This window comes from Anguilla rostrata, chromosome 1 (genome assembly GCF_018555375.3).
Source record: "Anguilla rostrata isolate EN2019 chromosome 1, ASM1855537v3, whole genome shotgun sequence".
NCBI lineage: Eukaryota > Metazoa > Chordata > Actinopteri > Anguilliformes > Anguillidae > Anguilla > Anguilla rostrata.
Window position 1 is genome coordinate 29,834,543 of NC_057933.1, and position 144,179 is coordinate 29,978,721.

Here is a 144,179-nt window from a genome sequence, read left to right on the forward strand (position 1 = left end):
CTAAAATGGAGGGACAAAGTGTAAGAAGGCTATCATTGCTACATGGATCACTCAATATGGATGTAAACACCCTTATTTTAAATCTGACAGTCTACACTTTAGCCCAATATTCATTATTTAATTTCAAATTCAATGTGTCTCAATAATTTTTTTGTCAACTGCATATTCCCTGTCTTGGTGACAAAAGCCATAGTTGTAGCTGAAGTGCATGAATATGCAGTGTGCATAACTGTCACATGTACATACTGTATGTTCGCACTACGGACTCACCAGATATAGCAACTGTCTATCCTGTGCCTCGCCCCCCCCCCCCCTTTTCTCTCAATTAGGCCAATCATTGATCCAATAAATGATGGGCAATCATTTTTCAGCACTCACAACTGGGCCCTCAACTATCATGAAGGTGAAACACGTGCTTTCCTCTGAAGCATGTTATGTCAAACATCACTTCTTATTACACCACAACTCACAAGTCAAACATGAGTCTGAGGACTCCACCTGCAACTTAACAGGTGGAATTGCAGGCGCCCAACTGACCAGCGGAGGTCCCTGGAGAAACTACCAAATTCAGTATTTGAATACTGAAATGTACTGAAATGAGTTCTTTTTGTCCAGGGTCAAAGGTACTATATAGAAGAACTAGGTGAGTGAGAGAAACCAATGGTTGGAGAGAGAAATGATGCAGGTAACAAACCTGACCCCCCACCGCCTGACTGTGACCCAGTCAGTCTCCTCCACACTAGCCCAACAGAGCACATCTGCCACTTGATAAATATTAACCTGTGGAGGTGACACAGGACTGCACCACTCCAACCAACATGGGCGGGGGGGGGACTAAAAAGGTAAAAACCCAAACACTTATATGACCAAAAGGACACTTGTTGCACATTTGACTGTTCATCATATGTGATCTTTTGGGACTAAAGTGTTCGGGCAATGGCACCTTGCATTCCTCTCTGCCGATCGAGCTTGGAAGAGATTCACAGTCCTCTCCTCTCCAGGACGTCATACCCTGCTCTGTCTTTCTCCAGCTGAAAGAGACACCATCGCTTTGCCGTCCTGCATTTTAAATAGCATAACTAAAACCATTTAATCCCACGTATGCCTTGCGTGTCATTGGGGCCTGTAATCGTTTCCCTTTTTAAAAGCGTCGTTCGGTCGCGCTAATTGGCGCGCTCGCGGGTTGCCACCGTCTCATTAACGCGCCGGGCCCCCTTGCTCACAGAGACGCGGTTCCGCTCCGTGGCGCACATCTGCGCCGGGCCTAACTCGGGGAATTGCGCCGGTGTCAGATTTGAGCGCAGCGCCACCAGGTATTAGCATATCGTCACTTTCACCGTTGAAAGCGGAGCCAGGGATGATTGCGCTCCCATTCAGGAAGACAGAATGGCATGCAGATGTGAATGATGGCACATTATAAGGCTCCTCACAAAGGCCTGGCTGGTCCAGTGGCGAGGGGGAATTTTTAATGCGCCAGGATGTGCAGGGACTGCCTAATCGGCAGCAACGTGGATGAATGGTAACACGTCGGAATGGGGGGTTCTGTCCAGATGCTGCCACTACTACAATCCTGTCACACACAGGAGAACAGCAGCTTTAAATTAAACGGATAAATAAATGATTTCTGCTATTTAACAGTTTGCGTGGATCCATATTTCAGAGCATCAGACCAATTTGCCGGGCAAAGTTCCACATAAAAACTTTGATAGAAAGAAGAAATGAAATCAAATGGATCAAATAGTAATAGCAAAGTAATTCTGCAACTATTATTGGAAGACTACCATCACCCTCATTGTGATGTAGAAAATAAACACTTTTCTCAGTCAGTAATATTTGCTTTCCTGACCAGGGAGTAGAAAAAATAGATTACACTCAATACTTTTAGGGCTGTTTATGTAATTAGCCAAATTATTCCTATAATAGCGCAGACTAACATTCTGGGTTTTGGTTCTATAACCTTGAGTAAGATATCAAACTGTACCAAAGAAAAATATCAAGCTCAACCAGCAAATATGATTAAAGCTCATTTAGGGCAGGATTTAATCAAAATGTCCTTACCTTTGACTGATTCATTTAAATGCTAGTGCAATTTTTTCCTCACCATCGCTTTGGTGAGTTCAGCAAATACCAAAATGATCACACCGAACTGTGATTTTTAAACCCGGCTTTCAGACCTCTGGGCTGCAACAAGCAATAAAGACAGCCAATAAAGCACTCTAACATGATATCACGGCGCTCAAACGACATGCTACAAACTTTCTGTGATGTCAGCAAACTCTATGAGTGGCTGTCTCCAGGAGAACTTAATGTAAGTGGTTTTATTGTGTGTGTCCACATAGTGGAGACCCAAGGTGCATTTATGAGATTAACACCAGGAAACGTCTGTTTGATTGTGCGACGCGGAGATGGCTCGAAGAGCAGGACCCGGTTGCTCCTCCTCGCTCTTGTTGTTACAGTGGAGCAGGTGAGGGGACAGCGCAGCACAGGTGAGGGGAGTGTCACGTGTATTCACCCCAAAAAATGTTGAGGGTGCCCCATCCCTCCCCCGTCAGTGACCCAGAGGTGCAATTATCAGGTTACACTTTAACGCAGGATGGGTGGGGGCGGGAATTGGGAGAAAGTATTAATCCCTGCTATCAAAACAGTCTCAGAGTGCACGTATCTCACCCCAGGCCTGCTTTGTCATGGTTTCCTGAGCTTTAATGGCCTTGTGATCCACATGCTTTGTGGTAACTTAATACAGGGAGCCTGACATAAACAAGCTAACCCCCCCTTTTCTGCCCACTCCTGTTTCGCCAGCCACATGCAAGCTCTAGCTCCTTGGATTTTCTCCGCTCTGCACTTCACTTACAGTTAAAAGGCCTCTGAAGATTAAGGATGCTCGCTCTGTTAAATTTGTAGTTGCGCGCTCTGTCACTACTGTCTCAAATGTCATGACAGCAGTTTTGTTTTGCTTTTGGGTTTCATTTTGTGGGGGGGTGGGGGGGGGAGGGATAAGTGACAGTATTGTTTGAGTTATCAGTAGCTTTGCAGGGGGAAAACAAATCTAATTTTTTTTTTTTAGACTGTCAAAGGAAAAACTGTATCATCTGTCTCTGAATATCAAACCTGGCCTCAACCTTTGGCATCACTGTGGTGCCAACTGCTGTCAACCTAGCGACAACTGTCAACCTAGCGAGGAGAAGGTCATGAGTCTATGTCTATAATACGGTTGACAATTAAACTTAAGAAGAGACAGTTTTTGTAAAGGCTGACCTTTACAGCCCTAATTTCCTCAAACTGGCCTTGAAATATTCTTTTGGAGAGGAATATTCTTGAATACTCTCAGAAAATCTTTTTAAGATTCCTGGAATTTGTTTGCTTAGATTGACGTCTGACCATGATAATAGCAAGGCTGACATTCCCTGTTGTGAGAAAGGTGGGAGCATGGCTGCAACTTTTATCCAGGAATGGGACAGAGAGCTGGGTGGATCCAGCAGACGTGTCCCTCAGAAGGGCAAGCCCAACCTTTTTTTGCCCCGGTCGTGATGAGCATGAGCGAGGGGGAGAGGCGGAGAGTTCACGTACCGTGGGCGGTCGGGAGTCTGGGTGTAGCTGTGCACATCGACAACTGGACACTGATTCATTGGGTGGAGGACAGTGATTTATTCATCTGTCCTGGACCTGTGACCCAACAAGGCTCTAGGTGAAAAACATACAGGCAAAACCATGCATTTTACGTTGTAGTGACACAAATTCCTCTCCCAATGACTTTTTCCCCCAGCAGATACATCCGTAGAGAGTCAACTATTCAATATATGTATTAACATGATTTATTTTATCTGATTACAGTGTCTGCTCCATGTTCCTCTGTGATTCCAAGAATGTGCAAGTACTTTTCATTATTTGTTACATCCTTTTAATTATCCTGGTATCCTGTATTCCATAAATATTGAAGAGGAAAAGAAAAATGCAAGTTTGTCTAACATGTTTTGGTAGCCATAAATGTGTCACAGATGCATGGGCCTATACTGGACATATTTGGTATACAGAAAACTGCCCCTGTTGTCCCTGATGTCTGGAAGGGGGTATGAAAAGACACAAAAGCCTCTTGTAGCATGTCTAGGTAATAACCATTGAGCGCCCCCAAATGATTGTAAATTCTAGGGCACTATTTCCCAGCCAGAACACGGTGCGTGGAGAGCAGTCGCCTACTCAGACCAGGTCTACAGCACAAGTCACAGTACACTGTGTGGTGCATTGGTAATTTTGGTGCATTGAGGGCTCTGTGCAGGCCAGTCAAGTTCTTCTGCACCAAATTAAGCAAACCTTGTCTTTACGGACCTTGCTTTGTGCACGCCATTGTCATGCTGAAACAGGAAAGGGCCTTCCCTGAACTGCTACCACAAAGTTGGAAATGCACATTTCATTAAAATGTATGCAATGTATGTCATTGTACGCTGTAGCATTAAGGTTTCCCTTCACTGGAACCAAGGGGCCTAGCCCAAATCATGAAAAACACCCTCAGACCATTATTCCTCCTCAATCAAACTTTACAGTTGGCACTATTCGGGCCAGTGCACTTGGCACTATGCATTCTGTGGCTTCACAGCTTAGCTGTTGTTGTTCCTAGATGTTTCCACTTCACAATAACAGCACTTACAGTTGACTGGGGCAGCTGACAAGCTTATGGTTGGAAAGGTGACCTCCTATGACAGCGCCATTTTCAAAGTCACTGAGCTCTTCAGTATGACCCATTCTACTCCCAATGTTTATTAGTGGAGATTGCATGGCTGTCTGCTTAACTTTCTGCTTCTGTTAGCAATGAGTGTGGCTGAAATAACCAAAACCACTAAATACAAGGGGTGTCCACATACTTTTGGAAATGTTGTGTAACTATTCAGACAGATACATGTTATAATACTGTATCTAGTCTCATATGCTTTGCACAGTTCTCTTGTCCAAACGTACAATTGAATGTTTGATTAGTCAAAATGTTTAAGTATCACCAATGCATAATGTCTCAAGGTGAAATCATAGTTGTTTATTTAGACATGTAAATACTGTATATCAATAAGCTATTTTCTGTATGGGCTGTTTAGTATATGGTAAACTTTATTTCATTATATTATCCTACTACAGGATCCATTTTTCTATATAGTGTAACTTCTTAGCATCAACTTGTATACTTTTTTGACAACTATCATTGCACTTATACATCCTATATGGCCTAAAGGATAGATTAAGCAGATGCAGTTTGTGATTTCAGACATTACCTTGTGAAACAAATGCATTATTAGTGATTGAATACATTTTTTTATTATATCAATACAAAATAGATGTGCGGACAGCAGTAGTAGACCATCCCCTCTCTTAACCCTCATCCTACCAACATATTTAACATACATGGACTGCCGACTGGGGTCCCTGGGGACCCCAAGAATAAACTACTGTAATAAACAACCATCATTGCAAAATGTTAACTTATTTCTTCTCAAAACATTATTAGCTTTGTAATTAATGTCATCTGAAAAAAAAACAGATTATTACAGTTAATTTGCATAATGTGTAAAACAACATTTGTGCTTTCCCACACTCACACCATGTCCTGATCATGCTCTGACTGCATGTCAATCATATGCATGACACACTATTTTACAGTCTTATCTTGTATAATAGAACATAAACTTTTAATTTGATAGTCATAAAACATTTTATTATGAAATTATGTATTGTATTTCTGACTTTGAACATCATCTTACCTTAGGAAGAGCAGTATCACCCCCCCCGATGGTGTGTGATACTTTAAATTAGGACCCATGGCAAACATGAACTCAATAAATAATTCCATCTATTAAAACTGCATAGGCGGAATTGGGTGCTTTTGACTGGGGTCCCCCAGGACCCCAATACATTGGTATTTTTAAAAAGCACTAATTAAAATAATTAAAACAGAAACAGAAAACAATGATATGAAGTCATTAGGAACAAACTGATTGACAAAGTCATGAAAAATTGGAATGATAGAATACAGCACCTGTGAGATATGACAAAAAGTATACCTCTGGGGTCTGTGGGTACCCCAGTCGATAGGATGAGGGTCAAAGGGACTGAAAAGAGGTAATCTGATTGGATTTGAGTGAAAGCAGCTTCAACACACCCACTGATAATATATTAAGCATAATTCAGCCCATTTCCCACCTGTCCCAAGTACTTTCAGCTGCACACTCCTCGCCTCTGGTCACGAAACAACCAGCCACGCCCTGTGAGCCCATGCGATTCACCACTGATTGCACCCATGTGCCCTGCAACATTGACTCCAGAAAATAGAGCCTCTAATGCTTGGCGAAACCTCCAAACCCATACGAAATTGCCTCAAAGGACACATAGTGCTGTTCTCTAAAGAATATCATTATTTTATGTTACAACAATCATTCAGACATCTGACTGAAACTACAAACTGAATACTCATCGACTACTTCTGTAAATCAATCAGTGATCCAGTAGGAATTCTGGGGGAAAAAGTGTGTTGAGCTGCAATTCCAAACACACAATTAATCGTCCACTTGAAACTGCAACACGAAAGTGCATTTTCAGACAAAACTTCTGAGGATGCTAGCATGGTATAATGCTTGCAACTTTGCAATTTCAGGTTTTGCAAATCCCAGGTGGGTACTGCCACTGTGCCCTTAAACAATGTATTTAACCTTACTTTTCTTATTATGTATGCTTGTATAAATGGATAGTACAGAAAATAAAAACAGTGCAAGTCATTCTGAATAATTGTGTGTACAAAGCAAATGCATTATATTTAAAATGTTGAGTTACAAACAGAAATTCACTGTCTGAGAATTAACCCTGTAATATTGAGTAAGAGTGACTCTGACTGTATTATTGTAGTGTAGTGAGACTGCCTAATTTTACCAAATGTGAACATGCTGCATAATCCCATGAATCGTGCTGGGATTGTCAGCTCCCCTTTTTGGAAAATCCTGTCATTTCAGGTGGGCGCAATCAATTATGCAATTTTAGCAATGTATTATATGTATGAAGGACATTGCAGTCTGCCTTGGTACTGTCCCAAGAGTTGCATGTGGCTCTCAGACGATGCATCCAGTGGCCAATTGGCTGAGAGAGAGAGATTTGTTGGCTCAGCTTGGACAGCCTGCCAAGGGCATGAACTGCTGACACAACGCCTTCCTCTCCACCCACACTTGCGCAGTTGATAATCTTCTCAATCCCAGGAGCTATCAATAGCCATGGTAATTAATTAGTGGATATTCCAATGTGGCTTAGTCTCCTGGGAATGCAAGTGTGACAGGTGTGAATGAGGTCTTGGAGGGCTCGGGAGAGAAGTTGCCGCATGACCCAGACCAAGGCTGCAGCTCAGATTGAGGCAAACAAACTTCCAATGGAAGCTCTGTTAGCAAACGTTGTGGGCTGGACACAGCTAAAAGGATACGTCAATAGCACTTTGATATATGGTCCAGTTTTAAAAGCTTAATAAAGCATTAATAATTGCATTGCACTTCATTAAAAAAAGTTGGGCCGAGACTAAGATCATATCCAGGACAGATCAATAACACTTTATAATGGGGTACAGTTATAAATGGTTAATAAGGCATTACTAACTGCATTATACATCATTAAAAATACATGTTGATGTTGAGTCAAGTATTAATATTGGCAAATGTGTTTTGAAGGAGAAAGGCCAAGGGTGCCAAACTGCAAAAATTTAATTTAATGTTACTGTGTAGAATGCTGAATGGGCATTCATCTATCATGGTAACAAGTATTTGCATGGGATTGTCTCTCCCTGGCAACCCTGTCTCCTTCCTTAAAAAACATGTTTAGCATTTATTAATGATGGGCTGACAATGAGCCCTCTATTTTTTAATGATGTACAATGCACTTAGTAATGCCTTACTAACCATTTATACCTGGACCACATTATAAAGTGTTATTGATCTGTCCTAGTCCTAGTTCAGTCCATTTAAGTTTATTTAAGGTTGACTATCAATGTCTTTAAAGCTCTCTTAACAGACTTGTGATGTGCCTAATTACTGTGATGCCCTTCAGCGAGATATACATAATAATGGGAAAGTAAGACTTCCTGTACCCCATAAGATACCATGCACTGTCAATTACTGAAGGTATGAACCAATGAAAATACATTTTGCTTCACATGACAACACAACATTACAGTTGATTAATTCTCCTGTGGCCAGGGGACATAGATGCAATTTGGAACAGATTCCCTATCCATCAGTCATAGTGGAATTATGGGAACTTGGTCAAGGTCTTCTCTGCCTAAAACCTATGGTCAGGGTCCACCCTGCTGTTGCATTGGGTGAAAAAGGTAAATGTTTTTGTTATTTTCCTAGAGGAGAGGAAAACAACATGTTGATTAGGGTGCCATGTAAATGCGGCTACTAAAAGGACAGGTTCGTGTGGTAATACCTGTGATGAAGCTCTCGATCAGACCTCACTCTTCCGGGCTTTACCTCCAATCGTTTTCACTGACCAAAAAATAAAAAAATTAAAATTTGGTCAAATTAGTGCTTTACTTACAGGCCACAATCACTGCTACAGTCCAATTGCTTTGTGAATTTAAAGGAGCACCGACCATTAAAACACTTTAATTTAAAACAAGACTCAAAAAGCTGAATTTTCAGGAATATCATCTAAAGGAATTTAATGCACTGAGAATTTCATAATGGACAAAGCACATAATATCTACAGGGAGCTGAGCACATCTTTTTTCCCCTTCACAAAACATAAATAATTAAAAACAAGCAATCACTCTGAATAATTTATCTGCAAATATTCTCTGTTGCGTTCTCTTAATGACCTTGAGGCAAGACAAGTTTTTTGTGACAGCGGCGTTCTAGCCATAATTATGAAACATGTCTGCCGCCTTTAATTATGTTGCAAAAAATAAATAATTTAAATAAAAATAATAAATTAATGAGAATGAAAACATTTTAAAAGCTTATTTGCCAGCAGGCTTTTTCATCAATACTGAAATAAACACGTTTGTTATATCTTTTTGTTTGGAAACACTATCCCGTTTTTAGCCAGTGATTCACTCTATATCTTTCCAAACAATTATAAGCACCTAGCTCTGCTCTGAAAAGAATGTCGATGCTAGGGATTAATTACTTGTTTTACATAGATCCGAATGGATCCCCTGGAGATTAGTCATGGACGGAGACTGCAGTAATGTTTCACAGAGGCGGTAACCAGAAACTGGGTTTAAGAGATAAGTTGAACATCATCAGTGGACAAGAGGCCTACAAGACACAGGATCAGTGGAAGTTAAAATACCAATTACCATGGAAGTCACTGGGCAGTTGGGTTCATATTTAGCCTATGGGCTTACTCAGGTGCATATTGCAAATAATCCAGCAGGTATTTGAAAATCAAACAAAGAAAAGCATAGGCTAAAGTGATCTGTCATCAGAGAGAGGGGTCTGGTTCCCAAGATTATCCCTATGTGGTTGGAAGGTACATACCAAAGCATAGACAGAGCATGTAGATTTATTCTGAAAATCATTCTGAAAATATTAAATAAAAACTTGGATGGCTTTTTACTTGATCTGTATTCCATAAGGTCTGAATAACACTGGCATCAGCATGGCATAGCAGCATATTGCAAAATATGAAACACAATTATTTCATAACATATCACAATGCGAGGGTCTGTGCACGTAAAAATTGTTAATGACTCTTTAATGTGTATATATTACAGCCCATCTTGTGCTTTTTTAGCCATAACCATCTAAGTTGATAAGTTAAGCATTGAAGTTAAAGGCTGCAATCAGCCAAGCAGTAAGATCTCTGTCCATATTTCAGTCCTGCAATTCTGTGTTCAGTGATAAATGCAAGAACTGCCGAAGATCCAGAGCAGTGGTTTTAAATAACTGGAAGGAGATTATTTGTATCACGTATTTATTTTCATTTGCAGAGCTTTGTGCTTCGCTGCTACAATATTGACATTAAACCGTGCATCACATTCTCTGCTTCAGATTTTGAAATAATGAGACAAAACGTTTCCTGGAGCCAATGTTTAGCTGATGGGTTCCAATACCCATTGTAAGGGCTTTTTTTTCCTTTGGTATCATACTAGCGAGAATTTAATCTATACCTCCATTTAATTGATTTACGTTTCACGTCTTATCTCCCAGTTCAATATCATTATGAGCCATGCCTGCCGGCCGGTAGCAGCCTACGCAAACTTGTTTGGCCGATGCTGCCCCTCGGCTACACTTTCATTCAAATCGTTCCACTCGCTCAATCCAGTCTGCTTCTGTCCGGAACTGTGGAGTGAATGGGTGCATTGAGGGAGAGAAAAAGGGAAGCCAGAGAGGCCCAGTTGACTAACGGCATTGCATGGGTCAGAGATAGATTCTACACTAATCTATCTCCTGTTTGCTCGCCTGGATGTTATTTTGGATCCTTGAAGGGGGTTGGAGGAAGTTGGTCCCATGCAAGCATTCTGCAGCCCTCCCACCCCCAACTACCCCAGAGATGTTGGAGGTTTTTTGGTTTACAGCAAGGTCAACTTCCCTTTCCAGTTAATTACCTTTTAAGAACAGCACTGTCTTGTCAAGGCGACCTCAAACCCTCTGAAGCGTGCAGGGCTCTCGCTTCTCCATCTCACGCCAGGCTCCTGCGAGGGCCCAATGGGGGCCCCGCTCGGCTCAGTCATGGCACATCGATCGGCAGTGCTATAATAATGGAATATTGGCTGGTCCAGGGAGCCAATCTGGGGGGGTTGGGGGGGAGGTGTTCACATCCGGATTAAGGAAGGCATGGATCATTATCGATTTCCACCTGATATGATCATTCCATTTGGGCACAAGCCCGCTCTCCTGCCGTGGCCAGACAATCCCAGTGCAGATCATTCAAATCCCACCCCCTATCACAGGGCACCGCCTCTCATCCTCACAACACACTGGTCTACTAATGGGGTTAAAACCTAATGTTGTTCTGGCTTTTACTGTAAAAGTCATTAATTAGGCCACTGCAGGGGAATGAGACCTCAGAGTTCTGCACAATCCCCCCCACCTCTTCCCCTGAGACCTTGACTGAGTTAGGTTTATGCTTGTTGTGGGGGGAGAACTGGGCTCTAGGCACTAAAGATTTTTATTTATTCATTTATTTATTTATTTATTTTTCCTTTGGGGGGTGGGGGGGGGAAGCATCCCGCACACAGATAGGTCTCTGTATGCTGGACAGTACAGTATGAGAATTAAAAAAACAGTTCACATACTGTAAAAGAATGGTTGCATGTTGCATTGCAAGAAAACCTGAAATCATATTTCCAATAGCTGCACTCTGCTCTGATGTATAGGCTATGGAGCCATGTGTGGAAAAGTAATGTGCATTGCATTTAAGTTGACCCAGACCAACTATTAATAAAATATCAAAAAATCATCCAAAAACGGTGGCATTGAAGGGTACACTAATAGATCAATTGAACACTTTCCCATTTCATGTTAGCTTGAAAAAATAGTGATGTATTTGACAGGAAGTTTAACTGTTTGCTGTAATTACAGAGCTACCTTGCATTGCCTTGCTAGCTAGCTACAGTAAGATTTTTTGATTTCATGTGAGTTGCACCCACATGATCCATCAATCATGTGGCTGCAACACACAATATAAAGCATGCAGGTGAAGATGTTTAGTTGTTGTTCGATCAAACATTAGAATGGGCAAGAGATCATGGTGTGATTCCTGCTTCTTCCCCAATCTCACACATTCAAGCAAACAGAAAGACAAAAAATTCTCAAATCACAGCCATTTACAACATTGATGTGCAGAAGGGCATCTCTAAGGGCGTCAACTAAAAAAAGGAAGATGATGCTACAATGGACATGTGACCACCAAACTGGGCGCTTGGAAAAAGGTTACCTGATCTGATGAATCTTGATTTCTGCTGTGACATGCTGAAGGTAGGCCCAGAACTGGCACACATTAACACCAAATGAGCATCATTTGAATGGCACAAACTTAAAGGGGAATTACACTTTATAACACTTCTGCTTCTCATGACTGATATTATTCTTCTAATGAATGTGTCACCCTTCATTTTTCGATTAGTTATTTCATTATGTTAATATTTTACGCTGTTTTGTTGTTTTCCTTTACAAATGCAGGAAGTAGACCCAGGCAGTTTAGTGTCGAACTTGAGGATGCATATCATTGCGTGACTTCTGATGTGGGTATACCTGCAGACAATAACATTAGGTTGGTCATAGAAATCATAGACATATATACATATACTGTATATGTCTATGGTAGAAATAGTGTTGTATGACTACTAGCTAGCGAAACCGAAAATGTCTGAGGAGGAGATTTTGTTTTTGACCGTGGGATTGTTGTGCCCTATCGATTCAAGCTGGAATACACAAAAGAAGAGCTGGCTACTTTGCAGGCTGATCGTGCGAGAGCAAGAGCGAGAGCGAGTCAGGAGCGGGCCGAGATTGAGGAACCACAGGCTATTCCCAGGACAAACGGCAACTGGTGTTAGACATCCTATGTATTACAGACAGACGGGATAGTGTTAGCCAGCACGCATAGTACCTACCTCGAGTGGTTCGACTAACGATGGGAAAACAGTGGGTACAGCTCCAGGCTTCAGACGGTCGCCTTGGTAGTCGGTGCCTTCAAAGTAGTCGCTGCATACCCTTAGTCCTCATTTGCGAACTTCTTCGGCTGTTATGTTGGGGTGTCTGATTAGATCCAGCCATGTCTGACACAAAGTTGCATCGCGTGGAAAACTATGAAAATGTGCTTTCAAGGCAAGTTCAACAGGGGCATTATAACAACCGGGTACAATACACCTCATTATTACACCGATATCGCATCAAACAAAAGCTAGCAGACGTTAGTTTGTTCGATTTCAATGCTAAGTTAGCGTAATATTTTGCTTCGCTTATTCTCGATTTTGCAGCGAAACGAAATCAAAGTAGAAGAAAAAATCGGAAACCGTACTACTATGTGGACTTGCGCAAAAAAAAAAATAGGTCTTTGTTTCTAACGTTAGACATTTAAAATGAAATAACTAATCGAAAAAAGAAGGGCGACACATTCGTTAGAAGGACAATATCAGTCATGAGAAGCAGAAGTGTTATAAAGTGTAATTCCCCTTTAAGCATTGATGCTGACTATGTGTATTCCTTCATGGCCACAGTCTGCTCTTTTTCAAATGGAAGTTCCAGCAAGATAATGTGCCATGTCATGAAGCATGCATAATCTCAGGCTGGTTCCACGAACATGGAAATGCATCATCTGGATGTATTTGTTCATTTATTGGTGCAAAAGTTCAAGTGGATGGACCACTGTGACTTGCGTCAACTTCTGTTGACCATAGGCCATAAGCCATAGAATTAAATACCACGGCTGAATTTTTGTCCAAGTATGGCCTTGCCTGCAGATACCATTTGGACCAAAACAGGAAGCAAACTCCTGCGTATCATAGGCACAAAGTCAGAATCACACAAGTAATACCATAGGCATATGTAGAGAGTTGAGAAATTGTAGTTGAACGAAAAATAGGGAACCCCTCATTTTTTAAATTTATTTATTTATAAACTAAAGCTATTCTTCCTAATGCTATCACTAATAGTAATGCTTTTAGTTATTTTCTGCCAGACCAAAAGATGGTGTTCTTGCTCTTGATTGTTAAAGAAGCGTCAGCCCCTGGGCCAGTTTGTGGCTAAAGCAGAATAAAATATGTGCAAGAGCTGACTACACACATTAACTCTGTCTGCTTGCCTGTTGTAATTGAGCCTGCCAATATGACCAGAAGGCGGGGTTTACAGTTTTTGAGAGTATTTCATTGGTTCCAATACACCAGACAAGATCAGTAAAGCGTAGAAAAGTATCTGAATCCAAAGAATATACATATTTGACTCTGGTCTGCTGGTTTGTACCTGGCCCATGTTCCCCTAAGTCTGAGGCTGGTAATGATATAGGTATGATGTCAAAAAATCAATTCAAAGACAAACTGTAAAGCCCTTCTCTAGCCAAATGTGCACCTCACTTTATTTCTGCGGTATTTTTACGGTCTTTCTTTTTCATGCTTCTCGCTTAAGAGCACAAAGTTAAATTAATACAACATGTGAACCGTGGCAGTAATTTGTCTTCTAAGAGTGGGAGCAAAGCAAGCTTGGTGGTTATTGATCACGCATGACTTTTCTCTGGACACCAATTCTAATTTTCATTGTCACCCACAGTGAAAGGCGTACGTTGGGCTTGAACTACCGATACAGTAGGTGCTTCCCTCCATATAGCTGGCTTTACACCAAGAGGAGACATCACTCACGGCTCCAGTTCCCGATTGCCAATCACCGCCTGCTTCCTGGTGTTAGTTCTCACCTGTGTTCTGTGCATTTCCTGTGTTTCGTGTCTTGCGCTTCTTAATTGTTGTTGTAATTGGATAATTGTCTTCTCAAATTCCACACGTCTGCTCATCTTCAGTTATTGTCTGCACGTGTTTTACTGTGTATTAAGTTTCTGGTTTTCTTCAGTTCAGGGCTTGGTCTCTGCATGTCAGTCCTATCTGCTAGTCACATGTGTCTAAATTTGCGTGTTATCCTTTTGTGTTGCCGCATACACTACAAGCCCCATACATGGTCATTGATAAATGTGATCAATCAGAAGTAAATGGCAACCATTAGCCATTTAAATTGTTCATACTGTTTGGAATTGAGATAAAGGTCATTTTATTAAAGTGTTTATTAAAGGGCATTTTTATGCATTTTGCATTCATGTTGAAATTACTGCCGTTTTTATATATACAGTTACAAGAAAAAGCTTATGAACCCTTTGGAATTACCTGGATTTCTGCATTAATTTCTCATTAAATGCGATCTGATTTAAGTCACAACAATAGACAAACACATTCTGCTTAAACTAATAACACACCATAAATTGCACTTTTATGTGTTTTTTGTACACATTGTCTGAACATTCACAGTTCAGGCTGGACGAGGTACATATCTAGTAACTGGTAGGACCTCTTTAGCTGCAATAACCATCGCCAAATGTTTCCTATTGCTGCCAGTCACACTTGCACAATGGTTAGGAATTTTAGACCATTCCTCCTTACAAAATTTCTTCAGTTCTTTGATATTTCTCAGACTTATTGCATGAACCCACTTCTGGTCATGCCACAACATCTCAATTGGGTTAAGGTCAGGACTCTGACTTGGCTATTCCAAAGCACACATTTTACTCGGTATAAATCATTATGTTGTTGTTTAATTATGTGTTTTGGGTTTTTGTCTTGTGGCATCACAATTAAGCATGGGTTTCCTCCAGGTACTCTGGTTTCCTCCCACAGTCCAAAGACATGCAGGTAGGCTAATTGGAGACTCTAAATTGCCCATAGATGTGAGTGTGTGAGTGAATGGTGAGTGAAGACAGGTGGCCTGTCTGCAGTGCTTGCTCAAAAATCTACCAGTTTGTCTGAAAAATTTAAAGCAGTTCTGTGTGATGTGAAAGACTGATATCAAATTATTGGCATATGGTAGCAGTTATTGCGGCTAAAGCTGGTGTAACCAACCAGTTTAAGGAGGCAATTACTTTCTCTCATGGGTGATATAAATTAAATAATTTAAAAAATGTATTTTGTGTTTACTGGGGTTCCCTTTGTCAAATATTACACGTTGTCTAAAGATCTGAAACCACTCGGTGACAAATATACAATAATAGGGGAAATCAGGAAGGGGCAAAAAAGTTATTCACAGCACTGTATATAATCTACTTATTTATATAGTTACAAATACTCAAGCATGGATTCAGTTGGACATTCTAAAATGGAGGACAACAGTAAGATATAAAAATAGAAAATAAAGGGGGAAAAAGATCCGAACATCTGTTTTTTTGTCACGATAGACTTTTATGGACATCCACTGAGACCAAATTTTTTCCAAAGTATATTTGTCTGAAAGCACACAAAGAAGTAAAAAATAAAACTCTCCATGTGTAAAAATTACAATTCAACTGTGATTTATGAACAAGCTCCCTTTTTGCAGTAATGATTACATCAATTTAGAACATCATGTGCAATGTTGGTTCAGTATACTGCTTAAATTCTTTCTCTTAATTGGTCCAGATTCCCACTGTGCAAAGCGCTGGTTTTATGGAGTCAAAATAAATATATGCACGGTCTCTTCTGTAATTCAATATATTAGTCTAAAATGGTCTTGGTAGATGATTTGGTGGGAATGCAGTTAACGACACATTTACTCACTGACTCTGATATCAACTGCTTTCATTTCTCATATGGTAGTTCATAAAGCAAAAGGCAGTTATGAGGAGCAGACTGCACAGTTAAATGTGACATCATTCATAACACACCAAAACAAGCAGAATCTGAACATAAAGAGCAGCAGTAACCTGTGCAGTTTAGAGATTTATGTATCTTGGCTTTTCTGTTGCTTTGTACATCCTGGCTGCTGACAGGCAGTAAATTAAACGAATGCCTTTTGCACCCCCCTGCCCTCATCCTGCTCGCACACATACTTACCCTTGCACACACAGAGACACACACGCATATACGGGCACCCGCGCGCACACACACACCCCATAACAGGTATTCTTAGAAGTCACGAAGCAGAGTATCATGGGATTTTGACGCTGATCTTGTTGTCTTTGAGGTATTTCGCTGCTGTCAGACCTGAAGCGGATGAAGACTCTAAATACGTACCATTCCATAAATGTTAGTAAGTTGACAAAAATGTCGGAATACATCAATGCTTTCACAATAAAGAAACAGAAGTGGGATATTATCTACAAAGAATGGGGAATATATACAGTGCCCTCCATAATGTCTGGGACAAAGACTTTTTTTTTGATTTGTCTCTGTACTTCACAATTTCAGATGTGTGATGAAACAATTCACATGTGGTTAAAGTGCAGATTTCACCATGTGAAAATTACAGCACTTTTTACACAAAGCCTACACATTGCAGGGATCCATAATGCGTGGGAAAAATGTCTTCACACGTGTTTCTAATTAATCGGATACGTTCAAATGCTTACATAGTGAAGATATGAGAGCTGCCAGTATCTAGTCTTGATTCTAGGCTTTTGATTGCCTTTTGTGTCTGTTATTGGCATTTGTGAACATGAGGACTAGAATTGTGCTAATTAAAGTCAAGGAAACCTTTATGTGGCTGAGAAATAAGAAAAGTATTTAAAAAAAAAAAAAAAACAATCAGAGACATAGGCCAAATCTTAGGCTTATAAAAAATGAACTGTTTGGAACATCATTAAGAAAGAGAGCACTGGTGAGTTTAGTAACCACAATGGGCCAGGTAGGCCAAGAAAGACCTCTACAGTTGATGACCAAAGAATTCTCATTGTAATGGTGAAAAACCCCCAAACAGCTGTCTGACAGATCAGAAACACCCTTCAGGCAGCAATGGATGTGACAGTGACTACTGCAGAAGACTTCACAAACAGAACTACAGAGACTACACTGCAAGATGCAAACCACGAGTTAGCTGCAAAAATAGGATGGCCAACATGTACCCCAACATACTGCTAAAGCAACAAAGGCATTTTGCAATGCCAAAAACTAGAAGATTATTGACTGGGCAAGTCAGACACCCAATCTGAATCTAACTGAAAATACATTTCACATGTTGAAGAGAAAACATAAGGCAACCAGCCCACCAAAACAAGCAAAAGTTGGCAGAGCATCACTAGAGAAGACACACAGCACCTGCTGATATCTATGAGTCACACACTTCAAGCACTCATTGCATGCAGAGGATGATTGCATGCATGCATGACTGCTTTCATTTACATTACATTAATATGTCCCAAACATTATGGTACCCTGAAATGGAGGGCCTGCAGTTGTTAGAAAAAGTTTGTGAAACCTTTGGAATTACTTGAATGTCTGCATTAATTACTCATTAAACGTGGTCTGAACCTCATCTAAGTCACAGTCACAAATACAATCTTCTTAAATACATAACAAAAAATAATTCTACTTCTTATGTCAATACATTAAGATTTGCCTTCACTAGAACTAAGAGCCTAGACCAAACCATGAAAAAGAGCCCCAGACCAAGGGGTGTCCAGATCCTTTTGGTCATATAGTGTATTTTTAAAGGTCTGGGTGTTCATCAATCCACAATAAGATAATTTGTCTCCAAATGGAGGGAATTCTGTCCTGTTGCTACTCTAGCAGTGTGCATCCTGCAAGGATCACGACAATAGCGCAAAATGCTGAAGGAGGTCAAACACAATCCTAGGGTAATAGCAAAGGACCTGCAGAAATCTTGTGAACTTGCTTAAGATTTTGTTCATGTGTCCACTATAAGAATAACGCCAAACAAGAATGGTATTCATTGGAAGAAACCAATGCTCTCCAAAAAAACACTGCAGCACATCTCAAGTTAGCGAAAGACCACCTGAATGTTCCACAATGCTTCTGGGACAATGGTCTATGGGTGGATGAGACAAAGGTTTAACTTTTATTGTAGAAGTGCACAAAACTATGTATGGAGGGAAAGGGCACTTCTCACCAACACCAAAACCTCATCCCAACTGTGAAGCATGGTGGAGGGAGCATCATGGTTTGAGGCTGCTTTGCTGCCAGCTTGCAATCTTTGAGTAAACAAAAAATTCAAAATTCTATCAAGAAATTTTACAGGAGAATGTCAGGATAGCGGTCTGTCACCATCCATCTATTATCTATACCCGCTTATCCTGGGCAGAGTCACAGGGGGTGCTGGAACCTATCCCAGTGTGCATTGGGCGAGAGGCAGGAACACACCCTGGACAGGCCACCTGTCTGCACTGCTCATTTTAGATGCTGCCACAGCATCTCTATTTGGTTTAAGTCAGGACTTTGACTAGGCCACTCAAACTGAAGCTTTGTTTTCAGCCATTCGGATGTGGATTGCTTGGATCATTGTCTTGCGGCATAATTCAATTATGCTTTAGCTTCAGCTCACAGACAGATGACCAGCAATTGTTCTTAATAATTTTCTGGTGCAGAGCAGAATCCATGGTTCCCTCAATAATGGCAAGTTGTCCAGGTTACAAGGCATGCCCACACATCACACAACCACCACAATATTTGACTGTTGGTATTATGTTCTTACTGTGAAATTCTGTATTTGCTTTATACCAGACATAATGGGACCCATGTTGTCCAAAAAGTTCCACTTTTGACTCATCTTTCCATAGAACATTATCTTGAAAGGTTTGGGAATCATCCGGGATACTTTTTTTGTAATTGTGAGACAAGCATTGATGTTTCTGTTGGTTAGCAGAGGTTTCCAACTTACTACTCTCCCATGAATCTCATTTTGGCCCAGATTCTTTCTTATTGTGGAGTCATGAACATTGACATTAGCTGAGCCTAGAGAGGTCTGCAGTTCTTTTGATGTCCTTTGGGATGTTATGTGACTTTTTGGATGAGTTGTTGTTGTGTCCTTGGAGAAATATAGGCAGGCTGGGAAGATTCACCACTATTCCAAATGTTCTCCATTTGGAGATAATGGCTCTCACTTCTTTTTCTCATCTCTTCTGGAATTTTCCTTGATCATGGAATTGTGTGCTCGTAGAAATTTGGTAGTGACTATTTCACTCTGAGGGTAATAGGGCTTTCTGCAATAAAGCCTGGCTGTGTTCAGTCAGCTGAATCTATAAAATAAATTTGGTTGAATGGTTGATTGAGTAACTAAGGAGGCAATTACCTTTTCACATGGTTGATATAAATTAAGTAATTTTTAAAATGTATTTTGTGTTTACTCAGGTTCAAATATTACATTTTGTCTAAAGATCTGAAACCATTAATTGACAAATATACAATAAGCAATAGGGGGAATCAGGAAAGGGGGCAAATACTTTTTTCACGGCACTGTATATAACCAATATATTTACTTTAACATTTTCATTCATGATAGCCTTTTTGAATTGTTGAATTGTTTGAAATAGTGCTCGAAAAGGCAAAGGTGTTGCATTGATGCAACCTCCATTTATGCTCAGTAGTTTTTTTTTTTTTGGTATACATCCCAGCATTCAATTTGTTTCTTTTACTGCTTCTATCAAATGTCGACATCCAGAACAATAAAAATAAATGAACTGATCAAATAGATAAATCCATTGTGTTTGTGTGATAAGGAAGAGAATACTCCACTGTTTTAGTACCCACCACCCTCTTAAACCACAACCCACCCCCCCACACACACACACCTGATGCTGGACTCCCAGACTGTTGTGATGGCATCAGTGTATAAAACAGGGGGATGGAAGAAGTGCTTCAAATGAAATTCTTCATTGCTTTGTTTATACAAATATATAAAAATAAAACTTTAAAATTGACAGAACTATATTTTTTGTAATGGCTCAGAATTATAATTAATACTCATATTTAATATTTCATTAAAATATGAAATCAATGTGTACATTCCCCCTCCCCTCTAGTATCACTTCATAATGTGAGAGGATGGGATGCTTTCAGAATCAGGAGAATGCAGCTAAAATCAGTGTTTATGTCCAATGTGTTCTCCTCTGCATAGCCCCCATCAGTAAATGTCCGTACCACATAAATCCAGATCATTATGGAGGACCACCAGCGCAGTGAGACGTCACACAGCAGGCTTGTCATATTCAATCAGTTCTTACGTGTGTGTGTGTTTGTGTATATATGTATGCGTATGTGTATGTGCGTGTGTGAGTAGGTGTGTGTATGTGTGTGAGTGTGTGTGTGTGCATGCGTGTGTAGTTGTGAGTGTGCGTGTGTGTGCCTGTGCATATGCATGTGTGTGCATGTGTGTGTGTGTGTGCATGTGTGTGTGTGTGTGCGTGTGTGTGTGTGAGTGTGAGTGTGAGTGTGTGAGTGCGTGCACACACATGAGCGTGTGACACACAGTGCCAAAGCTATCCCAGAACAGGTCGGGGGTAGTATTGCATTGCTCCTGGGCGTGGAGCGCACGTGGGGGTTTTGGGGTTGGCGCGTAACGGGGTCAGGCTCTGAGGTGGAGGTGCCCATCCATCAGTGGTCGTGCTCCCACGGAGGACTTGAGGAAAACCAGAGAGCCCTTTCAACCACGGAGAGACCCAAAAAATCCTCCTCGGCGCTTGGCAACCAGGGCGTTGTGTACATTACACTCCGCCTCGCCGGCCGTATTTCATGCCGGAAGCACATCACTGGCAGCTCTGGGGTTCGGTTTCTCTGGTCCTTGGACTTTTAGGGTGGCTTTCCTGTGGAGATAACAGGTGTGATAGGCCCCATCTGCTTCTTGTTTGATAACCACCCCCCCTTCCCCTGACACACACACACACACACACACACACTCAGCGTTTCTCTTCAAGTGTGTGTGCGTTTGTGCATGCATGCACACACACTCACACACACACACACACACACACACACAGAAACACTGCAGCAGTTTCTATCAGCAAGATGCACACTCTCTCTCTCTGTCTCTCTCACACACACAGTGTTTTTCTTCAAGCTTGTGTGCATTTGTGTGTATGTGAAAGAGAGAGATAGTGTGTGCATCTCGCTGACAGAAACTGCTGCAGTGTTTCTGTGTGTGTGTGTGTGTGTGTGTGTGTGTGTGCATGCATGCATGCGTCTGTAGGAATGTATGTGTGTGCACATTAAGTGTCTCCTATAGGTCAGCAAAAACAGCTGGCACACATTGTCAGCTGCTTTTTGTAGCAAGCAGCATCCTGGATACTGTCTCAAATGTATTATAGTATGCCTTTTTAATGTTCAAGCCTCAAACTGATTAACCCTGCTAGACAGATTGATAGACAGACAGACAGATGATTGATTGATGGATGAGTAGATGGATGGATGATGAACAGAATTTGTGTCTGTGTGGATATTTGTGTGTTTGTGTGTTCATGTGTGTGTTTGTGCGAGCCTGCTCTTCTGTGTCTGTAGCAGAGTGTAAAACTCAATAGCTTATCGCTCTGAGATATTATGTTGCAGTAATTCATTTTCCTGGTCCACCTAGCGCGAGGAGTTGCCATTGTGAATTGGCTCCGGGCGACTTTCTCCAGCGAAAATGAAAACACTAAACCACAGGAGCGCTTTCTGGCTGGAGGAAGCCTGACTCCCCCTGCATTTTTAATGAGAGCATCTGCTCTCTGGGTCCTCTCTTAGAGCCCCGTTTGCTTAATCAGTCCACCTTATCCCACAAGTCCTCCTGACAGGTCGAGAGAAATGAGAGGGATCAGGTAGCACTGTGAGACACAGGCAGACAGAGGGAGAGAGGGGGAGGTGGGGGTGGGGGGTAGGACAGCACAGAAAAAAGACATCTGATATCAGAACTTAAAGGCATTTGATGTGAGTTAAAAGGAGTGAAAAGGAGATTGCAGGGAGAGAGAGAGAGATAAAGAGGACAATTTTCTTTGAGAGAAATCGCAAAGCCCCAATCTCCAGCAGGTATTTTTTGGTCCCCCAGGTGAGTATTTTTATTGGAGCTGGGGTGGAAGTGAGGAAGGGGGGGGGGGAGGGGTGGTAGTGTAATGATGCAGAAAGAGGTGGAGCCACAGGACTATTGATGGCTCCTCCACCTTAGATATATGACAGGTTCTGGTGTACCTCACTCACAATCTTGGTTTCTCCACCTGCTAGCATGCCAGGGGGGATGAAGAGGGGGGACCTACATCATTTTGGCATGTGAGGGTCATTGGATTTATCATTGGAACACCCTATCGACAATAAAGAGTATGACTTTACTTGTACTGTACTGTAGAAGTACTGTGCATAAAATTATGATTTATTCAGTCATCTGAGGCAAATTGTATATGTAATTTGCACATTATTCATGACATATGTTTAAATAAATAAGCTTGGCAAAACATAGATGGGGTTCAAGTATTGACAAAAGAAATTCAGGTCAACTTACAGCCAAGACAGCGATATTTAATCCTGGATCCTTAGGTCCCAAGTTCAGACAAGCAATGATAGCCCACAAGCTCTAAAATTGGGATGGGAGGTATGCCAATCCACCAAGCTTGGTGGGGCATGCCCCATGTCCATACAGCACCGAGAGTTCAGCACGTTTTAGGGTTTCCCACAGAAATAGCCAGAATTACCACGTACTCTCAGTCCTTAAGAACATTAACTTCTGTACCTTCTGACTTCATGTAAACGGACAATTCACAAACAACTTCTCATGTCCACAAAATAAAGCCCCAAACTTGGGTTATTTTGCATTTTTCTCCTTCTTTTTCCTGCTGAAATGAATTATCAATGAATTCTCGGATTTGCATGCAAACCCCACATAATTTCATTTCATGACTGAGGATGGGTATCGTTTAGATGATGCTTGTGCTAAAACAATAACATTAGAAATGGTATAGTGCCTGAACCGGTAGTCTACTTTATTTAAAATAATGAGGAAATGACAACATTAAAGAACATTGTATAGTAAAGGCACGTCCCGTTGTTTGAAACCAAGTATAAACATGCACTTTGTGAATAGTATGTTTTTATGAACTGTTTAAAGCATTAATTTAAATAAAGTCTTCTGCCATTGTTTCTATTTGATACTTTGATGTGACACAAAGTTTGAATGACCACAATCTCTTCAGATGGTAAGATGAAAACACACAGGACCAAGTCACATTAAATAATTTGGGAAACATTGTGTACCATTGCTTTGGAGTAGAGTTTGTTTAATTTGTGTGAGCAAAGATAGCCAATATTGTTTGTTGTAACTTGGCTTCATTTTGGTATCAATACTTAACATTAGGCCTAGATTTTGCAAGTTTAATTCAATGACTATTAGACAGTGCTTTGTATGAATGTGTAACCTGCCATTTCTGTATGTTGAAAATGTGTTTTTATTGAGATACATACCATGCAGTAGATTGTTTTACAGGTTCGCATTTCATGATATTTAATATGAGCTATGACTCCACTGCACATACCTTACCTGTTCTTGTCTGTTGTGTCTGTGTACTGATTACGTTTATATTTAGTATTTTCTCCATATGGCTTGCATACAGAAGTGACATGCTACACTTGGATTGCTGGCTAATGACACAGAAACTTTAATATGGTTTGTTATGTAACATGATGAAGCGATTTAGTAATGGAACTTGATGACTGTAGATGATCTGTCTAGAAGAGGGCAGATCCACAGCAGAGATAATAAGATGTAACCATGTTTAATGAGAGGGGCCAGTGTGATTGCAATAGGCTCCTTGGTAGTATGTAGGCAGATTCATGTACAGTATTCTCTCTCTCTCTCTCCCTCTCTCTCTCTTTCTCTCTCTCTCTCTCTCTCTCTCTCTCTCTCAGTGCAGCACTAAAAGTGAAAATGGGTTGATTTTAATGCTTTTTTGATCTAAAAGTCTGTCTCTCTTTCTCTCTCTTCCTCGCTCTCTCTTTCTCTCTGTGACACACACATACAAAGATGTTTGGACATTAAAGAGTTAAAGTACATGTCTGAGGGATGCAAGCCTGATAATTTTGTTATTTTTGTCTGCATCTGTGGAGTGGCTTTATTCTGCGTCCTTTGGGATACACTAAAGCATGCAGTTCCTTAAAGGTTTGACAAAATGAAATCCCTTCAAAACTCCCTTGACCCCTCTCTCTATCTCCCTCTCCTCTCCCTGTCTTTTGCTGAGTGGTCTGCAATGAAATGTGAGCTGTTAAAGTCCACTGGCCTCTTGGTGAACCCACGGCCATCCCAGCTCACAGCCAATTAAACAGCTCCGATCATTCGCCCCGCCGGTGGTTGACAGGTTTATAAACATCTTCCCTCTTCGTTGGCAAAAATCACTCCCGCACATGCACATTATAACTTTTAAATGTGTTTCTGAATCGTGTGTGCGAGTTTGGGTTGTCTTCCGGGAGCACTGGCTGTCGGAGTGCCTGGGTCCACCCCAGCGAAAGAGTGATTTACCCCGAACACTGCTTCTACTTTTTCTTATCTGCTTGCCACGTGCAGGACGCATAGACGTCCTGGAGACCCTCGAGCGTGAAATGATGATACGGCCGGAAAAAGAGATTGGCTCTGGTTGTAGCTCTGTGCTGCACTGTGCACCATTAGCCTTGCTGGACACAGGCTACATATCTGTGCTGTGCACCACCAGCCTTGCTGGACACAGGCTACATATCTGTGCTGTGCACAACCAGCCTTGCAGGACACAGGCTATATATCTGTGTTGTGCGCCACCATCATTGCTGGACACAGGCTTTATATCTGCACTGTGCACAACCAGCCTTTCTGGACACAGGCAATTCTTTCATGTTGCTCTGCATACATTGCTATTTCCACAGTCACTGTAATGCTGCAGGGTGAATACATTTAAAAAGCTTGGCAATGGAGAAATATGAACTTTAATTAGAATTTTTAAAAACAACATATTGTCCCAAATTCAAATATTCTTTTAATTCATAGCTACAGTTTAGAGTTCACATCTGTATCACTAAATAGGTTGCCACTCCCATTGGCAAGATCAATAAAATGAGAGCTTCCTTATTCCCCAATGACAAAGTCTCATAAGAAAGAGCTCCCAGGGACATTGATCATTCATGTATTCATTTGAACAGTGAGCAGTTATCGCACTCTCGCTGATATCCTAGCGGCACAGAGGCACATCCACCCCAAGGTGCATCATCTGTTTGTTCATAAGCTGCACGGTGCTGTTTGCTCACTGGGTATCAATGTGCAATGATAATTGGACTACAGGGATCTGCACAAACTGTACATGGATTCACTGTGGGGTGTGTGCATTCAGTTTTTGCATTTATTAAATGTGTTCCGTTAGTCAAGGTAGGTGAATAAGGGGAACGCGGTTGAGCCGTCAGATATTCTATTTCCAAAGTAGAAACATGACCTCTCTGTGCATGAAAAAGATAAGCATCTGTGCCAGACCCTGATTATCGCCTGTCATCGAGGGAATATACTTTAATAATCCTGCTAAGAGCTGTATTTGGGGTAATAGCCTTCAATTCACAAGCCCGCCGCTGTCTGCTGCCAGACAATGACATCATCGTTGGCATGGCGATGGGATGTGAAAAGCAGAAGGAGTAAAAGTTGCAACAAAGTCCTGCCCTCCAGTCTGGCGGAGAAGGACAGTGGGGTCAGGCGTTATAGCTACAGCCACCATGCTCTGTCGCTCACTTCTCAGGGGACAGTGTCTGACTGACACTGTTACAGTATATGCCTCTGTATACATACATTATGTGAATATGATCTTTCTGTTAACATTTTCAAATGGATTGTTGTTGTTGTTGTTGCTGCTGCGGCTGTTGTTGTTATTGTGGTTGTTGTTGTTGTTGTAAAGATTCTGAATACTCAGTCCATCTTCAGTTCATGTTATACATTGGTCTATCAGTAGCCTAGCTGTATGCCGCTTAAGTTATAAATATTGCAGCTAATAATCATATCTGATATTCATCTTGAAGATTTTCTTGAAGATACCCATTCTCTTTAGCCTATATTCAGGACTCTGACAAAAAAATAATATCAAATAGCTTGTATGTACCTATATTAAAATTACAAAACAACATGTTTGATTTGTCTACACGAGGGCGGCCCAACCCCGTTCATGGAGGTGTACCGTCCGGTAGGTTTTTGCTCCACACTTCATTCAACAGCTAGAGATTGTTGAGCCGCTAATTAGTAGAATCAGGTGTGCCAATTTAGGGTTGAAAATAAACCATACAAGGCAGAAGATCTCCAGGAACACGGTTGGGTAGCCCTGGTCCACATATATCTGCACTAATATGCTCTATTAAATATCACCACCAGACTTTTTGGGAATGGTTAGATTTCTCTGGAAAAAAAAAAATTAAACCCTAGTTCAGACCTATGGTTCAGTCGAGGTCAGATTTTGATATGATTTCCAACTTGATCTCATCTTTTCAGGTCATTATGATCAGACAGACTTACTCTATTGATGCAAAGGGCATGAGACCAGGGTAATAATATGGCTGACCAGAAGTGACAGTTTTGTGTCAAATCTGACTTTTATAATATTCTTCTAAATGAATTTCATGTATTATTCCTTGTGCTGTATGAGAATATTATTAGTCAGAAAATATTAGAAGCTGAATAAATCAGCCAAGTCTGGTTTTCCAGAACCATCACAGTGGAAGATTTAGAGAACCTCTCAGGGCTCTACAGTGCGAGTATTTCACTCGCATTTGCCCCTAAAAATATATATGTGCAAACCAGAAAAATAATTTACGAGCATAGTGTGCGAGTAAAGATTACAACCTAGCGTAATTTTTTTTTACCCCCGCTGCGAATCGTTCAAAAACTATAAGTCCCACATTCCACAAGCTGCAATGCGCCAATCACAGTAGAGTTGTGATGATGCAGCCGGTGTCAAGTTAGAGAAAAGTGAACAACACTGAAAAAATGTATCGGTACACAATAGGCTGTAAGTTAACGTTATACGTGCAGACATCGCTAAAAATGAAGCCCATTCATTTTTATTTTGAGCGAAAAAGAGACGAGGAGAAAGAGGAATCTGGCAAGGGGGATTCACAAGGTTCAACTAACGATGCTTTGCGAGGTTTAACTGAGGCGGATAACGTTAACGTTAACATGGCGGCTAGTAACGACAGGGCGGCTGAGAACAACGTTAGCGAAGCTACCGTGGCCCCCACTGTCACTTCAACGTCCACTGGAGCCGGCAGAGGGAGCACATATAGATTTAATTTGAATTGGCTCAAAATGTTCCCATGGCTAGAGTTTGAAAACAACATCATGTTCTGCACACACATATTCATTATCACACACATGCACACAGCGAGAGAAAAAAACATGTATTGCAGAACCAATACGTCTGCTAAAATGCAGTGTCAATATTTTAAAAACTGTTTTAGTGTTTCAAAAAGTTGTTTCAGTACTTCAATGTTTTTTCAAATGTTTTAAGAAGCTCTTGCAATATTTTATTTAAAAAGCTGTATTTCAACATTTCAGTGTTTTAAAAAGCTGTGTCAATGTTTTAAAAGCTGTTTTCATTGTGTCAAATTTTTAATGTTTTAAAAAGCTTTGTCAATATTTTAAGGCCAATGCCTAATGTCTAGATACTAGGGTCTTCCACTTCCAAAGTCCTCCGCTGGTTTTCACATCATAATTGCACACAAGGAGACGGAGAGCAAACACACACACACGCATGCACAGTATAAATATGTATGTAATAATTGTTTGTTAATAAACTCTGTGTTACTTGAACATTTTTCACTGTGCTCCTAAAAGGTCACTAACATTTTGCATTTAGGAGCAACTAACGTACTGCCTAGTGGCAGAAAACGTTAGGTGTACGGCCCCCTGCCTCACGTCTACGGAGCACAGTTTAATTTGATGGCAATGTTCCCTAGTTGAAACTCGTTTTGACAATATAATCACTGCCACTGAAACATGTTGCAGAACAAGTGTAAATGCCAGGCAATATTTAAGAGTGGCAAAGTGTAGTACTAATTTACAATGTTCTAGAGTCCTTGCTTTATTAAGGGTGTTTCATATTAGTGTTTGAAACCCGTGCAATGTTTTAAGGCATTTGAAATTATTTTTAAAAACTTTGTCTATTTTAACAGTAATAGATATAATTAAGTTTTATTAAAATAATTAACAAAAGAGAGCAAAAATAATTATATATTATTATTATTATTATTATTATTTGTAGTAGTAGTAGTAGTAGTAGTAGTAGTAGGGTGGCACAGTATGGGTAGCACTGCCACCTCACAGCAAGAAGATCCTGAGTTTGAATCCAACTTGGCCCTGTGTGGAGCTTGCATGTTCTCTCTGTGTCCACATGGGTTTCCTCTGGGTACTCTGTTCTCTAAATTGCCCATAGGTATGAGTGTGTGAGTGAATGGTGTGTGTGCCCTGCGATAGATTGACAGCCTGTCCATGGTGTATTCCAGCCTCTTGCCCAATGCACGCTGGAATGGAACCCCAAGGAAAAGTGGGTGTAGATAATGGATGGATGGATAGTAGTAGTAGTAGTACTAATTGGTGTTGCTGTTGTTGATGTTGAACAGCTATGACTACAGGACTCCCCTGTTTAAAACACAGGATTTACTGTGTTGTTTCCTAAATATTGTACATGCCCTGACAGTACAAGTGATTTTGTCTTGACATTTTGGAATTCAATTTAAATTTGATAGACAGAGGGCTACTACTGCTGGACACAGGTTATATACATGCGCACTGACAGCCCAGTGTCCCAATAGCTCTACTGGACACTGGCAAAATCCCTCACATTTTTATATGTTTCCCACATGCCAGAGAGGGAATATAAAGTTTTTCTTCAATTTCCAGAATTTGCTATTTTCTGGAACATTCCTAAAATATTGGCTCACAGATGCTGTATAAATGGGCTACCCTGTTATTAAACTACTGTTACTGTTGTTGTTGCGTTTGTCCTCATGGGACTGTAAAGGTCCCACTGGCTGAGACTCGGTGGCGTGTTTCAAGCATATCCGTGGTGTAACTTTACCTCCTGGGTAACAAAGAGCTTTTTCACCATTTACAATTTTACTAATTATCCTCTAGAAAAAAAAATAAAAATCACTTTGTAAGTTAAAACAAACATAAAAACAATTAGAAAAAATATCACTTTCATAATTTATATGATTGGTGGTGGCGGGGGTAATTCCTTCATATCATATTATCATGTGGTGGGAGTTGCAGGATGTTGCTGAAATGTGAGATCTAATGCGCTAAAATCTCTAATGTGTTACAAAACAGGTGGTGCAGAATCATAAGGACTTCATTGTGACGCTGAATGGCGAAGATTAGCAACACAACAAATTAATGAAAATTGTCTGTGCCCAATTAGCTCTTAGGCATTAAGGCATGCCAACTTTGTTGAGACTGAATCAGTGCGATTCAGTTGTTTGGTCGGGTGTTGTGTGCAGTGTGTAACGCAAGCAAATTTAGAGACTGCAAAAATATGTGCACTGACTCTTAAAGCACGCCTGGCTCTCCTGATGAATGTATAGCCTAGAGAGAGGCGAGGGGAGGCATCAGCGATGCACCTCGCGGACCGGCTCTGCCTGGAGACATCGCGCAATCTCTGCTTCTTATAACGCTGGAGACCAGGGGCAGAGTGAGCCCTGAGACTTCAGTCTGGAACAAGAGCTTATTGATCTAATGTGATACCTGGCAGAATCAGACTGCAGAGGAGTGGGTCAGTGGGGTGGAGTGGGGTGGAGGGGATGGGGGGGGGGTTGCTTCTGGCACCACGAGGCCTGAGGTGATCATAGCAGGGCTTGCTGCATTATTAGAAACCTGGGGTAAAGCTGGAACATAGCGGAGCACACGGGCACCCATTTTCAGCAAAACGCCAGGGTTACATTCAGGCATGCATTTGCCTGCCATCACAGTGAAGTATAATAGTAATGAGCAGTGATTAAAAGCTGAACCATTGTAAACTGCATACAAAATTAATTTAAGCTCAAATTCTAATAGTGGAGGTGCTCAAATTATATTGAGGCTGTTTTGAAATTTGGACAGTTTGTGAAGAAAATATTCCAATAAAACAAGCCATCATGATTTAAAAAGTCGAGTTTTGAGGACAGGACTCTCCTCCGTGCGGGACATTCATTAGGTGTCAGTTGACCACGGTGTGAAATTCCCAAAAATTTCAGTCGTAAAGCCAAGTGCCTTGTTAGGTTCCGGTTGCTTCCAGACATGACCGGTGATACGTTTTATGATTTTTAGGATCAGTGGCCACAAACGTGATATTTTCAGAGTGGGCAGTGAGATGACCATAAAGTAGGCATTCGCCATGAAAGAGGAGACGAGCACATTCGCTAAAAGGTTGCAGCGGGATTCACGCGGCTTAGCCCGGATAAGGATCCGCCATCCTGCAGTTTTTACAGCCCTGGGGCTGGTGCTTATTTTCACCCCCAATTCACACAGTTGTCCACTTGTGACAAGAGCATAGCTAGACACAAGTGGACATCCAGCTGAATCTGTCCAGCCAAACCTGATAATGCACACTAATGAAAATGATATCTGGCCCCACACATACAGTGAAGGATCTTTGTTGCTATTTATGAGCTTTTTTTTTGCTAGACCCCGAGGGCCGACCAAGAACCGTGAATGTCTCTTACTGAGGGGCTAGCTGACTTGCTGACTCCCCATTGTTGAAATGTGCATGAGTGGTGGTGTGAAGTCGGTGGCGGTTTTGATCTTAAACGCCTAGCAACAGCAGACGAGTACGATGATTTTGAAGCACAGAAAAATAACGCAAATGGATGTGAAACACAGTTTGCATTGTAGTTAGCTAGCTAGTATTATATTAATAGCCTTCATTTAAAGTTATTTGGTTCTTGTAGTGCCACCTATTGGCAGAGAGACACCAAAACTTGCCTCCGTCCTCAGAATAATGTGCTGTATTTCTACGCCAAATTTTGTGAGCCATAGTGTTCATGAGTTATAGCTATTTTAGTAAAAATGGCCACACCCACAATAACTTATTGACATGTGGCGGCCATGTTGTTTTGAAAAGTCAACATTTTAAAAATAATTATTGAGGCTCAGACTTAGATGGTATTCAGGGCCAAGCAGCCCCAGACTAGTTTTGTTTTGCTGCTTGGACCCCTGAAAAACAGAACAAAAACAGCTTCTCTGCTGGAACATCTAACAATAATTATTATCAATGCCTTTATGATTTTAAAACATAAAATGAATGTGCAATTTAAATATGCATCACACCATAATGATTGGTATACAGAAACATTATAATGTTGAGAGCTATACTGACAGCAAGCAACAGACGGCTTGTATTGATGGTTGTCATTGACAACACCAAATATAAAATAATTCTAAGAAATATTAATATGTGCAAGAGTGAAATATTTTGAGCATTCAGTGGGTGGAGTTGTTAAGCTTGTTCATGTGTGCACAATTTTATAATGATTTGAGATTTATAACAAGATCATGTACAGGAAGGATTTTTTGTATATGAACATTTTATAAATCATATTTTAAGAAACAAATGTACACTTACATTTAAGATTAACTCCAAGATTAATTCATAAATTCAATCAACAATAATTGAATAATCAGTTTAAAAAAATCAGTTTAGGGAGTTTCATCTATTTATTTATTTGCTAAGGAAATAATCACAATGAAAACACAAACACCTGCATTTATTTATGTGTCAAAGTTAAATCTATTTACTGTTGCTGACGCCTCTTGGCCAGGTCATCATTGTAAATGAGAATTGGTTCTCAACTGATTTTACCTGGTTAAATAAAGATCAAATAAAATAAAAAGTTAAGGACAATCATTGATTGCATCCAAGTCAAATGTGTTGCGGTTTTGCTGTTATTTGAATTTGAGCCTGACGAAGAGGCAACGTATTAGTACATTATATGATTGACTGTATTTTATGAGGTCCAAGGCATCACCACATTTCAGCAATCAATTCCAATCAAGCAAGACTCAGGGACCTGGGGCCTCATGTATAAAAATCTACTTGGACTTAAGCTTAAATGCAGTCTTAAAATCATTTCCCCAGTGGTGCTTAAACTTGATTTAGAAAAATAACTGAGATTGAAAAAGTTGCTTATGTTTATTTGAAGTGGTTTATGTACAAGAGTGGTTGTCTGGCAGTCGGAGGGTTGCCGGTTCGATCCCCTGCCCTGGGAGTGTCGAAGTGTCCCTGAGCAAGACACCTAACCCCTAATTGCTCCCAACAAGCTGATTGGTACCTTGCATGACAGCCTTTCACCGTTGGTGTGTGAGTGTGTGTGTGAATGGGTGAATGAGGGGCATCAATTGTAAAGCGCTTTGGATAAAAGCGCCATATAAATGCAGTCCATTTACCATTTTATGCACCTGTGATGTACTGTATAAATCTCAAATTAACTTCAATTTGAACGATAATGGAAGTACAACCGTGGCTGAGTAATAGTTTTATCCTGCAGCACACTATTTCTAAGACACCTTATCATCTTAAATAAAACACATCAATTTAATGTTATTTTTAAAGCACGCACACAGCCCACTTCAGGGATTTGCATGCAGCCCTCAAACGTGCAGTACCTCTATATAACCAGCAGGTAATTAACTTATCCATCCATTATCTATACCCGCTCATCCCTGGTCAGGGCTGCGGGAGGTGCTGGAGCCTATCCCAGCTGGCAAACTCCCCATGCACAGAAAGGCAGATTTTATGAATAACTGCTTAGTCATGGCTTTCAGTATGAGCCGCTATTTAAGATACAATTTGATTTTAAGACCATTTTATATGAGACCCCTTGTCACTTAGAGTTTATTTATGCCTTTAAGTGAGTGTTCAAATATTTTATATCTCAAGCATTGTTTAGACCTTCCCTGCCAGGCTAGGTGACTGCCACAACAACAACAACAAAAAAACCTAAACTGTGTTCCTCATCCCAAGTTCTGGCAGCTCCTCCAATGGTTCTGTTTGTTCCTGCGCTCCAAGTGAGTGGCTTGGGAGAAACAGCAACAAGCCCAAAGCATGCCACAGATTAATGGCGTCAGGAGGAAAATAAACAGTTTTTCGAGAGCGTACGCACAGCTGTGGTGCACTTGGCTTTGATTTGTTCTCGCTGGGCGGGAGCGATCCGTATTTGGTGGGCGGGAACACAGAACAGCGGACGGGGCCACTCCGAGCTCGCCACAGAAATACAATCCGGGGGTGTGCCCAATAGCAACAGCCGTACGTAACGCAGCATAATTCGGGTCCTGTAAATTAATTGCCCAAATTATTTGGAAAGAAGATTGAAAGATGCATAGAATAAACTTCTTTTTTTTACCTTCTGGGCTCATGGTTTAGCCGTATTTGTGTGAGGGCGAGCTAAACGCTACATTGAGTAAACATTAGGCTGGTAGGGCATGACGTTTTCTCTTCTTTTTTTTTTCTTTTTTTTAGTCTTGAGCTGTCAGATCTCAGCCGAAGCGCAATTAGTTCCAGATATGCCGATTTTAGGTGGGACCTGTCAAAATCTGACAGAAAATCATGATTTATTGCACCCTGCGCCTTGCTTTAAGAAGCAATAGACAATAAGTGTTGTGTCACTCTCCGCTGAGTAATGACTGATATCCAGCCAGTGGAGTGACTGAGCGTGCTCCCAGCCTTCAGGGGAGTGCAGCCCGGTTCAGGTTTTAATGAGATTGGGGCCTTGTTTAAATATTTAGCGAATCTCAATGTAGTCTCTCTGTCAGCCGCCAGGGAGAGACGGGGCAGAGTTCACAAACCTTATCATCCCAAATCAGAGGAGAAGGGTGCAACTGCAGGTGAAAGAGCCAGACTCCAAGGCCTCAAGTGAAAGGCTATTGTGCATGCAGCTTATGTAAAAGTGGGGAACATATTCAGTGCACATAACAACCCCCCCCCCCCACCACCCCCCAACCCTCCCCAGGACCACCACCACATAATCTTGAGCTGGGGTTGCATTTTTTTGTAAAAAGAATGTACTTGGTTCAACATACCCATCATTCATATTACAGCCTTGTAAAGGGCCATTCATTTATTTGGTGTATCTCATGCTGCATATACAACTAAACGCTTCCCCTGATGTTCATTCACTACGACTTCAAAGGATATTTCACTTTGGTATAACGCAAGCGATTTTGTGGAGCTTACTCCATTGTATTTGTATAGCGTGAATACTAGCAACATTAGCTGTCCCTGCTGACTGGCATCGCTGTTCCTCCCAGTTGTCTGCCTCCCAGTTCATTTTCGGGACCTCATCTAAACCAGTTATAAAGTTATAAAACACAAACTAACTATGGAAGATGGCCCACGGTGGGTCCTATTGGCTGCACTGATGGACTGCTTGGCCAGTACTCGTTCAAGAAGCTTGTAGGTGGCCTCATCTTGAGTCTATCCAAACTGTAGATAATAACATTCATATGTACACAATACATTTGGCGTATAATGGCAAAACAGACAACAATGATAATTCCTCAGGAGAGTAAACAAAGTAAACAATGGATGTTCTATTCATGCTTCTCCAAGACAGCATGTTTTTTGGACTAAAAATTACTGTGAATTTTGTTCAGTGGTTCCTTACCGTCATGAAAACACTGACTCCACCGTGATTCATGTTGAGGATTTCCAAAATGCATAGGTGAGGTGATCCCCAAGCTTGTTTTGCCACCCCACATACAAAATAAGGAACCATTGTCACTAAAACATTGGTACCATAAAATAGTTTATAGAGATAGAACTGTGAGCTTTAAAACTTTCAAATATATCATGTGATCAGGCTAATTGAAAATTTCACCATGTTGCAACTTAAGGGGATAATTTCGCAAAAGTCTAATTTATTTAAAGCTTCAATTCAACCCTCAATTTTCTGATTACTGGGAATCTGCTGTCCTGTACCTAGTTTGGTTACTTGTCTGCCCCTGGCTTCCTAACTTTTCATCTGGTGGAAGACGAACCAAGAGGCTAAGCTAATGCTTTTTATGGAGCAGACTGCGCATCTGCCATGTTCCCCTGCTGTATGTGGGCTTAGGAGAGGGTTCCTCTCTGAAGGTTCGGGCCCTGAGAGTCTCCCCCTGATTTTCCATCACTCTTTCCCCCCAACACCCTCTACCACACCTCACAACCACAGACCAGCCAATCATATTACTGTGTGAACCCCCAGCCTTCAACCCATGGGACACCTTCCTGATCCCCACCCCTGTGCAAGTAACTATGGACCGTGTTCATTAGAAATGTGTCTGAGGGGATGGCTACTCTTGATCTATTACTTACAAGAAACCTGACGTGTTGCTACATTCCTGCCGGTTCTTTAATTATTTGGTGGAGGTCTTTAATTATTTGTTGGATTATTCGGTCTTGTTTTGAGTATGTGCGTGTGTGTGTGTGTGTGTGTGTGTGCGTGTGTGTTTTGATTTTAATGAAATATTTAACTGGCGCTTGTATAGTCATGAAGTGGCATGGGGAAAGCATCGAGATCCATGCTTCTCCTGTCCAGCCTACCTCCTCCTTTGTCCACCTCCTGAATTATGCATGCAAAGAATGCATCACCGTTTTTAAAAAAAGACCCCGCTCTCCCTCCCACCCACCCCCTGAACACAAACCTGAAGCGGGTCATTCGTTTGAGCCAATGAATGTACGGGACCTGAATGCCAAACACATGCGCCGCGCGTTCCGAGTTTCTGTGTCCGCGTCCCGTCCGCTGCCAAACTCCGCAGAAGTTTCCTCCCGGTGTATCAACGCCAACCCGGTCCCCAGATTTATTCACCTGCCTGGGACTTCCGCCCCGCCGGTGCTGTGCTGTAGACAGTGCTGGCAGGTACTGAATGGACGGCTTATTCTGCACGACGATGACAGTCTCGTTCGCTCTGGACCAGCGGTCAGCGTCTTGAACCTTCAGGTTGCGGCTGCGAGCGCGTTTTCGACAGGGCTGCCCCCGCCACAGTTAATAAAGGAGATTTAAGACCGGCTGTGATGTATGCTTTAGCGCTTTGATGCTAAACCCAGAAGTGAGCTAGCCGTTCAAACAAATGCAGCTGTTTTGTTCCACTTTGGTACTACTGTGTGAATATGTCACAGCCCGTCTTAACTCTGGCTTATGATCCTCGTCACTACACAGCACCAGTTTGTAACTACTGGTTTGATCCTGATTAGCACTGCTATAGTATAGGCCAATTCTAATTTGAATACAGTCTGACTATTAACTGTTATGATGCATTATGGCATGATGACTTCATTGATCACTAACAATAAGGAAAAATTCTGTTTGCAAGCACTGAAATTATACTACAGTGGCTTTGAGGGCATTTACTCATGTTGTATGCTAGGGACAATGTACATAACAGATTCTTTCAGATGTGTGTCAGCCAATGGAGTTACGTACAAACGTGTACAGCATGAATGCAGAGTACATTTCAGTTATATTGAATATGGAAGATAGAACTACTCATACCTTTTATGAGCTGTGGCTAAATGAGGTATGGTGGATTTTATTTGCTGTATTACACCACCAATTGTCTATACATGCCAATCAGACGGTCAGCTGCATTTTATCAACACTAAAAGTTCTGTCTTTACACTTCCTGAAAGCTCTAAGCGTTCCGATTCTAATCCTATTATGAATATCCACAGGGTGTTGGTTAAGACAGAAATTGCACAGGTAGCACAATAACGCATACATCAACTGGAACCTCCAAAACAAGATCAATTGAGGATGGAAAAAATGCAGGTTTCCAACAGATATGTGCAAAAGATTTGTGGTTCCACTATCTTGTGTGTGATAACTCAGTTATATTGATACACTGAATGAGGGGGTTGTGGAGACTGTGACCACAGTCTTGCCTGACTTAATTACTAAATCAACAAATTAATCTTCTGGCCACAAGCTACTGTACCTGCAGTCCATGTGGATTCCAGATAAAATTTTTGCTGCGTGTATGTATGCATATGTGTATGAAAGTGTGTGCACGCACGTGTATGTTTGTGTGTGTGTTAGTGCAAGTGTGTGTGTGTGTGTGTGTTTGCACGTGTGCACTCGCACATCTCACTGATGACAGTTCATTATCTTTTGGAGTCTGGTGAGCAGCTTGGGCATGCTTATGCAACAATAACTCAAAGAATACTGGCCAACTTAAACCCACCAGCACAAAGCCAATTGAACGCTGCCTCTGCAGACTCCCGGTCATAGTCATTTACTGATGTAGCCCAGCCTATTATCTTGCAATGTCTAAGCCGTATTGGCCACTAAGGAGGCCTGAATGATTCTGTTTTGAACATAGCTTCTGATATGAACATCCATGCTGTGTGGCACTTAAAGAATGCCAAAATGGATGCCATAATGTTCCTGAATGGCTCAGACATTTAGTGTTCCTCAAACACACCCCAAAATGAGAAGGAGAACAAACTCTTCTTTTATTAGCATAAGCTTGAAATGCTACACGTGTGAAGCAAGTTGTCAATAGCCACTAGGAAGGATTTTATTCTCATGTATTAAACCTTTTATTTTATGTACAATATTAGGCTTGATGGCCGCTGTGCTATCACACTGTGTGACAAAGCCTGAACAGGCCACACTTTGTGTACTGCCAAATTGCAACAACTTCAAGAAGAGAGAGGTTCAAAGCTGGCCTTTGAAGCCATGTGTGTGCAAATAGAATTGTTTTGATTTATGAATACAGATCCCCTTCCACTTTCATTTCCTCTAGCAGAGAATAGTAGATGTCATTGTTAAACAGTCACCGTAAAATTATGTGTGCTTGTCAAATTTAATGTGTCCAAACCATATGATTCCTGCTATATAACGGAACCAAATGTGTAATATGGCAGACACATTCAGGCATTCATACCAGTCTGTGTGTTCTCTGGCTGCTCATTGGCTATGCACTGTGCCTTCTGTTCTCCAAACAAAATTGCTGGGACTGTGAATATCCGTGGCTGTTAAATGAAGTCAGTCCTGTATGGGGTATCGAGGAGGGAGCTCTTTCATAGGACTGCAGTGCCACCCAGTGGTCAGAACAGGTTGCAGCCTCTGTAGAGGCTCTCTCTAAGAAACGGGACTATAAGTGGCATTTGTCTCTAATTAAAAGCAGCACTTGTTGAAGCACTTGGTCTGGAGGAGGACTGGCATCCACCACGACACAGGCTGGATCTTCGACCCTCTTGTAGGCTTGCTCCACTCTGCAAAGCATGGAGAGGAGCCAGTGAAATGCACTACTCACCCAGTCATTTTCATGAATGAAGAGAATGGGAAGATGCATACTTTAACTGGAGTGCTCTTTGCTGCTCACAAAACACATAATGCTAAATGTATTCATTTTGTGGACACACTGTTCTCTCTGTCTTGTGGAAAAAACGTAAATGGCCGTTTTGTAAAATGACAGTGAAAGTCCAGGCGTCTGCAGGTTTCTGTCTGATGAGGTCAGCAGAACTCTGAATCTGTCTGCCTCTCCAGGCCACATACTTTTTAATTTTGCTTTACCTCATATTTTATAGCAAAAAAGGGACAAAAGAAAAAAAAATTGCAGTCAAAGCTGTTAGACCAAGAAAAGCATCAAATGCAAACTGTTCTGTCGTACAGACAAGCAGTGGAAACACAGAAAATAAAAGCGCACAGAAATTCCAGAATAACTTTTGACAGGTGGGCTACAATATGAGCATGTCTGTAGCTGTGTACTACCAGAGTAATAATGGTACTACTTATAATTATGGAAATAGATTATGGCTCCCCTCTAGAGTTCTCAACAGGCCTGAAAATTCAAGCCAGACCCAACCCGGCCTGAGATCACATGCATTTAGGCTAAACCCCACCCAACCTGGAAAAAAAAGAAAAAAAAAGAATGCGAGTCAGAAATTTCCAGAAAACGGCTGCATAACTCACATAGGCAGCTCAGACCACTCGCACACACGTTGTGCAAAAGGGAGAGAGCGAGAGGACAGCAGCGTATGCAAGTTGTGCAGCTGTTTTCCGGCAATCGTCGACTCACTTTTTTTTTTTGGTATCGCATCCATCTTGTCGCATCTTTTTCTGACTTTGTTTTTGTTGTTGTAAACTTATCATTGATAGGATATCCCCCAACCTCCATTTCGTTCCTATAGTAGTTAGTTACAACAAACAGGAGCTGTTGGGTGATTAAAATTGATGTATTTTAACAAATAGAGAAAGTCCGAGTATTTGTTTTCGTCATACTCGTTCCTGGTTATGGTTATACACTTTGTTGTACGTCGCTCTGGATAAGAGCGTCTGCCAAATGCCTGTAATGTAATGTAATGTAATTTGGTTGACTCAAAAAAGTAAATCTACACATTGGACTTTGCTCACATGTAAAAATGTGAGTTTAATACAAACAGACAGACATTTTGTATACTATGCAGCCCGAATCAATGACAATAAATTCTTGACCTGAACCCGGCCTGAGGGCTCAGGCTAACTGAGAGCTCCCGTCTGACCTGTACACACCTGTCTTGGCTTTTCACTACCTGAAGAATGATGATTCACTAACGAAAGGAAGGAGTGCTCGTGGTAGACCACGAGCAATTAATTGCCAGTCTTACAACACTTCTGTTAATCAGGGCTGAATGAACAGCTGTATTGATTACACGGTGTCCATGCACTGTGCCTTCACAAGGTGGCGCTGCTGCACTTACTTGGTGCGGAACAGGTGGTTAGCCTCCAGCTCCGCTTCCTCCCTGGTCTTCTCCACGCCCCTCCCGCTGAGCCTCCTCAGCCGCTCCTCCGGGCTGACGGTCAGCAGCAGGACCAGGTCCGGGCGCAGCAGGTCACTCGGCCAGCGGTACACCTCGGACCCGGGGCCAGGCAGGTTACTCACCTTCCCCGCTACCGCCGTGGCGATGGCATAGGCCGCAGTGCTGTGCCAGTACCTGCAGGCGGAAGAGGCCGTTGTGGTCCTCAGGACTTCAGACAACCGCAAGATGGCTGTAACTCTGATACTATCTTGTACATTCATTCGTTCGTAACATGTAAATCACCTAAAATAACATATAGGCCCATTCTCTGAAAAAGGGTCAAAAGTTTACTATCCTCTATTCTACTGCAGATCTATTACAGATGGGGACTATTTCCATTCATTGCATCCTTTGATCTTTAGCATTGTGTCTAATGTCTGTACATCTCATTTAATTCATGTGTACAGTGCATGAATTTTGATAAGCTTTGCAATGGAGTATGAAAAGAAGGTGTGTGTGTGTGTGTGTGTGTGTGTGCATGTGCACTGGTTATTGTTCCAGGTAGGTTTAATTGAGCTACAGATATTTTCATTCTTTTCCCTCTGTTGCTCCCCGGTGTGTAACATTCAGTCACATGTATCAGTGCTTAGTGGCGCAAACCACACTATCAGTTCCGAAGAATGCAAACAGGAATGCGCTCTCCTTTGAAGTGTCGAAGTGTGTGACGTCAGTTGCTGCTGTGTGTAACACCGCAGTTCAGAGGTCGCACCCACACAGACATGAGTAAAAGGAAGATTTCACGCGTGGCTTAACAGGTGGTGTAGCGGGTGCCCGACAGACCACAAGGGTTTCTGTTGTACTGTCAACCAGGCTGACTGAAACCCTCCCTGCCCTGTGTGATACTAGGGCTGACTGTGCAATGCCCTGCGGGGCTGCTGGCCTCAATCAGCATCCGCTTTATCCAGGCTCAATACCAGACTGTGGGGTTCGCCCACGCACTAGAATAGTGCCTTCAAAGGATGCACCGCCCAGCAGCCCACAAACCTACTGATTTTAGATTTGGGTTTCAAATCTGGATCTGGCTACACACATCCATGAATGATGCTTCTTAAATAAATGTGTAGCAGGTGCAATTGTGAAAGATACAATTAATGTATTTTTGTTTGTCCCTCATACATATATACGGAACCAATTAGTCCATCCATCCATCCATTATCTATACCCGCTTATCCTGAGCAGGGTCGCGGGGGGTGCTGGAGCCTATCCCAGCATGCATTGGGTGAGAGGCAGGAATACACCCTGGACAGGCCGTCAATCTATCGCAGGGCGCACACACACCATTCCCTCACACACTCATACCTATGGGCAATTTTAGGGTCTCCAATCGGCCTACCTGCAAGTCTTTGGACTTTCGGAGGAAACCGGAGTACGTGGACACAGGGAGAACATGCAAACTCCACACAGAAAGGCCCGAGATTCGAACCCACGACCTTCTTGCTGTGAAGCGACAGTGCTACCCACTGTACCACCGTGGTGCCCGGAACCAATTAGTATCCATCGTAATTGATTACAATTAACTCAATGTTCCAATAGGTTGTTTTAGGGACTGGAACAATTGATTGAAAAACCAATTAAGCCTGAGACAGCAGCCATGACATTGTTTAAGGGCCTAATGTCCAATATCCACAAACAAAAAATGCTGAATAGACAGTTTTAGCAGTATTTTACTGCTATGCGTGAATATTTCACTGGCAATGTTTCTCCCTTCAAGCACTTAAATAGGTACAGCTACTAGGTAATTGATCAAACCTAAATTACCGGAAGCATCTGGAACAAAAAAAAGCTTACTTACAGTATATTGCCCTGGACCGAGCCCAGTGCTAAACAAATGAATAATGCCCTTTAGAGAAAAGATGGCAGTGGGCTCTGATTTTAAATCCAGCTCTGAACAGAGATCAGTATAGGGTGCCAATTCCTATGGGCAAATGAGAGGCTGATTTGGTATTCCTACCTGTCCACCACGACGGGACTGTGCTGGCTTGCCACAGCAATCTGGCTAGCGGTGACGTAATTCCCCATGGCATAGAACGCCCGTCTGAGGAGGGCGGGCTCTGAGTCGAAGCGCTGTCTCCATGGAGACAGACACTGCGGCGGAGATCCCAGCAAAGCGGCACTGAGCTCCGCTGTCAGAGAGCGTGTCAGTGTAGTTTTCCCTGGTGAATGACAGCAAGAGGAAATAAGGATGGAAAGGATGAAAAAGAAAAGATGTGGAAAAAGTGAATGAAGTAAAGAAAGGCATTACAGCACATACAATTGCGTAAACACTGACTGATTCAGTGACACATGTATTGACGATACAGTAGTATAGGCTACAAGTAATTCAGAACGAATAGGCTACATCAGTCTCGGTTTCCAGGACAATCACTAAAGCAAAGGCCCAAAACCACAGGGACCCAAACTGTGTTAGTATTCGTTTCAGAGCTTGTGTGAATATTAAAGGTACAAGTATGCAATGTAAAGAACAAAATATTCACATAATTTGCTCTAAAGGGGGAATTTTCTACAAACTGCCCCTCTTGCACCGTAGGTCCGTAGCTCAACACCCCCCAATGGTATTCAATTACTGCGTACAATATTCAGTGAGTGACAATGTAGGCTACTGTGTACTAAACTAACCTGTTGCATCCAATCCTTCAATGACTATGACTGGGAACTGCCCATTCCTCTTTAGTGTCAGATTCTGGTCCACCAGTTCCAGCAATTCCTTTGTCTCTGGAATTATTTCCACGCTCTGTTGAAGAGAAAGGTACACAGTAAAATTTTCAATGTTAAACAGACTATAATAGAGTGCATTTGATCCCTCTTGGATTTGTATAAACACTGTTCAAGTTAAATTAACACAGAAAATCAGAGGTGTGAAAGTCCCAGGGTCAGAAAGTAAACCCATTTCACTAATTAGTTCTACCTCCTGGCTGAAAAATTGTGTTAATTAGCAAGTGATTGGCACAAAATACTGGGGAGTTTTTCTTCCTGAACCTGAATTTTCCACCTCAAAATGTTTTTTGGTGTATGAGTTTAATAGATGTCACAGTACTCAGCTTTTTTTTTTAGTTTACTTGTATTTTCTTGGTCTATAGCTAGTCCCCAAATACTCGGTCGTCAGAAATTTACGTAGCCTAAGTATCTAAGCTATTGTTCATTCCACATTAAACAGACTGGGTCAGTCAAAAATACACAGAATTCGGAATGATACACAATTAAAAAAACTGAAAGTGAACCCTTCAACACAGGGATTTCAAGCTCAAACCCTGGAGGGCCACTGTCAGGTGGTTTTTGATGTACTTAAGCGCTTCATTTAAGTCACTGATTAGCAAAGGTCTTCACACATTGTTTCCAATGGCTATCGGCTGCTGATTGACAGTAAATCACAACACCCTGTAGAGTCAGCAGCCCTTCAGGATATGAGTTCGAGATCCCTGCTGGCATTCCTCGCTTGTATTCCATGTAATACCTGTTTCAGTCGCTAGATGGGAATATTATACTCTTGAGCGCCTGACCGATTGTTCGGGAGAGGCGTGTGACGTAGGCAGTTAATGTCAACATAGCCTACTAGTTGTAGAAAGGCAGAAAAACGTGCGCAGACAGAACTTTCAATTTGCGAACAACCAAATGTATCACTGTAGACTCCTTACCTTTTCCATAACTTTGTGGGCATCTCCAAAGCTGTAGAACACATCGTTACCCATTATATTTAGCGTTGATGGGTGATACTGTGGCATCCGAGCTGGTACAAGGCAATATTTATCCACGAGCACCTCCGTGGCATCTTCTGACTTGGACCACAAGTGCTGCCACCACTGGCCGTCTTCTTCCTGGACGTAAGTGCACACATTCACCCAAGAACCCATAACTAGTTCATGGAACATCGGTATTGCCTCTGCATCTTTGATGAGAAACCCCCTGAACAACGAGTTTTTCACATCTGGGAGAAAAGAGAACACGTCCAATAAGCTGCCTCTTGGTAACGCCGAAATTAAGTTATTTTTAAGATCTTCATACCGCATCGCTCTTTGAAATCGGTCATCGGTGCAAATGTGGAGCGAATAACTTTTCGCCCCACCAAATATTTTTTCAAAAGTCTGTTGCTCGCCAGATAGGCTTGCCTGCGGATTTTTGCTCAAGCCAAAATAAACCGGATCCGAGTTAGGTTCGCACTCCACTGCGAAAACACGTGAACACCACTGACCCAAACGACAGAGCACCCGTTTAGCCATGTTTAGACGAAGGAACATACGCACCGTCACCTAAACTTATTTGCGCTGATCAGCTGAGAGGAAGGGTGTGACAATTCAAGATAAATCGAAACTTACAGTGAAAGAGAAAGTAAAGTTCTGAGTCAATTACTCCATCGTAAACACTGAAACGAAAGTAGCCTAGGCATGCTGACATGAATATATTTTGATTAGATTCACAGGACGGTGCTGCAAAAGCCAATGCGTGCTCAGTCAACTTACCCTGTTGTTTAAATAAGGGTTATTAAACTTTAAAAAATGTTATTTCTAAACACATTTTACGTTCTAAATATATATATATGACTATATATATATATATATGTATGGCTATATGTATATATATATATATATATATATATATATATATATATATATAAATAGTCTCATCTGACCACAACACAAAATTGTTGAACTTGAAACCGGGTGTATGGTCAGACGAGGTCAAAATTGAGCTTTTTGGCCACAAATCCCAGAAAGGGGGTTCGTGCCTGAAGAAGTATGTTTACATTGAAATGGATGTCATACTTATGGTGAAAAAGGGTAGTGGATCTTTGATGTTATGCGGTTTATTGTGCTTTTTTGTGTATTTTCACTGGTGTCTCGTGGCTCTACCTGAGTGGCCCAGTACACTTTAAAAATATGTAAATGTTAATATTTTTTTGCGCGCTATGTGAAATGTCATGTTGTTTTACTATGCTTTTTGTGTATGTAACAAGTTATTTATGTATGCATTAATACAATTTACCCGGTATTTGTGTGTTGAGGAGTGACTCTTCAATGAACGCTATTCATTTATTATTTCATTTATTCATACAGTAGGCTTCGCACAAATCCCCAAGTTTAAATTACTTCACGCTACTTTCACTTTCCTTTCTAGAATAGAGAAACTTTGCGTTTATCTTTTAACCACGCCCAAAGAAAACAAGTATGAATACACTGTGACCGGAGAAATTAATTCAGCTGTGCTTTTTAAACAACGAAAGAACAGTCCTGAGACCACACCGTGGGGAATCATGTTGCTTTCATCCCAGATCGTTTTTGTCAAAATGATGTTGCAGGTGTGCATCACCAACCTCCACATCATCTTCTTGGGCACCTTTGACAGGGTATTCAGCTGGATGGGAGCAAACGTTGGCCAGGGTCGTGCGGCACGCGTTGCACACAAGGCAGACAAGAGCGAGCCGGTCACCCTGAAATCTCCGACTCCGAGCAGCGTCAACTATCACTTCACGCGACAGTGCAACTACAAGTGCGGATTCTGTTTCCATACAGCGAAAACTTCATTTGTCCTGCCAATTGAAGAAGCTAAAAGGGGACTTAGCTTATTGAAGGAATCTGGTGAGTTGAAGAAGTTGATACATATTATTTTTTTCCAGCAAAAGAAACGAAATAAGCACAAAATAATCGATTTGCAATCGTGTGTAGGCTTCTGTATGACTTTAATTCAACATTAAAAAGTTTGTATAAGCTATGGGTGCATGTCTTGTGTAAATTTTCTAATATATCCTTTATAGGAATGGAAAAAATAAACTTTTCTGGCGGAGAGCCCTTTTTACAAGAAAAGGGTGATTTCGTTGGGAAACTTGTGCAGTTCTGCAAACAAGATCTCCAGCTCCCGAGTGTTAGTATAGTAAGCAACGGGAGCCTGATTCGAGAGAGTTGGTTTCGGAAATACGGTAAGGTCACTTCCTGAATAGGCTATGCATTCTGTTTTAGAATTCATTTCCTCACGTATATATTTGTCCCATAGGGGAAATTAATCTCCGGTTATAATCTCAAGACCCATGGTTTCAGCATAAAATGTATATTTTATGCTGAAACCTTGGTAACAAGGGACATTCAGTAAAATAAAATAAATAATATTTTTGAAAATATTTTCACTGCACCTTTTTCCCATTGTATCCACAGCTTGTATTGTGTCAGAATAATTAAACTTTTTTCTACGGGGTTTCAGCAGGATAGGTTACTCGTAGTTTCATACCCGGTATAGCCAGAGTACTGCTTTAGGCTACTGCGGAGAGAACTGTGGGTTTTGTTCCGGACAATTGCACATCTTTAAATGATCATTTTCATTTTGATTGACTTGTTCACATAAATACATATTTAAATCCGCTGCAGTAAAAAGTTCATGACTTTTTGACACATGCCTATAATGTAGATGTACATTATCATCCCATTCCACCTCGCCCAATGCACACTGGGATAGGTTCCAGCACCCCGCGACCCTGCCAAGAATAAGCGGGTATATAGTGGCTCGATGGATTCCATCCCGCATTCACAATTTCGTGAAATAATACATTAGAAGCATGTGGAAACACACCCAGGTGTGGTGCGGAGCCCAGTGGTTTCACCTTACTGTACTATCTCGAATTGACTCTAGGTTGTAGCATTGCTACATATAAAACTGGCTGTGTGGGAGGTACAGCACGATTGCACTGAGCGGAGATGTTATTAAAATGATAAAAGGTTTGAGGGAACAACACGATTGTATTTGTTTATGCATTGGTTTATTTTAATTTACGTGATATTTTCCAATCACCTTCATGTTCGATCATTTATTAGGTTATCATCAACAGCCTATATTTCCGCACCGTTCTCTCATAGGGGAATATTTGGACATTATCGCAATTTCCTGCGATAGTTTCGACGAGGACACCAACAAGCTGATCGGCCGGACCCAGGGAAGGAAAAGTCATATCGACAACTTGTACAGGGTGCGGAGCTGGTGCAAGGAATATAAGGTGGCCTTCAAGATAAACTCGGTGATCAACAGCTTCAACGTGGAAGAGGATATGCGCGAGCAAATCCTGGAGCTTTCTCCTGTGCGCTGGAAGGTGCGTCTTGTTGAACGCTGCTGCGGTCTAGTTACACTCTGCCTGCATGCTGATCAAAGTGACGTATGAATAAGTGGATCTGTGGAGGAGCCTACCTGATAACCCAGTGAGCACAAGCCCGAATACAGGCTGAATATAGACGTCTAGGGAGGTGTAAATCTAGGTTTCTCGCAGAAAACGTAGTTCGTTGACTGTTTTAACGTCACTGCAGTGTGATCAAACGTACACGAAGTGCTAGTGTGTTGTTAGCCTTTATTGATCGCAATTCTACGAGGCCGTGTGATGTAGCTATCACAAGCCAATAGAACTAACGCATAAAATTGATTTTTAACGTTACTTGTTCAATGCAGTGTTCAGCCGTTTTAGGTCACACCCTCAATAAACGGCAACTGTGTAGAGTAAGTGAATGGGTCTTTATATACAGTATCTCTACATGCACAGGTATTCCAGTGTCTGGTAATCGAGGGGGAGAATGCTGGGGAAAATGCTCTTCGGGAGGCTGAGAGATTTGTGATCAGTGACCAGCAGTTCCAGGACTTCCTGGACCGCCACAATGACATTACCTGCCTAGTCCCTGAATCCAACCAAAAGGTGAGGGTGCATGTGGCTGTGGGAGATGGTAGAACTGTACAAGTGTTTTGTTGTGTTTTTTTTTTTTTTTTCTGTTACAAAAATAATAATTCACTGTGGAACTGTGGGAGGGTGTAACAGCTGACCGCAGTTTCCACAGAAACAGGCTCTATTATAGTACTGAACAAGGTTGGGTGTATTTGTGTTTTTCATTGATGCAAAATGATTCTGTTTCTGTATGTTACAAAAGTAAGTAATGTGGTTCAAGTTAATGGTGATTTGAAAGATTCTAAAGTTATATATGCAAAATACGTGTGTACTGCATAATACATAATCAGTAAAAGAAGCACAAACACTGAAGCCAAGCATTACGCTGTTCTTTCCTCCCTGTTTATTTGTTGTTGCTTATGATCATTCATTTTGTAATGTATAATAAACTTATAAGATAATTCTTTTATTTTTTATTTATCTTGTCTCTTCAGATGAGAGATTCCTATCTTATCCTGGATGAATATGTAAGTCCCACCATTTAAAACCTTATGAAAGCCTTTCTACTATTTATTTTTACCATGAATTGCCTTTTCTACATTGTTCGGTCCATTGGAACGTTGAGAGTTAATTATTCCGTCCTTCTACAGATGAGGTTCCTCGACTGCCGTGAAGGCAGGAAGGACCCCTCAAAGTCCATCCTGGACGTAGGGGTGGAAAACGCCATTCAGTTCAGTGGCTTCGATGAGAAGATGTTTCTGAAGAGAGGTGGAAAGTACGTGTGGAGCAAGGCTAACATGAGGCTAGAGTGGTAGCCTTCAAAAGGGAGGAGAACTATGAAGTTTTTCAGGAATGTGTATTTTTTTGTAAGGCAAATGTTGACCAAGTGAACTCACATGTGGACTTTTTTTTGCCATGGAGTTCTGCGTTTTTTCTTGTGTGCGTGTGTTTGCTCTCAGAATATTTATCCGGTAGCACATTACGGTAACTGTAGGTTTATACGCAACACATCCATAAGACTAACACAGCAGCTACATATGAAGTTGACTCTTCAAGTATTATTCAATGTCAAATGTATTTTATTGAACTCACTGGTTTAATAAGCAATACAATATGTAATTTACTAAAGAATGTATTCTATGATTATAATAGATTTTGTTTTAATAAGAAACGCACATAAATGGAATTGTTATATATAGGTAATTTAATTTAATTTAAATTGATTTGTTGTTGTGAACTCTCTTTTTCCAGATTTTGTATGCATTTTATTTGGACAGGGTACAAAAACCCTTGCTGTATTGCATTTTCATGTCACTTTACATTTTCATGTCACTGCATGCAAATGTGTGTTTCAGAGCTTATGTTTCAGAGCTTAAATAAATTGTTGTTTATTTATAGTGTTAGTTGTCATGCAGTTAATTGTGATGCACTTTTGTAATTTTGTGGCATTAATAGCCAACTATAGGGCATGCCTCATTACCGGCCTGGAAGAATGTTCTCACTGCCTTAGCACGGGAGACTGGAATACATGACACCATATTATATTTGTTACAACATTTCATATTGCCTGTTTTTTGTGTTAATCATAATGGACATAAAACTCATAAATCAGCCATTTTTTGAATAGGGCCATCTAAAACAGGTGGCAACATAGCACTTATTGAAAATGTTTTGGTACTGGAGGAAAAAAAAAAAATACTACCCAAACCCATGAAGTTAATCTGAACTGGAAAATGGTAATACTGAGAAATGTAAAGCTCGATAAATAGAAACACGTTGAAGAAAACAGCAGTATTAAGTACAGTTGCAAGGAATAGAATGCGATATGATGTAGTGACGTCGCCCAGTACGTGAATGTTGACGTGAAGGACTTTGTGGATAGAGATAATTCATCTGAAACCTCCCTCCAATGGTAGCCTACACATCTCACATTCAAGGGCATATTACTGTAGTTTGCAAAGTGGCAACCAAATTGTGAAATTAACTAAGTACTAAGTTTATCGCTTGTTAGTTTTGGTTTAGTATGTGGCCCGGTTGCAAAGTCTCCTCACCGTAACCATAAAGTTAAATATGTTGCCCAAATGGCACATCAAAAATTGAGCCTAGAATAAATTTAAAAAATTTAAAAAAATTAAAAAAAAAAAAAACCTCAACCAGTCTGTCATAGCCTACAATTGTCCATACTTCGAGTCTGCTCAGCTTTCACAGACTACTGTGCCTGTGACGCCTCTGTGCCGACAGAGGGAGCGCCTTTCGATTTCTTTCAGTCTCCAGAATTGCGGTCGGTCTTCTCGTAGCCTTCAAACTAAAAACGGAAAGAAAACATTGCTGGATAAATGGCGTCTTCTTTCGAGCGGGTGTTGCGGTACAGCTGATTCTCTTGACTCAATGGGACTTCCAAGGTAGAATAATAATCTCTAAGTGTATTGAAAATGATTATGTTGCAATGCTGTATATAGCTAGCTATCTAAGACCGCTATGATAGCAAAGCTAGAATAATATTAGGGACATCGCCCAGTTGCTTAGGGCTGAGGTGCTGAGCTTTTGAGCTTTGTATCAAACCGTTAGCTCGTGAATGTTCAGCATTAAAGCGTTAGGCATTTCCCTTTATGATTGACAGGTGTTTTTGGTGTATTAAACTGTGCATTTTTCAATTTTTCCGGCTGTGCATCCAGTCAGTCGTGGGGCATGCGCGGTGAATTGCACTATACTAGCTATGTTATTTCTTCATAGTATAACTAGGGCTTTCGTTCGTATAACGTTAGCTGGCTCGGTAACGTTAGTGTTTTGATATTTTCATCCATGGGCATGGACGTCATTCAGAAGGACGTCTACCAGCATTCCATGTGATACTTCGTATTCATCCGGTGTACTGCTAAAATAGAAGGCACACTTGGCGCTTCGTTGTATCTATCCGTAATCCTATTTATTTGTGAAAACTCCAGCGATTTACCAGCTATCCCTTCTGACGGATCTCCGACTTTAAACGGAGATCAACATACAATCAGTACCACAGAAGGTAAGGTAATGAGTGTTCTTAAATGATTGTATTATAGCTAGCGAAGTATTTATTTTTGTCATCCTGTTAACGGGTTTACTTTCATTTTCCTCCATCCGTTAACGTTATGTCCAAGATTGACGCTAACCAGCGATCCCGGTTGCCTACTTTCCGCCAAGATGTGTTCCGTTATATGTTGTGTAGATTTACGATATTAGTGAATTGCTGATCAGTCAGCATGGTTGCGGTTGAAATGCAGAATAAAACGTAGCTACCAATTTAGTCCACAAGCGAGAGGTGCACGTAGCTAGTCTAGTGTTTTTAAAGATATTTTACAGGAACACAATTGTGTCCGTTTTATGTACAGCTAAATGGTTAACTGATTGCACATGTATATGTCCAATAACTGGGGTTTTGAAAAAGTAATGTAAAATCAACCTCAAGAAAGGGGACATTATTTGCGTTATTACGCATGAAGTCTGTGTAGTCTTCTCACGGTTGTGTTATTTGAAGAAGTCCGACGACTTAAAGTAACGTTAAAATCAGGAACAGCCTGACCTGCTTTTTGCATTGTTACTGCTTCGCGAAATGCTGTAGCTAGTCTGGAATAGTGCAGTGTGGCCATTCCATATTTCTTTAATTGCTGTCTAATCGCTGTAACTGGGCTGTGGCTTTAGATTTTAAAGCGTTTGACTTAGAAATGTGCTTAGGACATATTAGGGACCTGAGACAGTACAGACAGAATTTAGCGATGAGAAGCTAAGATTGTCTTTTTCCCGGTCTATTTAAATAATTGTGGTTGTGTTACGTCTAATGTTGTGCTTAAATCCTACGTCAATTATTGTTTTTCTGCACTGCCTAGTTTGTCTCGAAAACATGATGAGCTGCCCACGTGACAACCAACAACGCTGTTGAGGGTTCAGTTGGTTTTAAATATTTGAATAGTTAATTTTTAGTAACTGACATCTTTCAGTTATTAAATACTTTGGATTCACACGTTTGGACCTCCGCCAAGCTGTTAGTTGATCATTTATTTTGAGCTACACTAGTTTTGGCATCATTAAGACCAAGGTTCAAGATCAGTTTTAAGGTGGTCCCATATTTTGTTAATCCAGCTGTGATCTATGTTTTGGATGTGCTATTCCCTTCTCAGAATACAGGTCCTATTCCATTCATGGCTTCCATTCTCTAGCCGGTGCATAGAAAAAAGCTACGGGCCTGCACTGCAGCATGAGCCTTGGTCTCATTTGACTTTTCCTGAGATGCATTTGGTTTTTGAGTTGGTTGTATACTGACCTGTGATTTCACCATGGCATTGTATCTCTCAGTGTGACAGGTGCTAGTCTTAGTGTCAGTGTTTTCTGTTTTTTCTTGCAGTTTGAACAGTGTCGCATGGTGGTGTGTTCAGTACACTCCTACAGTTTTGCAAAATGAGTCACCAATGAGACCAATTGTTTTATTTAATAATTTATTTTCGAAACCAAATTAAGCTAACTGAATATGGAAAGTGAGACTCACACAGTTTACAGATTTATTAAAATATGCAGCATTTGTGGCAGCGTAGCTGTGGTTTCTGTTTTGGTCATCAGAACACACAAATGCAAGTAAGATTCACATCACTTACAGAGTGATTGTCCCTTGGCCCAGGTGTAATACAGCTAGGGTGTAGACGTATTGTCTCAGCTACACTCTAGCCCTCATATGGACCAGAGAATGTTAAGACTTATCATAACACATCCTTTGGGTGAGGCTTAGGGAAGAGTTCTGCAGACTTATAACTTTCGATGATTACTTCTGGCTGGCAAGAGTCATGGGAATTTGGATAAAGGTGCATGTGTCTCTGTGCAAACGTGTGCATGTGCGAGTGTGTTACAGACACTTGCAAATGGCCATAGTGACTGTCCTGTTGTAACCCATTGTAGTTAACCATATCATCTATTGTATTTGCCTGAAATTTAAAAATGACACAACTGTTCTTCAGTCCTTCTGTATTTCTGTGCTCACAACACAAATGTCTCTGCATGACTTTGTAATTATTCAAACTAATCTGCCTGCAGGCGACTGTTGTCCATACAGGGTTTGATCAAATGCGGTGCCAACCTGAAGCTTGCCTAACCTGAATGATACATTGCTGCCAAGCCCTTGAGCAACTTAACCTGAACTGCATCAGAAAATATCTGGCTGTGCAGACAGAAAATGTGTAAACTGTAAAACTGAGAACTTGCTGATCCAGTAGGCCTAAATGTAAGCAGAAGTGATGGTACAAAACTTAAGCTATACCATTTATTGTATAAAATGTATTCCTCGCATGCATAGTCACTGGGTTGCTGATACATACATACCAGGGTGCTTCACAGTGTGCGACTCAAGTAGCCTACCCGCTGGTTGTATCCTTGTACTGACCCATGTATGTTGATCTGTTGCCTCTGACATATAACTCCCTTGTCTGTGAGTTTTTGAGTTGTGTGTATGGACTGGGTAAGCTGCACATTAATTGCCCTTCTTGGGATCAATACAATTGTCTGAATCTGAATCTGAATAAGCTTGTGAAGGAATGTTATGAGCTGGCATTGTGGGGTGTGATTTTTGCAGAGCCTAGAGGACCCTGTCAATGTTTATTTAGGCAATGGTCACATGTACTGTAAGTCTTACAAAAAATGACACTACCTTCTTGGCAGTCATTTTGTGTACTTTTTGTTGTTGGTTTCCTTGATGCTGGCGACAGAGCAGACTGTTGTGCCAGCAAAACTGGATTTCGAGAATGGAGTGAACTCTCTGAACGGGCGAAAAGGGTTTTGTTGTCCCCCTCTCTCTGGCATTTTTTTTCTTTTTCTAATTCCGAAGGCATGTCGTGTTTCTGTCGTTCGGGGGGGGGGGGGTTAATGAAAACAAACTCGGTTCTCACGGCCAGCTCTCCATCCATCGGAGAGAGAGCCAAGCGTGGAAATAAAAGCGGCATTCAGTGGCCGCTTGCACGTTTTTTAGGCCAGAGCCGTCCGTGTTTCCCGTCGAGGGGAAAGAGTGCGTCTCTTACGTGAGCCCCAGGGCACCGCGTACGCCGGGTTCTGTTCTCAAACCTCCTCAGACCTTTCACCCGACCCGCTCTGGAGCGGGGGTAAACGCCCCCGACCTCCATTGGGACTCCCACTCTGCCTGTGCATAGGAGCTGCTTCAGCTGGAACAGGCAGATTTTAAGCGACTGCATTTCTCCGTCTGCGCTGGAGCGATTTGGGAATCACTGTGACTGACGAAGCTCATTACACACTTACGCAGTGGCTGGGTTTTTTAGATTTCGCCCGCCGACTGCTTTATTTCGAGGACGCGCAGTGTGGTTCCCTTTTTAGCCGCCCCATAGCCTATCTGCGGTGAGGCATTTCATTGTTTAAAGGTATGGATTTTAAAACGAGGTTAAGAAATGTTGCCTTTATCAGATCCATTAGTTCGGCTGAACAGTGGACACTTAGACACTTGGCCCACGTGCACGGCTTTTATGAAAAGTGAAGCCGCGCATTGCGTTGTGCAGCAGACAACATTTATTACATTCCCATAGCTCCATCTCAGTAACATTGTGAGGAGTAGCCTACTCTGTGGTAATGGAGTCTGCTTATGGGAAGTAGTGCAGTATTGCGGCGAGGGAGCTGTTCCTGTAGCTCAGTGGTTGCAGGTTGTGAGGCACTGCAGTTGTACCCTTGAGCAACGTACTTAGTTTTTGATGTAATTTTCGTAGTAACTGAACACTCTAAGATTGCTTAGAATCGGCTAGAAGCGGTCAAATATCGGTGTTGTATCCTTGATGAGGGCAGCAATTTTTAAAACTCCACTTTAAATTCACAGCCGCTCCTGAAATGGCTGCAGACTGCGGAGCAAGGATTCTGAAAACTAACATTATCCATAAAACAACAAACTGCTAAATCTGCCATGTAAAAATAAATGATGGAACTAAGCACGTTAATTCACATGAATTTTCTAGTAATTTATTTTCCTTGAGTACTGTAAAGTGTTGAAGCAGTCCTTGTCTTTCGATTACTTGAGTTTTCATGCCCATCCCTAACATATGGACAGAAACAGTGTAGGTTAGGCCTAATAGGTAGTAGTATCCACTTAATTGCCATGGAATTGCCAAATCTTTTACCATATCGCATTCATTCAATTGTAAAGAGATTTTCCATTTGGATAAATCTTTATTGCATATTTTGCGTATTTTCATGGAATTATGTCCAATTACATCGCATAATGATCTATAAATATTCATTAAAAGTCAGCAGAAGTGGTATAGCCTAAATAAAACGACAATTGACCTAGCCTATAAAGACACAAAACCGCCATAAAATTAGAATGTCGGCGGTTTCTGTTGAAAATCGCGTCAACAGTGGACGCCTGAGTGGCACGCGCAGTCATTGGCACTCCGTTTCAGTCCTTATGCAATTAAACTGATTCTACTGAAGTTAATTTAGTGTGTCTCCGAGGTTGCACGTGAACTTGAAAGGAGTCAAAACTTAAACTTGAAGTGCAGTGTCATTCATGACCAAATTTCACCAATAAATGCTCAGATCATTTTATTGGTGGAATTTGGTCATGAATTGCACCAATGAATGCACAGATCATTTCAGATTGTTTTACGGGTGCTTTTGTGTGTGTGTGTGTGTGTATGCATCCATGTTTCTCTTATAGATGGCTTAGGCAGCTTGTAAAAACACTAAGACATGTCAATGCAGGAAAGAAGCCCTGCACACCACGTTATGCAGGAAGGCCCAGTGTTAGCCAATCTTAAGCGATTTTGGAGTTTCCTTGACTGTGCCTTTGGATTATGCAACTGTTTAGTCTGGCCAGTGCTGTTCATTGTGCAACTGCACTGAGACATGAAGTGTGTACGTGGTTCTGGAATAAGAGAAATGAGTGTCACAGCTTATAATTTATAACTTTTTTCCATTTTCAGTGAGGCTGTTCGTGTAGTTGTTCTGCAACAAACCAAAACAGGTCTTATTGCCGATTTCAGCATGCAGTACTGCGGTTGTTTTCATTTTTCCCTTTAGCTTTTTTCAGAACAGGATTGTTTCTTCTAAGCAGTGCACTGTTGAAGTTTAACTCTGTGCTCATGTTACTCCGATCATGGCCCTCGAGGGCCCAGTACTGCTGGTTTTCCACCCTCTTAATTACCTGGGAGTCAGGTGTGAGGACGTTCCGGCAAATCAGTAGCACTAATTGCAGAACGTGTGAACGATCCATCCAAAGGTAAGCACCTGAGCACTGGTTAGCACTTGTCTGCCATCCGTTAACTTAATTTGGTTCGGCTGAAAATGGGGGGACTCAACAGAAAAACAGCTGTTTCTGTAAAATGGTTAAACATATGCACTATTAAATACCCTGGAATATAATCAGTCTGTGATTCAAATTCGAGCTAATTTTAGAACGTAAAATTTGAACTCAATTTCATGCCAGTGTTGACAGCCCTACTGGGTGGTGGAATGCACCAACTCACGGGTTGGAAGGGGTAACACCAGCATGACACACAGACAGAGTCAAACTGTCCAACAGAAGGGTTATAAATGCAACACTTTGAGATATCCCATGAGCCTCTGTGCTATTGCAGGAAAGACGCATGACAGGGTGCATTGTCTGAGGGGTGTAACACTATCCATGATAGTGCTATCTATGATAGTGCTGCAGGTTAAAGAGCTGAAGCCATTAGTTTGCAATGGTGAACTCTGAGTGGGTTCTGCTGTTGTAGCCTAGAGCAAACCGAACTGTTTCAAGAAGTGCCTGACTGTACGATCGGGTAAAATGTGAAATGAAATCCAGGGGTGGGGACATATAAATCTGTTTGATATTCACATTTACATTTATATTATGGCAGTCCTGGGAAAATTTAATTGCACACACACACTAACACGCACAGACATGCACACACTCTCAGCTTAGTAACAGGTTATACCTCCTTTTTGCAGCAGTGACATATAATATAAATTTCCTGTTAGTCTCTCGCTTTGCCTGGGAGAAATCCAGGAACACCTTGTCTTGCAAAGTTAAGTTACCCTGTCTTGTGTGTAGAGCTTATATGAGGTCCTTTAAATGCATCTCCTGAGTAGATAAATAACTGGCTTACAATCAGATTGTGTTCCACAGGAAAAACAAGATCCTCAAGTGCTCTTATGTTCCTTAAAAGTATGAACAGACAATGATACTAATGCATATGTGGTAGAACATGGAGAGCTGAAGTGCAGTTTCATGTTTTAATCCATTTAGAACAATACATGTATGGGTCTTTTAAATCTGGGACAAGTATCTGCTTTGCTCATATAATTCAATTAGACCTCAGAAGTAGGGAAATAAGCTTTGATGAAATGAGTGCATTGCTCATTCATAAAATGCACTCCCAATTTTATGGCATTATTGACCATGCCGGCGGCGCTTTTTGTCTTTCACGGTGGCAGCCATACTGTAAGACCATATCCTCTCAACGCTTGTTCCCAGGCTGGGCCCTGTCAAGAGTTCATCACTGAACAACAGGAAGTGTGTCAGTTTCCTTTGATAGATTAGGCTTCCTCTGCTTGCGACCCTGCTGCGGGGAACCCTCTGTCCCGGGCCCACGTCTGCGATCGGGGCGGGGCTCGCCAGCCCCGGGACACAAGCCCCTCGCCTCTCAATTGAGGGGCTGCTGTCGGAATTGTGAATGTGCAAAATTCCCACAGATTATGCAGCTGAAAAAGCAATCGTTTTATTCGTTAGCAAGCAAGCTAGCTTCCACGCAAAGCAAAGGTGTTGACCACAAAGTAAAAAAAAAAGAAAAAAAAGTGTCCTATTTTGCATGTGTATTCGGTGTTGTTATTGGCTGATGTAGCTAAATGTCCAATGGGGAGAATTATGGATGGTGGCACTGGAACATCTGTGATGATGAAATTGGCAGGAAAAAGGAGAAAACGGTAAATAACCCAAGTTTGGGCCTTTATTTTGTGGCTGTGTGAAGTTGTATCTAAATTCTGTGTTTATACAAGGGCAGAAGGTACTGAAGGTAGGCCTAATGTTTTTAAGGGCTGAGAGTTTGTGGTCATTGTAGTTATTTCTGTGGGAAACCCTGAAAACCGCCAAACTCTTGGAAAGCTTTTTCATTAGCTCCTAGCTCATCCAGCGGTCGAGTGGAGATGAAGCGAGGAGCAGATTTTTATCCGATCGGAATCTGAAAGCGGGGGAATCCGGAGAATAAGGGCGCGTAGCCGCCTGGCGTGAAGAAACACCCGTTTGTTCTCGACCCTCAGCGACCATTAGGCTACTTCAAACAAACCCCATTTTTGTTGAGCGCAGAGCCTTTTCACAAGATTTCACAGTTTGTATGTTTTTGTTTTCATCTCCTCAGTAGGCTACAGCAACACGGCCCAGGGTTGTTATTATTAGTCCGCGTGATAAGGCATAGCAGTGTTCCGAAGTGTGCTGCTGCCAGTGCTGTGTCCTGACTGTGTGGGCTGCATCGTGGCCTGATAGCCTGCGAGTTGAGTACTTAAAAAAGAAAGGAATGTTTTTTTTTTTTTTTTTTATCTTGCTAATAAAAGTTTTTCAACATTCCTGCCGATTACTGAGCCGCATGTAGGCTAGCTGGGATGAAGTTACCATGAAAAACATGTCAAGAGTGCACCGTACCAAATGGACAGTTTCCAACCCCTCTGAATAGCCCGCAGTTGAGCTGCCATAGTTCTGCAAGGAGGCGGACTGTGTGGAAACACGACTCGGCTCATTTGGCACCGGGATTATATTCGGCAGACGCAAAATGAAAATCGTAGCGGTTCAGCGACACTCCCATCACTTGGTCAGCCAGGCGTCCCTTCACAGCTTAACATTCCCCTTCGCTGTGGCGTATTTCCATCATGGTGGATTTTTTGAAAACTCTTCCGTTGGCTAGTTGAATCCATTAGATTAATTGATGTGCGGCTTATCGAATCAGAAGTGTGGTGCGTGTAGGGTCAAGCTATAGGCTACATGGGCTATTAGAGGCAGGATTTAGCCTAAACGCTGTCTCCGATGGTATTTTAGAGGTGCCATGGCTTTTATTTTTGTCTCAGAACATCCAGTGCTGTGTCTGTGGTTTGAGTATATTGAGATCCAGACTTTTACTACCAAGCATCAAAGCTAATTTATGCTTGACAAACAGGCTTGTCAAGAAAGGGTCCTTTAAATGACTCGGATTGCAGTAGAAATTGCTTCAGGATAAAATTGCTTCACCGTCTTGTTTTGGCTGGGCCCTTAACTTCTAACAGGGCCCGAGTGGCCCCCGGCCCTTCAGATTTCCCCTTCGGTCACATGATGTCCCAATGGTGGTAGTGCAAAACTCTTTCGCATGACTAGACTCCCTGAGAGAGGCACAGCATGTGGCTTTGCACAAGGGGAGGACTTCGTGAGAAACTGGCATTGTGCATAATGTAAGCTGCACAATGTAATTGTCTATGTGTTTATGTTCAGTATGCACGCACAGTAAATATGTATAGCACAATGTGAGAAAATAGCCCACTATTTTCTATTTATATTCTCTTTTATTCTATCTATGCCTTTCTATTCTAAGAAAGACTAAGGTTTGACGGCCATTTGTATTTCTCTATTCATTGTTTTGAATCTCCAGTCTTCATGCTGGTTTGCGTCATTTATTGAAGTAAGTAGGGAGGTGATGTTCTAGACTGGCTTGAACCAGTTCAGAATACTTGAGCATATAAGAAATCATAGATTTTTTTAGGAAATCAACTTTTGATAGGGGATTACACAATGCTAGCGATGACCCATTCTTTCGTGTAGTTAATGTAGGCTAATTGACGCTATGTCTCGGGCTGATTACCATCATGTGTTAGGAACAGCCAAGTAGGCTGAGCTACCAGTGTTAACCGAGAACTTCCTGCTATTTAATATGCTTTATTTTAATAAGTGGGCCAAGATATATGGTCCTGAATTCCCCCATTTCCGAAGTAGGCCTAATGCTTTAAAAACTTAATTTGAAGTGGCATAGGCCTATTTTAATCCTGTGTTGTGTAGCTAGACGTTGATTGATAAATAATTGAATCTTTAGGTCCTCATCTTTTAAAATGGAATATTTTAAGATGTGTATGAACCCCTTTAAAAAATAAATCCTACATGTAGCATAGTAACATGGAAGACTGGTCCACGGCAGAAACATTGCCTTTGTTCTCATAGCAGGTGTGGTTAATTCAAATGTTACTTGGGCAGTTGCATCTTTAGCTATACTCTTTAGCCAGGCCAAAACCAAGACTGGTGTCAGGCTCTGAATTTTATTTGAAAGGTTGGGGTCAGGATTACGTGCTACCCATGTTTTTGCCACTTGTTGTGCCACTCGGTTTGAGCAAAGTTCATCTCAAAAACTTACCGCACACTGTTTACCACAGAAAACTTGCCACACTCTGTTTGAAATGATTTTAAGTGGGAAGGAAGACCTCTGTCATTTTGGGCCTGTAATGATCTTGAGCTGATATTTTTGGCACTTTTCATACTGAACATTTTGTTTTTCATTTCTCCGAGCAAAAGAAGCTGCTCTTTGTGAGCAATAATTGAGACGTTGGTGGAATGCGGGGATGTTCCTTTGTGGATAATTCTGTCCAGAAGAACAAGTTACATCTGTGAATTTTCCACCTTCAGTCTTCTCTCCTCAGAACGGCTAGATTCCTCCCAGTAAACGTCATCTGGCATGTCTGCTACGGGTTGAGGGGTCGAGAAACACACAGACCTTGGAGGTAGCATGTGGCCGTACACATGCACACAGACACACAAAGATGCACAGTGACACGCACTTGAAGAACATAAACACGGTGGTTGGCTCATTTGGGCTGCTGGGGGGCTCATTTGGTTGAGGTACCTCGCTGTGGTGCTTGGATGAGCTCTACACTCTGATCAAATTGGGGACTGTACAGACTGTTGTTGGTAGCTCCATAGGGCAATGCAAATTGATGATTGGCCAGAATATGCTAGGGTTCTGTTGGTTGGGGTCCATGTTTCATCGCTCTCTAGTGATCTGTAGACTACATGTCAAAGCCCCATATGAAAGGTCTTCCTCCAGCTCCACACTGTGAGCTTGGCTATAGTCTGCGGTATGAAGAGAAGCAGCTGTTTCAGTGTACAGCTTACAATTTGTAGACTGAAGCCGCCGTTTCGGTTTAGTTTAATATTTAACAAAGCTCTTATCCAGAGCGTCTTACAAAATACTGCATCTGGAGTGGGCATTCAACACTGGCAGGATCAGTGATTAACCTCCAAGTGCAATGAAAACTGTAAGTTCTTTTGACAGTAAGGAATAGATTACTGAACATATAGGCTATACCCTTAGTACGAAGAAAAAGGCAAAGCATACTTCTAACTTAATACAAAGGAAGCAATAAGAGTGCACCTTAGTATCACAATCCTAAAATCCAAGTGTAAATGCATGATGAGTGAGGGGACTTGTTTTAAATGTGTGAAATATTTCTTTAATTCTGGATGGGCGATTGTGCTGCTGATCATTAATCATGTTTTATGCATTTATCAGGCTCATTCAGCCGCTGGGAAAATCACAAAAAATGCTCCTGATTGGAAAAGGAATGCATTGGTGCAGATTATATTCAGATTTGTTTATCGCAGTTAAAATAAATCATGATTGATTGATTTCATGAAATGATACCGCAGATTTGGGTCCTTATCAAAAACCGCCCAGCTTTATGCATTGTGTATGTGTTTCTTAATTCTGCTTTTGAAAGCCTTCCATGCAATGGTTTTACCTGAGCTCAATCACTGTGGAATTTCTTTGAGAATGGAACACCTAATAGGATAGCAGATCGCAGGGGGAGTATCATACTTCCATGTGTGTCCATAGGGATGATGTCCATATTGAACTCAATTTTTCCTGACTTTTTTGGACGCTAATGTGTGTCTATAAGATATCAGAGTGCAGCTCTCTGGCTGAAAGCAAACATCTCTGGACTTTCGGGGTTACAGCTAATGCTGTGGAAGCAGTGATTTCCTGTCTACTCGACACAGTTTTGGCATCACATTCAACTTCACCGTGGTAGCAGGAATTGTTTTTGGTCTGCAGAAAAAAATTACAAATTATAGGCCATGAAGTCTGTTTACACATTTTATTCCCCTCTGTTTGGACATTAAAAATTTGTCCTGTAGCTCTCAGTGTGGAAAGGTTAAAAAGGTCTTGAAGAGTGTATGTGTGTGTGTGGGCTCAGCAAACGGTTTCTGTGGTATCCGCACACTGTCTGATTGTGTCAGAAGGGGATACTGAGAGATACAGAGATACGGCTTCGCTTCAAAGGTGTCATCTCTTGAAGTTCAGCTCTTGGTCGGGGAGGAAGCAAAACTGTATAACGCTGCCGTGGAGACTTATGAATATTTAATTCTTGTCATTTACCGCTGCCTCGACTAGAACTCCCATTTATGCCCACAGTCAATTTAGGTTTTAAATTTTAGCCGTCTGGTGACAGTTGTTACGACCCAGTCTCGATCAGACTGTAACAGGAAAAAGGAAAAGGGAAATGGGTGGAGAATGGGTAATGAGAATGATTTCTGCTGACTGAGACTGAGAGTTTAAATAGCATCCCCCCAATGGAGATTTAAAATTCCTTTAAAAAAAAAAATACACCTTCAAAAATAACAAAGGAAAAACATAGAAAAATAACAAAATAGTGTACTGATGCAAATATTAACGATCCAGCTGGGAACACTAATTGACCGGAGTCACTGTACGGCAAGCAGAGGGGGGAATCGAGGTCGAATTGAACAAATCGGAGTCACACAGAATCCAGTGGGCTGACAAACTCGAAAGGCTTAGGCAAGAATCGGAGTTGAATCAAACGAGTCACTGGTCAAACATGAAAACCAATTGGCAAAAGGACTGGGCGAGTATTAGAGTCAAACAAAATAAGGTCAAACATGCAAAATAGAGGACGTAATCACAATCCATGAGCAGAGCAAATCCATGTCTCCACTGTTGAATGGCAAGCCACGCCTTTTCGAACCGAGTAACCGGACATGTAACGGGCAATCTGATGACGAACCGGAAGAACATGGCACACATGCAGCAGAGACAAATTTAAACACAAAAACTCGTAACACAGTGAAGTAATGCGAGACAGAGCACAGTATTGAAAACCCTGGATTTTCCCACTAATGCCAGAGTGAAAAAAGTGTAAAACTGTGGGGGACTGCAGTGTGTATCTGTTTGTGTGTTTTTGCATCTGTGCCTGTGTGTGCATACATTTGTGTCATGCATATGCATGCTGGTTTTGCACATGTCTGCCTGTGTCTGTGTGTTTGCGAGTGTGTGTGTGTGTGAGTGTCCGTGTACGTGCTCGCGTGTACCTGAGAATATGTTCCATGTTGCGCTTGTGTGTGTGTGTGTGTGTATGTAGGTGTGTGTGTGTCTCTAGTCGGGCATGTCCCAGGCACGGCTGGCTGTGCCCCACAATCTCCAGGCCTGGCAAGACTCTTGGGCCTTGGTCCTAAGCACCGTGATGGCGAATGGGATTCATAAGGGCATGATACACCGGTGCGCTATGCGTGAAATTAGCCTGCAGCTACCAACCTGACCTGCCCCACGACGGGCTTAAGGCAGCCGTCACTCGTCCAGCGCCAGCGAGCGTGTCAACCTCGGCGTCCCACGGGCTAAAAAAGAGGGAGCACGGGAAATAAAGTGCCGCTAAATCCCACCGCGTTATTTATTTGGGTCAGTTGGCTGGGTCACAGCAAGCGGCCTCACACGGAGACGTGCTCGCAAAGCGGCACCTGAAAAGACCTTTTAAGTCTGACCAGACCAGGAAATTTAGTGTGCATGCACACACACACACACACACACACACTTGGACACGTAGGCTACGTGAAACAGATTTTACACAAAGTAGATTAAGAATTCTTTTTTTAAATGTAAAGATACAGACGAGAGACAAATTAAAGGATAAACCAACATGAAGTGTCTTAGTAAGATGTTGGGCCACCACAAGCCACCAGAACAGCTTCAATGCGCCTTGGCATAGATTCTGTAAGTCTCAGGAACTCTACGGGAGGGGTGGAACACCATTCTTCCCAAAGACATTCCCTCATTTGATGTTCTGATGATGGTGCTGGAGAGTGCTGTCTGAACACTCTGTTGTAAGTCGCTCTGGATAAGAGCGTCAGCTAAATGCCTATAATGTAATGTAATGTAATGAACACGTCAGTCTAAAATGTCCCCTAGGTGTTCAGTTGGGTTGAGGTTGGTGACTGTGAAGGCCATAGCATATGATTCACATCATAACTTTGTACTGATTTGCAGTGACCCGTCCCTCTAAACCATTCCAGGAAAATGCCTCTTGCAGCACAGCAGAGCCACCAGACCCCCTCACTGTAGGGGTCAATCATTCAGGCCTGTACCATTCTCTTGGTGTACGTCACACATGCACTCTCCCATTGTTGAGAAAATGGTGAAGGATAACTCCTCTGACCAAAACACTTTTTCCTTATCTCTGTCAACCAGTGCCTTTTTTTTTGTACCACAGAACTCTCAAATGGGAATTTGTCTTTGTAATGAGGGGTTTATGTGCTGCAAACCTACTATAAAATCCCTCAGTATTCGACGGACTGTTCTTGCAGACACAGTCTGATCCTGTCCTGCGTTGACATTCTCAGTCACCTGAGGAAGAGTTGCTCTTCTGTTTTTTTTCTTACATATTTCACTAATACACGAGCATGAATGTGTATTTTCGACCTCAATTTCCAACCCAGTTTACTGATGTTATTCCCATAGATCTAAATGCAGATGTCACTTTAGTCACTGTTCCTATGGAAACACTAGCCAGCTGAGCAGTCTTTGTGACTGAAGTTCCTGCCATCCGTACCCCACTAATGAACCCAAAGTCTCTTGGATTTTTTCTTCTTGTCATCTTGATCCAAAATTGAGGTCAGTTCGGCCTGCTCAGTGTTTTTATACTTGCCACAGAGCCTGATAGGATTTTAATTGCTTAATTGTAGGCTATTTGATGAAAAACACACTTTAAATGTAAAAAAAAAAAAAAAAAAAGCCAAGTTACTCACACAAACAAAGCACTGTCTACAAGTCATTAATTCAAATCTAGGCCTACTATTAGAAGTATTGATATCATAATTGCGCCAGGTTACATGAAACAATATTGGCAATCTTTGCTAACACAAATTAAACAAGCTCTATTCCAAAGCAATGCTACACAATGTTTCCTGCATTGTTTCAGGTAAGTTGGCCCTGTAATTTGTCACCAGCCGGTAATGTATAAAATGTGCAATAGTAACGTGTGTGTTTTTAGCACACAAAAAAATGTAACAATATAGAAAAAAGCTTTAGGAAATCAAGTAATCTTGATTTATTTTATTAATTTGGCCTGCTTTGAGAGTTTTCTCATAGAACAATGGCCTAATATTTCCAAACTCGACAGTGGTACTGGTTCTGGTTAACTTTGAATGCGGGTCTGCCTTCTGAAATCCTGTGGCAAACGGTGTTTCGCCGTGCTAAGAACCCGCGGTTTCCACGGTGCTGAGGAAAATTGGATTAATTGGCTGGGCCTTTCGGGGGCGAACATCCAGATGTGACCTTCAGAGTGCCGCAGCCAATTAAAGGCAGGTGGGCACCGCTGGGCGCGCTCTCCACCTGCGGCCAGACGCCAGCCGGCTGGCATTGTGAGGGAGCCACCCGCCACGCTTCAGAGCGCCCGTCAAGCGCGCCATGCTGACAGCAGACACACTGTCTGAATCCATCAGGGTTGCCGTGCGGCACCACGGATAAGCAGGGCTTCCGGTTTTATTATGCGTTTATTATGTAGCCTATTTTTTGTAACATTTTTTTTTTTTTTTTTTCGGGGTGCCCCAGTTCATATTTTATTGGTGCTTCCTTTTATAAGCTTGTATGATTTTAAATTAAAAACTACTAACTGCAGTAATACTAGAGTGCTATTTTAGGATATGTTTGCTTTGTTCACCGTGACGTTACACACGCTCTAACCAACTTGACACAATACATATTCCATTGGGGAAGTTCAGCATTGTAGGATGCATTTGTTAGCATATAATGGAGTTTTGGTACTGAGGAGCACTGGCTAAGTTTTAAGGTTAAGCCTATAATGTTTTTTTTTTTAATGAGGGTGGCAGGAGGTGTATTTATTGGACCTTTTCAGGTTCATCTGAATTTCAGGGAGCCTTTAGATATGGACCTGGCTCAGCAAAAAGAAGGTTGTTGGTTCATTACCTGGTGGGACACTGCCATGATCTGTCCTGAGCAAGGATTTTCACCTGGATGTCTTCGGTGAAGTGCTTGTAGCCTACATTTTAAGCTATGGAAGTCATCCTCTATATTGTGCTCTCCGTATACAAAAAAGAATGGCCCCTTTGTGAGAGCGGGATGTTGCATATTTTTATGAAAGCAGTAAGAATTGTATATATGTTGAGGATGAACAATACATTTTTGATAAAATGCATAGTTTTCTGAAAAAACGTTTTAAGTCCAGTGGTGTGCCAATTTGATGATTTAGCTGAACTGCAGAACGGCAGTAAGGACAAAGACCTTAAATGTCGTTTGACTGTGATTGGAACAGAGTATCGAATGGAAAGGGTAGCTATGTCCTGCTGTCTGCTCAGGTTACACCAGACATGAATCTCAAATTCCTGATTGTCACTGCTTGTTTGGAATATGAAACCTCACTCTGATATGTTCATCTTATAATAGAGAGCTCTGGGATTTGTAGTTTTTTTTTTTTCCTCTGTTTTTCCTTATCTGAAAAACGACTTGTGTTTTCACTCCAATCCTTCATAAAATCTTGAGAGAAACAGTATTCCTCAGCCCTGGTACCAGCGACAGAGCTATACAGATGACACTATATTAACATGGTTGGGATGAATCCCACGCTGTGTCAATAGTCAGCCCATCCAGATAGTGTAGGGATCTACTGATCTGCACAGGTAACGCCAAAGCCTTGCATCTAGGCTTTTTTTTTACTGAACATAACCAGGTGCCGTCATGGAAAAATAAACACTCCGCCATTGTGGCCTGCTCGTACGGGAGAAGGTTTCAGTGGGGAAGGAGGGAACCGTAAGATGGCAGCCAGCTGTGAGTCACCATTCTCACAGTTCTCATTTGCGCCCTCGCCAGAACAAGTGGTGCAGTGTGTGTGGGAAAAAAAAACCCTTTGTTCCTCTCCTCTGGGGACAAAAGTGGCTTGTTGGAGGCATTTTGGCTTTCCAGGTTTTTCCTCTGAAAATACCTTTTTTTAAAGCATTTTTAACCCCCACCACCCCCACCCGTACTTACTGCTGTACCGATCTCCGCCGATTTTGATACTTCAAATGTATAAGCAATGTATGCCTACAGTTAGGGGTGTGACTTCCGAATGTTCAATCCATAAACGTTGACAAAGATTTTAAAAGTTTCGGAAAATCTCTGAATGATAAAACCCTTTTTTTTTAAACATCAACGCTATTTTTTAACAATTTGCTTTTACGGTGTCCTGTTCTCACTGTGATTGTCATTGACATGTGTTTACTAGTTTATTTGTGTATTTGTGCTGGCCTGGTGTAGGTTGTGACAACTGAGGACATGGTAAATATGTTTGTTGAGCAGCTGTCGAATGATTGCCTACGCGTCGGCTTGCGTGTGTGGCACATATCAAGCTGAATGGAACGGAAGAGAAAATGTGCCATTTGGTCTTATTCAGCTGTTGTCCTTTTTTTTAAATAATAAAACAGGTCTGCAGTGTTCAAGTTATCAGTGCATGGCAAGGGGTTCCCAAACATTGTCATCCGGTCTGTAAAATAGATTTCCTCCTCACATGTACCAGTGTTTATTTTCCTCCATGGGGGTTGCTCTCCCTCGTTTTCCACCAGACAATTAGCCTATTACTTTTGATATTTGCCATTTCCAGAAAGAAATTGGAAGTGCACACTCATCTCAGAGTGACTTTTTGGTCGCGCATCATTATTACAGGTGAATTTGATTTTATTCACTGTTAATGAATTGAACATCCAAAGAGAAGCGTGGCACAGGTCCAAATCTTATCTCGCACCAGTGCCTCTGTACTCGAAAGTAAACCGCATTTTTTTTTTTAAATGTAGATGAAAGAAAGCATGTTTGTCGCACTGCATAATTTTGTCAATGTCATATGTTAACTTTGTGACACTGAGCTAATATACTCCCCTGGAAAGATGCAGAATCATGTGTGGCTGAGTGATGAGCCATGTAGCGGCCAGGCTATCAGCGACCGATCTCATCTCAGCGAACCTCAAGGAGCGCTTTCACTTAGAGAAGGCGCAACACGACCAGTCGCAAATGTTACCAGCTGTGTTCCTGTTCTTATTGAAGGAAAGCTTTCTTTACTTTTTCTTTCACCTAAATATACAAATATTCATTTAATATTTTGTTTTTATGCCTACGCGACGGCACAGCCGTGGCCGGAGGCATTATGTTTTCTGGTTGTCCGTCTGCCCGCCCCTCCCGTTTCTCGTGAACGCGATATCTCAGGAACGCCTTGAGGGAATTTCTTCAAATTTGGCACAAATGTCCACTTGGACTCAAGGATGAACTGATTAGATTTTGGTGGTCAAATGTCAAGGTCACTGTGACCTCACAAAACACGTTTTTGCCTTGAGGGAATACAAAGCATGTTTTTGCCTTGAGGGAATTTCTTCACATTTGGCACAAACATCCAATTGAACTCAAGGATGAACTGATTAGATTTTGGTGGTCAAAGGTCAAAGGTCAAGTTCACTGTAACCTCACGTTCGTCCCATTCTCTCATGAACGCGCTCACAAAACACGTTTTTGTCTTGGTTGGCAGAGGCATACAACTGCGAGGCGGTATTTCTATTTTGTTTTGTAGAATATATAGGCTACCTTTTAAAAGGTTCAGTGAACTCAACATCTCATTACTGTTGTATCCCCTCACTGCACCTGATGTTGTCCCCTCTGTACTACTCATCATGTGGCCCAGGTAAAATCTCCAGATTGTTCCATTAGTTAAATTATTGCAGTTACTGAGTTTTTCAGGGCCATCAAATTTTGCCGTGGTTAAGGGTGGTTACTTCAAATCTGCTTGCATTGTTAAAAAGCCTATTAGAGTTAGAGAAATTTTTCTTAAACTGTACTACTAATCATAATTAATTAGGCTAAGGGGCTGCTGGGTGGCTCATTGGTGTATGGCACCATGAATGAAGTTTTGAATGAAATCCAAACTATACTAATGATGACTGCCCGGTAGCTCCATTGGGCAGTGCACAATTTGTGATCGCGTCGCCCAGGATACGGGAGGGTTCAGTTGACCCTTGCTGTTGGATCCGGCGCCAGTGTACTGCCTGTTAAAGCTGCATACGAAAGGGCTTCCTCTGACTCTACTCAATTCAAGCGTAGCTGTCTTTGGCGTGTAAAAGATGCAGCTGGTGCCACTGCGTGCTTCGGCAGAGAGCCGTGGATATCTACACTCCCAAATCAGCAGTGGGGTTTGCGCATGAACACGTCTGTGGTTTCACACAAATTAGGGCGGGAACTGGACATGCTCAGCCTCAGGTTGTGGGCCAGATTTATTTTATTTTAATTGTCCTTTTCTAATGGGGAAATGTGCAAAGTCATGCATTAATTCAAATATAATGATAGTATTAAAATACCTATTTTCCTTTGGTAATGACTGCCTTATTTTTTACATTATTCCTGATGATTGTGTGTGACCTTCTTTTCACAGTTTTCTTGACCTTTGAAGGCGAAGGCGTCGGCCCGAAGACTTTCGCTTCTCTTACATCAGATGCCGGCGGACTGAATTGCTTCTGAGAATCCGAGAACAAAGCCTTCGGCAGCCGAGGTGACCCATTTTCTTTTTCTGTTGTGTCACTTTCGCTCGTATTTTCAAAGTCGCCTGCTTTCAAAAAGGGCAGGTCCCCAGAGCGCTGTTTGAAATTTCCAGTTCGACATCCGTTTTAAGACTGTAAACCTGTATCCACCTTAAAAGCCTCTTGCCATCCTGTTGAGAGAATTTTCTTTTGGTGAACTCCCCAACGTGAGCTCCAGCAGCAGTAGGCTCCTGTGCCTCAGTAGCGCTGGCAAGGGTGCATGTTCAAATTTAATATTAGCCCCAGATAGATTATAAATAGAGTTTGTGTCGTTGCTCTGATGTGACGCGATGCAGCCGCACAAAAAAACTGCTCAGCAGCCGTTAAAACGAAAGCCACGGCTATGCGGCGGCGTCCTTCTCGACCGACCCCAGCCCTCAGAATATAGAAAAAAATCGTTGACGGGAGTTCTAGGAAGGCCGTGTATTACTACGCTCATACGAGCGTGCTAATTTAAGAACAGCGGGCCACACAGGATACGAGAGCGCCCGGACGTCTCGGATGAACGCGGAGGTCCAGACCAGACACCGGCGAGATGGAGTGCTCGCTCGCAGAGGCCGGCTGCTCCAGGTGACTCACTTCTTGCGCATATTTCCCCCCCCCCGGCAGGCTGAGCTTGACCCACTTCTGCTGATGGGTGCTAAATAATGCAGCGGCGTTACGGGGGGCTTCCCTTCCCTTCCCGGTCTCCTCAAACGTGGGACTCTGCCCCACTTTTCCGTGCAGGCCATCTGCTTGTAAACGTTACATTTTAACCGGCGTCGCCCCGATACTTGCGATTTTTATCCCTTCGCAATAAGGGTCTTTGTCCTCGGCAGAATCCCTCGCAGATTTTCCAGCCTTTCCCCCCGACTCCCTTCTAACGTTCCGCGCTTACTGTCAGCTTTGTATTTTATATTTGTGAATTTTTTTTTCTTTCTGGTAAATCCCCTCAGGCTGGCAACCCTGATGACATATGTTAAACAACATTCCATTCTGGCACAGAGCATGCACTGATACGTATATTAAATACATTTAAATACAAGGCCGACTTTAATGTAATCAGAGTTTTACCTGTCAATGGTTATTTCCCACTGGCAGTGCACAATCACATAGGCTGTGTTGTCTGCCTAGCATCTAACCCAGTGGTTTAGGCCTGGAGTTTTCAGTGTCTTTAAATATAGAACAACCTCAAATTTTACCCACTTCATTGTTTAACAAGGTTAAATTCTGGAGTCTTTTAATATTATTTAAATTTAGTATATGTGTTCTGCTTGCAAGGAATGATTTAAAACGTTTTAAGAGAAGTTCCTGGCTTTAGAACCTCCTGGCTTTACAATAACTGGCAGGTTTAATTTTATTTTTGTTTGGAACCGTTTCCGATTGTGCACAGTGCTTTATCAGAATCGAAAACAAAAAGAAATAATTCACTCTGTGGCATTAAAATTAACTTAAGTTTAAGTTAGTTGGACTAAACTGGTGAAAAGAGTGGTTGTGACATATGACGTCTTGTCTAGACAAAAGACTGTGAAACTGGCCAGTGCATGATGGCAGATTACAAAGTCACAATATAGGCTAAGTGTTCAGCTGATGGAATTACCTTAAAATGGCGTGAACTAAACACCAATCTTCCTTAGTACCATGGAAGCCCCACAGAGAATTCCACTGCTATCTGGCACCTTTTAGAGGAGCTGCCCAGTGGGCTAAATCCAACCGCTGTCCTTATTGTACTGCTAAGTTGGCTACGACCCACAGTTTTAAGCTCTCTGTACACACTGCTTTGGAGTTAGTTGAAGTTTGTTTTCCTGCTGTAGATCACAAACCAGCTATTGTAAAGTCACAGGTCGCCAGTAAAGCATCTAAAATATTCTACATATTCAGAACTGTCTGGGCCAATCAAAAACACACTTACATTTCAATAATATAGAAAAATTTTGGAAATTAAAACCTCAGATAGTGATATTTTGCTTTTATGGGTTTGGATTTAAAATCCAGCCTGGCACCATTCTCGTACAGGGGGGTGTTTGCGTTGGGTTTTGACTGTCAGATGAGTCATCGATTCGTTTTATATTGATGCAGTTCCAGTCCCCGTGGAGAGGATAAGCCACGTCCCTCAAAGCGGCACCGGCCACCATTTTGATGTGTGACCGGGGTGGATGTTCCACGGTCGCTGTGGAGTTGGCAAAACAAAACAAGACAAAACAAATCTTATTTGAGGACTGCGCCAAGCCAAGAGCACATCAATCTGAATTTTGTGCTTGGGTTCCCACCGTCAGTTTGACTGCAAATGAGTGAATCATTTTATCCGTGCTGACACAGAGAGCAAGAACATAAACCTGTGAGGCGGAGTGAGAAAACTAAGGGAGGGAAGGAGGGGGACATAAAGTAATAGAGGTAGAGAGTGGGAGGGGAAGAGCGAGATTGAGAGAGAGAGAGAGAGAGAGAGAGAGAGAGAGAGGGAAGTAGAGAGAGACAGGTAGAAAGATATGAAAGTCCTCTGTGACCATGTTTGTATTGTTCAGTTGTGTAACAGCTCATACCTGGCAATGGCTCCTTAATCGGAAGGGTTCATCCCTCTCTCTGGCCAGAAAGGGATGTGGGCAAGACCACTGATGCAACAGGTGATTGTTTGAACATGTTTCAAATGGTCATTAATTGACTATAGTAGATAGGTGGAATGTTTCTAGAACATAAAATATAATATTTTTTCTGTGTAGGAAACCTCAGCATTTTGTTTTTGGATTTTGTGTTTTTATCCCTTTATCAGTGTTTCATAGTGGCCTGCTTTTTGTAGCATTTATACCCCTCACAATGAAACTGAGTGTCTTTCCAGAGGTTTGTGCTATTCTCTAATGTGCCTCACATACTGTAGTGTAAACGTTCATAGGTGACTCAGTCATGTGTTATGTTTGATGCATTGATTTACTGTGAAACTAAAATATTGCCAACATTTTTCTGATCGTAATGTTATTCAAGATTCAAGAGGAGGGCACAAGGCTTATTGTTCATAATGTAGGGTATTAATATCTCCATGGCCTTTGATTGTCACTTAGGGCATGGAAAATCCTCATTAAAATTTACTGTGTGCTGATATGTGCTAGGTGAATGAAAATTTCCCTTGGAGTGATCACAAATAGTAACATTTGTAAAATGTTCTCCCATCCCCATGTGATGCAAAAGGTTTCATACTGTACAGTACCGAAAAAATGAAATAGTGAATATATATTACATGAATACATTTTAGGTATGTGTACCACAGTGTATCACAGGTTTCGTTGTATTATTTTTTCCAAGTAATGTTTCATTTTAAACCATCATAAGGGGGGCTAATTTATATGCTTCATAATGGACAAAAAGTATTTTATTCATTTTTGGAGCGGTTTTGGACAGGATTTTGGATCCATAGAGAGTACATATGAACTGGAGAGTAGGAGGGGCCAGGCGGTGAAGCCTAGGAAGTAACATGAAACAGTCTTTACTGCGCATGTTGAGGGCAAAAGAGCTTGCTGCCCGTTGAATTCAATGTGGAAAACAAAGGTGATTTGACTACCAAAGAAAATGTCATCGGCCCAAGTGCAGCAGTTTGTGAAACAATAGCCGCGTTTCCACCAAAATTACCCGGAACTTTCAGTCCCAGGAACTACTTTACCAGGAACTAAAAGGTTCCTTCAGCCAATGGTTGTCTGCGTTTCCACCGGGGTCTAAAGTACCGCGAAGATTAGGCAAATTAGCCCACTGACGTTGTCTTCGGTCCATCTGTCATATGATTTCTTCTGTAACCCCATACTACCACCGAAGTAGCCTACATTATTTTCTAATAACCGGGACAGCCCGGAGGGGTTTATTCCACTTATATACAACGGGTTACCAACAATGACTATATATGGTTACTTTTGTATTTATTGATTTTCATATATCCTCTCAAACACATTCATTAACAGCAGAAAACATGCACACGTTGTAAACAATTTGCTGTTTTATTACTTTCTCGTCGTCAATTCCATATAGGCTAATCGCAAAATGACAAGAATAGAACGAAAACTCGGACTTGCGTGAAAATGTAAATTAGTAGTGGTACAGCCACCGTTTGCTTTCCTTCGAAGTTACTGCTAGCCGAGCAGCGAAGTGTGCCCTCCAGATGCGAACCATGCACCATAAATGAGTCCATAGTCTCCCTGGTCTTTTCGTGGAATTGAAAAATGGCAGTAAAATTGAGTAAAATTACGGCAGTCTGAAAAAGCTAAAGGGAAGATTACTAGAATTAACCTGTTATTTTACCCGGATAAAAAGTGCGGAAGGTGATTTCCAGTTTGCTTGTACTGTATCACCAATGTTAATTATGCAGAACTACTGCATACCTCACATAACTGTATCAAACGTTTTGAGTCAATTACAACGGGCTAACAAAGAAAATCCGGAAGAAAATATTCAGCAACCGAATTAATCCGTTTGAATGTTTTGGTAGCCTACGTAATATGCTGTCCCAGCACGAATGCTTAGCATTTTATAAAACGAATACTAAAGCAAGAAAAGAACAGAAGAGCACACGTTATAATTCCAAGACGTTGACAGGCTATAACCAAAAGTAGGCAACTGCGCCGCATAACATACAAGTTTGATTTGAAGTTATTATGAAAATAAATTGGTTTGCCGCTGCATATTTTCAAACATGGCGGGTAATGGCGGAAAATAAATACAACACAAATGCCACGAGTACTCGACCAATCAGAAATGTTCAGCGCTGCAAGCTCCACCCAAAAGGTTCCTGTACTTTCGGAAAGTAGTACCCCCCGAGCAGGAACGTTTTGGGGGGTAATACAAAGCCCCCAGAACTAAATTTAGACCCTAGTTCCTGCGGTGGAAACGCACTGAGTTCCTCAAAAGGTTCCTAGTTCCGGGGTATAGTTCCTGCGGTGGAAACGCGGCTAATGGTTGTTTTGGTCCAGAAGTCGTGGGAAAATACTTTCCTAAAAACTTTTACTAAAAATTTTCATATCTTATTACATTTTACATATTTTTGCGATCTGCTTTTCCTATGAAACGTAACTGTCCTTAACTGAGTTTCAGAACACCATCGGGGACATTTTAATTGCCTTCAGAAGTTTAATATTCCCCATTCACTTTACTGAAAACTCCAATGTTTTGCCCTCAACATGTGCAGTACAGGCTTACTTCTGGGACTTCACAAGTTTAGGCTAGCTGATGGCGTGCATTCCTGTCTAGTTAAAAATGCATGTCTATGTTTGGACACCTAGATATCTAAGACCCTGTACTGATGAAAAGATGGTCATTCTCAATGATGCAGAAGTGAGTTTCATTAGTCAAAACAGCTTGTAGTGAAATACATGATTGTTATGTTTTACAGCAATGCACAATTTAGACATTTTGGATAGATTTGGAGACCCTAAGGGACACCAAGGTACGCTGTTTACATTTTGCTGCATAGATTTTTAGAAGTTTCGCACATCACCCTCAGATTTTGCACACTTGTGGTCAAGGGGTATGATCCAGGACCTATATAGTTTTACCTGATCTCAGTATTTCATTTTAATATAAAAGAGAACGACATCACTCTTGCATTGTCACCAGGATAATTGTATTTATGGCACTTTATTTCTACCTAAATTTTGAATATAAACTAATATAAGTGGTACACGTGTCTTTATTTAAAGCATTTAACAAGTCTCTGTGATGCTCACATCTGTTATAAAACCTTGAGTGGAACACTACTTAAATGGGCGAGGATTGGCCAGATTTGGCATCGAAGGTGTTGAGAAAGTGTGTGTTTATGTGTATTTGTGTGCGTGCGCTTTGTCACCTCCTATTTACAGTCTTTTGGACATGCGGAGTGGTTACGCAACAGAAAACCGGGCTGACCCTGACCTGGCTGCTACTCTGGCAACCCTTCAAGGCCTCGGGCCAAAACTTCCTCTCGGCTGCCCACTGCGAGCCAGTCCAATCCAGTTAGAATGTCACCAACTGGCAGATCCCTCTCTGCGTTCGAACCAGCCCGTAACCTCGCTTTAACCGGCTTTTAAACGGACCGAACGCAAACTGTTCAGCTGTGGTCCCTGATTTTTTTTTTTAGGCAGTTGATGATTCTGGACCTGACTGAAACTGCTGTTGCATCAAAAGTGTTATTTCCACCCCTGTGCCGTATGCTTCCCCTTCCCTTTCATCATCCAGTTTGGCAACCCTTTCTGTGTGCACTCTGAAGCAGCCCTCTGCAGCCCTCTTCCCTGAGAACACTCTTTCCGTTCGCCCTGGCGACCCTGTTGCCTAGCAGCCTCGGTGAGACTACTGACAGCGACACAGGCAGCGCAGAGGCACTTCCTGTAAACACTCCAGACTTAAGCTACCCAGGGCTCTCGCTCTCGCTTTCTCTCTCCAGGGGTGGAGGGGGGGGGGGAGGGGGGGGAAATAGACGTCGAAGAGCCGCGCTGAAGCAGCCGAAAATAAACAGCTACACACGCACACGCACTTCAGCGGGCGGAGTTGGTGTGACAGAACATTTTATTTCCCCCGTGCAAAAAGGTCACCCTTCTCAAAATGCATTTTATTTTTTTCGTTCCTGAGAGCTATGAATCGATTCATTTTGAGGAAAGTCGATTCTCCACCCAACTCCGTCCAAGCCTACTAAAGAACACTGCTGAAAATAGCCCAGTTCGGAAATCCGTTAGCACATCAGTAGAGGTGCGGACCTAGCTATTAAACTGCTTTTTGTCGACTCGTTACCTTTAAATTGAAGACGAGACCGCCATGTGCTTAATTATGCAGCGCTAAATGCAGTCATGTAGGTTTTCATTTCGTTCAAGTTGAATGAGCAGCTGGTGTTTACCTTATTTTGCTGCCCCCTGTTGGAGACAACAGAACCCTCCCCACAGGCCGAAGTATAAATGCCGTGCGATGCTTTCACTGTCACGACACTTGTCGAAATGGCCGTGCGACGAAATGTAAATCAGGCCGAAGAAACATGAAATAAGATACATTAAATGACATTTTATGTTGATATTATTCTTACTTTCTCTACCTGATGTAGCAGTGTCACTGATAGTACAACTCTCTCTCTCTTTGAAGATCTTCTCTTGCAAAGCATACTGGGATGTTTAAACGCTTTTTTTTTTTGTGACAGGTGCGGCGTCTCTTCTTGTGCGTTGCGGGAGGACGGTGTGCACGATGACCACCGCCCGGTACCGTCCCACCTGCGACCTGGCCCTGGACCCCCTCGTGTCTTGCAAACTGTGCCTCGGCGAGTTCCCGCTGGAGCAAATGACCACCATCTCGCAGTGCCAATGTGTCTTCTGCACGCTGGTAAGCGCGGCGGCGCTAGCGCCCGCGACCCCGTTTCGCCGCTAACCGCCCTCGGGAAATGCGCGGTTAGCGGTAATTTACCGGTGTGGGCCTACCGGTCTGCTCTGGGCCTTGGGGTCTGTGCAGGATTGTTTTTGTCTGATTCTGATTAGGCTAATGTGATTTCAGTGCTAGTTTTTGTACTTGGCAGGATTGTTTTGTTTATTTGCTGAACAGGTTACCCTACAGGGTTGGAGTCCTGATCTATGTGGTCACTTCTGGCACTATGATCTTTACTTCACTCTAGTGTGTGTTTTTCTGCACCTCTGCACCTTGAACTGGTTGCCTTGTTGTACGTGGCTCTGGATAAGAGCGTCTGCTAAATGCCTGTAATGTAATGTAATGTGCTCTGGTGGGCCTGGAAAATGCCTTTCAGCCAGCTGCTGAAAACACGTGGAGCTTCAGGTGATTCAATCCCACTGTTCCCAATCAGTGAGCCTCCAGCCCCCACTTAATGAGTGAACACATTTTCTGTGACCTCCTCTTCCTTATTAAAATGTAGTTTAAAATGTGTTAGAATGTGCTTTTAAAATGTTAACACATCAGAATTATTTACACACTCCCAGCCCTATATAATGAATGTTTTCAATGGTAATTTCAAAGAATATAGTTGACAATTTTTCAAAAACTAGCCCTGGGTGGCCTTGATACTGTCCACAGCCTACTCAGCTTTTCTCTGCGTTCTCACAAGCTGATCCGATTGGCTTGTTGATCATTGAAAGCAGCAACAGAGACGAAAGCGTTACCATGTAAATGAAGCACAGGCGACCGTCACGCGCATTGTGCGTCCTAGGTGGTTCTTCCAGGTTCTGAACATCTAAACGTCCATGAGATGTTTTCCATAGAGACAGTTTGGCATACCACTGCAGCATTAATCACGCTTTTGTGACTCGCTGGACAATAAACCGAGGAAGCCGAAGAATGTAAAAGATTAAATGCAGTCGTTCCTTTTATCTGTAAAAATAACGAAGTCAGTTTTTACATCGACAGCTCCTCTCAACCAACAGTTGATTGCATTGCTACATTTAAAAGCTCTTGTTTGAGCCTCCTTGTTTGAGCTCAGACTTCTCTAATTTCTTGTCAAAATCATTTTTATGTAAACTGCAGCTGCTCGAAACAAAGCAGGTCTTAAACTTGTGCTCTGTTCAGGTGCCTACCACTTAGCTTCTTTTGGTTTAGGTGGCTTTTGAACAACACTTTGTGCTGGATATTGAAGTTAGATTTCAGAGCAGTGTTATGTACAGTCCATTATATATGGCCCTTATAATGGTCACTTTGACCAGACTTACACCAACAAAATCTTTAAAAGCTTTCAATTTTGTCTCCAATCTACTGTATGTAACACTTCTTGGCTCTCTTTGGTCCCCCAAAACCAAAAACAATGCCGACTGAAAAATTGCAGGCTTTGAAAGTGCCTTTTTTTCTTTTCCCTTTTTCCACAATGTGCTTGGTTTTCTGTTGGGTAATGCTTTTTGAAAAGCCTATCCAGCACCGTGAAAAACGGTTTGTTTTCTAAAGTCCTGTTCTGAATGGGAAGTTTTCACTTCAGTGATGTTTCCTGCAGTATCGGAAGGTTAATTAAGAGGGTTCAGAACCAAAGATTCGGAAAATTCACCGGTCACAGTCCAAACATATTTCTTCTGGTAGTGCTAAAAACCCATTGTATAATCATCCTCTTGAAAAAAAGTCTGAATTTTGAATTAGAAATGAGAACCTGAGAATCGTGCCTGTGTTATTTTTGTCATATTATGTGAAATTCCATTCAGCCTGTAGTGCTAATTAATTGCATTGGCATCTTCAGGTTCACCATGAAAGAACAACATAATTGCATCCCCACTCCTGGTTTTCTGATGACCTGTGTTGTCAACATGTTCCCCACATTCTGCTCTTCCCCCCGCAGTGCCTGAAGCAGTACGTTGAACTCCTGATCAAAGAGGGCCTCGAAACCGCTATTAGCTGTCCAGACTCTGCCTGTCCAAAAAGGGGGCACCTACAAGAAACTGAGGTAGGTCTTGCCCACAGTCATAATACTTGGACCTTCGAGATTATGATCCAGGTCTCCGCAAAACCTTCTCGTTGTTCACGGACTGCAGATTCGGCCCAGAGGAGAAAGGAGTTTGGGGTGGAAGTGCTGCCAGTTTTGCTCCAGGGTTAGTTGGATGGGGTTGAGAGAGCCTGTGAAATCCACTTAATGGTGCCAAACTGGAGGCAAACTAGCCATTTGAACAAAAAGGAGCTGCTTAGTTTCAGGCATCAGCGTGTGGTTACAGTCACAGCCCTTCTTAACAATGTTTTGCTTAATCCTGCTTTGATCTGCCGCTTTGCCTCCCGCGACCTTTGGATGCCTTTTACCCTCATATTATGTTTGGGGTCAGTTCAAGGTTTAATGTCTCGAAAACCAGTTGACATTTTTTAATGACTTTTTCTAATTTGGCCAGATCAACCTGTACCAACTTTGTATACAATGGTAAAGATACCCCCAGCTAAGTGATACCTAAGAAAATAATACAGCCTTTTTTGTTTTTTATCTCAGATTATTTGTGGGTCATTTTGGTGGCATTTCCCATACATGTTTCAAACACACAGTATCAAAAAAATGTTTTATTACAGTAATTTTATATCAGTTTAAACTGCTGGGATTTGGTTTGACCCATAATGTAAAAGGTGGCATAAATTTTACGATTAAAAATTTTTTTTTAAAATGGAACGCTTCCAAGTCACTATTTCAAGCTGCCCACCCAAACGGTGGTCACGTTTGCAGAAGAGACAGCAGTGTGTCGCACGTAGGTGTGGCCCTGCCCACTTAAATCTGCCAGACGAGGTCAGACGCAGGAAGTCATTTTGACAGCAAGCACTAGCCGGCTTTGATTTGAATCAGACCTGGGTCACATACTGTTTTGGATTCAAATACTTTTCTATGCTTTACTGATCTTGTCTGGTGTATTGGAACCAATGCTATACTCACAAAAAGTGCAAACCCTTCTGGTTATATTGGCAGGCTCAGTTACACCAGGCAAGATCAATAGAGCACAGAAAAGTATTTGAATCCAAAACAAAGACGTATTTGACTCAGGTCTGATTTGAATGGAATGTCTGCCACAGCTGGTCGCCTGGAGGGCCCATCCGCCAATTACTGGTACCTTGCTGCTGCTGAGCTTCATGAATACATTTCACTTTGAATTCACCCTCTGGTGGAGGATCACTTTTTGAATTTCATTTAATCTCTACATGAGAGATGAAAAGCTGATTATCTATAGCCCGAGTTTCAGTTTAAACTCACAGGACTAGATATCCCTTGTCCTCTCATCTCTCATTTATATATTATCAAAAATCAATCGAAATTACAAGATGTTTCTCCCGCTTTGCTTTGAATTTTAGAGTCTGAAGACTCATAGCGAAAGGAGGTGTCATTAATAGTCATTAGCACTGACTCTTTAGTTTCAAAGGATAAGTGTAGGATTATTGTATTGAGTCGATCTGGAGCAAAATACATTCCATCGCATGAATATTTAGATAGAGAGCCATTACCAGAACTCTTTAAGGCTCAGAGCAATTAAAGTCCTTGACAAGAAATAGCAACTTAGAAGGAACTTCAAAATAAAGATGCGCACTCAAGAAAAACCAACCTCACTTTGACCTAAATTTGTAGAGAAAGTTTGAGGTGTCCTTGTTTAATACAAAATGTATCTTCAGATTGGACTTGGAGTGTGTGCTTTGGTCTCACTAATGATGAAGGTCGCTGGCTCTTTTTCCAACAGATTGAGTGCATGGTTGCCACGGAAATAATGCAGAAGTACAGGAAGTTGCAGTTTGAGAAGGGTAAGTGGGCCATTGCCTTTTTGTGGTTTTCGCAAAATCTTAAAGCAATCTCTTGCTTAAGAATATTTATTGAATGGCACAATAATTGAACAGGTGTTTCCTTGCATTTTAGTTTCCTTTCCTTTTATTAGACGACAGTAAGCAATACGCTTTCTGTGACTACCATATGAAAATCATTGGGGAAAGGTGTTGTAAAAAGTAGATGACGAATCTGTGATGACTCTTAAAAAGTGGGTTTATATGCGTGACTGATATTTCAGCTGTCACACTGATGGCTTTGTGTCTTAAATCACAGGCTGAGATGTCAGCCTGTAGCACGTTGCAGATGCTGCTGGTATGGCTTATCAGATGTCTATGCCCTGTGCTGTATTTGCTGGTGATCTGAACGATACATAGACTGCAGACAGATGGATGATTGTATAGACCGATGGACTGGATGGCTTGATAAGATGTATAGGAAATATGGACAGAAAGAATGTAAGAGATTGTTAGATTAATATACATACAGTTGAAGGACAGATGGATGGACAGATAAGTAAATGGATGAATTGGTGGAACGATGGAAATAACAGATTGACTGACCAACCAACCGACCAACTAGAAAAACTGTGAAAGCATAAGTGAAGGAATGCCCTGAGAAGCTGTTGATGATTGGAACAAAGCACGTAATTCGGCCCGCTGTTCCCACAACAACCATTGTCTGATAGGTCAAACGCCGGCAATAGGGGTTAGCCATCTTCGACACCCTAGAGCAATGCAATTTTGCGAATGGCAGGCGTAGATGGGCATAATTCTAGCAATTTGTTTACATTCCAGTCCCATGAGCTGTGATGTTCCAGGAACCATCTAAAGCAGGGTTGCTCAGCCCTGTTCCTGGAAATCTACGGCACCTTCCCATAGGTTTTCATTTCAACCCTAATGCGGCACACCTGATTCTACTAATGAGCAGCTCAGTGAAGTCTCCAGCTGTGTAACAAGGTGTGGTTTGTTAGGATTGCAGTGAAGCCTACAGGACTGTAGATCTCCAGGAACAGGGATGGGCGGCCCGGATTTTAAGGATCTTCGAAGAATGAGGAGAGGGTTTGTGTTTTCTGAGGTTTGTGTGGGTAGAGGCGTGTCGTGCACGTGCCTTGGAAAGGGGGAGGAGGTTCTGTGCTGCAGGTTGTTTATTTTTGGCGTTTCCTCCTGTGGCTTGTCTCTTCAATGCCAGTGTTGTTCCACGGCATTCCTGGTGACCAGGATGCCACTATGCGTCTCGTGTTATGACCGCGTGACATGCAATGCTGTCAAACATGCTGTTTGGCGACCTGTCTGTACAGCATGCAAAGTGGTTTCATGCTTTACCCGCTAACCTAACCACAACCATGTGGTTGGTGAACCGTTCTCTGTAGTGCTTATACATAATGTTTTGCCAAGGAATAACTGACTCATAACCATATGACCATAACCTCTCCATGACCATATCGTCAGTAAAGGTTTTGCTAGGTCTTGCGTGCTATCGGGGGTTGACTTCGCTGTACCTGACCATAGCTTTGTTACCATACAGTTGTTGTAACCGTTCAGTGCTGTCTCTGTTTTGTGGTGACTTGAACTTGTCTGACCGTAACCTCATCATAACTACACGGTCAGTAAAGCTGTACTCTGTCATCTTTCGAGCGTTTTGCCTGCGGGGTGTGACTTGACTTGACCGTACGTGATCGCGACTCTGTTGCAGAGGTGCTGCTGGACCCTTGCCGGACCTGGTGCCCGTCTTCGACGTGCCAGGCGGTGTGCCAGCTGAAGGAGACGGACGCGGCGCTGCCTCAGCGGGTGCAGTGCGCCGTCTGCAGCCTGGAGTTCTGCTCAGCCTGCAAGATCCGGTGGCACCCGGGCCAGGCGTGCCAGGAGAATCAGCCAATCACCGCTTTCCTGCCTGGAGAGACGAGGTAACCCCGCCTCCTCATTATCATTATCATCATCATTCACTCTGTAGGCGTGTACATACTAACGTGATTACTCTCTCAAAACACACACACATGGACACACAGTCATGTGCTCTCGTAATTAAGTAACCCAGCGATTTACTCAGGTTGACGTATTTAGCTAATTATTAAACACTGCTGAAGCTGCACTTGAGCCACAAGCTCAAGACATTTCTACACAATATATTCCTGGAGGTCTGGCTGTGAATGTGTTCTCGTACAGTTGGGCGAAACAGAAACATGCACATGCTAGCCTTTAAAGCAGGGCTGTTCAACTCCCCTGTTCTGGAGGGCGTGAAGTTGCCGCAAAACCCTGTAAGGAATTGGCCCGCTGCACACCTGTACTGAAGTTTCTAGAAGGATTCAGGAACGTAAATATTGTTATTATATTACAATAAACAAGATCAAGTAATCAAACATGAAAGATTCCAGTGCATACAGTGAAGCCACATGCAACCGACAATTTCTAAATCTAAATTCTGCTGCATGTTTCTCAGTATGCCTGTCAGATTTAACCAGATAAATCCAAATTTTGCGCTCAGTCACAAAATGAATCTAACTACAGCAGTATCACAGGGTACAGGACTGACATGGAAACAGTTTTTATGTGTGATGGAGTGCTGCTGTCGAAAAAGAACATGGCATCTGAATGCTTGCAGAATCATCTGAATGAGAACTAATTATCTCTCTCTCTCTCTCTCTCTCTCTCTCTCTCTCTCTCTCAGCTCTTTCTATAAGGCAGATGAGGATGACGCTCCGATCAAGCGGTGTCCTAAGTGTAAGGTTTACATCGAGAGGGACGAGGGGTGTGCCCAGATGATGTGCAAGAACTGCAAGCACGCCTTCTGCTGGTACTGCCTGGAATCGCTGGACGTGAGTACATTCTCAAACCACTGTGTATGCTGGTTTTTGTTCCCGCCACAATTGCAATCTCAGAATTTTTACAAGCAGTGTTTTTTTGTAAATTAGACATTTTTCATGTTTTGAGGGATTATTTTACCCTCTTAAGCCACATTATGTCAAAAAATGGCTACGCATGTCATGAAGAATAAAAGTCCCTTGTTTGCATTGTGCTTATTGTGCAGTATTGCAAACAATTGCAATGAAAGGAGGCAAAAACATTTAAAGACTGAGGTCAATAACTAGGCTCCTAATTAGTGAAAGTCTGGACACCTGTTCACTAAAACATTCCATTTGGTACATAATGAAGAATTCAAAGATTAAAAAAAAAAAATTACATGCCAAACCTGCATTTTAATAATGAGGAATAAATTATGAACTAGCTTTAACACACGTGTAACATGTTAATTGAGCGGGAGAAGGGCTGTAACAAAAACCAGCATACACAAGAGTCCCTAGGACCGAGGTTGGGAAAAAGTGCGGCATAACACACCAAACTGTACCGAACCATACCGCACTCCACCATACCACACCACAGAGGCACTGAGTGAGGCTCTGACAGTCCCTCTGTAACTCCGGTCACAAGGCCATCAGAAAAATGGATACCTTTCATTCTGCTTTTCTCACTCATAGGCGTGGTGCATATTGGGTGATTATTTTACTGTACTGTACAGTATAGTAGTGTGGTGTTTTTTATAGTATGGAACGATATTACTGCACGAGTGTAAATTATGAAAAAAAATACAGCTTTGGACTTCGCTGTACTGCCGAGCTTGTTTCTGTCACAGCTATTACACTCCGTTTGGAGTCCCGCCAACCAGCATACACCTTTCTACAAGAAAGTCTCACGTCTTCTCCACGCCCACATTTCCCGTTTCCATTTTTAAAAGTAAACACGCGATACCATGTAGAGTTCGGCTGTCAACTCGAGCCATGGATGGCGTGTGGTATGCAGGTTTCATTCTCAACTACGACATAAGTGGCGTGCCTTAATTGATCAGATCGTCGATATCTGCACGAGTGCGTAACGCATTGATGCCAGAATATAAGAAAATCTTTATGTGTATCGACAACTGTTCTGGTCACATATACCGCGGTTGTACCATTGTGCACAACCTGCATCCCTTAATTCAGAAAGTATTACGTCACTCCAGCACTATATCCCGTATTCACAATTGTTAGCTGGAATGAAAACCTGCATCACAGTGCTTCGCTCCAGGCACCAGTTGACGACAGGGAGGGCTGGCCAGCTTGACAGGAGGATGTGTGCGGGTCGTCAGTCACAGTCCTTTCCCCGCAGGACGACTTCCTCCTGATCCACTACGACAAAGGGCCGTGCCGGAACAAGCTGGGCCACTCCAGAGCGTCCGTCATCTGGCACAGGACGCAGGTGGGCGCTCCCCAAAACCCGACGACGTGCTTTCCCGCGAGCCTCGGCGGCGGCCGTTCAGATAGCGCATCCCCCTTACCGCCGTCATCGACAACTTTTTTTTTACTTGCCATTATCACTCGCGCTGGGTTTGTGACGATTTGGATGAGTTTCGCTGTAAATCGCTGTGAGATTGAGATGGAAGGTGTTACGTCAACGCAGTCCATCACTATTTTTATCCCGAGTTTGCATTTTTGCACATATTGTTATGCTTTTGCATATAACGTAAATGCAAATGCACATGCTGTCTGTCACCATCTCAGTTACCAGATTAGGTTTGGATGAGGTTACAGTGTTACTCATTTTGATGTATTCTTACGGCTGAAGAGAAATGCTGACATTCCAAATTGGAAGGAAAGATTAAAAAATAGGGTATAAGAAATGATATTAATATTGTAATATTGTAAATTTTACAGTAAAATGCTGCTGACTGAGTTGGCAGAACTTTACCCTATAAATAAGGGAACCATACCTGTATGTTAAGCATGCGGTAGCTGGCTGTATATCTAACAAATGTATAATGGTGTCTCACTGTAAATAATACAATAATTTATATTTTAGCTGTTTACAGTTTTGTACCTTAGCCTATTTTACAGACTTTTACTGTAAAATTCACCCGTTTTTTTCAGCGAATGGGTTTTAGCCTGTCCCCGCATTGACTCCCCGTTTCTCCGCAGGTGGTGGGCATCTTCGCGGGTTTCGGGCTCCTCCTGCTGGTGGCCTCGCCCTTCCTGCTCCTGGCCACTCCCTTCGTCCTGTGCTGCAAGTGCAAGTGCAGCAAGGGGGACGACGACCCCCTGCCCACCTAACGAGGGCCGGCCCCCGACGGCCCCGCCCGGCAGGGGCTGCTTCTCCTTTTCTTGTTTTTTTGGTTTTTTCTTTTCCCTCTCCACCTCCTCCCGGCCCGGAGCTCTTTGTTTCGGGGTTCGACTAGGGAGGGGACGTTTCCCGCATGATTTTACAGACCGTCCCGTCCCGTCCGCTCCCCCCCACCCCCCCCCCCGGGTCTGGACGGGAGGACTGGCCGCAGAGGGACCGTGGGCCCCATCCAGGGCGTCGTCGTGGCGTGCGGGGCGGCCGTGGGAACGGCGCCAAAGAAGACATCGGCCCGCGGGCGTTGTCGGCGCGGCGGGCTGGCGGGCTGCCAAAGAGGGCGGAGGCGGACGCGTGAATCTTTCCTGAACCCTTCTCTCTCTCTCTCTCTCTCTCTTTCTCTCACGCTGTCTTCCGTCACTGTCCCACCTCTCTCGGACTTCCCCGTGATGTCTGTTCTCACTTTCCTCTCTAGGCTCGCACCCCCCCCCTCCCCCCTACCCCACCAGCATTTCCATTGCGCTCGGCAGCTGAGAGGGACACGTTCGTCTTGCTTTCGTCTTTAGCGCGTCCGCCTTTGACCCTAAGCAGTGGTTTCAACGTTGCGTTTCATTTCTCTGTAGTGTCAATGGGAACGTTTCTGTCGAACCCCCCCCCCCGAAACGCACCTCCTCCATCACCTCCATGAAGCTAAAGTTTTTTAAGGTCAATAACGACCATTTTGAGACATTTAAACATTGTTGTTAAAATGTAAAATTGAAATCATGTAGCGTGCCATTTTGGAATCAGGTTTTCACGTCGCCTGTTAAAAAAAGCACAGGGAAAAAATGTCTCATTGAAGTAATCGGTGTTACGATGTTGTGATATGGTTTACCATCAAAACTAGTACGGTTCATAACCTGTGCTTGATGACATTTGAGAATATGTGTCTCAATAGTTCCATATCAAATATTTCACTGTTAATCAGTGTCAAAACAGTCACCCGTATCTTTGTCCAGCTTTGAACTCAGTTGGTGTAAATATCCAAACCGCTGTTGCTTGCAACAGTAATATGCAACCGTGGTGTAAAACCAACTGCAAGAAACTTTAGAATTCAACAACTAGGCTATGTCAGCCAAGATATAGCTGCAACGAGTGCTGCAAAATAATGTCACAAGCTCTTACGCGGCTGTTTTTATTTTAAGAGGGCTTTCATGCAAAATGTAAATAATTTGCAGGGTAATTAATCTCAAACAGAAGAATCTTTGCTCAAAACAGGACTTTTCTTATCAAACCCAGCATTTAGCTGCAGCGTGTATGTCTGTGTATATACAATATATAAATCAAGTTGTACAGAACTTAATAAAGTTAATTCATATCCGACATGGGTTTAGCAGTCAAACAATGTGACTGTGTCATGCATAAACATTGCATCATATCAGATGCACCTCTGTCACTACTATGAAACAAACACGGGCTGGTATATTAAAAATAATATCAGGGACGCTGAGAACATCTCTGAATCCTTTCATCAGGTGAAAGCCCTCTGTCTTGAGTTACTCGGTCAGGACCACTGTAGCTGTTCCAACACGTAGCACCTTGGGTAGTTCTGGGAAAAGCCAAAAACCCAGGGGATGCTCTTGGTTGGACGTGCCAAGCATTTAACCCATATGTGGGTGGTATTGTAAACTACTCTGTTCTCTGCGTGTGATTACAAGGAGCGTGCTCAGTCCACGCAGGTCATCCTCATCCACAGATGTAGCCCAAAATACACGTTCAGTGGTTTCGTGAGTTCCGTATAAAAACAAACAAGATGTTTTCTGCTTTCATGTTTTTTTTTTGTTTGTTTGTTTCTTTTATTTTAGCTGAAAAGGTCTTTAGAGCTGCTGTTTTTTTTTTTTTTAAGGTACGTTAATTTCACTGTTGATGCGCTCTGTATGTTCGATGAAACTCTTTCAAAGTGGTTCTTTTTCAAGTGCTTGTCAACTTTATGCAGGAAGTTCAAGATTATTTCAGGATTAACATTGATTTATGATTCTGTACTTCCTGAATTATTTTCTCTTGAAAGGCTAGCCTCACCTACCCTTTTCAGTTTATTTTAATCCTTTGCTTGAAATGATCACATGTTTGTACAATCTAATAACACACCCATTACCCATTGTTTAGTGAGGTATTGCTACAGTATGTTTGTGGTTTTGAACAACGGTAGCCTGTTAGTTAGAAGTGCCAAGTCATGCCTGTTCAGGCGTCTGCATTTGGCAGTTTCATACACGGTGAAAATTCCTCAACAGTTTCCTTGTGTCACCACATATCTCATTGTCTACACCAAATTATGGCTGAAAACATTTGTTCTTGGTTCAGCTGGTTTTGTGTGTTGTTGTTGTTGTTTAACTAGCCACACAGCATTTTTTTCATGCATGCTGATACTTAATTTGCAATGAGGCAACCTTCAATAATGTAGCAACCTCAACCCTGCATACCCTGCATTCCTGCTATGGTAGGAAGTCGTGAATCTTATTTTTTATTTTTTATTTTTAAGACAAGGTTGTGTCAAACCCAGTAATCATGGTTCTTCATTTAGTGCAGGTGTGTGTGATGACTCTGGAGGGATTTCTAGGCAGTAGGAGATTAATTTCGGCTCAGACGTGGAATTGCTTGGTTTCGTAACTTTTTGGGATGCTTATTTTTAGCTCCCTGGCCCGATTGTTTATGCCTGAGTGTGAGCTTTGGAGCCATTGAGGGCCCCTGTACCTGCAGGGCTACTTGACCCTGGCCCAGCAGGGCAATAGTGCCTGCAGAGCAATCCAGTCCTGGCCAGGAGGGCAGCAGTGCCAGCAGGGCTACTCAACTCTTGGCCAGGAGATTTGTAGTGTCTGCAACCTTTAGGTTCTGCCAATTCAAATAATGCATTGATTGGATTTACCTTCTCTCACTAATTCTAAGGCTTGAAAGAGGACTAACATTTGAACTGTGGTGTGTAGAACTGCCGGACACTTGAACTGTGCAACTGTGGTCCTTCGTAGCAGCAGTCGGCCAAAACTGAAACATGTAGCTATGCCTTAATTTTTGGGACCCTCATTTCTAGGCTCATGCAGTGTTCTTTCCCCCGATCCCACATAATTGTTTTAGATGTGATTTCCACATGCAGTCTTTCTGTATTCAGTCTGAGGTTTCTTCAGTCGCTGTGAGCAAGGCTGGTCGGAGATTTGCACTGTTAGAAGGGTCCATTTCATAATGACAATCGTGCCATGTGTACAAGCGTATCTCGCGGTGATGACGGGAAATTTGTTTTTGAATTGGAATAACCAGTGTGTAGGTTTACGTGCATTTGTATCAAGAAAAACTGGGGTTAGATTGACATGAACTGATGGGGGCTTGAGAATTATCGCAAAAAAAAAAAAATGAATTCTGGTTTTGTTTTTCATTGGTGGATCTGTAATTTTGTTGTACCTCTGTTCTACTTTTTGAAGAATTGTATTCGTAAGGGCTACCTTTACCTAGAGTACCTGTCTTGAGGGCTGGAATTGTAAGTGGAGAGGGTGGCTAGGCAGCGAACGAGAACGATTGGTACAGGTTAGGCAGCATCTTTCTTTCTTTGATTCAGTTCTTACAAATTCCTCTTTCAAGATTTAAGTTTTTTTTCCTGTTTCATGTAACGGATGTTCATATCAACAGACGTGTTTAAATAAAACGTCGCCTCCATCCCAAACACATTTGGATGCAATCCGTCCAGTGAAAGGAAGGTCTACAGCGGGCTAAAACATCATGCAGCAATCATTATACGGAGCCAAACTGAACTTTAAAAAGCTACTTATTCCACATTGATGTTTGATTTAATTCATATGGCACAAAGCCTAGGTCTCCTTAGTTTTTAATAGGCCAAGTGCATTCATTAAATGACCAAATGTTCAGTGTAAAAATGATTGAATACTTTTATAGAATACTTTTCCTTGATCGTATGTAAGTGTTGAGATAATTTAACACTGGGCGTTTCCGTGAAGGGTTGGTAGATTTAGGTCATTTCTATTAAAAATAACACGTCTCACCTCTCTCACTGCATATGTTTCACGGCAACTCGTTGGTTTTATAACAGAATTGAAAGAATTGCTCTGACATTTCAAAAAATAAAAAAATAAAAGAAAGACCACTGTGGCCTGCACAAACACTAGAGCACAGCTTGACATTTCATCTGAAAAAAATGTGAGCATCTCTTTTCCTTCCTCCCAAGGACGAAATTGCCTTTCACTATTATTTAGTTTGCCTTTTTAATACGTAACACGTAATTGTTTTGTTTTATTTTGTTATAATTGTTACGTATTGTATTTGTATTTACTGAAAGGAGGAAGGAATTCTACTTGTAAAAAAAAAAAAAAAAAAAGTTGTAATCTTGTATTTTGGCATGTGTGGATAACGTATTGTATATACAAAATTGTAGTTCTCCCTGCAGAAAAAAATTATGTATTTACACGTATCTATTGTGCCACCTAACACTGTGACATTAAAGAAAATGTACACATTTGTGGTATGTGGCTTCTATGTGAGAAATATCTCCAGTGACTTTGTGGGTTTGTAAGTACTGAACAAAAGCCTGAGTTTTATACCTTGGATTCCATGTGCCAATGACCAAAGATAGACACCGCATAAATTTTGTAAGAATGCTGAATTTGTCGTAATTCCTAATGGTCTTAATGAGGACACATAAACAGGAATACTATTCTTGATACAACTCTGCCCTCTGATGTCCAGATAAAGAATTACATTCTTTGCGTGATAGTCGTGCCTACTGTTAAATTCATGATACTTACCAAGTCCATACAACTACATGCTAATCCACCTTGATGAGTTTTACTTCAGTTACTTGAAAATCCCCTCTTGAGCAGGCAATATTGCGGGCTGTTCTGTGGTCTATGTGTTTCTGAGAATGAGGGGAAACTGAAAAATCCACCGACCCCACTTTGTCTCCTAACGAATAACACTGCTAAAAGCTTTCAAAATGTCGGCAAATGGATAAGCTTTTGGAAGATGAGGCGAGAGATTTGTATCTCCATCCAAAGCTCAATCCGTTCGTATCTTCATCCAAAGCTCAATAGGCTACATTTCTTGGAGGCTGAGTCGTAGGCCTTCCCAACTATAGATCTCTTCTCTCAACCCGTTGGGACGCCAAGTTATCAGCGAAACACAATTTTCACAAGTCTCTGAATCCTTAACTGGAGATTGACATGCCTGCTGTTACGGCTTGCAATACATCACACTTCAGATCCAGCGACTGGTTTTCCGCTGCTGCCATGGCATGATGTCGTTGTGCCCCTCAGATGTTCATGTGGTTGTGCCCCTCAAATTTTCATGCATTACAGATTGAATCATTATTATTTCCAAATGACGTTGCATAAAAAACGAAATTCAAAGTTACACATGAGGACAGATGACAGAAATTGTGACACAGCTGATGTGAACTGATGTGAACTCCCGTTCGTCCGTCCCGGCTAAGCTTGTGTACGCTTTAGCTCTGTACACCTGAGCACCAGCGCTTTGTTCAACTTTTCCAAAGTTCCACTACTGTTTCTCGACGGATGCTGGGTGAGGGCACCGACCCACAAGCCCAAAATGAAAGCGCAAATGCCAAATAATAACCTTGGTGATACATTGTCTCCCACCAGCTGTCCCTGTGCGTTAAGTTCAGCCATTTGGAGGGCCCGTATGGGGGGGATTGCAAGAGCGGTACTGACCGTACTCAGAAGGTGGCGGCTACGGAGGTCACCTGAAAGTTATGAAGTAAAGCATGGTAAACCCCCAAAAGCCCCGCCCACCTACAGCTTGTTCAGTTACAGGGCAATGTTATGTGATCTGTGCTTTGCTCTTGGCCCCACCCAAACCATCACCATTAATACTTTGTTTAATGCATTTCATTCATCTCCATTGGTTCTCATCTTTTGCCTTCTGAAGAGATATATGCAGTGAGTGTGTGTGTGTATATATACCCTCACCGGCCACTTTTTTAGGTACACCTGTTCAACTGCTTGTTAACGCAAATATCTAATCAGCCAATCATGTGGCAGCAACTCAATGCATTTAGGCATGTAGACATGGTCAGGACAATCTGCTTAAGTTCAAACCAAGCATCAGAATATGGAAGAAAGGTGATTTAAGTGACTTTGAATGTGGCATGGTTGTTGGTGCCAGACGGGCTGCTTTGAGTATTTCAGAAACTGCTGATCTACTGGGATTTTCACGCACAACCATCTCTAGGGTTTACAGAGAATGGTCCATTAAAGAAAAAATATCCAGTGAGCGGCAGTTCTCTGGGCGAAAATGCCTTGTTGATGGCAGAGGTCAGAGGAGAATGGCCAGACTGGTTTGAGCTGATAGAAAGGCAACAGTAACTCAAATAACCACTTGTTACAACCAAGGTATGCAGAAGAGCATCTCTGAATGCACAACACGTCAAACCTTGAAGCAGTTCTGAAGGCAAAAGGGGGTCCAACCCGGTACTAGCAAGGTGTACCTAATAAAGTGGAATTTGGTCAGGGAAACTCACAAATTTTGGTTAAAAATATTTTCAGGATTAGACATGTCTGGGTTTAGTGATGCTTTAAAACAAAAAAGAAGAACTAAGCACATTTTGAGTGATAGCTTTCCTTCTGTGAGCGGTGAGTGATTCTGGAGTGGAGCTGGGAAAAGTACGGGGAGCCAGGCAGTGGAGCGCAAACACACTCATGAACAAGGAGCGACATTTCCCACCACTCTACTCTTCTCACATTCTCTGGTCTGTGCATGCACCAGCATATGCTAGCCAACCTAACAGGGAGTGCAATAAATCTCTCCTACTAAATGGGAGAACTACCAATACCCCCCCAGTATTTGCAAGCAGAACAAGGTGGAAACTGTACTGGTGGCAGGTGAGCATAATTCTGTAAGCTGCTGCAAGCGTAGCATGCAAAGAGCAGCTCAGGCAATGGCCAGCATGGGAGAGGTCTGACTGTTGTTTTTTTTTTTTTTTTTTTAAGTGCTCTATTAGGGGTGTGTGCATGTGATAGGTTGAGTATGAGAACATGTAGTGATGTGAGTAAGCAATTGGTTGAGTATCTGTATCTGAACATGTAGTGACATGTGAGTATCAGAGCATGTTGTAATGTGTGTATGTGATTGGATGAGTATGTGCACATGTGGTTACTGAGGCCGACAAAGGGTTGGCTACGGCAAGAGTTTCCTGACCAAACTTGCTCTGGGCATTTTACACTTGTCGCCCATTTAATGAATTGATTTCTGTCAATAATATTTTAGTGTCCTCACTGTGGAAATTCTTTTTCACAATCGGCACCATTCACAAAAAAAACAATTATAAAAAAGCCAATTATACATGACATATTCAATTATACACCATACAGCAAAGAACACAATGGCATAACAACACCGCAACAAAGCAGAAATATTGAGCTGTGCAATATTGAGCTGTGGTTAAACAGGAATCACAGTGGGAGGTGAGTGTTGTTCAATTTATGTATGGCAGAAAGTACAAAGCTTTCGCTGAAATGAGCTCTCCTGCACATGGTGTCTGTATCTGCTACTCAAGGGGAGAAGGTTAATGCTACAGCACAGTGGGTGTTCTGAGTCATGTCCAATTATGTTTGCCTTGCATGTTATGGCTGTGGAGATGAGATCAGACATGTAGGGAGTGGCAAGACCAATCATTTTGGTGCCTGAACGTGTGATTGTGAAAGGTTCATTCCTATTGGAGACTGTAAGCATATACAAGAACTGGCTCAATGATGTACAGGAAGAGTAGGAGGTGAGGGTGGACATACAGGTTTCTTAACTTGTGAATAACTGAGAGTTACCCCCCCAAGGAGGGTTTGAATCACTGTTGGTCCACCTGATGGCACCAGAGCAACTTCCCTGGCCAAATGGGTGCCTACAGTCTGCCTGCGCTGCCAGTTTAAGCAGTTCAGTCCTCCAGTAACAAAGACTCCACATACTCCGAAAACCAAAGAATAAGAATTTGAACAGTCTTATATTCAAACTTAAAATCTTATTTCTATTACACTGAAAGACAGAAAGATTGCCAATAATCGTTCAGACAATTTCACTTGACAAGCAAAAATAAGGCCAAAATATCTTCTACTTGAGAGAAAAAAGTTATTATTTATTTATTTTTTAAAGTATCATTACTGGAGTAAAACACAAAAGATCTCATTTTTATTTATTTATTTATTTATTTATTTATTTTGCAGCGCAGTTTATGTATTTGTATGTCACATAATCAGAATGGATATCCGCACACTGCATTACAGCTCCCAATATTTTATTGACTAAAAAGCAAAGCATGTGAGTCATTTGCCTGATGAAGACCCTGTTGGGTTGAAACGTTGCTTTCCTTTTTAGTCAATAAAATATTGGGAGCTGTAATCCAGTGTGCGGATATCCATTTTCCTTCGATCTTCACATGTACTTTTATCGTGCACCTGGCCACATGACTGGTTGGATGTGCACACAGCTACTCTAGTGTGCTACATAATCAGAATGGCATCATAAAATACATTCCTTTGCAATGGCCACCTGGATCCTTTCCCTGGTTGATCATCTACAAACACTTCCAGAAAAAAATCTCTGTATTTAAAGTTTCAGCATACATGGCATGATACATGGGGTACACTGTAACTGGATAAGTCTATCATGTTTTAGATCCTTTTTAATGTCAACCTGCAAGTTAATCATTCTTCATTGTTTGTGTTACAGAGGTTAGTTGTAGTACTTTATAGTACTGTCCCCATGATCAAAGCAGTTTTCAGCATACCTGGATTAATTTTCCACCTCCTTGTGACGTATAGATGGCCATTTTTGTCAATGTGGCCCAAAATTCATTATTTAGGAAAGCTATACATTTATTGGCCACAGGAGGGAACTAAAGTGCTACACAAAATGTGTGTCACAGTTGTTTCTGCATCATAAATTCTGTTGACACAATATTCAATATTCCAATTTATTATATGAATTCACGGATGCTGAACTCACTAAAGATTGAAATTTTCATCCTTCTCAGTTCATGAACTATATTAATCACTGGAATGTTTAAATGAGTTCAATTTATTCCTCTGTACTTTTTAAGTAGAAAAATAAATGCAGGAACGTCTCTGTTTTAAAATAGGTTGTTTTAATATAGTTAAGGAACTAAGGGGTCTGTTCCCCTTGGTAAAGATCAACAAGAACCAACAACTGAGGGAGAAACACAGGACCATTATGGTCATTGCCTCGAATGAGAACACATCACAGAAAATGGGGAAGAAACAAGGTTTGAGGTAGGGAGATGTGGATTTAGGTAGGGGGTATAGGATGTTACACAAAGGTACTGCATATGAAGGGGAGAGAATTTGGCTGGTTTAGGGGGTAGACTAGTTTTTCTGCGATTGGCCCACTATATTGTGAGACACTTCACGGGGGGTGTACTTGGCTCCCATGTCTTCCAGTGATCCCTACTTAATTTTTTTTTTTTAAACCTTTCAATAAAATGTTAACATGGAGAAAGTCATTGATAGAAATTAAATGGGAATGGCTCAGACAGAACCAATAATTATAACAATTTTTAATGTTATATTCTTTATTTTTGTTTGCATTTTTGTATATACATTTTCTTCAACTTTTTTTTATTTTCAAGTTATATCATTAACAACACTGTATGAGATTTTTGAGGACAATAATTACTATTAGCTCTACACTTTTCAGGAATGTCCAGTCACAGAATGTGTTGTTTTCACCAGGCCATCCGTATGGCTTCAGGATTGTGGCCTCTGCCTGGGCCACTTTAGCTTTGAGAAGTGTTGAATCACTCTCCATAAGACATTTCTTCACCTAGCGTGGGAACTGCAAACACATTTGATTCAGGAGCCAAGTAGGTATCGTTCTACGTGGCCAGGATGTTGAACTCACCGGCATCAGGTGTAGGTAGGTATAGGAATGTTCCTCATCTGAACAGTGTAGGCTGGTGCGAGACAGAAACCAGGGAGTGATTTACACCTTATATTATCATAGAGAAATCCTGTGAGGTGACTCAGAATACACCAGTGATGCTAACCCACCTGTACCACCCTCTCCATCTCCTCTAATGGATGAACTTCCATCTCAGTGTCAAATTATAGTTAATAGATACAACTGCTTAACATTTACATGAGTTTTTTTTCATAGCAGCATGTTTTGTGTATTTTTGTGTATAATATATTGTTTTAAACAAAGCTGCACCTTATCAGTTCATACCTTTCACAATACTGACCAAACAGGACAATTGCATTTGCCAAATCATAAATAGCATATGTGAATACCATATTTACATAATTTGAAACTTTTTTTGGTGCAAAAATTATGCCTTCTCATGGAATAGGCTGCAGCGGGGGACATTTGCTTGGTTCGTCTATTTTACATGTAGTTAGTGATATTTTTCATAAACTTACGTGTACAATTGTGGGCCCAGATGGTAGCACTCCCCACCTCTATGCCAGTCAAACCACTTAGTTCTTCCCATTCCTTTAGAGGTTGACATTGTCTATTCTCATGTACCTTCATATTTTTAACCATATCAATGTAGGTGCATCATTGTTGGACCAACGTAATATGTTGAATCATACCTCCCATCTCCCCTGCTTTTCCTGCCCCTCAGCCCGAGTAGTTATTGTGTCATCGCAATGTGTCCAATCGCATGCATTTACTGTCACATTGAACTGTTCTATTCTTGGAAAATGTGGCGTCATTCTTCCACGCTCAGTCATATGTGGTCTATATAATAATTCACTTAACACTTTCCATGGTTCGTCTGTTGGAAATGTTTCACCTTCTTTCCACCATGTCTGAAGTCCAATCGGTGAATTAAACTGCAACTAGGCAAATTGTCCTTGTTTGACACATTGTGTTGTTTATGAATATGACAGGAACTTAGCACTGACCCCCAAACCAGAGTCTGCTCCTGTATACCAGGACCATTGTCCTCATCCTGATTAGTTCTGCAGGGGAGAGAAAGACCAAGTGTGAGCGTATATTCTTATGCAGTTTGAATCATTTTTTTCACACTGACATTGGTGGCAAGCTCGGCTTTGCTGTATAATTTGCATTCATCCCCATGACACCAGAAATACTGTATTGGCCTACCCCGCTTTTGTATTGCCAATTTCACCAAATTTACTTGCAAAGTTTGTCCATGACCTCATATGGACCTTTCCACTTTGCTTCCCAACCTCCCCCTTTAAAAAAATTACTGCATTACTAAGCATTACTTGATCCCCAATTTGAAAAAGGCACTCTGCATGTGGGGGCATAGGTCTGTGCTGTGTAATGATGGGCTGCTCCCATCTTGTTAGCAGCATTTAGAGGCTTACTCTGAAGTGCCTGCTGCACTTGGGTAAGAAACTCGTCATGTGTGGCTATTGTAGTGAAGGGAAGAGGAAGTGGAAGGATGGGAAATCTGCATTGGCCTGCTTGTCGTGAGCTCGAAAGGGCTATAACCAGTAGTACGTAGCCGTGTTGCCTTAATAGCCATTAGAGCACCCGGGAGTTTTGAAACCCCATTTGAAGCAGATTTTCCAAGTTCATCTGTTGCCTCTATTACAGCCTTTTCGAGGACTTGTTTTATGGTGCGATTAAATCGTTCAACCATACCACTAGATTGCAGGTGATAGGAAATGTGGAAGTGTCTTTCTACCCATAAGAAAGTACAAAGGTGCAGCATTACATCTGAAATAAATGGTTCTCCATTGTCACTTTCCAGTCGTTTCAGAAATCTTCGTTGTGAGAACACCTGTTCCCAAAAGATACAAGCTGTAGTTGCAGCATCACTCCTCCTGCTAGGGAATGCGTCTACCCAGTATCTATTGCTACTAGGAGAAACCAGTATCCTCCTCTTGCTGTAGATAATGGACCTGTGTAGTTGAAATTTGAGCTGCTAATACATTGCCTCCCACTCCCATTAAATGGACCTGCTCTGAGGGAAATCAGTTTGGTGAGTTAATGAGCAAGCTGCTCCTTCATAGCCTCCAACCAAAACCGTAACACAGGGGCAGCCTTCCTGATCTATGAGCAAATTACTCACTGCTGTAACAGAAGCTTAACTCCATCATTGTAGGGCTGGACGATGAAAGGGATTCCCAGAGGTTAGGTGGTCTAATCAGCATCAGCCATAGCCTTAACCATAGACAATAGGTCCTAAAATGTAGGAGTGCCTTCAGTCTGGGAGGCTGAGGCTGCTGTCTGAGGCTGCTGTGCACCCAGCTGTTTTGGCCCTTTTCCTTCCATCCCCCTTCTATTGGCCAGCACTGTCGCTTGGAATGGCCAACGTGCTTGCAATTGGCACACACACAGGGGCTTCCTACAGTTAAAACAATGAAATTTTACCTAGCCCTTATTAGATGCTAGCAGAGCAATGCTTTTCCTTGAGCTCTGTTTGGGGGACAAACTGAGTTGAGGCTAATTCCACACAGTTAAACCGTTTTGGATATCTCTGCTTATGTGCTGTCTGATTGGCTGTGCACTCAATTCCCAATTCAGTTGTAACAATAAATATTGGTAGCTAGCGGAAACACAATCTTGATTACCAAACTCCAGACAATTGGGTCATCACCTCAACAGTAGTGCTCTGGTCCCTCCACCTCTGTTTCGATTGTTTACACCTACAAATATTTTAAGAAAATCAGTGGGAGGCTAATGCACAAACTCAAGAATTTTATTCATGACAGCTATAACGCGATAACCCACACCCTTGCTCATTAACCATTAAGTCTATTAATTAATTTACGAGTCTTCCTGAACAGAACTATGTAGAATGGAGAAATAAAACTAGAAATCGGAGACTGGTTACACGTCAGAGCTTTAATCTGATTGGTTATCGCACCATGTTCCCCGTCCTTCCGGTCGCTCCACCGGCTTACCTCACATTGCCAGCTATCCCAGCATGCCCTGCGGACATGATGGAGGCGATTACAAAGTCGCTTCTTGACGGAGGTGTTGCTTCAGTCTTATGCACTCCCTTTGATTGGCTGCCTGTCACAGTCATCACCAGCATGGTCTACATTTGATACTAGACCTTGGGGCTCATTCACACACTGGAACAGTATCTTAACTGGATGAGCCACCCAGCAACCAGCCACAAATAATTCAAACTCATTCCTATGCCTACATCTCAATGTAACCTACAAGTGTACCACGCTGACCTACATTACATGGCCTCTAATGGGAAATACGTCACATGGTTTTTAATTAAATTCTGACATGATATCCAAAAATAAATCTGCATCTCACAGTCACTCTGAGAATGCAGTGATGAGTCTTCTCAGCCACAGCTGATTACAGCTCTGTGTGAAGGGTCACATACCTATAAATCACACCAGAAGGTGCCAATACATCAAGCTACCTAGCAGAGCAGGGCTGTCCTTCTCATGAGGAGTTATAGGGTCTGCTGATTTCTATGGTAACTCAACACATTGATCAATTACAGCAGTTTGCTACACATTTATCTTGCTTCACCTGGTTTCTTTCTTTTCTTAGTCAAAAACAACTGCTACTTTTAAAGTGAAAATGATAACCACCAGACCATGTAACTCTTCAGGATCAGTGCTGATTCCCCACCCCGCCCGCCCACTCTAGAGACTCCGCAGACTAACGGACAGCCCATTACTTTGAACAAATTAGCATTTTGGTATCATTTAGGAAGGACATACAGTATTGTATCAACCTGCGTAGTCCCAACAGGACCTCCCGCGAGCCTTTCCAGGAACAGAACAACATGCCGGAACTAAAGGATTGTTTTCTTAAATTAGTTCAAGGTTGTTCTTTTATTTTGAAAGGCAGAAAAAGACTGACCGCTAGTTATCTATATCCTAATGCTGGAGTTCACCCAGAGGAAAGGAAAATTTGAAATAAGATATTTTCTTATCTCACTGACTTCCCTGAGTCAGAAATATGTTCCATTCAACACCATGTGAGATTTCGACTATTTTCTCATACTTTTAAAATTTTGTTTCTGAGAAATAACCCTGCTTGTCTCACTAAGAGAACAATATAAGCTCTTACAATGTTCTTGATTTACTTTCACTTCAATGCTTTTTATTTGTCTGAAATCAAGATAACTGCAAGATTCAAGGAGAAATCCATGAGAAATCTATAAGCACAGCAACAAGTCAATAAGAACTGCTTTTCTTATGCGTCTCCTGTTCATCTCAAATTATCCATGAGCAATTCTGTTTGTGTAACCTGTGCATTATGTTTGCTTCATTAAGGTCCAGCTGCCTGTCCTTGTCTCCCATCCTACTGAAGCTAACTATTGTTCATATCTGTATTCTGCTTCTATTTACTTTCTACTGCAGAAATAGGAATGTCACCTAGTACACATTCGATTAGATCTGATTTTAAAATTGGTTGAGACACAATTGGCTATTGTCTTACAGTCTACCAATGTTTCTGCCCTCCCAGCATGAGCGGAAAGGCACACACGCACATGCATGTGCACACATACACACACACACACACTAACACGTGCGCGCATGCACGCACACACACACGCACCATAATACATATGCAGGCTTCCATGAAAGATGGTTTATGCCTGAGCTGTCTAATTGTACCTGGCTGTGCTAACTTAAATAAATTAGTAATAGGGAATATATGCTAAGTATAATTATCAACTGTGAGTTAACTGTAAGTGATCTGATTCTAGCTACCTGGTGACTCTGATTCTTCCCTTATGTTCCTGATGTATATTTTCCTTTTTTCCTTCCCTGGTGGTTTTGTCACCTGCAAAACCAGTATCGAAATTTGGCTGATGGGCATAATCAAACAAATCTTAAAAAACATAAACATATAACATATAAAAACAAATATATATTTTCTCCCGCTGGGAAGTTTTTGCCTCACTTTCTGGATTCTTAGGGGGCCGGGTTTGAGACAATCTTTCCTATTTCCTGTCTTTGGAAAACATCTGTGTGACAGTGGCGCTATACAAACAAAATTGAATTGAATTGATGTAATCATTACCCAGTTAGTATAGGACCACAATATTCAACACATGTTAGCTAGCTAGTTAGTGGACTCTGACCAACGAGCATATTAACTGACTAACAAGGGGTTGTGGAAACAGTTAACCTTTTGGGGTGCAGATAAAAATGAATGGACAAATAAAGTTGAAGGAAATTATTACAGGAGACAATTTAAGTTTTGACACATTGTTGAGGATTTTTTTTTCCTGTTTTAGAATATTTAGGTATATCTTTTCTTAAATGATATATATAAATGATATATAATTTAAGTTACACATTATAGACTTTCAGACATAATATAAGATCACACACCTGTGATCATTGCAATTAAACAAAATGTATATTGCAGTAGTTACATAGCTAATATATAATGTAACATTAAAATTTAGACATGATTCCATGTACTCAGGTGTTAGTTTCTGCATTGCAGTCTGTGGTGAGTGTTGGATAAAGGTGTTATTTCAACCATTTTACTGAGGTAGTAGGGAGGGGTGGGGGCATCTTCAGCCAGAGGGTGATCATTTTAGGGGGTTTGAGATGAAAATGTTTGAGACTCCTTTATGAGAGGTTTTACAGTATGGGCCAAGGTTGGAAAGGACATGCCTTTGCCTGTACCTTCTGGAAATCATAACACATCAAATTACACAACTATTATCTAACAGCCTAACAGCTAAGACCTTTAAGTGACTTATCAAGTACTGGTGTGGCCCAGAGATTTGGAAAGCTTCTAGAAGTTTGTTGGTTCAAACTATTGGTGTGATGCTGCAATTGTTACTTAAGCAACGAACTTACTCTGAATCTGCAGAAAGTGTCCACCTGTGAATAGTCTATATATGTAATGTATTCCTATGCACTATACCACTACAGAGGTAGTGGAGGTGGTTCTGAAGGGGACTTTGTTACGTAGGACGTGACTAGAGGTATCATCGATCCATGTTATTTCTACCTGGGCCTGAATGCGTTTTTGGTTTTGATTAAAAAGAATTCAAATGAATTCAAAATAAAGAACATTTAAAATTATTAGAGCCATAATGTGCCCTAGATTTGTCAGCTCCCTTTGCCTGGTTCCGACCCCACTGCGCCAAACCCACCCTTGCACCCCACCCCCACCCCACCCCACCAGTGCCTCCAGCACTTCACCTGCAGTCATTCAACTGTACCTGGAACATATTTGTTTAGCCTATGTAATCTGCCCTCAAGGGGAAAACCTGCTTCCCCCCCCCCCCTCTTTTTTTTGGTGGGGGTGGGGGGGTCTGGCATTGACATGTCCTCATATCCAGGCCGGCTAGAGGAATTTGCTTATAACACTTGCAGATGCAGGAACATGTTTGAAATTGAAAGGGGCCAAACTGATTGAGTACATTTTTACCAAATCGTTCTACGGGCTTGCATTAACTGAACTGAGGAACATTGAGTTCAGAAGCCTCAGTGACAGCATTAGTTCCTCCACCAATATGTTGACAGTAGATTATAGATAGGTAAACTACCATAGATAGATTGTTTGAGATGGACAGATAGAGTAGGACTTAACAGTATGTAAAGATGTAGATGGGTTGATATACATAGATAAACTGACAACATCTTGGTAGATGTCAGAAGGCAAACTGACAAATTGCTGTGAGAGATTTCTAGAAAGAGTTAGAGATTGCTAGAAAGAGTAATGGAAGATCGACTGAACAAATAGATAGAAAATTGATAGATTTACACTGTAGCTAAGCTCATTTTTAGGCTTTGCCAAATTTTAGTAAAATAAAATAGTGAAAAAATGACCGAGACCATTTCTCTTTCTCCAAACAACTCCATTTCCCATAAACATACTCCAGTAGCCTAATGAGACATGCATTGGTTCCACCCAATGACTTTGGAATCTAGAATCCTAATGCCCAGTGTGGATGACCCTGACTCCAAACTAATGCAAGCCAATTAGGTTAAATGGAATATACAATAACATATGAACAGTAAGACCTCTCTTTATGGTAAATGCAAGGAGGGGTATATGACGCCACATAATATGCTCAGTTCTTTTTTGAATTTGAATTGTGTTTATTATGCCGAGGCTCTGTGTGTCATAAGCGATGTGCTGCTTCTCGTTGCTTACCGAACGTTCCCGACTGACTCACAGGGCTCTGCCTGAATGACAAACGATCACCCTAGGCTAGTCATTTCCACACCTGCTGCACCTGCCGACCGACCGTTTTCCACTCAAAAGACCTCCACGTGACCCTGCGCAGCCCCACCCAGAACTCTGAAGGGAATCTCGGTGTCACCCTCAATCACACTCCGACTCTTTCAGAGTCAACGCGAAGCATCCGAAAGCATCTTAGTATTACGTAAGTAAGGTTTAATAGTTTACAGAGAAAACACAGTTATGGTCGTGTTTGTTGTTCACACCGTCGTCCATGCTTGGACGTGCCTGAAATGAGTGAACTCAAATGCACTCGCATCATTGATGCGTCAATTGTACCACATGCAAAAGAGGAAATGCAACAAGATAACAAAAATAAAAATAGGACAAGAGTAGAAAAAAGGGACCTTATATGTCAAAAGGATAAAGTTTCTGGTTCTGCATCATTATCCGTGCCCCTGTCCTGCAGAGCCTTCATTTTTTTTAGTTAGTCCCATCGCCCTCAAATCTCCAATTTTGGAACTGGAATTTATATAGCGTAATATCCTGAGTGTCCTCATCATGGTCATGCTACCCTCATCTGTGTAAGGAGCACTGCAGCAGAGTGTGTTTCTACAATAGACTCATCTGCAAGCCAGGGACTATAAACGTACCACAGGCGACATAAACTAAAGAAATCTGCAGTAGAGGCACATTTCTCACGACTGTTAGCCTGCAATATTCTTATGATATGCATTGCATCCCTCGCCTTTTAATGTGTTTGTGACTCACTCTGGATAATATTGTCTGCTAAATGAGCAAAGATAATGATCACAATTTCAGTGTTGTAGGCCATCACTGTCTGCCTGCTGTCTAGATTATCATTCGCTACTCAAGCGTTCTCTCTCTCTCAAAAATTAAAACTTCAGGTTAGCGTGGTGCCCTTGCAAATGTCTTTAAATCCTTGTAATAATCAGAACAACAGCATATGGATAGTTGAACACAGACAAGTTGGAGCAGTAGACACACGAACAGTTCAGCATACTTTCTGGGAAAAGTATGCGAATATATTTTTGGTGCAACGTGAGATTAATTATTAATTATACCCTTCCAACTGAAAGGCTCGCTCCCTGGATGTCACTATGGCCAACCGCGTGTCATTTTTACAATCTGAATCAGAATCAGTGGCTGGGTTATTGACACAAAATTGAACCAGTGCATGTAAAAATGAATGAAGGACTTCAAAATATTTGGTTGTGACCCTGTTCAATACTTCCCAAGTGCAAGGCCCCTGTTTCCTGCATGCAGGGTCTGTCTCTGTCACCGGTACACTTTTTTTCTTTTTTAAAGCAGGTTAGCGGGTTCAGCAGATGGCCACATCCTGGGTGGTAATTATCGGCCACTTTCGTTAAAAAAAAAAAGAAAGACGTTGCCACCGGGGTCGACCGCCGACATATTCGCCAGTCAGAGCAATCAAAGGGGGCCCGAAGAGGTGTCACCGGTCACACGGACCCATATGGGACAGGTTTTCACCGCTTCGCCGCACGACATCACCTCCGAGCCTTCCTCGATCATAATGAGGAAACGCTGGCTCCGGGTCTGCCGGGTTGGCAGATTCGCCCGGACGGTGAATACCCTTCGGCTCGGAGTTAAATCCCGGTGTTGTTTGCCGGGGCGAGATCTCGATAATGGTCGCAATCACGACTATAAGACACGCGGACCCTAGTTCTGAAGAGCTTCATTTATTTTTGTGTGAAGATTTTCCTAAATTAAAGGTGATGGCTCATTTAAATCCCATTTGATTTGGACTGGGGCAAGGCTAGGGGGGGGGGGGGCGGGGGTGAGGGGTTTAATACGCTACAAGGTGAAGGCCGCTGTCTCGCACAGGCGGGGGGCTCGCCTGAAAAAAAAAACAAAATATGTAAATGGCGCCTGTATTAGAATCTTTGTCTAGTTGCCATTCTCACATGGGACACATCAAAGCCATATGACCTGATTTTGCACCTGCTGTTTAATTAAATTTACACGACAGACACACTCTCCACTCCCGGTGATATACAAATCAGTTTGTATTACCTTAGCCCTGTAATGCACGTGGAGGCTGACTGCTGTGCGGCTAACGTAGGCTGCCAAAATGCTCTCTGCGACGCCGCACCCCATACAGGCTCTCCTATAGGAGCCAGCCAATCGCGATGCTGCTTTGGCCAGTGCTTAGGCGCCAGCCAAAAAAAGTCTTCTCCATCGATGCACGCAGTGCTATTCTAAGCTTTTAATTATTTATTTCTCCCCACCCAATTTTCTCCCAAATTGTGCATGTCTAATTGGAACTTCCCCAAGTGTGGTGATGTCACGCCCCTCCTCGTCTCACTTCGTTGGCGGCCTGTTGCAGCTCGTATCACGTTTAAAGCCTAGGTTCTGGCCTCCAGGGCAGTTAATGGAACAGCTCTTCTGCACCTAATCGATCTTTAAACCCTACACCACGGCCAGATCTTTCTGGCTGGCTACCCCTGAATCCGTTGTCACGGTTTCTGGTTACAGTCCATGTCTGTACTTGTCCAGCCCCCACCCCTCCAACCCTACACCCCTTATGGATAGCAAAGTTACTACTGGTGTGCTAACATTTTGAACCTCATCTGTGCTAAAGTAAATCCATTACTTACTCATGTCTCAAAGACGCATTTGATTCACATACTGTGCAGTAAAATGTGTATGTGCACCCATATCATGTTATAATTGTAGTACAACACAATTTGTGTGTCACTGGGATGTGAATTCATCACGAGTCTCACAATCACTCTCACCTTACCCCTGTGGTTGCTCTTTCTTTCTCTGTCCTGTCCATGCTTTGAGGAGAGAGAATTGGAAAGTCTCTCTGAATTAGCTTATATTTGGTTATACGTATCTGGTCTTTATTTATTTCAAATTATTTATTTATTTATACAGCACATCATGCCATGATAGCCCTGTTCACCAGTCTGGGTAGAAGTAACCACCAACTTAATTCATTAATAAATAATGATTTATAATAGCGCTGTAATGCAAAATAAAAATGACTTTTTATTTATTTATTTTTGGCTCATCAAAAATGTGCCCGCAGCTCTGTGTAGTGAAATGCTTAAAATATTCGCCCAATACCTCGCGCAACGTTGATAAATGGAAAAATACCAGCCACGTTTTTTTTCTTCTTCTTCTTCTTCTTCCAGAGGAATCCGTTTATTGGAAAACCGAAACATTTCCAAAACGTCAACAACGAGCAATTAACTCGCGGGCTTAAAATAGAAAACCGTGCAGGGTATCATTTATCTATTTATTTCTTTATTTGCTCATTTATTTAAAGAAAGAGCTCTCTCCAAACGCGCCGTCGTTGCGCCGGGATCGGCAGCCGAGCGCGTTTGGAGAAGCGAGCCCCCGGGTCGTCGCGGTGCTCGCTTTCGCGGGCGATTCATAATGGATGATGAAATTTGGCACGCGCTCCCGCCTTATGCTCCTTCCTTCCTCCCGCAGCTGCTAGCTTTCCCACAGCTCGTCCGCTCTGACCGAGTGGTGGGCGCCGGCGCGACCCGCGCCCGCGCGGTGCCAGGGCCGCCCGTCGCCGCCCCGCCGGCGAACTTTAGATTACTCGGCGCGCTAAATATTTACTCACAGTGTCTAAACTTTCTGCAGCTTTCTCTATTTGGCACCGCGGTTTTTGTGAGCCGAACCTTCTCGCGCTGGCCTCAAAAAGAACAGCGGTCGAATGTTTCCCGCCGCCTTTGAGCGTCTGGATGTGCAAGTTTTTCCTCATTTCTTTCACATCGTTTATGAGGACTGCCTTCTGCCAAAACCGAGGGAAAAATGAAGGAAAGTACAATGAACAAACCAAAACATTAACTCAGCAGAACCATGGAATAGGTGTGATAGCCATAAAAAATAAGTCTTCTTTGCTATGGGATTGTAAATCCCACAAATGGAGCACCTTAGTCTGTAAAACCAGATCAGTTTGATTGTAGGCTGAGCTTCACAGCCCAGATATTGCTATTTTAAATTCATCACCTGTGACAGCAATAGATTGTTACATTTATAGTGCACCTTTCATCTCATGATCTTAAAGCGCTTTACAGTGAACTGTGAAACTCGCTAATGTACTGTGAAAAGAGAAAGACGCTAATGTTCAGCTTCTCCCTGGTGATGCACAACATTCATTCAGCCGGGATTATAAGGGAGAGAAAGACAGGTGTCCACAGAGTAGAGGCACTATTTTTCTTCATCCAACATGGTGGGGGACACACAATTTTGCAAGGATTCCTCCTGCCATCACTAAATAAGTGCCCCCGTGCTACTCAAAAGCCACCTACAGGTTACTGCCAAATTAACTTTTCTTTGTTTTATGTGATCGAGGCATAACAGACCTTAGTGTTGTTGCAGGAAACATGCGTTCCCTGTTCATAATCGCATCTTTTGGAGAAGGAAACGCAGCATGATGCGTGCGTGCGTGCCTGTGTGTGTGTGTGTGTGTGTGTGAGTGTCAGTGCGTGCAATGGAAACAGTGAAACAGTGAAAAATGTAATTTCTGAATTCAACATCTCATGGATTTTTGGTTTTTAATGTATCTGTGTATTCCAATATTGGTGAAGAAGAGTTATGGATGACGCTGGATATTTAGAATTTTTCTAACCCTTACCCCCCTTTGAATTGGCGGGGGGGAGGGGGGGTGATGATTGATGGACCAGCTTGGACAAGAAGAGCAAGATATCTGTGTGAGTCAGAGCTGAGCAGGCAGCTGTTTTCTCAGAATGAGGGAGGAGAGAGAGACGGAGAGGAGAGGAGCGGAGCGGAGAGGAGAGGAGGGGAAGTCTTCGGCTTGCCCTTCAGGCAGGCCAGGTGCCTCGCGCTCCACGCTGTGTCATCCGCCGAACTTGGCACGCGGCTCCCGAACGGGTCCAGTTCATTGTTCTCCTTCGGCGGGGGTAAGCGCAATTAACGCGCGCGCGAGCCTCCCCCCCCCCCTCCGAAGACGCGCAAAAAATTAGGCCCGGAGCAACTAAGAGAAGGAGAGGGAGAGGGGGCGAGCGAGAGGGAGAACCGTACAGGAGAGCTTGTTTTGTAACGATGCAGGTGCAAGCTTTGTTTGAATGCCAGGTCAGCCTCTCATTTCGGTTTACCCATTAGTGTTGGAAGCTTTTTTACGTTGTTTTCCCCGTTTTTTTTTTCTTTTTGATGAATCAAGGTAATGTTTTGCTGTTAGTTCGCACTCAGGTGTCTTGCATCCACTGAGAAAACATGTAGGGATTCTTGGGAACTCATCATTATTAGCACTAAAGATTCTCCTCATGCCCATGTTTTTCCCTAGCAAAATGTGCATTAAGCAATTAAAGAGTGTTCCTGTGCTTAAGAATTTTATTTGCTTTTTCACACACTTATCAATATCAATCATTCACTGTGCATAATTAATATTCATGGTGATTGAAATTTAATATTTGAACAACAGCATACGTCCTGGTGTATATGTGTGAGTCTAAATGAAATCTGGAGACATTGTAAAGAACCAACAACAGAACTGCGGCAGCACAAGAGGCAACGTTTTGCTGTCATGAACTGAAGGGGGTGCTATTACATTGTGAATAGCTGAAGGCTGGTTAAAATCAGAACATTCAGGATTAATGGCAGTATTAGAACGATATGCAATACCTACCAAGATAAGATAAGTTCTACCAATTTGATTTGCTTCCTAATTAATTCTGACATACTTACAACATGGGCTTCCTATTAAGAGTTTCATAGACTAAAGAGTCACCACAACACCCCCAACCCTCAAATGTAAATGAGAAATTAGAGGTATGTAAGCCTTGATGGAAAGAAACCTCTTCAATGATCAATCTGCGCTTAAAATAAAGTTGAATACATGTTTGGAAAATTATGGTAAAAGTGCACACCTTTCATGCTTATATTCTGTACGACTCTGAAGTGCTTCTTTGGTCCTACTTTGTCCATTTTTCTTTCACAATGCCTCTCCTGAAAGTTATTACTTTTCAATTAGCACTCAGTTGACTGACCCTTTGTAGAAGCTTTGATGTGTCCAGGATCTTTTTGCATGATTACTGGATGGGGGATATAAACCCGCACCCTTGCGTACAGCAGACTGAACCGAAGCATAATAGGTAGCCTGCCCACACAACCATTGAAACAGCCTTGGATCCCATCTGTGGGACTTTTCAAGCAAAGCTCTGTATTCTGTAATTATCTGAATCGATGCAATATTCAATATGCCTAAAGCAAATATGAACACTGTATGCATACCTTACGTGGGCGGTCATCATTATTTGTTCACTAAAAGATTATTTTCTTCATTTTCTTATTAGTTTTTCTTTACTAATATGTAGGATATGTTGGCATGTTACATTACATTACAAAATCACCCAAGATGATTTTAGATATTAAAATATTAGCAAAAGGAATTTATTTATTTATTTATTTATTTATTCATTCATTTATTTATGTATGTATGTATATATGTATGTATTTGTGTTCATGTAAGGTCCCAGAAATGGCTCACTATGACCTTCTTTACAACTACGTGATGATAAATGGTATTGTAAAAGAAATATACATACATTTGAGCAATTGTTCATTTTAAGTCCAGTCTTCTGTCATAAACCAGGAGTTTGCGTGGTCAACATCCCCTTGAACCTGGAAGCCTAACGATAAAAAATGGAGCCCGTCATGCCAACGGATGTACTAGCATTATGATGGATGTTGTGCTGTCAATGAGCCACTACTCTCGCTGAGCCATCAAGCCACGTCCAATATAGGGAGAAGCTGGAAGTGCCCAATATATGGCAACTAAAATGAAGAGATAGGCTAAAGAAATCACATTACAATCATGCAATCTCATTTTTTTTCAGAAGATCTCATTTTCCGTGTAAACAGAACACATCTTGGTTCAGAAGAAAGAACTTGCATGTCATTAGCCTTGGCAGGAAGTTATGAATTCTCTCCATCTGTCTATTTTAAATATATCTTATTTATATAAGAGGTCAGCAAATAGGTTTTTAACCAACCGTCAGAAGGAAAATTTCAAAAAGAGTGCCACAGCCCTCGATAGTTTTCAGAAATGGCTAATTGCTTTTCGCGTTGCATTTTTGATGATGGTGACAGTTGGTTCGGGAGGCATACAGGCCCCTGCACCAGATTAAATAAAGCACAAGGCGGGAGTTGGACAGCTTCTTTTTAGGGGCAGGGCACGCGGCTTCTTATTTTCTGTCTGAGAGAACAAATGCCGCACATCAGCAGAACTTGGCAAAAGCCAAACGCAGCTTGAAGCCAGCAGAGGGAAACTGTTCTCAGATTAAAAATAAGAACAAAGCAGAGCTGCGCAGGCAGGCATGATCCTTATTATTCTGCAGGTTCCTAACTGACAGGGTGGGATCTGATCTTCAAACTGTGGACAGCTGGCGAGTCTCCACCAGCAAAGCCTGCTGGGATTTGTAGTTCTGTTTGTGTGTGTGTGTTTTTTTTTTTTTTTCACTTTCTCGCAATGACATGCAAATCACAGCTGTCCCTCTTTCTGCTTTTCCAGCCCTTACACCAGAGAACAGCACTTTTTGAGCTGGTGATGTAGGCTTACTGCAAAAGCACGGATGACCAGACAAATCTATAGAGCGTGATGGGTCAGAGGACCCCCTAGCCAGTCCAAATCCGTCCCTGGGCGAGACACCATAACTGATTATCCACCAACCTGCAGGACTAGAAGCTACGGCTAACCCTCTACTAAAAAGTGATATTCATACAAGCTATGGTTGATCTGGCTAATCTTATGATATCAGAGATCAATGTTACATTCTATAATCAACTTAAAAGTAGACATTATTGAAAACAATTCATAAATTTGTGAGTACCTAGTGGCTTTTGCACAAATAGACTATCTGCAATCTTGTTCAAGACTTTGGTCACAACATTAACAATAAAGTTGCATTAGGTCACATTAGTTAATGCCTACGTGACCAAATAACATTAACATGAAGGAATAAGTTAACTAACATATATGAATAAACTTTAACAATACTTGTTCTTTGTAGTTAATCTTTTAACAGATATTTTGTTAAATTTTTGTTCATGGTAACTAATAAGTTTCCTTTAATTTCCATCTTTGTTCAAATTAGCAAACACCTTAATTAAAATAAAATAAAATGTACTCCATATAATAATGGAATAACAAACAATATTATTTTTATTATTTATGAATAGTTCATTTATGTTAATGCCAGAAAAAAATCATTAACAAAGCACATATAGTGACTTAGATCATGATTAGTAATGGTTAATTCTAGACTGACCTTATTGTAACAATAAGTTTCAATAAGGCCAAATGTTTCAATAATATTTTGCGTGTGATTTTATTTGATTGCTCTTGTTTCATGTGCAACAAAGTTGCTATAATAAGTATTTTGGATTTGTAAGATTAATAAATGTACTGTTCCACATGGCTGGAGCCAAAGCACTTGTATTTCTGTGCTGTCCTACCCCATTTAAAAATGACGAAGGGTTTCTGCTTGTTAAGTGAGAGACCTGTATACCCCGAGGCAGATTTTGTGTGGGTGTTGGAGATATAGAATGTGATTTAGCTGCCCCTGACCCCTAACAACCAGTGCTTTCATACTTTAATTTTAGATTTATCTCCTCCAGCTCCATGTATTCATTGTATGCATCCAATTTCAGCCATCGATGGCAAGGGTTCAAAACTTATGTGTCAAAGGCATAATAGTGTGTTGACAAAATGGAAAAAAGAAACCGCTTTTTTCACTCCAGTAGTTTCATTCCAGAGTTCTACTTTATTTTACACCTTTAGACCTTTTTATTTAAGTACATGACTCTGACAAAGAATTGTTGAGGTTTGCAGCATGCAGGGTTTTATATATTTCAATTTTTTTTTTCATGAACACAGAAGTTCATGAAATTGCCAAAACAACTCTCCAACGTTTAAAGAATTCAACTAAAGCTTAGGATCTGCATTTGATTGCAAGCACAGTTTATTGACAAAATGATAAGTATTTAAGCCCTTAAATTACTTTGGGTGTGTCACAAATGAAATCATAATGTCTTTGAAAAAAAAACAATCAGTGGAAAATAACTTGCTTGCAAATTAGGAGCAGAATTTTGGGCGATACACTACCTATGTCTGGTATACATCCCACGTATATATTTTCAAGAATGTTGTGACTCATTTGCTTTGCGTGTTGAAATGTAGCATGACCAGTTTCGGAAGACATTCACATTTTGAGGCCTGGTCCAGCCAGCTACCAAGACAGGTCGAAGCTCCGGTAACCCTTTGAAGAAGCGTTCACTCTCACTCTCTCTCACTCTCTCTCTTTCAAAGGAGGAAGAGTAGAGGAGGAGGAGGAGGAGGAGGAGGCTGGATCCAGGCCACTTCCTGCGCGGCGGGGCTGTGGCGAAGCGGCCGGGGGCGTTTTTCGCTGGCGCGGCGCGGCGCGGCTCCAGACTTCCTGTTCTCACCTCCCACTCGGCGAGCTCCGGCTCAGGAGCGCCGCCTCCCCACTCACAGCTGTCGACGGTAGACGCGTGCAGGTGTTGCGCTCGCACTTCAAACAACAGCTCGGGCCGGATGGGGGGGGGGGGTGGGGGTGGGGGTGGGGGGGAGCCGGCGCGCTCGGCTAAACGCGGTGTCACGCGGGGGCCCTTTCGGGGAAGCGCTGGGATGCCTGGGAGCCTCGGCGTTTGAAGCAGGTAGCCGCGTCGGTTCGGAGAACGGCGGGCGGGGCTTTCATTGTTTGCCGTTCTGTTGCATCAGTTTCTCTACTTCCAAAAAGTGGGACGGGTCCTCTCAGAGTAAAGAGTCTGAGGGAAGCGTGTGGGCGTCATCGCGGTAGGATTCGATCGGGCCTTTGCGCGGGCTCCACGCGTACGCAGACTTCGTTTACACCAAACAACCTCAAACTCTCAGCGAAGCTTCTTCACAGCGCTGATCCCGTCTCGTGACCCACAGACCTCTTTCACAGCCCACCGGTGGGTCCCAGCCCACAGTTTGGGAAGCACTGGTTTACAGCGACCGCAAAAGCTAACACCTGCTCATCGAGCGTTCGGTTATGACGTCTGTCGCCAGAGTCACTGACGAAGCCCTGGTTTGCATATGAATATGGCCGCAAAAAGGTGAAACGGCTGTTTTTGATTTGTTGTTGGAAAAGAAGTTTAGAACAAAGCATGCCCCAGCTACAAAATATTTCTTCAAAAGATTTTTTTGGAAAAGTGCTGAAAAAGTAGTGTCTCTGTAATTTTGTCAGGTTGCAAATGAATCCTTAAAGTGGTTTGCCCTAGAGAAAAAGTGCAAGTGCCGTATGGACCTATTTACAACATTGTGGGAAATTTGTGACTTAGGGATAAAAAGGAAATGCTATAAATATGTTGCACTTTTATTCAACACAACCCTACTGCAACCTAAAATGTTCCAGTAAAGTTTTTTTTATTTTTTTATAGAGGGGCCTGGGGTTAGACAGAGTGGGGCTTTAGTTGTGGTGCCAGTGTACTTCTGTTCTCATTGACCCTCAGTGCAGAACAGCCTCTTGGTCAGGATCACATGTACACATATCTCATATTTACACTACCGGGGGTTCAGCACCCAAACTAAATGATCATAATTCCTCATGGATTACAGCCATAGTTTAGCTGCAGTCAGCCAACCTTTTATACTTTCAAAGAAATTCATGAAAAAATAAAATAAAAAATATATACACACACACACAAACACACAAGCATACATACATGCATGCATAGCATTTACTCTCTGGTCACTTGATTTACATACATCACAATTATCTAATACAAGTATGTGAACTGTAAACTGATGTTGCTGCCAAATGTGTGGGATTCGAAAAGGCAGTTCATCAATAAGAACAATTAATGTATGTATCACCTATATCTGATCGCCGCTTTAACTGTGAATATATAAATATATGATATGAACACATGATGTGAACTGATGTATGTTGGTGCCTTTGCGTATATTTGCAAGTTAATTTATGGACAGTTTATACAGCATGTAAGCATATTTCTTGTATGTTACATATAATTAGATTCCTGTTCTTTCGTGGAATCCTATTATGATTGATTTTCTGTCTGTTTTTTTATTGCTTCTAATGTTATTCATCACCTACAAAATTAATATATGCACATATTCTTGTCATTTGTACGTATTCATAAAACCAAGTATAAAATTTATAATACGCATAAAGTAGGTAGCATATTATTATTGTGACATGTATTATTACAATCAACATTATTATTAAAATGTTGCATATTATTACATTGATATTAAGTAATAGCACGCAACATTTATGCACCATAACATTATTATTGTTTGTGCTTTTAATTAAATGCTATTATGATGAATCCGTTTTGGTTTTTCTGGAAAGCTCTTGCTTGGTGGTGATGTGTGACCGGGGCACAGCGAACTCAGCGATGCTTTTTATTCGTCGAGGTTTCTGAGAGCTTTCAGCTCCGCCCCTCCAAGTTCACATTGCCTCCGGCACAACCTTGATTGTGGTTTATAGGAAGTAACAACAGAAATTCTCATAAAAAGCCCAGACAAAAACAAGAGCGTGGCGATTTCAGAGAGGATGCGCTTTGTAAATGCAAAATTCGCTCACGTTTTGAAAAGAATGAACCGAGAAGGAAAATGTTGATATAATATCAACAGTGAATGAATGCCTCCTTCTGCAGGGTTAGATTCTGTATCTTAGAGAAGCAACCCACTGTGAGATTAAAGACTAATAAGTAGAATGAGAAAATCTGATTTGAACCTATGCATGTCCATGATCCCTGTGCTATCTGGATTGGAGGGTTCTGAGAAAGTAAGACCTTTTGATTATTTCAAATTCAGTGAAAACTGTTTTGCCACCAGGTGGGAAAGACACACTGTGTTAGACATGCTAGGTGTACCAGGTTCTGTTCAAGACAGAATATTTAAGATGTAATCGCAATTTTTGCAAATCGCAAGGAAGAAAAACATTGTAGGACCTTTTTCTCAGCTATGGCACATGGTCACGACATATTGTTTACAACAATTTTTGTTTTAGCAAAAGGTAGACATTAGGTAGAATTAGGTAGAATTTGTTTCACACAGAGAGTAGTCACTACGTCAATTCCCATGCTTATCCCTTCCTGTGTAGTCTCTTGTTTGTAGCCTTGTTGTAAGCTCAACCTCATGACAAATCTCAGGACTTTAATGGAATTAAGAATCCCAGGGCTTTTTGATAACTATGAAACAAAAAGCTGTGTGTTTGCCTGTTTGCACAATGCAATTAAAATGATCATATTGTGATAATGCATATCATAATATTAGTCAAGATACAATGCCACATTGTGATGCATATCATGATATTCTGTTTTATGTCTATCATGAGACGATGCCTGTCAGTCTCACAATCGTGAAATGCATCTAAAGATATGTTGCAGTCCTTAATACCACTATGAGATACCCCACAACATTATGCATATGCATGATACGCATTATACTGAATTGCACTGCACCAGGCCGCCAACTCATCTGCATATAGGCTTCCTTCCTTGGTATGCAAGGGTGGCATGGCAACCTCCACAGCCAACAGTTGGCTTTGGAGGCCTTGGAGGGTGCCACTCTTGTCTGCCTTTGATTCTCATATTAAAATGGGATGGAAGTTTGAACCACTTTCCTACAAATGAATGAGAAGAAGGTTTAAAAAGCTGTCAAACTGACTGCACAAAGTGCATCGAGGGGGCAAGGTTTCGGTTTTGTCTGGGCCCATTTTTGCATGGGTTACAGCTCAATATTTCACATATCAGTAGGTTCTGACAGCCATCTACAGTGCTGACAGGGAAAAGGTAACATTGTCAGTATGTTCAAAGGTAGGTGAAGGCTTCCATACTTTCATATTTACAATTTCATAGTTTTCTTTGTGCGAGACTCTTGCAGCTTCAGAACAGCATTACATTTTACGTCTGTCTGATTGTATTATACATGCAGCAAAACAATGTAATACAAACCTAAAATGATATTTTTTAAGAATTGAATATAATGTTATGCAAAATCTGAATAAAATCTGAGTGTGCTTTGACACTGCTCTGCATTATCGTGTTCAGTGTGAATGAGTGGGTAGAAGGAAATGGCCCTGCTTCAGATTCTTGCAGGTATCTGTCACTGTAACCGATACATACCCCGAGCAGCAAATGACATCCCATTACATCCAGTAAAAAACACCCCATTACATCCAATAGAAAATGCCCCATTACCTCCAATAAAAGCACCCCATTACATCCAATAAAAAAACAATGGAAACCAAGGGGCTCTGACAACACTTCCTCTGGTTTTTCCTCATATAAACAAAGGTCTAGTTTCTACATAAACTAAAGATGCATTCTATCTTTGTAAATAAAACTCACTAGGAGAAATGCTACATTAGCGAAATTGCCACTTTTGGCACCGAGTGCAATGGTTTCTGCAACAACAAACACAAAAGAAGGATTCTCTCTCTCTTTCTCTCTCTGTAAAGAAACACACCAATGTTGCCACTTTCCTTCTTTCTTTTATCCTTGGGTTCTATTCAGGCGAATCCAAGGCTCCAGCAGTGATGCACTTCATGCAGTCTCTCTGTCTTTCCTAATTCACACTCCCGAGCCACTTTACATTGTAGCCGCTGCCACACTCATTTAAATCTCTTCAGGCGCAATCGATACAAGACCTTTCATGTTTCAGGTTCCAGTACCTAAGTGAGTTAGCCGGCTCTATAAAAAGAATATAATTCAATTTTGAGATGAGAGTGCTGTAACCTTGCACAAAGATTTGAGCACAATGAGGGGCAAAAAGCCTTCCCGTCTATTTGCTGTGGTTAAACATACTCTGTACACGCAGCTTTTCTTCCGGTCATAAATATGCATCTGATCGTCCGCACACTTTGCTGCCCTGCGTGAGAAGCTCTTTGTGAGCAGACAGGCAAGGTCGGTTTAAAAGCAGGATTGCATTGTGCTCGGTGCAGCCGAATGTGTCCAGATCAATCCTTTTACTTCACATCTTTTATTGTGCTCCTGGTGAAAGCCTTCCAAACAAAACAGAAGCACTTTTTCCAATATGATGGTAAAAAGTGAGACTTTGAAAGAAATGCAGAGTAATTTCTGTGAAAGTGTTGTCCTCTCAAAGTCCCGGAGGATGAATTTGCGGGTGTGAAAACCTTACAGTTTAGCAGCTGAAATTCTGACATTCCATTCTTTGTCTTTTTTCATGTACCTTTGCGGAGTTCAGAGGTGACGGCAGAATATTATTTGTACATAGGCTTTATAAGGCTTTTCAATAAAATTCTTTTGGAACAGAAGGCAGGCACAGGCCAGAAATGTTTTTTTTAATAATTTTTATAATAAAATGATTATTTTTTCCCACTCCTGTGGTGCTGAACCTGAAAACATGGAATACAAAATGGTGGAAGAAATCTGTTTTTTTTTAAAAAACCTTTCATGCTTACTGGTATGTGTTTTTCAGGATGTTTGCATACCCATGATCCCCCATGCTCCCTACCTTTCCTTTCTCTGACTTTCCCCCAGTCAAGGCTATAGGGCAGAAATACTCGAATCTTGAGGCCAGTAGTAGTGCAGGTTTTCATTCTTCCCCTCTAATCAGGTATGATTTAAACCTCGGACTCCAGGTCAGTTAACTCTCTGGCCAGTCAGTGGTTTTAAACAATCGAATAACTATCAGGTAGAAAAGATAACCAGCAGTATTACAGTATCCCTGCTATAGGGTCTGCAAAGAGTACCTTGCCCAAATGAGCCACTCAAAATGCAAAATATATGGTATCCAATATTAATCAGATTTAAAAAATGAATAATAAAAACAACTGGTAGAAATAGGCAAACTTAATGTCACTACAGTGAAGTCAAAATTATCACTATTCTGTGAAATATTGATATATATATATATATATATATATATATATATATGTTTGTTTTTTTTGCCATTTATGACATTTTCTTATCCCACGTTGGCCTTGTACCTCTGGGCAATTGTATCATTTATTTTCCACCTCAAGTTATTTATTTTCAAAGGTCAAAATCAGCAACAACCGAAAGAGGTGCTTTACCAAACCAATGCTTTCATCCTCTGCGATTCATTCCACAGTGTGCTTTCCCCTGTGGCTGGTCTGCTTTATTCAACGGGGGAGGGAATAAAGAAGGGTATTTCGCTTAAACGTTTCATCGGAAATGCTTTCAGTCGATACAGAAACGGCAACAATGGCGGCCAGCGAGAACCTTGGTCGCGTGGAAAAGGAGTGACACGGAGAAGGGAAAGTTATCAAAGAGGAGAGAGGAGGTGGAAGAAAGATCTGTCTTATTTTCTTTTCTGTTTCTTTCCTCTCATTTAGAAAAGGGAGAAAAAGGAAGCTCTAGCCATAAATTAAAGGCCATATCTTTGCTCTGCAGGGCAAGCTGTGCAGAGCGAAGGGAAGGGTTGGTGGTGGGGGGGTGGGGGGTGGGGGGGGGACTGTTGCCGTTATTGAAAAGTAATAAGAATACGGTGTGGCCCGAGGCCCTGTGTAAGACACAGGAGCGGCGCCGGCTAGGAGAGAAGATAAAATGTCACTTCCAACCGCTGAGCAAGGGGCTCAACTCTGCCCCAGTCTTATCATTAGACTCACACATGCAGCTTTCTCTTCAGAACAATTAGCTTTATGCTGGAGCGGAGCAGGCGAAATGTCATTCAGCGGAGTAAACCGGTTATTATATCACAAAGGCTGCAGCTGAGTCAATTATTCAGGATCGGGAGGGGGGGCACGATGGGGGTGAACAAAAAAAAAAGGGAAGCTCGGCACCTGGACAATGAATTCCTGATTTAATCAAAGCGTCCACAGCGAGGCCGGCCGCCGCGCAGGTCAGCGCTATCGATGAGCGGAGCAGAGGATCTTTAATTACGGGGCTCGCCGGTATGCTAATCTCCCATTTGCATCTGCAACGGGGGGGACACGGGGAAAATCCGCAGTCTTTCCGGCGGAGAGGCACGGTTTCGCTCACCCCAAAAAAGAGAGGGAAACAAGGCATGGAAGCGCCAAGGAGCTGCCTGGTGCTATGGTGTGTGCATGTGTGTGTGTGTGTGTGTGAGGTGTGTGTGTGTGTGTGTATGTGTGCACATGTGCACGCGGGTGTATTTGTGTGTGTGCATGTATGTTTGTGTGTGAATATGCATTTGTATTTGTGTGCACACGTGTATGTGTGTGTGTGTGTGGGGGGGTTGCACGGTACATGTTTGTTTATATGTATGTGTACACACGTGTGCAAGGGCCATGCAATGCGAGTGCATCCTCTTGTGTGTTTGAGAGAAAACAGTTAGAGCGAGGGAGTCAATGAGAGAAAGGAAAGAGAGGGAGAGAGAGAGCGAAAGGGAAAGAGATTTCACAGGGACGCTCGGTCTCAGACATCCTCCTCTCAGAGCGGGCCAGATGGAGCGGTGCTCGGAGGCTGCGCTCGTGGCTCGTGGCCCCGCAGCCCCCCCTCTCCTCCACCCCCCCCCCCAACCCTCACCCCCCCCTCCCACACCCCGATGTTTGGGCAGGTGCCGGGAGACACCTTGCTCTTTTGCTCTCCGCCTGCTGCGCAGCCTCCGACCCTCCCCTCGGAGGGGACGGCCCCAAATGCCACCGGAGGCCCGGCGGAGCCCTCGCTCCCGTCCCCCCCCCTGTCCCGTCCCCCCGCTTGTCAGCCGGGACCCCGCGCGGTCACCCTCGGCGGGAACACAAAGCCCGAGGACCGGCGCCGCCCGCCTCGGCCCGGCGCAGATAATATTGTTAGCCGCGCAGAACGGAGCACAATGAGAACCGCCGGTGCGGTGACTTGGGAAAAAAAAAATCTGTCTTTTTTTTCCCCTCCTCCCGTTTGAGTGCGGAGAATTTAATTTCGGCTTTTTTCTCTCACCCCCCCCTCCCCGTCTGCCCGGCCTCTGTGATATCCACCAAGGTGTTCGGCCCTGATACACAGGAAGTGATATTTCCGTGCTTTTTCTCGACGCGGCGCGTGCGAATCGCAAGAAGTCCCTCCTGCTCCTTTCTAATCTCACTCAGGAAACAATGGACGCACATTGCGACGAATCAGAGCACGGCTCACGGACTCCATTCCGCCGTCTCAATACTTCACGGTCTCAGACTCTTCCTGTAAACCAAGATAAGGCATTTAATCCAGGAAAATGTATTTTTTTCTAATTAGCTGAATATGAATTTTTTGGTAACATTATGTAAGGATATTCCATCTTTTGTGTTTCTGTACCAGTGGTACTTGGGAAATGTTTAGCCACTTCATATTTTCTCTTTTGCATCAAATCCTCCTGTAATGTACTGTAGTGTAATCTCATTCCATTTAGATTCATTGCACTTGCAATGCTTGAGAAACACCCACAAATGTATTCAGTTTGCAAGCTTAATTCAGTGAGATGGGACAGCCTCCCTAAGAGTGATTAGATTTTACAATTGCAAATAGTATCGCATTATGATTTATTTCATCACTAACTGATTCATGTGTAACTCCGGCGTGTATTTGCAGACTTGTTTCGCAAGTATGAAAATGTACTTGCACGATTATTGGCTGCTAAGAGACTAGGAACTGCTGCATCTCCCTAACAAGAGTGCCCCACACCAGCTGAGACAGTGCAAACCCGGAAGTGCTGCATCTCCCTAACAGGGGGAGTCACACACCAGCCTGTTATTGCAGTCATTCTTATAACTTTATAATCAAATCAAAGCATTTTAACGTACGATACTTTTTCCAACGGCCTGAAACAGTGACAAAGACGCATTTGAATCCTGCAAAATGATCATAGGTTTCCACCCAGCGATTGCGCCCCTCTTTCATTTTGACCCGTGGAGTGTCAGTGTTACGCGGGGTGACAGCAGGTGGAGTCTGGAATCGGGGCTCAGTCTGCTTTAATCATGAGACAGCACGAAGCGATCATAGAAAACAAAAAAACGATTACTCTGGCTTTCCTCATCACAGGTATAACATTAACTTTGGCAACGCTGCGAATGTAGGTCAGCTTGGTTAATTGAAGCTTAGCCCAGACCTGCTCTTGTGTTGTCTTTGAAGGGGGAGGGGCATATGGGGGGCAGGGGAGATCAGAGGTAGGCAGAGATCTGGGTGGATATTTTGGGGGCTAGATTCACAGAATTGGTTCCCCCAGTTAATACCCTCAGAAGCGGGTATCACGAGGACTCTGTCTTCCCTGGTTCCGGTCACACAGGCTGTCCGTGTTGCCGTGTTGCTGGACTTCACGCCGCAAGATGAGAGGAAAGAAAAGCAAGAACTCGGGCTCCTCCTGGCCTCTTTTGGGGCCCACAGATTGAGAGACAGCAGCTCCAGCTCCAGCTACATCTGGGGTGCGAGAGGGCTGGGGCGGTGTGGGGGGAGGGGGGGGTGGCGGTGCTGTGAAGGTGTCATTAGCAGCCGCGTGTCGCAGAGACCAGCACCATACACCCCATTAATATTAATGCCCCAAAGAGCGTTTGACATGCATTGCGAACCTGAGGCATTGAATTGCGCACATGCTCAGATGTCATGCTGTGGAAGCCAATTTGAAGATCGAACAAAATGCCTTCAAGTCTATGCAAAATGCATTATCTTCATACAGTATGCATTTCCCAAGCAGATATTCATCACCCTACATCTCTACTTTTCATCTGTACCTACAGTAATCACCTTTACTTTTAACTGTTCACCTCCCCACTGTGCATGAAATATTCACCTTTACCTTTAACTGTTTACTTCTCTACATTACCTACAGTATTCACCATTACCTTTAACTGTTTACCTCTCCACAGTACCTACAGTATTCATCTTTACCTTAACTGTTCACCTCTCCACAGTACCTACAGTATTCACCTTTACCTTTAGCTATTCACCTCTCCACAGTACCTACAGTATTCACCTTTAACTGTTCACCTCTTCACAGTACCTACAGTATTCACCTTTACCTTTGACTGTTCACCTCTTCACAGTATCTACATTATTCACCCTTACCTTAACTGTTCACCTTTCCACAGTACCTACAGTATTCACCTTTACCTTAACTGTTCACCTCTCCACAGCACCTACAGTATTCACCTTTACCTTTGACTGTTCACCTCTTCACAGTACCTATAGTATTCACCTTTACCTTTGACTGTTCACCTCTTCACAGTACCTACAGTATTCACCTTTACCTTTAACTGTTTACCTCTCCACAGTACCGACAGTATTCCCCTTTACCTTAACTGTTTACCTCTCCACAGTACCTATAGTATTCACCTTTACCTTTAGCTATTCACCTCTCCACAGCGCCTACAGTATTCACCTTTACCTTAACTGTTCACCTCTCCACAGTACCTACAGTATTCACCTTTAACTGTTCACCTCTTCACAGTACCTACAGTATTCACCTTTACCTTTGACTGTTCACCTCTTCACAGTATCTACATTATTCACCCTTACCTTAACTGTTCACCTTTCCACAGTACCTACAGTATTCACCTTTACCTTAACCGTTCACCTCTCCACCGCACCTACAGTATTCACCTTTACCTTTGACTGTTCACCTTTTCACAGTACCTATAGTATTCACCTTTACCTTTGACTGTTCACCTCTTCACAGTACCTACAGTATTCACCTTTACCTTTAACTGTTTACCTCTTCAGAGTACCGACAGTATTCCCCTTTACCGTAACTGTTTACCTCTCCACAGTACCTACAGTATTCACCTTTACCTTTAGCTATTCACCTCTCCACAGCACCTACAGTATTCACCTTTACGTTAACTGTTCACCTCTCCACAGTACCTACAGTATTCACCTTTAACTGTTCACCTCTTCACAGTACCTACATTATTCACCCTTACCTTAACTGTTCACCTCTCCACAGTACCTATAGCATTCACCTTTACATTTGACTGTTCACCTCTTCAGAGTACCTACAGTATTCACCTTTACCTTTGACTGTTCACCTCTCCACAGAACCTACAGTATTCACCTTTATCTTATCACCTCTCCACAGTACCTACAGTATACACCTTTACCTTTGACTGTTCACCTCTTCAGAGTACCTACAGTATTCACCTTTACCTTTGACTGTTCACCTCTCCACAGAACCTACAGTATTCACCTTTATCTTATCACCTCTCCACAGTACCTACAGTATACACCTTTACCTTTTACTGTTCACCTCTTCACAATACCTTCAGTTTTCACTTTTACCTTTAACTCCTCCGTACCTTCAGCATTAATCTGTCTCTGTCTTTTTTTACCTTAACCCTATAACTAGTCACATCTCATCTTTTCCCAGGTCTTGTCATTTGTCCTTTTCTCAGTTTACTTTTCTCTACTGGTACTTTCCCTTTTCCCAATCACACCTTTTTCTCTTTCATCAAGAAACATGAATTTTCTTCAAATTATCTATGCCAAACTCTAATGCTGTATAAATACCTGTATTATAAATGCCTATGAAATATATAAGTGTAATGCTATTCTTAAACGATGCTACTAAAGTGGGCTAATCTATTAAATTTTCAGTCAGTTTCTCATACAGTGTAGCAAAGAACTTCATCTTCATCTGCCATGTTGTTCCTGTTTGGTGATTTAATTGCTGAGAATTCAGAAGATTCCTCTGTTCTCAGTCCCGCCCAAGTTCTAGTCCTGAAGGAAACGTTGCCCTGGGAAGGAGAGGGCCCACTCCAGCACCTGCATCTGCAACTTCCCTCATCCAGTGTCCCGCCATGCATAAAGAACCCATTTAAATTTGGAACCCTATCAAGGTCAGTCCGGTGCAGATACCTGCAGCCACCTACAGCACTCATGTTTATGCTGATTCCACATTTTCCAGGCTCATCCCTGGGTGGAAAACATGGACCACACGCACTCACATATGCGGAGACTTAATGATGGCTTGGAATCTTACAGCATTCAGGGATGTCCTAAAATGAGCTTGGCACAAGCTTTCTGTGGCTACATCGTTGTCTGGCATGTTGAAGGCATATTTTATTTTCTGTTTGACTCCACAATGGAATTCCCCATGATTGAGCATGTAGGTGAGGCGGGCTAAAGTCATTATGTTGCTGCTGGATCTTGAAAATACAGCATACAAACTGTATCATTAAGTAATTTAGCAAAATGCAATGCCAGTCCCTCTGTAAACAAAATCACATCTTTCGAATCATACCTTGCTAAACTCCTGCACTATATTTATAATACCTTGGTGAAGTTAACCAAAATGGTTCCAACAGACTAACTTACAGTATAATGCTAGCTGATGCTATGATTTTTGGCTGACTGACAATACAAGTTTGACAGGTAATTAAGACTTTTAGGAATTTCCTCCCTGATTTCTGAGATTAAGCAGAGCTTAACAGTAAGTCATTGTGTTAAAAGTGGGTTATTTTAAATTCCCATTCAAAATATGAGCTTCCTACTGTAATTAAGAGTGGTTTGTGCCAATAAAAAGGAAAATACCAAAAGGAAAACAAACATACATTCACACTATTCTAAAATAGGATCCACTTTTTAAAACAAAAATTAAATTAAATACTGCCTTATTTTTCATGTATTAAGATATTTTTGAGACATCTTATAACCTCACTGATTTTCCTTGGGGGGACTGCAAAAATGCAACTGCAGGGTAATATATGAAACAATGATTGCCAATAATAGAAGACAGAATGTAAAAACGTGGTGCGGAATCAATCCCTCTGTAATAAATATGATACCAGCGCGACGCGAAAAGTGGGAAGACGGTAGCAAAAGTGTGAAAGGGAGCGCAGCCCTTAACCGCTTTTGTGCTGACCTCAAAACGAAATGCGCGGAGCAACATCTGGCTCATCAGCTGGATCCTATGCATCAGCGGGCAGGCGGACTCGCGGGGCCAGGCCGGCGGCTGCCTTTGACAGCAACAGTTCATTTTGAACATAATCAATTTATGTGCAGCTCCGTAATAACCATCTGTGTGCCGCGCGCGGATGAGACCGCCGAATCCTGCCGCCTCTCCGGACGAGCCAACGGAGGAACCGGCGGGCCTGCGGCCGCGAGGCCCCCTCTGCTTACGGGGGCCTTTTTCGTGTCCGTGAGCTTCCGGAAACGTCCGCAGGGGTTCCGGAAATATAAATCCCGAACCCAGACTTCGCCTTACGTTATGTGACGTCCACTCCAGCAGATGTTCTCATCCAGAGCAACTCCCAGAGACTTGCAAGGGGAATTCAGTCTCACACATAACTTTTAAGTAGACAAACGCCAGGAGACAAAACCCTTGGGGGAAAAACACCTCTAAAAGGTGGATAAACTTGAAAAAATGTAGCACAAAGGAAACTCTGTCTCAGAGTGAAATAAATAAATAGAAATCCTTTTTTTAAATGGGCTAGAACAAAGCAAAAAAAAAATATACTAGATCTTCATCAGGGTCATGACAACAATAAGTCACACACAGCATATAAGCCACACTTAATTACATTTCACGCATGTATAATTATACAAAGAAACAGGTAAATGCACATAGCCAAGAATGCCAAGGAATAATACTAAACCAGTACCTAAGGCTATGCCCTGTTTCTGTCTTCTTGGCTTGTAGGAGGATAAGTTTGTCCTGGGTCCACCCAGTCCCTAACGTGGCAATATTATTTGGTATGGGAGATAGACTGATGAGTTATAAATACAATATTTATTTATAATGGTGACTTGGAAGATCTTTTGGACTTCCATGGATGTTTAAATTCTTGTGATGGCTTGAAATTCTCCTTTGAATGTAGCCAAACAGATTAAGAATTGGATATTAAAATCCCAAAATAAAAACCTATGAAGATCTCTACGGCACGCCACCATTTTTTTAAAGCAAATTCACAGATTGCAATACCATATTAGAAGTGGACAGCTTCCATTCTCCATTTCTTCTCAGTAATATTCCCTTTGGACAATTTCAGTAGTTATGGCACATTTGTGATCAGGAGAAGGACTATAAGCAAATAGCTGTTAAAATGAAATTATGATCTGTGGAACTGGTCTACTAATTGGTCTACTAAATCTACTAATATATTTGCGCATTGCAATTTTAGTGCAGCTCATTGCAGTTTTCGTAAAAGAACATCTTGGGAGAAACTTAATAGAATATATTTTTCCTTGTCTTCCATCACAGTGATAGACCATGAAAATTGTCGGCACACGGCTCTTAAAAGGAATGAAAAGAGGTCATTTTTTGCCTGTGAATGAATCCAGCTGCACCACATCCACTGATAATATGTTCAGCTTAATCCAGCCCATTTTCCACCTGTGCCGCGTGCTTCGAGCTGTGGCTACTTGCCTGTGGTTGTGAAAATATTAACATTCAGCAGCCATGGCCAGTGTACCCATGCGCCGCTGACCACGCCCATGGTCCGTTCAACTTTTATTCTGGAAAATAGAGCCCCACGTGTTCAAATGCATTGGTATTTTTATTTACTTGTTCTAGCCCATTTAATAAAGGCTTATTATTAATTTTTTCACTCTGAGACAGAGCACCTTGGCCTTTTTCCTTGGTGTTTCCTCTTTCGTGTTTATCCACCTTTTTAGAGGTGTTTTTTTCACCAAAGGATTTAGCGTTTGCCTTCCTCCTTTAACAATGAGCACCTGTCATTCACAGATTCAAGCGGCACTTCTTTTTTTAGTTTTTTAATTAGATAACTTTTAAGTGTCTTCCTCAAGTTTTAAGTGTCTCCCACTTAAAGTAGCAATTTGTTTATGCATTGGTTTCACACATTCATGTTGAATTTAGGACCCAGAACATTGTGCAGTCTCCATTGTGAAAGAAAGGACTTCATTTTTCTAAATGGACAGCTCGGCACTCACTGTAGCCCCTGCAAGGTGGTATAGTGTAGTTCAATGGTAACCAACCCTGTTCCTGGAGATCTACCATTCTGTAAGCATTCATGTCAGCCCTAATTTGGCACACCTGACTAATTAGTGGCTCAACACAATCTCTAGCAGTTGAATACGGTGTGCTTTGTGAGGGCTGTAATGAAAACCTTCAGGACGGTAGATCTCCAGGAACAGGGTTGGTTACCACTAGTATAGTGTGTAAATCCAGAGTTGCACACTTGCTACACTGCAATTAAAATGTGTGGTATGCAGGGTCCATTAAACCCTGTATGGCAGTACCAGACAAAGGGACTAGCAAAAAAAACTATACTGTAGATCTGTGTTCTGTTTTCTCTCTGTTTAGCTCCATGTGTAGTGGGATGGAGAAATATCCTATATTCAATTCAGTCCTCTCCCAAGGTTAACCTCCTGGAATATACAAGGCAGCAAGAATCCCGATCCACCTCTAGTGTCAGAATTTCCCAAGGAATATGCCATTCATCCAAATGGCGAATCACCTCAGTGAGCCAATTACACAGAGCGCTGTCAGGGCCTATTGCAAAAAGCAGCTCGTACCCAGACATCTCCAGCTTGAGGTGCAAAGAACATGAAAACAGAATCAAGCCTTCCATGACCTCTAACCCCATACATGCAATTTTCATAAGAGCTATCAGCATAGTAAGATAACGTCTGGACCCTGAATGCAGAACGACTTTGACCTTTGCTGAAAGATTTAAGAGGAAAGCAAAAAATAAAACCTTTCCCTGATAAGGTGCGCAACCTGAATTCCTTTCTAAAATACGAAAGCAATTTAAATCCATCTTTGAATATTTCTTCCTTTGTTCTTCGTGGATTGCTTTGCTGCATGTTTAAATAGTTATGGGTGTTAATGTAGATTGTTATGGTAAACAGTTTGACTGGATATTGGGACTTTTTTTAAATTGATAACTTGCCCTATTCTATTATCCTGCAATGTAAAAATAAATATTTCCTCTCATATTAAGACTCAAGCATTGTTTTAAACTGCCACAGACAGACCATCACAGTGTGCAAATTGCTCAGATCCTGAAGAGGACGGCATTAGAAATGGAAACTAAGGAAGGGTGCCTGTCACAACCACTCAAGCCCTGATGCACAAGCTGTAATAGGGTCACGGGGTCAACCGCTCCTGCGATGCTCAGTCAAATCCCTTCTCTACGACCCTAGCTGTACACAATCCAGGCAGCTGCAGAGGTGGAAATATTTCTGCCTGCTTCAGTCATTCCAGGTTTCAGTGGAAGGGGATTACCTGAGTGGAAGCCACTGAGAATCAGGGGGGAAAAAATCCAAAATGGTAGTTCTTGAGTGAGGATTAGCAAAGGTCTATTATGTCTGCAGCAGGCCAGGTTTACTAAGAATTTATAGGGGATTTTTTTTTTTTTCTGATAAATTTATCTGCCTGGAAATGTCAACATTTAAAACATTTAATAGTACATTTCCAGATATCAGTCTCCCATCCTGGAAAGTTGTGCCCCACTGTCATTACCAAGGCAGCCGTGCCCACCTTCAAGAACCAGTCATTTGCAGATGGAGTATGAAGTGCATACATACCTCTGCTCATTATTTCTTCAGAGCACAGAACCCAAGGGAATAAGGAGGGGATTTAAAATTTTTGTATTCAGGCAAAGCAATGGATAGCACCATCACCTCACAGCAATAAGGTCCGGGGTTCAAAACTCAGCTGTGGCTTGTTTGCCCTACGATGGATTGGCCAGGGTGTATTCCTGACCCGCATCCAATATATGCTGGAATAGACTCCCTTCCCCAGTGACCCTGACCAGGAATACACAAGTTAAATAATATATGGATGGATGTAGCCCTCTGCTCCCTGCTCTCAGGAACAGGGAACCAGCCTTTGTGTTACCTATTATGGCTGGTGAAACTTGGCATTGCAAGCAGTTTGATGATTTTCAAGAAGGATGGGATATATGACTTTGATGAGGATGTTAATTGCAATTGTTTGTTTTGGCAAGGGAACTGCGAGAGCATAAGAGGTTGGGACAAGTAGTTGACAAGAGTTGAAAGCTTGGCCTCCATGTGGAAAACATGAAGTCGTGATGATAAAAGAAGCTGCAATGAACACAACTATAGATAGCAGCTACTGTTCAAAGTGGAATCAAAAGGCGCACCATACATCACAGTCACAAAAAATGTATAGGGGCTTTATTTCAGCTCACCATTCTTTCCAGGTTAAAACTAAATTAAAAACATTCGGAAAGCTCAGTGAAAAGCCAGCTTTATAGCTTTCTAACCAGAAATGTGTCTCTTAATTTTATTTAATGCGCTAATCACTTGCTAGCTTGATACTGTAGATAGCTAGCTGGACTAACTGGTGTTTAGACAACTGGTTTAGATGCCTTGATAGCATTTAAATAGCAAGAAAACTAGCAAACCATAATCTAACCAGCCATTCTACCTTCAGCCATTAAATTCTAAAACAATTTGTACAGCTCTGTAGTCGTTAGCTCTTGGATGCCTAATCGGATCTGTGTCTAACTATGCAAAGCGATCAAGCAAATATGGCAGTACTAAACCTTGTAATTGTTACCTGATAAATATGTAGCTAAGAAATGGTGTAATTTTGAATGCTATTCTTTTTGTAACATGGAATGGGCTCATGATTTCTTTCCGAATACAGCTGATAAAGGTATCTCGTATCTTGCTTGCCTGCAATAAAAGTATTAATCAAACAAGAGAAGTGCAATACTGAAGAAAGGCTGAGGTCATTTTTATTATTACAATTAATAAAAGGTAGACTGAAGTACTATCTACACCTTAAAAAAATAAAAAGACTGCAGGGAATTGTGGGCAATGTAATGGCAACACATAACAAAAAGAGGGTGCACAATGTGTCTTGGATGCAAGACACGGCACACAGGATTTCTGGACAACTACAGTTTAGAATTATATTATTTTAACCTTAACAGTGGAGGAATCAATAAAATACAATGAAATCAACTTTTGAGGAAACTTCTCATTTAAAGAAAATGTGACAATTTGCATCATAGCTCCTGACCTTTAAACAACCCTGACATGACAGCCTTTAGCATACATGACATGATGAAAATGGAGTCAGTGAAACGGACAGGTAAATACATGTGTTTTTTAAATTAACAGCGTTAGACAATATAATGTTTAAGTAAAACGATGTTGAAAATAGTGTAATGTTGGGGACATGCTAATTTGGGGTATAGTAGAATGTTGTACGTATGATATAATTTATAATGTTTTTGGGGCTGGTCGAATGCTGGAGCATGTGGTAGAATGTTGGGGCATACCATCGAATATTGTGACAATTAAAAAATATGGGGCCGTATTATGTGGTATATAATTTGAGTTTGTACTGTTGTGTACAGCAGAATATTAATGTGTACTGTATGGTAGAACATTGTGGAGAATGGGATTGTCATAATGATAGGGCCTGTCCATGAATGGATTTTATATACTGTATGTGTAATACAAACACAAATGTATTGTAGCTATTTCTTTAGCTTTGGCATCCTGTGTATTATACATACCACTCTGTGTGTCCTTTGGTGTCTTTTGTGTTGGAAATGCTCAGCCCTCAGCCCCCCCCTCCCTAATTGACGTGGGTAGAGGGCTCAGCAGCTGTGTGGTTCTCTGTGGCTGTCACCATCACCCGAGCCACCTGGACATTATAGCCATCAGCTGCCAACGGGGCGCTTTGTCACCGCATTAAAATATTCCCACTTTATTTTTCGCGCACCCGCACCACTATCATTGTTTCCCCTTCCCTCTTCCTTGGAAAGGCAGTTTCCTGCTCTTGAAAGCCCTGTCGCTCGGGCGTGACAGCTAATTTTCTCAGCCTGGACACAAACGTCCATTGCAAATCTTCGCCATGCGTAGGTACGTGGATACGGGTTGCTTCATATGTTGTTAAAACATGTGCGGTACCATCGAGCATGCCCGATTTCTCTGCCAGTTTGGATAAGAGACAGCATGACTGCAGGTGAATGGGGAGGTTGTTTGCTTTAAAAAAAATATTCCCCACCCCCCCTTTACAGAAGGGTAAAGCTAAACTGTACATTCAGATAGATACTGTAGGATGGAGCAGACAGGACAGCAAGAAGGCTTGTGCTTCCGAAAAAAAGAAATGTGCTGGCCTTCCTTTACTTTCCAAAATTCTGTCCTCACTTCAGGACACTAAGAACATGTACTGCACAGTATGAATCAACTTGAATGATTAAAGCATGTCAAATATCTTCTAAAACTGTAGCATCTTTGCCATTCCTGGGCAACTCTGGAAAGGCTCTTGTTTTGCTATTCTTCCAACCGCATTCTCACATTAGATGTTTTTTTTTCCTGCATTTCTATTTCCAACATATCCTTTGATTTTCTCCTGCTTCTCAATTCTTCATGGGAAACCAGCATATCAAAGCCTTTTTCAGTGGGAGCAAGCCGGCCAAGTGTACTACAGAAACTGTGCTGATGAGAGGTTAGTAGGTCCTGTGGGGGTTATGGGATGTTGTGTGTAGAGGGGGGGGGGGGGGTTGGTTGTGCTGAAGTGGGATTCAGGGGGTTTTCTCAGATTCAGCCAGCCTGCTCTACAGACAGGGAGTTAAAAATGAGCTGTGATCCCAATAAGCACACTCTTAAGTGGAGCAACTACCAGCAGCTTAAACCTGGGCTCTCTCCCACTGGTAGTAGTTTTTCAAGGAGAAAATCCAGTGTGTACCCCACAAGTTGGCTCAACAGACAAATATTAATGAGGAAAGTGAGTTTTGTTTGATATCTTTTTGATTTGTTTAATGTCCTTGTTGTTTGGGTTTTTTTCCTTTCACAGAAGTAAAATTCAGTCTGAAAGTACAGTGCACTAATCATTCATTTTTATTAGCCGATATAAGCAACAAGTAACAAAGAAAACAAAAGATTGTTTATTTGCTCTACAGGTTACCAATACATTCAAATACATTAATTATTATTTTTATAAATATTATTAATTTTATTATTATTATATTGTCATCATAGCTATACAGTGAAGGAGCTCTGATTCAATGTGACTGAATGTTTTTTCAACTGCTTCCAGAAGAGTGAATTTTGATGGCTGCACATCATCATCTGCACCAGCACATTATTTTAGGAGACATTTCAATACAGCGAAGGATGGAATGACATCTGCCGAAGTCGATGCAGAAGAGTCGATTTCACAGTAAACTCCTCAACAGGTATAAATAGAGTCCATGTGTTTTACCTTTTTAACATGAATTACCTTCATAAGATTATTTTGACAATCAAAATCCTGAACATGTTGCCCAAGCTAATTATTCATCAGACTATTACAAGCAGGGGTTAAATTGGGGGTGGACGCGGGTGGACAGCGTCCACCCAGCTTTGGTAAATAAATAAATTTTGACTGGCAGTTTTACAAATAAAATGAAAATCCAGTCCATTTTTCGTACGCTTCAGTCCATGTGTTCCCTCTAGCCAATTACTCGCTCAACCAATCAAAGATCCGAAGAAAAAAAACTTGGTTAAAAAAAAGTCTGAAAAGCTTGGAAATGAAGCAGTTACATAAAATACTATCAGAACCAATAGAACTGATGAAAAATATTAGGAAAATAAGACCCTGGTTGTAAAAAACAGACCTTTAATGACCGCTTCACGCACTTTGTATTGTATCCAGACAGCTGACATTTTGGGAAAGATATAGTGGCAGCATTCCAATGCAGCTTGCGCATGGACTCTGCACACATTCCTTACGTCATAAAACCAGAATACAGATTGGCCAAAATAAAAATAAACCAGCTGGTCACCAATTGCGTGTTATGGAGTGAAAACCGGCTGGTTCTGATCCATGGCTGATCAATCAGTGCACTCCTATTGGGAAGTGAGAAGTTTTAACGATGCAAAAAAGGCTGGTGAATTCCATCAAGGTTTGGCACCACCATATTACCACAACTAAATGATTACCGCAATCACAAATATTGTACCTTTATTCATGGCTCTCTCGCATGCTTGCTGTTTAGTCTGTAAATAGAAATGATATGCAGATTTAACAGGCCACACTAATACGTCTACTTCAAATATTTAAACCCTTAAAGCCCAGTGGTCATGAAACTAGACGCTGGCACCCAAAAATAAAATTGTCTTAAATTATTGCTTTTATCAGTCATTGATTCAATGTGCAGCACTATAACGCATATACCATTGTAAAGCTTTGACTCTTTGCACTCTTTGCTAAAAACCTGTTTTGATAAGTAAAACCACTTGATATAACAAAATGAATAACAAGATAATTCCCTCCCCAAAAGGAGGGCTGAAATTCACACCCCAGGTTGATGATTATGACATTTTACAATCCCAAAACTGACCGCAACAGGTCAAACAACTGCAAATGATACGGTAATGGAAATTACATGACCGAAATCATAAGCAATCAATCTACTCTTCGTGGACTTTGTACATAGGCTAGGAAAATTCAATGCATTGCTTCCATTAAACTGAAAGTAATTTTCAATTCAGTGGAGTTTTCAGTAATGCTTGAAAACAAGCATTTCTATGTACATAAATAGAATTACAAATGCGAAGAGTGCATTTGTTTCTAAAAAATAAAAAAAAGCCGGTTCTTACCTTAAAAACATTGAAAAATAATCTCAATTAGACTTTCCAATGCCATGTAAATGGTCTAAAAGCAAGCTACTACCTATCTATGATCTACCCATTGTTACCCCTGCTTGAAAATATATATGTAGAGTGAGCTCCATTATGTTTGGAACAAAGACATATATATTTTCTTGATCTGGCTCTGTACTACACAATTTTATATTTGTAATCAAACAATTCACATGTGGTTAAAGTGAAGATGCTCAGCTTTTATGTAAGCTTAACACAGCGCCCCATTTCATGGTACCGTAATTGGGATATATTCAAATTATGTAAATGAAAGTAGTCATGTTTCGTATTTAGATGCATAGCCTCTGCATGCAATGACTGCTTGAGGTCTGTGACCCATAGACATCGCCAGGTGCTGAGTCTGGTGATGCTCTGCCAGGCATGCACTGCAGCCATCTTCAGCTCCTGCTTGTCTCAGAGGCTTTTTTAAAGTTTTTTCTTCATCATATGAAATATTCAATTGGACTCAGATGAATGACTTAGCCAGTCAAAAAAGCTCCAGTTTTTGGTTTTGAAATAAATCCTTTGTTGCTTTCGCAGATGTTTGGGATCATTGTCGTGCTGTAGGATGAAGTGCCATCCAAGTGAGTTTGGAGGCATTTGCTTGAACTTGTGCAGATAAGATGCTTCTGTACACTTCAGAATTCATTCTGCTGCTTCTATCAGCAATTACAGTACATCATCAATGACGACAAGTGAGCCAATGCCTGTAGGGCTGCCACCCATCCTGGTTTTCCCGGGATTGTTCTCTTTTTTGAGTGACTGTCCCGGAAAATTAATATTCTTTCCCGGGACACGAATTGTCCCGTTTTTTTGTGGAAATGTACTTCTAATTTAGAATTTCATAGTTTCAAATAAAACCTCATTTGGTTTCCTTCTACTGCTATTCTGTTTTCTTCCTGGTTATGTTTATACATCCAATCTTGTGTCCGTAAACGGGTAAAAACGGGTAAAACACAGCAACGATTGGACATGTCTATACTTTTATTTGATTGGTAGCAGAAATACGAAAGCTTACCTTATTGCCTTGCAACTGCCCAGGTTGTCGGTCTGCCGCTCGCATCCACATCCATGACCCCACCGTAAGTTCAGTTGTTAGCTAGAGGTAACGTTAGTTTTTTTTTTTTTGAAACTTTCTAGTTATTTTGTCGGTTTTGTGAAATGGGGGGAGAGACGAACAAGCCACCAGCATCAAAGAAAAAACTATTTACAACGTACAACCCAGACTGGGCGAAAAGAGAAAACTTTTCTGAATGGGTTGAAAAGTTAGATTAAACTTTAAATGATCATGCTCGGAGTTTAAAGCATTCATTGAGGGACAGCAGGGACTTCTGCAGGCAGCAAAAAGGGATGAGAAATGCACATGGAAAAAGAAGTGAGAAATGTCGGTGTCAGGTTGCCAAAAGTGTCCCGATTTTTCACAAATCAAAGGTGGCAACCCTAAGTACCTGTGGCAGCCATATATGTCCAAACCACAACACCACTGCCACCATGTTTCACAGATGAGGCGAGCACTTTGGATCTTGGGCAGATCTTTTTGGCCTCCACACTTTGCTCTGGCCATCACTCTGACACAAGTGAATCTTGGTCTCTTAGAAACCTGTAACCTGGCCATCCTGTTTTTGCAGTTAACTAGTGGTTTGCATCTTGCAGTGTAGCCTCTGTAGTTCTGTTCAAGTCTTCTGCAGAGAGTAGTCACTGATACATCCACATTTGCCTCCTGAAGAGTGTTTCTGATCTGTTGGACAGGTTTTTGGGGGTTTCTCTGTATTATGGTGAGAATTTGTCGGCCATGAACTGTAGAGCTCTTCCTTGTCCTACCAGGCCCTTTGTGATTACTGAGCGCTCTCTTTCTTTTTAATGATGTTCCGAACAGTTGATTTTGGTAAGCCTAAGGTTTAGCCTAAAGTTGAGGCCAAAAGTTTACATACACCTAGGCTAAGGATATAGAAAATTCAGTTTTTCACAACTCTGCACATTTCATGTTACTATATATTTATTTTTGCAAGTCAATTAAGGCATCTACTTTATTCACTTCAGAGGTCATTTTAAAACAACCGATTAGAGACAGATTTATTTCAGTTTTAATTCACTATATCAGAATTCCAGTGGGTCAAACGTTTACATGTAGGACGGAGTGTGGCACAGTGGGTAAGGAACTGCGCTTGTAACCGAAAGGTCGTAGGTTCGAATCCCGGGTAAGGACACTGCCGTTGTACCCTTGAGCAAGGTACTTAACCTGCATTGTTTCAGTATATATCCAGCTGTATAAATGGATACAATGTAAAGTGCTATGTAAAAAGTTGTGTAAGTCGCTCTGGATAAGAGCGTCTGCTAAATGCCTGTAATGTAATGTACATACGCATACACAAGTTGACTGCCTCTTTAAACAGACTAGAAGATTACAGAAATTGATGTAATGACTTTTTAGAAGCTTCTGATTGGCCAATTGTCATTATTAGGTGTTAATTGGGAGTTAATTGCCAACTATGGATGTATTTAAGGGCCTACCTTTAAAGCAACTGCCTTTTTGATCATGATACCATTGGAAAATCCAAGCAATTTAGCCAAGACCTCAGAAAAAAAATTGTGGACCTCCACAAGTCCGGTTCCTCCTTTGGAGAAATTTCCAAACATCTGAAGGTACCACAAGCATCTGTACAAACAATTGTATGCAAATATAAAAATCTTGGGACCACACAGACACTGCATCATTCAGGAAGGAGGCACAAATTAACTCTCAGGGCTGAACTTTGGTCCAAAAGGTTCAGCTGAACCCCATGAACAACAAAGCAACTGGTGAAGGAATTGCAGAAATCAGATTCCAAAGTAACTACATCCACCATTAAGAGAATCCTACATCACCATGGCCTGAAAGGCTGTTGCACAAGGAAGAAGCCTCTACTCCAAGACCGGCATAAAAAAATCCAGAATTAATTTTGCAGGTGATCACCAGGACGAAGACCTAGCCTTTTGAAGGAGTGTTCTCTGGTCAGATGAAATAAAAATTGAACTGTTTGGCCAAAATGATCAGCGCTATGTATGGAGGAAAAAGGGTGAGGCTTTTAATCCAAAGAACACCATCCCAACTGTGAAACATGGGGGTGGCAGCATCATGTTGTGGGGGTGCTTTGCTGGAAAAGGGACTGGTGCACTTCAGAAAAGAGATGGCATGACAAGGAAAGAGGATTATCTACAAAAACTGAAGCAACACCTCAAGACATCAGCTAGAAATTTACAACTTGGTCGCAACTGGGTCTTCCAGCAGGACAGTGATCCTAAGCATACCTCCAAAGTTGTAACAAAATGGCTTAAAGGAGTAACATGGTGGTTGAACGTGACACTTCCCAGTTGTCTTTAGGCAACTACAAAACAAATGTGCATAATATTTTTATTATTCAGTCATTTCAATGTACTTGAAAACGTATTTTTCTAAGCCTAAATTTCCCACTATAAAAGTTCACCCGAACCGTCTGGGCGTGGTAATGAGAACTGTCAGTTAGCTATGATTGACAGACCGTGCCCCGTTACCATAGCGTGATATGATACGCGCTCTTTTTGGGAGACTGAATTTTCACAAGCTAGCTAGCTAGCTTAGTAGTACATCAAGTATCGATAGATAGCTAAGGTAAGGACGTTGACTTATATCCAATTATAATTTTTGCTATCTAGCTAGCCAAGTTAAGATAAAAGCACAACTATAACGTCCTCATAAAAACTAGCTAGCTAACGTTATCGATAACATTGCCTTATGAAAGCAAACTACCTAGCTAGCTAACGTTAGCTAGCTAGCTAAATGAATATAACCAGAAATAATCTAATAGTCCTTAAAAGGCACTCTAATTTAAGTGAACCTAACGTTAGTCAAATATTTGCATTGTCTTGCCTGTAAGCCAGCGGCGCAAACTATGGGTCTCGAGTTATCCATGGGTTTACGGGGCGTGGAAAGGGGAGTGGTTACTGTGTTCGTGACGCACCAAGTTGACAACTTTCTCAACCGGTTGAAAATAGGACGATAAATTTAAAACGCATATTTCTCCAAAAATACAGAACGGACATATTTAGTACTTTACTCATTGTGTTTCTTCAATGCCTCTTGTGCAAATAGCACATAAAACTTAGAAAGTGTGAAAATCACCATGGTACTCCTTTAAAGACTACAAAGTGAAAGTATTGGAGTGGCCATCACAAAGCCCTGACCTGAATCCCATAGAAAATTTGTGGACAGAACTGAAAAAGTGTGTCCAAGCAAGGAGGCCCACAGACCTGACTGAATTACACCAGTTCTGTCAGTAGGAATGGGCTAAAAATTCCAGCAAAGTATTGTGAGAAGCTTGTGGAAGGCTACCCCAAGCATTTGATTCAAGTTAAGCAATTAAAAGGCAATGCCACCAAATACTAACAAAGTGTATGTAAACTTTTAACCCACTGAAAATCTGATATAGTACATACAAGCCGAAATAAATCTGTCTCTTAGCAATTATTTTGAAATGAGCTTTGATGGAAATAAAGTAGATACCCTAATTGACTTAACACAGGAAATGTATGGTAACATGAAATGTGTGGAGTTGTAAAAAATTGAGTTTGAATGTCTTCAGCCCAGGTGTCTGTAAACTTTTGGCCTCAAATGTATTGTCCAGTGTATTGTCAGAATTGTTATACGGTTTATATATATACATCCTCAGTTCAATGTTCGGATCCTCAAAGTGGTGTTAACATTTGCAGAGAAGATAACCATTTAACTTCAAGACAACCACATAGTGACGACAAGCCAGCAAAGTTAGCCAGCTTGTTAGCAATGCAAAGAGGCAGTTGGCTAGCATTGCTAGACCACAAGTCCATTCACAAAACATGATGTGGCTCACTCTCAAAATTGCCCAGTGAACTGGCGCATGCAGTTCTTCTGCAACAGCTTTGTACATGAGCATTGAGTATATGGCAATAATGCACAATGTAGGTTACTTTTGTAAGAAAGTTGAATGTTACTGTTTGACCAGGTGCTGTTGTAATGATGAAGCAGATTTGAACTCCATCAGGCAAATACACTACAAATAATATCAGTAAACTATATGACCAAACATATCTGGAGACCCCTTGTTCTGGGGCTTTTTTCATGGTTCATGGTTTGAGCTAGACCCCTTTAATGCTACAGCATACAATCACAATCTACACAATTATGCTCTCCCCCAATAGTTTGGGGAAGGCCCTTCCCTGTTTCAGCATGACAATGCCCCGGGCACACAAAGAAATGGTTTTGTTGAGAATGATGTGAAAGATATTGACTGGCCTGCACAGAGCCCTGAACTCAACCCCATCCAACACCTTTGAGATCAATTGGAAAGCCAACTGCGAGCCAGGCCTAATTGCCCAATCAGAGCCCAAGCTCACTAACGTTCTTCTAGCTGAATGGAAGCAAATCCCAGCAGCAATGCTCCAACATCTAGTATAAAGCCTTCCCAGAAGAGTAGAGGTTGTTATAGAAGCAAAGGCTAGACCAACTCCATTGTAATTACCATCATTTTGGATGGGATATTGGATGTCTAGTGTCCACATACTTTTGGCCATTTAGTGTATTTCTATTGTTGGTACTATAATCTATAAACTGTAATAGACTTAGCTTTTCTGGTTGCTTATGTATGCTTGTGTATGACTTTTCACTTCAACTATTGAGCTGCTAATGTTGTGCAGATTAAGAAATAAAAATAAAGTATGGTTAAATGCTTTACTAGAAGCTAAGGACACACTGCAATTTAGTCGAGTAATTTGTTAGATTGAACAAGAAAATTAATTAGAAATGAGCCATTTGTGTTTTAATCTTTTGATTCTAAGGTTTGAGCAGCCATATAATTAATTCAGATTTAGCCTACTATTAGCCTCTGATGCTGCTTGTGCACTTGTCTAGAATCTCCTGGAGTTTTCACAGGAAAAACACAGCCCCATAAATTCTTCCACGGACACAAAACCCTGTAGTTTTGTCCTCAGCCGTGCCAGATTAACCGTGAATGCAAAATAAAATTTCTCTTGGGATACCTTGGACCAGAGTAATATAACTCAGAGCACATCTTTGCCAGCCTGGGCCATCTGGTCACCTTATCACAGATAAGTGGGGGTTAGTCCTGGCATCTGTTAAAATGAATCCATTCTACAAACACCGCTGCCCTAATCTCCTAAATATGCCCGTGTGTGCCGTAGATATAGAAATATTACACATTTTAACTTTTTCTCCCCCCCTCCACTGACATCTACTCAGTCAGTGACAGAGTTCGGATTGGCTATTGTTCTGTGGAAAACCAGAAAAAAAGAACAGGCGTTTAAAAAAAAAAATTTAACTCCGGACTGTCCGAGTTGCGCGGTGGTACACCTAACATCCCGGCATGAATATTCATGACGAGTTTTCTCTTTTGTTGCCTGCCTAGTCAGCAGTCACAAAACACATGGCGAGTGTTGGCAGCGGGCTCGGCTAGGTAAGAGGGGGCCGTGGACGGAGGCGATGGCAGGAACTGGGACCTGTGAGGCTGGCTGACATTTCCATCTGTGGCGAGGGCTGGTAATTATCGGGAAGGAGAGCGCCCACAGCATCGCGCCATCTGCCAGGGAGAGAGGGAGAGAGAGAGAGAGAGGGGCTCGGCGAGGTACGAGCGGGTCTCGGCGGCGCCCGCGTGCCGCTGCCTGTTTCTGACACGAGGGCTCGCATCTGCCGCCGATGAGGGGTCGGGCACTTTCGGTCTGCGGCTTGGGTGAGAGAGAGGGAGAGAGAGAGAGAGAGAGAGAGAGAGAGAGAGAATGCATCTGACAGGAGGGATGAGAGCAGACGGGCGCCTCAGTGACCCAGCCCCCCTCCCCCTTTCTCAACCCCTTCCAGAAAAGCAACACACAACACAGCACTCCCACAAACTTTCCTCTCAGGCACGGCTCTAAGTTCTCAGCTCCCCTCATAGTAATTTTACATTGGAATTCGCCAGACATTAATGCTTAGGGCATGACTTCAGCATTGAGGCATTGCATTTGAGGTGAAATAGGGGATTCCTGGGTCTGAACGTAGCTGTAATAATAAAGCACTGTGGCGGGCAGATGGGGGGGCAGAAGATTTTGTCATGTTTGGCAGCCGTCAGTCGTCTTTGTGACCAAAGACGAGCTCTGCGTTGTTTGGGCTTCGAGTTTTACGCTCAATGCAGCTTTCTAGCATTTATATTTTTTGTATGAGCTGGTGAGGAAGTTTGAGTGTGTTGGGGGGTGGGGGGGTGGGGTGGTCTGGGTTTTAGCGCATCTAAGAGCATCTCGCACCTGACAGGTGTGCCGCTTGCCTCAGTCCAAGTCTCCGCGCACTGAAACATAGCCTGCAGAGCTACAGCGAGAAACACCACATTAACACAGCACAAACCGTCGCAGAGGGATCGACAGTCCAATTGCTATCATTTACAAATGCAGCTGTGTTTGTGCGTATGCGTGTGTGTGTGTGTGTGTGTGTGTGTGGGTATGTGTGTGTGCGTGTGTGTGTGTGGGTGTGTATGCCACAGAGTTGAGTTTCAACATGCCAATTAGCTACTATATGAGTAGTCCATAGGAGGAAGGCTAAATGAGCGTCTATTGGATAATTGCGGTAGGAAATTGAAAGTCTGACTGTGATCAATTCGGTATCCTTTAAAAATGTTCACTTCCCCTGGCACCTCAGCACCACCACAACTCCAAAGGAATCAATAAACAAATCAAGCTAATTTATCAATTAAAAATGACATTACAACAGAAACGGAGTACGATGTTTTGAGCACTGTTCATTTTTGTTTTCCCAAAGAAAATAAGCCTCCTATTAAATGACACACATTGTATTTATGTCACTGTTCGTGGCCTAATACATTTAACGCTGAACTTTAGAATTGAAGTCTTCTGAAATTAATACATTATCATAAATGCACTTAAAAGCAGGCACTAACATTGCTTTGTCGGTCTTCTATAAAATGAGGCCTTTTAAGAAAAAAAAAGTTGCCAATGCACTTGCTTGACGGATGCAAATATTGCAGCATGTGCTGTCAGCCACATCAGTAGTACATTGGTACATTCAGATTAACCACTGTGGCACATCCCTGTTCATTTCTGAAGCTGACTGAATATGTACTGGCTTGCTTTCCCTTTCCATCCATTTCCCTAGATCATTATTCTAAATCACGAAGTTTTAGGTTGACCATTCGTTGTTAATAACGCTGAAGTTAAAAATCAATAAAGCTGGTATTTTTATTCTTGGTACTGTAACCCCTGAATTAATTTTGAAGACAATCCAACAGTTACTAAGCCTCTTCTGAGCCTCTAGAATGGTATGTATATAGCGTAAAAGCAACATCCTATCATGTTTGCATTTGTGCCAAATAGTGACTCATGTGAAACATTGGCCTCAATTCAATCAGCACTCATATTTAACTTTAATGAAACTGTTTGGCAAGTTCAGTGGTCACTAAAATTAACTGTGTTTGTGAAGAAAAAAGGTGCTGCTAGCATTTATTTGCAAGTTAATTTCAGTAAGTTAAGCAGAAAGTTTGACTGAGTGCAAGCTGTCTCTTGTCCTTTAAATGCAGTTTCAAAACTAGTGTGCTATCACAAGTAACATGTTTAATGGACACTACATGTGAAAAGATTTTGCACACAATATGACACAATATTCACACAGTAGACTCTCACAAGCACACATATGCATGACTAATGAGATATCTGCAATATATTTGAATATTAATTTTGCATAATGAAATGCATGATTGCCATTAAAATTGTGTGGGGTGTACGGTTTTAATTAAATATTCAATTTTGAAAAAAACACCATGAAAATAAAGAGCAACAGAGAGGGGAATATGCATTCCTTTTTTTAAATATTTGAAAATGAGCCCACAGGTTCTTGTTTTTTCTTTGTGAGTTCTTGTATGTTTTTGAGAATTAAATATAAAAAACATATGCATGTGCAGAATGCAAGTGCCATACTTTGGGTCTTTATAACGCCTCTTTAGGCACCTGTCGTCTTTCAGATCTCCGCGTAGCTGTTGCGGAAGTTGTCCTCGCCTCGAATCTGTGTTTTCCCTTGCTCTCCTCGAGGCTGTTTGAAAAGCTCCCCATCACAGGAATTTGTCAAACTGTTTCAACAGATTGGTAGAATACAAAATGCAGTGGGGGGACTCAGATGTGCCGATAAAAAGCTTTCCTTTGATCCCAGTTCATAGTTTTTTTCTTCTCCCTGGCACATGTGCGTGTCAAAGTCAATGATATCAGGCTTGGAGTAACATAACAGCTCCCCGAAAGAGACACACGCTCGTTTACGCTACCTTTTGCCTTCGCCGCGTCAAAGAACTTCTGCTAGCGAGAGTCTCCGTTGGACACTCTGATAAGCCCGCGTTCCTAAAAAGCGTCACATTTCTTTACGCAGTGTGTGCAAACAGAACACCGAGCTTGCGAATAGGCAGCCTTAAAAAAAAAATTAAAAAAAACGGCTTTTGTTTTCGTCCCGTTCGTGGCGAGAGAAAACATTCCGCAATAGCGGAAATTTGAATTACGCGTTGAATGCGCTACGTATTGAATTAATGCGAGGAGGTGTTCTTCTTGCTCTCTTTTTTTGGGGCGGCTTTTCAGTTGTTGCCAGCGCTCATGAAAATTTCACAACAGTAACAATCCCCCGCTCAGAGGCATTAACTCTCAGCCGCGCGTCTAACAAGCGAAGGCCGCTGAGCAGCCCTTAATGATGAGGCAGAGTCGGGGAGAGCTGCGTCTCTCCTCTCTCTCCCTCTCGCTCTTTTCAAATTGCATTCCAAATGAGGTACAGCTGTCTGCACCAGGTGCCGAGGTCCCTCCAGAAAGAACAGGAAATGATGAAATCCAGATTCTTCAAATGTGATAGATGTCAGCTCTCGCCTCTCTGTCTCAGATAGCTGCCAATCCCTTGATCCCCCACACCTCTCTCCTCGCCTGCTCGCGCATGCAGACACACGCGCGCGGATGTGCAGGCAAACAGGACTGAGCGCGCACGTATGTGTCCGTGTCCATATCCATTTCAACACAAATGTTAGGAACAAGAGAAAACTGCTTCTAGGAGTAAAGAAATCACTCTCTATGCAAACACACACACATGCACACACATCCACACGGATGCATGGTCAAACATGGGAACATGTGCACACAAAAATGCTTCTGCAAATAGATATGTGCACCCACAAAAAAAGAGATGCAATACAGTGTCTTATTATAATGTATTGGCTTAGACCTCTGTTTGATTCAACTGTTTCCTGTTTTTCAGTAAAACGTCTTTGTGATACTTTTTCTGTATAAAAAAGCACTAGAAATAAAATAGAATTTAGCTGCAGTACACTTTGAAAAATGAGCTTAGAACATGTTCATTTTTTATTTGCCTTTGAAGATCAATTTAAATTTGTCACCAGAACTGATTACATGTGTAATATAAAATAAATTGAAACAATCCATGTTTTTAAAGAATACCTTGCAGTTACTTTTCATTACATGTTTTGTGTGCACTTTATTCTACTGCATGTGTCACTACCTTCGTGAGTCCCTGATACTGTCGGGTTATTATTTCTGTTTTATTTTACGATGGCCCACCCTGCAATGAGTTCAGCTGTGGATTTCCGCTTCAAATGTACTGTTTCCAAACACAATTCAATTGATTGATTAATCCCTGAATTCACTCCATTAATTTTTCCTCTCTCCATCTTTTGTCCATCCACCTTT

At 41.9% G+C, this 144,179-nt stretch overlaps 3 protein-coding genes across 5 annotated transcripts; 2 read left to right on the forward strand and 1 right to left on the reverse strand.

Annotated features, from left to right (window-relative positions):
• Nucleotides 1–37,800: 37,800 nt before the first annotated feature.
• On the reverse strand, nt 37,801–44,451 carry cmpk2 (cytidine monophosphate (UMP-CMP) kinase 2, mitochondrial). The gene is made up of 5 exons (XM_064333834.1): nt 43,788–44,451; nt 42,772–42,886; nt 42,107–42,308; nt 40,057–40,290; nt 37,801–38,589 (listed from the first exon to the last, which is right to left on the reverse strand). Exons 1-5 carry the CDS (start codon nt 44,385–44,387, stop codon nt 38,469–38,471), a joined length of 1,272 nt encoding a protein of 423 aa, XP_064189904.1. The 5' UTR covers nt 44,388–44,451; the 3' UTR covers nt 37,801–38,468.
• An 864-nt stretch (nt 44,452–45,315) lies between these two features.
• rsad2 (radical S-adenosyl methionine domain containing 2) lies at nt 45,316–49,176 on the forward strand. Of its 2 annotated transcripts, none has more exons than XM_064333847.1 (6): nt 45,316–45,725; nt 45,902–46,063; nt 46,950–47,221; nt 47,663–47,812; nt 48,274–48,306; nt 48,430–49,176. In XM_064333847.1, exons 1-6 carry the CDS (start codon nt 45,401–45,403, stop codon nt 48,592–48,594), a joined length of 1,107 nt encoding a protein of 368 aa, XP_064189917.1. In that variant the 5' UTR covers nt 45,316–45,400; the 3' UTR covers nt 48,595–49,176. The 2 variants fall into 2 exon arrangements, with proteins under 2 accessions (XP_064189917.1, XP_064189927.1); XM_064333857.1 differs by having other exon boundaries at nt 45,318–45,725; nt 46,992–47,221.
• Nucleotides 49,177–50,024: 848 nt separating this feature from the next.
• rnf144aa (ring finger protein 144aa) lies at nt 50,025–90,360 on the forward strand. 2 transcript variants are annotated; one of them, XR_010329726.1, is made up of 10 exons: nt 50,025–50,181; nt 69,470–69,586; nt 76,726–76,904; nt 78,844–78,948; nt 80,702–80,762; nt 82,477–82,687; nt 83,449–83,596; nt 84,924–85,013; nt 85,730–86,029; nt 86,071–90,360. XR_010329726.1 is itself a non-coding variant. In XM_064333869.1 (9 exons), exons 3-9 carry the CDS (start codon nt 76,770–76,772, stop codon nt 85,859–85,861), a joined length of 882 nt encoding a protein of 293 aa, XP_064189939.1. In that variant the 5' UTR covers nt 50,025–50,181; nt 69,470–69,586; nt 76,726–76,769; the 3' UTR covers nt 85,862–90,360. The 2 variants fall into 2 exon arrangements, 1 of the variants encoding a protein (XP_064189939.1); XM_064333869.1 differs by having other exon boundaries at nt 85,730–90,360.
• The last annotated feature ends 53,819 nt before the right edge of the window (nt 90,361–144,179 follow it).

Bases quoted from the DNA above. Each gene is read 5' to 3' on its own strand.
- cmpk2 (XM_064333834.1), bottom strand. From the start codon at position 44,387: ATGTTCCTTCGTCTAAACATGGCTAAACGGGTGCTCTGTCGTTTGGGT. The intron at 42,887-43,787 runs GTAAGGAGTCTA...TCTCTTCAACAG, and splicing joins CCCACAAAGTTATGGAAAAG to AGCGTGGAAATAATTCCAGA. The intron at 42,309-42,771 runs GTTAGTTTAGTA...GTCATTCACCAG, and splicing joins TGAAGGATTGGATGCAACAG to GGAAAACTACACTGACACGC.
- rsad2 (XM_064333847.1), top strand. From the start codon at position 45,401: ATGTTGCTTTCATCCCAGATCGTTTTTGTCAAAATGATGTTGCAGGTG. The intron at 45,726-45,901 runs GTGAGTTGAAGA...TATCCTTTATAG, and splicing joins TAGCTTATTGAAGGAATCTG to GAATGGAAAAAATAAACTTT. The intron at 46,064-46,949 runs GTAAGGTCACTT...ATCATTTATTAG, and splicing joins GAGTTGGTTTCGGAAATACG to GTTATCATCAACAGCCTATA.
- rnf144aa (XM_064333869.1), top strand. From the start codon at position 76,770: ATGACCACCGCCCGGTACCGTCCCACCTGCGACCTGGCCCTGGACCCC. The intron at 80,763-82,476 runs GTAAGTGGGCCA...ACTCTGTTGCAG, and splicing joins GAAGTTGCAGTTTGAGAAGG to AGGTGCTGCTGGACCCTTGC. The intron at 83,597-84,923 runs GTGAGTACATTC...CTTTCCCCGCAG, and splicing joins ACTGCCTGGAATCGCTGGAC to GACGACTTCCTCCTGATCCA.